We start from the raw sequence: 144179 nt of genomic DNA, 5'->3' as shown, positions 1-144179 counted from the left end.
AAGACAAAAATACACATATATCATAACAATAACAAGTAACATTGCAAGTTTAAGAAACATTAAAAAGGGCAAGACAAAAATACACATATATCATAACAATAACAAGTAACACTGCAAGTTTAAGAAACATTAAAAAGGGCAAGATAAAAATACACATATATCATAACAATAACAAGTAACACTGCAAGTTTAAGAAACATTAAAAAGGGCAAGATAAAAATACACATATATCATAACAATAACAAGTAACACTGCAAGTTTAAGAAACATTAAAAGGGCAAGATAAAAATACACATATATCATAACAATAACAAGTAACACTGCAAGTTTAAGAAACATTAAAAAGGGCAAGACAAAAATACACATATATCGTAACAATAACAAGTAACATTGCAAGTTTAAGAAACATTAAAAAGGGCAAGACAAAAAGACGTGGGTAACAACATTAATGAATTGTAGAAATCATTTAAAATGTACATTTTGTGCATGTACAACAACAAAATGATAGAGGCAGAGTTGGTGGAACAAGACTGAGGAATAGTAAGCGGAGTGCAGAGAAGAGTGAAAAATAATTGAAGAGACAGAGAATAGAAAATAATGGGCATTGAGTCAGTTATAACAGGTGGAGCAGAATGAGATGTGGAAGGTTAGATAGAGTAGATAACCAGAAATGAGAAGGAGGGAGCAGGGGTGGCCAGGGCTGTAACAAGTACATAGGGGGGCAAAGTTGGGCAGAAAGTTTAGTTGTTAGGAGTGCTCAGTGGTGTAGCTATGGATCCACAGGATTGTATGTAGGGGGGGCAAAGTTGGGCAGAAAGTTTAGTTGTTAGGAGTGCTCAGTGGTGTAGCTATGGATCCACAGGATTGTATGTACGGGGGCAAAGTTGGGCAGAAAGTTTAGTTGTTAGGAGTGCTCAGTGGTGTAGCTATGGATCCACAGGATTGTATGTAGGGGGGCAAAGTTGGGCAGAAAGTTTACTTGTTAGGAGTGCTCAGTGGTGTAGCTATGGATCCACAGGATTGTATGTGGAGGGGCAAAGTTGGGCAGAAAGTTTAGTTGTTAAGAGTGCTCAGTGGTGTAGCTATGGATCCACAGGATTGTATGTAGGGGGGCAAAGTTGGGCAGAAAGTTTAGTTGTTAGGAGTGCTCAGTGGTGTAGCTGTGGATCCACAGGATTGTATGTAGGAGGGCAAAGTTGGGCAGAAAGTTTAGTTGTTAGGAGTGCTCAGTGGTGTAGCTATGGATCCACAGGATTGTATGTATAAATAATGTATGGAGGGAAATATTTCTGGTGTGGAAGTGGGGGATTAGGTGGGGCAGTAATTACTTATGAATCTCAGTAGCTATCATATACAGGAAGGAAACTATTTGTAGGAATATAAGTGGCATCACATGAACCACATTCTTGGTGATGTAGGCCCCAAGCGGGGGGTCCCTAGTGGCCTAGTGGTTAGGACTGGGTACCCAGGTTTGATTTCTCATCAGGGGAATTTCAATCTAGATTTTTTCTGGGTCTCCACAGGACAGTGGGTACAATCCTGGTTTTGAAAATATGTGATGAAAAGTTTAAGCCCTCTTAAAGCTTACAATGGAGAAGAATAAATACAATGTCTTGAATATTTTTACACAAGTTTACTCATGTCATTTGAAATGTAACAACACATACTACCATAAAGAAGAACTGAAGAGGAGACTACAGTATCAACCTGTTTTTTGAACAGTAATGTGTAGTTAATATGCTCAGCCACTTCACCATCACAACTACAGTCCCTAACCCAAAACGTGTTTAGCACAGTAGAGAAATGGCTCCTTCACCGATGTCTCATCCTGAACCCAAAAAAAAAACAAAAATGCTATTATTCACTCCCACCCACAGAGCCTCCCCACTGAACTTAAATTTTACATCTAGTAATGGTACTATCATATCTCCTGATTCTACCACAAAACTACTTGGGGTACTAATTGATAATAAGCTTACCCTTGAGCCCCATATTAACAACACTATAAAAACAGTAAACAAAAACTAGGTTCCCTCTATAGGATCAAACCCTTTCTGACCCCACTAGCCAGGACCACTGTTGCCCGTACCCACTTAATCTCAACCTTACTATCCCCTATCTATACTAAACTATGTAAAAGCAATATGAACAAGCTTGCTATCTCCTACAATAATATTGCCAGATTTGCAACTGGGTCAACCTACAGAACCCATCATTGCAACAATCTTAATCAACTAGGCTGGTTAGAGTTGTCAAATCTAATTCTACTGAACCAACTAATAGTGGCCCATAAGTTCCTGTATCAACCTTCAAATACTCCAATACTCACTAACCTAATCACCCCCTACAATAATCTAAAGACCCTGCATTCATCAAATAAACTTCTGGTTCAAATAAGTAAAACCAACAATTTGGCCGGAGACTCATTGTTCTCTAATACAGTGGGTAAAACCTGGAACACCCTCCCCAATCACCTAACCTCCCTATCCTCAGCTACCCTATTTAAAACCAAATTAAACCATACCTTAAATCACTAACCTAATCACCCCTACAATAATACTCACTAACTACCTCACTTGTCTCCTGACACTAATCATACCAACATGAGCTAGTTAATCTTTTACTAACAATAATGTGTGTGTGACTTTACTGTTTAATAGTGTGCTATTTAAAAGTTAATCTTTTACTAACAATAATGTGTGTGTGACTTTACTGTTTAATAGTGTGCTATTTAAAAGTTAATCTTTTACTAACAATAATGTGTGTGTGACTTTACTGTTTAATAGTGTGCTATTTAAAAGTTAATCTTTTACTAACAATAATGCCCTGTGTGTCCCGGACTAACTTACTGTTTCCTGACAATAATCTTCATACCAGCATGAGCTAGTTAATCTACTAACAATAATGTGTGTGTGACTTTACTGTTTAATAGTGTGCTTTTTGTTTACATATTTTTACACATTTTTGCATGTACATCCATAGCTGTCATATAATAGGATTTTTTTTTACTCATATGATAAAAGGCAATGAATTGTTATGAGGGCCAAAACTTTGTACTGTACCTGTGTTTTGTAAATACTACTCTGAAGTGAGGAGCTTTTCTCCCCGGGCCTCCACTGAAAATGGACATATATCCAGTTAGACCAGCCCAGTCAACAAATGTAAACTAAATAAAATAAATAAAAATACTTCAAAAATCAAAGTCTGTGATGGGGTATTGATTGGGTATTACGCCAAGCCATGTAAAATACACTATGACTGACTGAATTCTTTTGCCAAGGGTAAAACTTTTCTTAGTAACAAAATAGGTTAGGGTCAATTTACAGGATAAGGAGGTTTTGAGTACGGTCCTGCCAAAAGCTACACTTACATGAAAGTGTATGCATAATCAACTCTATACTTCCCCACACGCTCCAGGGATCTAAACCTTGTCATCACAATAAACAAAACATGCTGGAGGGATAAGTTCCTGACCCAGAGACTCCCCAGATTCTGGAATAGACTGCCCATACATATCAACTAGAGTGGCTCTTTGGACCTCTTCAAAAGGAACCTTGGCGATTGGATGGGAGAAAGGAAATTCACCCTGGGGATCACGTCAGTCGCCCTGCTAGATAGGGGTCCAAGGAAGTAAATAGTGTGGGAAGAAATAGCCAGGAAATTGTTATGGCTAGGCTTGTATAGGCCCTAGGGCCGATAGCCTAGTACCAACCTATGAACATCACTACTATATATATATATATATATATATATATATATATTCCATTGGTGAGGCTGTTCTTTGGTAATTGGAGTGAAACAGCCATTACTCAAAGTTATTGTGAGTATAACATTTTCTGATCCTACCCAGCTATAGGTGTTGATATGCTTCACCTTGAAAACATATTAGTGGATGTCACCCCCCCCCCCGTAGTCTGGCACTGAGGCCATCTTACTAAATGAACATGGTACACACCACATCTCATTGATATAGAAATACTATACTGTAGGCAGCCAACATAGAATTAGCCAGCTACATCACTCCTGAGCAACATCATCAGATCTGGCATTCACTTAACATGATATTTTTGTAGCATCCACCTCCTTTCACACTGAATATTTTTAGAATTGAACTTCATCTTCTGATGTGTTGCCAAAACCTGCATTGGTCAAATGTGCTCAGTAAATTGTCTTGGTTCCCCATATTGCTTGATGGAAAACAAGAAATACATCAGGACATGGGCTTGATTTACCAGACCTTCATGAAATAAGTCAAAATCTGCACAAAAATGTATTCCTCTACTAGTTTTGCTTTAGAGGGATATCCTCATGATACATACCTACAGCAGCTTATAACATACTTTACTTACTGGAGGTGAATTACACAGTGAATAAATTAAAACATTTTGTCCACAAATGCTTATGCAAATGACAATTATACCACTCATAAATTTACTGTATTTATTACCACTCATATATTTTCCTAACATTTATTTTTATGTATTTTCACAAAAAAATATTAAGCATGAATTAGAACTTGTGAGTGTATCTTTAATATGTATATCTAGCCTACTTAGTGCTTACCATGTATGACCTTCATGTGTTCATTTCCAGTAAATATGACCCTTATTAATGCTTATAAATCTAAACATATCTTTACAGATCTCAGGTAGGACAAGTCACACAGGACATGATGGCCCCTGTACATGGGGTGAGAAATGGCAGTGCATATTGTGGGGCTGGAACAGGACATGCACAGCAACATAGGATTTCAATGTTCCAATGTAAGAAGGGGAGTCTTGATAGCCCTTTGCCTCAGCCTATCCATAAAAGGAGGAATGATCACATCATGCCACAGCAAAAGATAGGTAAGTGGCCATGAAGTTCACCACCTTGGAGTGTTACTGCAGGCCCTCTGCAGACATGACATATGCATTCTGGCCAGAGGTAACATGGACAAGATTTACTGGCACTTCATGTGGCAGGGAGTGGTACATGGCCATAGCTGGACTTTACAGCAAGTATAGCAGAGGATAACCAATATGATAGTGTATGTGAAGAACAAGTCAGGGGACTTTGGCAAGGATATGTCCACCATATGAGGTGAGTCATGAACAGAGACGTATCCCACAGATATGGAGGAGTTCCTGTTATGTCTGTTTGGGATAGGGGAGTAAACTCTCATATCTGCTCATGGATTGAATGTAGGAGCTTGGCTTGCAGTGACTGCATGTTTGCCTGCAGGTGAGGCACCAGGTTAGCAATAGCTGTTATGTGTTCATTTGTACAGTCTACTGCGTGTGAGGCAGGACTTACTCAGCATGAGTCATTGTCTGGCAGTTAACTCAAAGAATTAAGATTCTGAACTGTTAGTAACGTGGTTCCTGTGACCCGATAATACGTGGTTTGATTCCTTCCACCCTCATTTGTCTATTGCATGACTCTGAGCAAGCCACTCAACTAGACAGTACTCCAGAGGTCACCCTGAAAAGGACACGTGTCCCCAATATTCTTACCCTGGTTAGCAAATGTATAAAATAAAATAATATAAATCAGGCTTTGGCATATCTGTCCTCTAGGAACATTCACATGGGTAAGGTAACGTCTGATGCACAGTGTGGCCAGTCCACACACAGTTTTGCAAAGGCTAGGTGTGATAATACATGCATCATTTTATGACCTGTAGTTGTGGACCAGACACTATCTCTTTCCAATACCCCAATGCACTGTGCCAACCTCTGCTTTACATTAGATATTGCTGCTGCCTGTTTGCCGACTGCCTGATCACCCTGCTTCTCATCTTCTGCTTCGACAATTACACTGGGCTGTGCTGGAATGTTTCCCCTAACTCGCTGTCTCCTTCTGCACAAGTGTATTCCGCAAAAAGGTGAACACTACAACTATCTGACTGCAGTCTCAAGTGAATACTACAGTGCCCCATAAAATGAATTAAGGCAGTGGAAGCATCCCTTCAGTTGGCAGAAAACATGCTCCACCGTGTTTTGTGGCTCTCTGATTGTGCAGTTTTTGATGCTGTTTCTGCCATGGTTTGAGGGTTGTAGATGGAGTCATTACCCATAGTTCCAGAGCACATCTATTATTACTTGAAAAACACTACAGTGGCACCATTCTATGTGGAAGTCTGCCTGCTGGCATTGCAACAGTATATACTGATTTCTGTATCTACCTACATGTGCCCCTACCCAGTAGATGACATTGTGGGAAGTCGTCTCACACAAATCACTTGAATAAGTCATATGTCTACCATATGTGTGAACTGTGGGAACTGCCTGGATGGCACATGGATACATTGTAGATGATTCCCTCAGCACTGCACACCACCTAGAAGATGAGTGAGTGGTAGCCACATTACTGGTATATCTAACACCCTGTGGACCAGGTGGGGTAATGATGGCAATATATTAGTGGCTAAAAAGACACAAACGGTACCGCTTAGATGACGAATCTTCTACTTTAATGACAAAAATGACTTTAAGTGCTTTTTGTTTGCACCAAAGCAAACTTCTTCAGAAGTGCAGAAAATACAATTCTCGTGACACGCACATGCACGCACACTCACTCACACGCACACACACACACACACACACACACACACACACACACACACACACACACACACACACACACACACTCATGCACACACATGCACACACGCACTCACATGCACACACACACACACTCACACACACACATGCTCACATGCACACACACACATGCACACACATGCACACTCACATGCACACACGTGTGCATGTGCACACACAAACATGCACTCACACGCACACACGCACACACATGCACACACATACACACGCATACACACGCACTCACACACATGCACACGCGCACGCACGCACACACACACACACACACACACACACACACACACACACACACACACACACACACACACACACACACACACACACACACACACACACAGATATACACAGACATGCACTCAACTCACACATAATTTTTTTCATTCACGCTACAATTTCTTGCTTAGCTAACTTAGGAGTCTGAACCTTTATTGGCATTGTGTGGGCTATATGCAGAGAAGGTAACCCTGGATTAGAAGACAGTCTATCACAAGGCACATATACGCACTCACTCATACATGACACGCACACCTACTGACAATTTGGAGGATTATCAGTTCACCTACAGCAATTTGGATGTTGGTATCAAGCATCAGGCAAGATCCTGTGTCAACACGGGGACGATTTGATCAAGCACAGGTTTTTAAGAGTTCTGAACTGAAAGAATACTTTTAAGAATTTTGGACTGAAAATTAATATGAACAAACAATGACTGTGGCTTTTAGTGGAACAAAATATGGCAAAATGCCAGATTAAATCCAGAACTTGTCCTATTTAACAGTAGGCACAGACAATTAAGGTTATGAGCTGTTAACAAGCTGCTTCCTATAGTCCAGGGTTTGATTCCCTTAGCCTACATTTGCCTGCTGTATGATTCTTTGCAAATCAATTAAACAGATAATGCCCTGAGGCAGTTGGAAAATGAAGTTATGCTCCTCACATACATCCCTGACCTTATGCTTTGTGACTCCTTCTGAACCTGTGATCCTACGAACCTGTGAATATACAATATCTAGGGTAAATTCTACTTAAAAATAACCAGGCATGCAAATAGAAATTCAGCCATTTCTAAGTACAAAAAATCTTGATACTGGAATGAAATAAAGAGTATGCTACATTAGAAATAAGTGTATGCCTACATTTCTTTTATATATTCAGATTTTTGAGGATACAAATTTTTTAGATGTTTCTAAATTAACTTTAGACACCTGCATATACTCATAAAATATAACCGATATTACAATTGATCGCAGCCAAAAGGCCAAGGCACATATCTCTTGACAACTGAATACATTGTTTTACCAATAACATACCCATTTATGGACAAAGTTATCAGAAAGAAAAAAGATTCATTTAACTAAGCTTTAAAGTGAATTCTGGGTCTAAAGCATACATACTCTGAACTGTTTGTGTGCATGCGTAGTGAATGAAAGCATGCATTAAACCCAAAAGTCTGTGAATGTTTTTATCTTTCTATATCACATTTCTTCAGAAGATCTACAGCTCTGTTATTACTGGTCCATTTTCATGTAAATTTATCACTCAAAGTTGAGAGTCTGACTGTCTGAGTGCACTTCATTCTCTGATAAATTAGGCTTTATATAAAAGCCGTTTTATAAACCTTTCACACTGCTGTAATTCTAATTATTGTGTGTTTGGGTCACAGCTGCCATACTACTCAAAACACAAAACTGTGTGGCATGTATTTCATTTAATTCTTTAAACTTTTGGATTATATAGGATAGAGAGCTGCTTAAGATGAGATGGTAGTTTGCTTTGTATTTTTGCCAGCTGTCTTCCATTCTGTAAATATGATAATGTATGTGTTTCTGGAGTACCATACTCAGTGGAGTGTTATATGCTTCATTGTGCCCTTTTATGGAATTTATTGAAAACCAGATTTTACTCACTTTAAGGTGTCCATGCTTAAGAAAACACATGAAAGAAATATCTGTGTATGCTAGTATGCGTCTGCCTTTCAGCTACTGGAAGGCCACATTACAGAAATGAGTTCAACATACCAATGGAACAAGAGGTTACAGGTAGTCACTGACTCAGCAAATGGCTTAAGAGGCATACTGTATAACAAGATGGCTGCCTTAAAGAACAACATACATCCATATTGTAGGCTTTACTGTAAGAGACTGAAAGTATGGCCTTAGTCACATGATAAGCAGTGTTATTACTGCTTCAGCCATTTAAAGAGATATACTAGTTTTAAGTGGCTACACTACATTTCCATGTGTTTATAAAATAAATCTTCGATTATTACTAATGTTATCAAATTATACTCAACTGTGTTTGGTTATATAAGCATGCCATGTATATACAACACTAATCAATTTCAAACTGAATTATCTTTAACCAACTTTAAACCTTGTTTCAGTCTAAGTCAAATACTTATATATATTCAGTGTCAGAAACTGTTGTGGAATTTCAGAGGTTTCTTTACTAGTTTCCCATAGCATGAAAACTGTACACTTGGGCAATTATTATAAGTAGGCAAATTGGCATTAACATCTGTCTTTGACACTAACCTGTCTTGCATGGTTATGTTCATATGTTCTTACTAGGCATGTATCAATATACAGCATAGCCATACAACTCAAGAAAATCTAGAGGGTGTGCCACCCTGCTTGATGAAGGACATACTGTATACCCAAGACAATCATCCAGCTGGCCAGTGTGTTTAATGTACAAAAGAAGCACATTCTACAGGTAGGAGATTCTCTGCGTAACAATGCCATCTATCCAAAAGGTGTCATTTATATACCAATAAAGGTTGCGGTCTTTGCAGGTACTAATTTTAGTATTATCAATCTTTTTTGAGATTAGGACATCTATTTGGGCATGACCTTTCATTACTTTTTGATGCTCTGTTAAGCGCAACATCTGGACTTGACATCTTGGATGTTTTCATTTTTGGTTCTACAACCAGACATTAAACGTGACAAAAGGATTGTAAGAGTTCATACTGCTGTGATCTGAACAACTTTTAGCATTTCATGCAATTTAAAAATGTAAAGACATATTGCTCAGTAAATCTGGCATTTTTTAAAGATGCCATATGTTTATGTTTTATCTTTGCAGTTTCTTCCTACATAGCAGTATCTAAGTTTTTCCACTCCATTAGTGTCTCTTGCCTACACTGACCTTTGCTATGCCTTGACAAATTATTTAGCTTCACAGGCAAGCAGATTTTCACTATGCCCACTTTCTAAAGATAGATTTCTGGAATATCTGTCATTACAGAATTTCTGTTTATACTGATAATTTGTCAACATGTCAACTACATTGGTGGTACTATGTGGTTGAAATAATAAAGCTGTAACAGGTAATTCTGGTTTTCAACCTTCCATTTACAAATGTACATACCGTCATGGTTAAATTCTCATATTTAAAAATAAAATAATGGCCATGAGCTCTTGGGGAAATGTTGCATTTCTTCATAAGATTTTTTATGAGTTTGCGCTCTTCTTTCTGCTTGCCCATATTTTTCTCCTGTGACCAGATCTCTAACTCTCATCGTCATGAATCCAGTGTAAATCCTGCAAATTCACCTTAAAATCAATGAAGCTTCTTACCATTCAAATCTGTCACTGAGGAGGTTCTGCACTGTCTAATCTTAAGGCCATACTCAGAAGTCATAACTCTTGGACATTTCACTATTGACTAGTTATTAACTAATGGTACCCCTGTGTACCCCTCTTTATGCTATGGCCTCTACCAATGTCTCAGAATATACAACAGATAAGAAATTCTCTTAACAGGAGAAGCTTTAACTTGATTTGATTTCAGTCTCCCTAATAGCATCTCCCATGAAGGTGTTTTGTTTGACTACATTAGTAAATATCTTCCAGTTTTACCACAGGGAAGGTCTCCTAAAATGCCCCAAAACAAAAAGGCTTCCCCTGCTCTTGCAACATCTCCTAATATAATATCACTTCCCCCAGCTATGCGTTATCAAGTACCACATGGTCCTTTCTACTATATGAAGACAGATCCTACTTTAGCCAACTCTAATCTTCTTTTCCAATTGATAAAATTATACCCATGAAAAAGTCAAATACAGCATCATTGCTGGCCTGGCTTACCCCAGAAGTTAAGAAACCCATAACTGATAAAGAGTTTATATGGTGCTCATATCGTAAATCATGTAACCTTAGTGATCGTAGCAAATTTTGCTCAGCATGAAATAACATGAAGAAAGGCATCCTCTTATTTCATTAGACAGCAGCATATATACAACCCTTAATATTCTGGAACTCAGTTGACCATCTCTTTCACCCTGGTTGATCTTTTCATCCCTTCTTACTTCCTTAAGTTGAGTGATGCCTTAATACAGAAACATTTCTCTGAGCATTATCTAGATTCTGTGGAAAAGTGTATCTTCATTTCCATTCTAGAGTACAATATATAGCCTATATCTAACAAGTATACTTCTTTTTACTTCCTAACAATTCACATCTCCTGTGTTCATTAATATCTCATGAAACTCATACCAGGGTCTCCAGCCACAGATAACCTCATGCCATAATTAAAAAAATACTTTTTCCTCTGTTGCCTACTCAAACACAAGCCTCATTAACACATCTATCATGGAAAGTACACTGCTCCATTACTGGAAAAAATCCCATGGGGCTTCCTTAAACAAAGGTAGTCCTTCCACTTCCTTGATTATCTACTATCCAATCACCTTACTTCCTCCAGTTTCAAAATTATGCAAAACTCATCTACAAACCACTATGGAGTGTCTCCAAAAATAAAGCTGTGATCACATATTCAGTGTGATTTTAGACAAACAGAACAGCTCTTCTTGACCTGGTTGAATGGAAAATTTTCAGGTTCTATATTTTTAGACTTATCAAAAACTTTTGATATTATCTAACAATGTAAACCTGCTTAGTCTGTTGAGAGCATTTGTTTTTGCATGAGTGGCATTCATTATGACAGATTGAAGAACATACCTCTGATGGCAAAAATTACAAAAAAACCTTTTTCATCAAAGCCACTTTCAGCAAACAACATGCCAAAGTCACTTTTTTTTTGCAGGTTAAGCTTACCTTAGTCATGTGATTTTCAAACTGTAACTTGCTGCACCATGATTGGTGGCTTGTGCATATACATAAAAATGTTTGTTTTTAGATTCTGATGAAATCTCTCTTTTCAATGGGATGAAAGTACTAAATCAATAAACACAATAATGGCAACTACAAGAGGATTTTTTTGGTGGTTGTTGTGTTTTGTTTACTAAACTGCTGTCAATTACCCATCTAGCTGTCCTCAAAGCACTGCTAGATAGTCCCAAAGCTAACTAAAGAACAAACCACAAGCAGTGAGATGGAACTCTGCTACATCACATAGTGACTTATTGCCAGTGAAGTCCCACAGTGCTAATTGCTTGGCCTACTTCATCTTCTTCATGAACTCAGCATACATAATGTCAAACTCATCAATATGCAAGTAACTCTGCAACTACTATCTCTGGTTCCACTTGGTACACCTTCCTTCTTGTGCTCCAATCACCCTTTTGTGCAAATCTTTGCTGCAAATATTTTCTCATGCTTCCCCTACATAACGATGACCTTCCACCTCCTTGAACAACTATCATCTTTTCACCTTACATCCTCTAATTTAAAATAGTATAGGAAAATACAGCTGCAAAAAACTTATGGTGATCCTTCAAAAACTGCCTGTTATCATTAATTCAGCATGGATTTAGACACAGGCATGAAACCAACCCAGCCTTTCTTTTTTCTGGTTGACTATCCTTGTGGTCATTATTACAATGGAACAATGTTAGGTGTCATATTCTTGTAATCATCAAACATGTTTAATGGTGTCTGAGACAGCAAACATATTCAGACTCTTATTAACATAAGGCTTCTTACTAAACACTATTAAATGTGCATTGGCTAGAAAGTGAACAGATCACAAATGATAAAACTGGACTTCACTATATCACAGCACTGTTCTGTTGCTATTGCTATCCCATAAGGCTCAACATTTGACCAACTTCTGTTTGCAACCTTCATAAAAATATGGCATTCAACATAAGTAATGGCACACTCTTCCAGTATGTAGATAATTTCACAGTGACCATCTCTTACTCTGCTCCATGTACCCACTCCTCTCCTCTGTTTTCATACAATCAAAACATGAGTTTCATGGCATAGAATGATAAAGCCCTGATTTCTGTGCAGGTGACCCAAGTTTGACAAGTAGCTTGGATGTCCGTAGGAGCTGGCCATGGAGGTTGGGAGTGAGGGGTCACTGCCTCCTCATGCATCCTGGGGAAGGGGGTGGTTCTTACTCTCCACGTGGGTGCTACCTGCTTAAAGTACAAGGTGGTCACTCATTGGAACACCAGGATGACCAAGCTCTTGCTATCATACTGCAATCACCACAAAGGTGGGGAAAGTAGCATTTGAAGGCACATTTTCCTTATGGAGATAGCAACTGTGGTATCAGAAAAGCCAAGAACAGGGAAGAAAATGTTCTCAAAATGATTGGGTTGGCTACTTCATAGGACCAACAAGCTAGCCAACTCCCTACTGCCTGACTCTCACCATGGAATGGAGGACTGATGGCACTTTCCAGTCACAATACAATGGGCCTTAGGGCTCTTTCACTGCCCAGAAATACCTGTCTCCTGTTCCACAGCAAACGATGGATCATGTAGACAAAGGTAAAGGAGCCATGGGGAGAAGATCTTTTAGGAAGAAAAAGAAACGAGCCGTGGATACATTACATAGGTCTGCTCAGAAATGCTTTAAAATTAAACTAATGAATTTCTCTAACTCACCTCTCCCCCAACTGTCTAATCTCAATCAAATCCTACCCAGTGCATTTGCTGTTGTTTAACCTAGTCAAGATCCCCCTGTCAGTCTCAAATGAATTGCAGAAACTGAATCAATTAATATTATTGGCATTTCCATTTACACAATGCAATTATAAAAACTAACATCACTTTGGACAAACTGTACAGGGATAAATCTTTTCTAACAAGCAAATCTAGAGTCTCTACAGCTATATCCCACAAGATAACCTACCTTGTGTACTCTTCTCTTTAATAACCTTGCTTCACTACTTCATATCAAACCAAAGCAAGCACATCACAGGATTTCGTAGAAAAACATAGTAGTCATATCCATAACTGTCTTTTTCTGCCTGGAATTAGTTGAGCTGAATGTAACCCCACACTACTTTTGCATGACTACTTCTCTTCCACACATATTGCCTATCTGTATCTAAGGTTATTAATTGGAGCCTGCTACAGAGTCTTAAGCAATCTACTCAGTAATTGGCCATAGTCTGATCCCCTTCAATAAAACTGGCAACTCAGTGTTTTTCACTTCCAGTGGTAAAATTTTGCATAAGCCCACTCCTGAGATACAAATTACCAAAAATAAATAAGACCTTTAATCCTTTCTTGCCTCGCACATTAGTAACAATTGGATATGACAGTGTCACTCACTCAACAGATAGCAGACTTGCCATTGGTGCTGGAAGATCAGAATTCTGTGGGTTCCCTTCCCAATCCAGGTGAGTGGATTAGCTTTCACATTGCTAGCACTTGAGATGCTGGTAGCTCATGTGGAAGTAAAAGATCCAATAACATTTATAAAAAAGAATATGAGTTACCTATATTTTATTCACATTTACAAAAACATTTAACATATTTCTGTATGTACATAGCATCTATACATACTCAAATTTTCATCTCATATATCAAAAAGAATAACTTTTCAAAAACTAATTACCACATTCTTCCCCCATAACCACTTTTATTTATTTTATTTATTGCCATTTGTTTAAGAGGACAGTTCGTCTTGTCATACTGTCTCATTTTTAGCAGACACTTGGGCAGAAAAGCTTCTTGAACTGAGATTAATAACATATTTTTGAAATGCAGATATTGATGAAAGATATTATAATAGCTTGCAATTTGTTAGTATGGTAAAAGAAAAACCCTGTTTACATTGCTTTCAATGTATTAACAATTTTAGATTAGTAATAAATAAATTGACAGAAAAAAGAAGAGATGTTTTTATGTACATCATTTAGAGTATTACTGGTTGAGTAAGACTGTTGATTGGTATTGACTGATTTTTATACATGAATCATCCACCTCCTCTCTCCATCTACTCTACTAATGGCACTATAATAGAACCAGTTAACCAAACAAAACTACTTGGTGTCATGATAGACAACAACCTAACATTCGATAAACACATAGCACTCACAATAAAGAAAGCTCACATCAAACTTGGTGCTTTATGTAGGGCCAAACCTTACTTTACTCAAAATGCCAGACTGGCCACAGCCAGATCCCACCTCCTATCTTCTCTCCTGTACAGTTCTCAACTTTTCATTAACCTGCACAAGTCTGATTTACATCTGCTTGCTTCCTGCTATAACAAAATAGCAACATTTGCTGCAAATATACCCATCAGGACCCATCATTGCCTTGCTCTTCAAAAATTACACTGGCTTGAATTTCCCAGTCTGTTATTATTCAATCAGCTCATGCCCAGTCCATTATCCGTAAACCTGTTCGTAAACCTGAAAACTGCCCTGCACTGTCCAACCTCATTTATCTAAATACCAACCCCAGGACCCTTCAATCATCCAATAAATGTATACTCACCACTGCCCACTCCATTATTTACAAACCTGAAAACTGCGCTGCACTGTCCAACCTCGTTTAACTAAATACCACCCCGGACCCTTAGATCATCCGATAAACTTATACTCAAGGTTACAAAGTCCCATAATTACTTTGGTGACTCTCTCTTCTCCTTCAAAGTAGCCAAACAGTGGAACGTATTACCACAGAATATTTTAAAAAATACAGATTGTCATAGCTTCAAAAAACTCCTAAAGGAATACCTTACTCAACAATAGCTATGCTCCTGTAATACTCCTGGCTAGTTTCTCATGCCTTTGATCAAATGTTTTCTATTCTGCTATCTTCTTGTCTTACTTCTATGAAATGAAAATACCACAATTGTTTTTAAGTTATATATCTAATGAGTTTCATATTACTGTCTGTAATAAGGCTTAAGGAATGTAATGTTTTCAGTTTTACATTCACCTTTTTATAAATTGTGATTGTTGGCAACTGTCAAACTTTTTGTATATTGTTTGTAAATCTTTTAAAAATGTTTGCAATCTTTTTGTACTATTGTTATGGAGCTTATCTCCCCAGGTCTCTGCTGAAAATGGGCTACTTGCCCAGCTGGACTTGACCCAGTTAACAAATGTAAAATAAATAAATTAATTCATTTAATTTTGTTAGAGTAATATATGTAAACTTGTTATGCAGAGACTGATATTAGAAGTACAGGAGAGCTGCTGAGAGAAGAACAGTAGGGGAGGTAGAAAGACTGAGTTAGAAACAGTAGTTAGACAGCTGGATGGACAGATTGCTGTAGCTAGAAACTGATGTAGGAAGAGGAAGTGGATGTTATTGAAACAGGGAAAAGGTGTAAGTGGGGATGAAAGTGGGAGAGATAGTCAGTGTGACATAGTGAAGCCTGGGGTAGGAAGGTATGTGAGAAGGTTAGTCAGGATGGGAGCAGGATCATGGCCAGGAACATGTTGGCTGCTGTTTTAGTTTGGTTTTAAAACGTTGAATCATGTGCTCTAGTTTCAGAGAAGTGGGTATGCAGTTCTATTTTCTATTGATAAGGAACAGTAGAGTGATTCTCCTGTCCCCAGAAAGTGGAGCTCTGTACCCACGCTTTGAAACTAGAAAGCTTGGTAACATGTTTTAATTTAATTTATTGCACCCACCAAAAAAGAGTAGGGGTTGCTTTATTCACATCTTTCACCTTATTTACATTCTATTTAAATATTCACATTATTTGTACTAGTTACATTCGTTACAAACCCATCTTTGGATTTTTCTTTTTTCATTTAACACAATCTAACTTTGGAACATCCAATAAAATTCACACAAAATAAGCTTCATACAATTTTCATATTCAAATTTACATATATATATATATATATATATATATATATATATATATATATATATATATATATGTACACTGAAAAATATAGTAGCACCAAAGCACAGCCAGTATCTCGAAAAAAGAAATTTTAATGGTGAGCTCTTTCGTGACAAATTTTACTTCTTCATCAGACAACACAACATCTCTTTACTTTAGTATTTAAAATATATTCCAAGCAATAAAAACTCCTGTATAATTAACAGTCAATTAAAACCATTAACAAGGCAATTAATTAACCCTGATTAAGTTATAAACTGAAAACATAATCTGTAAATATAACATGCAACTACGTCACCAAGCTCTATGTCCAATCTGACGTCTCTTGCTTTTAATTGTGTTGGTCCATGAGAATTGTGAGTCCCTACTAGGGAACACTACTAAGCCATAGTGCATAATCATTTTGTTTTATATTTTATATTTTCTAATGTTATCCAACTTCTTGTGTAATCTATGTAAGTTTGTCTATTTGGAGCTTTTCTCCCCGGGCCTCCGCTGAAAAACGAGATGTATCCAGTCGGACTATCCCAGTAAACAAATGTAAAATAAATAAATAAATTCATTCATTCATTAAAATTTAAAAACATAGGTACAAATTGTCATCTTACTAAGTTCCCTGTCTGTAAAACTGGCTTTATGGAAGCCTTATTATTGAGTTTTACAGGCAAGGAACTTAGTAAGATGACAATTTGTACCTATGTTTTTAAATTTTAATTGTCCTGTTAATGGTTTTAATTGATTGTTAATTATAAAGAAGTTTTTATTGGTTGGAATATATTTTAAATACTAAAGTAAAGAGATGTGTTGTCTGATGAAGCGGCAAAATTTGTTGCGAAAGCGCTCACCATTAAAAGTTTCTTTTTTCTGGATATTGGCTGTGGTTTGGTTCTACTATATTTTTAGTACATTGGCTTTTATCGTTAGGTGGAACCATTTGCCTGCACCACATTATGTTTCTTCTTTGATATATATATATATATATATATATATATATATATATATATATATATATATATATGAAGTTGTTAAATCTCGCTGTTTATTCTCACTGATGGGTTCGGAGCCGATCCTCGGCTCTGACACGGCCGTTAGCAAAGCTCAAGGTTTACCAATAGCTTAAGACCAAGCCCCTTATCCCATGATGCACTGCTGGAATTACCTCAGATCTAGTTTGCCCCGGCACAGATCTCGGTGTTCCAGATTGCTCGGACCAATTTTATTGGAAAGACTCTTCTATTCGCAAGTTTTAAAAACTTTTTCTTGACTTTCATTCTTGTTAGGACAGTTTTTATATATATATATATATATATATATATATATATATATATATATAGTTAGATACGTGCCCTGTGTTGGCTTGTTTTTTCTATAGAAGTGTTTCTAGTTAGCAGTTGGCCTAGTAATGTTGGCCTTGCATTTCACTAAATTCTTAGTCGGTAGTTATTTCAATAGCTAATAGTTGCTTAGAGTGTGTTTTTTCTATTTATTTAAATTTGTCTAAATTTAAAAGGATGTTTGAAAAGAAAGAGAAGCAACATCCTAAATCTGGCTTCAAAAAATTTCCGGATTGTGGACAAAAAATGTCAGTCACTGACGGGCACGTTCAGTGTGTCTATTGTCTGGGGGCATTACAACTCCAAGACTCTTGTAGCATCTGCCACTCATTCTCTTCCAGGGTACTTTTAGAGAGAAGAAGGAAATTGGTGGATTGGGGCTTACTTCAGCACCCGTTCTTGAAAGCACTGGGTGACCAGGATGGTGCTAGTAAATCCTCTAAGTCATCCAAATCTTCAGGTGAGTCCAAGTTATCTAAAAAGGCTAAAAAAATGGAGGGTGTAGGGTCATCGGTTCCACTGCCTTTGGAACCGAGTGTCCCTTCCGTTTGAAGCCAGCTCACAGCTTTGGAGAAAGTTTCTGAGATTCCCTCATCCCCTCTGCTTCAATCAGCATCCTTGGTGCACTCTTCAAGGTCTTCTGTCAGCCTCTCAGATCTGGATATGGACCGATTGGTGCAGAAGCTTTTACGGGCACCAGGCCTTGCCAAATTGTTGTCGGCTTTGATGCCTCTGTCGGAACTGAAGACCATTACCCCGGACTTGACTGCTCCTCCTCCAAGCTGTACTGGACTTTCAGAGCCAGAGGAAGCTGACCTGATGAATGTTGAGCCAGTGGAGCCGAGACCTGCTCCGGTGTTATCGGTTCCATCTACTTGGACATCCTCAGCGCCGACAGGGGACTCTAGGAGCTGACACTCTCTTGTTGGGTCTGGAGAGGATAGTCATACCAATTTGTCGGTGCGAACTCTTCCTCTCGGGGCTTCAGCTCGGATGAGCTCCTACCTCGGGCTCGGAGCCCATGGCCTCGGTGCAGGAGGATCGGACGGTCCATCCGGATCCGTCTACCCCTTCTCGTCGGAGTCATGGTGCATTTGATGCCATGAGGAGAGTCCTGTCTCCAAAGACATCATCAGCATTAGGTCTGGCTTCCTCCTCCCCTCAAGCTCCTGTGTCTGCTCCTGCTTCTACCGGTCAAGCCAAGCGTAGAGACCCTGAGCCTCAAGTAGCCCCACAGGGTGCCCCCTGCTCTTCTGAGACCTCCCCAGAAGCCCCCACTGAGGAGGTACCCAGGAAGAGACTGTGCAAGAGGAGGCACTTGGACTCCCCACAGGAGTCTTTGACATCTGACACTGACTTGGATGAGTCAGAAGGGTCCCCTCGATCCCCCTCTGAGGATATCTCCTTTGTGGAGATATTAGAGATCCTTAATCAGAGGGGTGGTTGGCAGTCCAAAAGCCCTACTGAGGATGAGTCAGTGCTCTTGAAGGCTTTCGGGTCTCAACCTTTCACCTCTTGGGTGTCTCCGCCTTATGATGAGCTCATGGAGCTGATCTCTCGTAAGGCATGGGAGTCTCGGGAGGCCATGGAACCTGTCCCTTGGAAGCCAAATAAGTTCATCTCTGCCCCCGTGGACAAAGCTTTTTTGACTAAGGGAGTGCCTGTTGATGCCATGGTGGTGGTGACAGCCACCAAAAAGGAAATGTCTGAGATATCCTCATCTATCAATCCATCCTCCTGACAGGGATTCCAGGATCATGGATATTTATGAGAAACGCATGTTTAGTTCAGTGACTTTTTCCCTTCTATCACTGAACTATTTAATCCATTTTACCAGACTACAAAGAGATCTCCTGAAGGAGCTAGGAGATACTCTACAGGGTACGGTAGCTGCAGGGGTTACCACCCAGCTCTCTACCCTAAACTCGATTGTGAACTCGTCCATGCGTCTCATATTTTACGCAGCTGATGGTTTGAGTAGGGCTGCTAGTTCAGGCATTGCTCTGTATAGACAAGCCTGGATGCATCTCTGTTCCTTTGTGGAGCCTTTCAAGTCTTCCTTTATCAACACCCCATTTGATGGCTCATCCCTGTTTGGGCCCAAGGTAAAGGAAACACTAACCAGGTGTCAGCAGGAAGGAAAGACTCTATCTGCCATCGGAGTCCATTTTTCTACCCCTACTTGACCCTATTCCAAGGGCCCTAAGGGCAGAACACATGTGGCAAAACCCCCTCTAGAGGCAAAGGAGGGGGTTATAATGGAAGATGCCACCCGTGTGGCAGGGGGGGGTCCGCAACAGCAGGATGACAGAGACCAGTTCTCTGGTCAGCCCTACCAGCACTCCTGAAAGGAGACCCAGCTGTCCGGCTCTGGAGGCAGTCGGGGGTCACTTATCTTTGTACCCAGAAGCCTGGCTAAGCATAACATCTGATATCTGGGTACAAAGCATCATTTCCAGAGGGTATTTCATACCGTTCTCTTCCCCTCCCACTCCTGTTAACAGAATCCCGGATGTTCCACCCAGTCTCAGGGGACAAGCAACTATAGAGGTCTGCAAGTTGCTAGAAAAAAAGAGTCATCCAGCCAGTCCCAGCAGACCAAGCAGGATTCGGAACTTACTCAAGATTCTTTTTGGTTCCAAAGAAAACAGGGGACTGGAGACCTATCTTGGACCTCAGCAGACTCAACCAATTTGTAAAAAAAGAGAGGTTCCGAATGGTCACGCTTCAGGCCATTCTTCCCTTTTTAGGGAAAGGCGATTGGATGTGCTCCATCGATCTCAAGGACGCGTACTACCACATAAAGATGGACAGACACTCCAGAGATCACCTGCATTTCCGGCTGGGAGCCAATCACTACCCGTTTTGAACCCTGCCCTTTGGTCTCACTGCAGCCCCCAGAGTGTTCACCAAATAATGAGAAACGCATGGCAGTGGTCACGGCTCACCTGAGGCATCTAGGATTCCAGATGTTTCCATACCTGGACGACTGGCTCATTACCGCCACCACCAGGCATCAATTGATTCAGGCAACAGAATCTACTCTGACACTCTGCCACCACTTAGGCATTACAGTCAACTTCGAAAAGTCTGCCTTGTCGCCATCACAGCATACCGTCTTTATAGGAGCAGAGTTAGAAACCTCAACCACCACTCTACATCTTCCAGTCGAAAGGGTCTCACTTCTTTGCCAACACATCAACTCATTGGTGTCAAAGAACAGAGTTACAGCCGCAGAGGTCTTGAAGGTACTATGTTTGATGGTGGCAGCAATTCTAGCCATTCCACTCACAAGGATGCATATGCAAATTCTTCAATGGCTTCTGTTCACTCAATGGTCTTACCAGAAATTGCCAATGAACCATATGATTCTCATTACAAACTCTTGCAAGAGGGACCTTCAGTGGTGGTTGACGTCTTTTCCTGTCACAATAGGACGACCCTTTGTGCCCCCCTAGTAGCCACTGTGACCTTGGATGCTTCCCTGATAGGGTGGGGGGTTGCATTTTCAGGGAAAGACTGCCTAAGGCACATGGACGGATCAAGAGTCACATCTGCATATCAATGTTCTGGAGTTGAGAGAAGTACTTCTGGTGCTGCAGTGCTTTCAGGACTCTCTTCCTCTAGGGACAATTGCAATTCAGACAGACAACATGTCAGTGATCTGGTACTTGAACAAACAGGGTGGAACCAAGTCTTACCCCCCTTGTCAAGAAGCCTTCAGGGTATGGCAACGGGCTGTGTCATCCCAGCATTTTCTGTTAGCACCGCACATCCCGGGGAAATAAAACATGATAGTGGACAAGCTGAGCAGGGCAATCTTGTTGCCTCACGAGTGGTCTCTCAACCAACACGTTGCGGACATGATTTTCCACAAATGGGGCCAGCCTTGCTGCAACCTCTTTGCCAGTCACATCAGTACCAAATGCAGAAGCTACTGATACCACCTCCGGGACATCCTCCAAGAAACGCACTTGCACACGATTGGCCTCCGGTTCTCCTATATGCATTCCCTCCATTTCCATTGATACCCAATTTTTACAGAAAGCAAAGTCACTGGGAAGGACAGTTATCCTTGTAGCCCCCCACTGGCCTTGACAGATTTGGTTCCCTTTTCTTCAGCACCATCTGCCGGAGGATCCATGGATCCTGGACCCAGTAATATATACACATTGCTGCTATTTGTGTATTTATTTTACTCGTTGAAGGCTATTATTCAGCCGAGGTGCTACAGTGTGTTATTAAATTCGTATTCTTATTTCTTTTCAGCTTTTTCTGGTCTTTGTGGTTTTGTATATTGTCATGTCACATGGAGGAATTATTTCTAGTCTTGTTGGTTAGCACTTCAGGTAAATGAAAGTTAGAGTTAATTGGGGTGGAGGTAAGGGATTGAGATATTTTGTGACTCTGACATACCCAAGCTAACATTTATTTACTTATTTGCAGCTTGTTAACTGGGGATGTCCATACTGGGCCGTGTTGAGCCCGTTTTCTGTGGAGGCCTGGGGAAATAAATCTCCATAGTACAAAAAAAGCAACACAATACAGGAAAAGTAAATCTTAAAGTAGAATCGTACAATTACAAAAAACGGGTCATTAACACATTATAATCAAGTATAGAAATTGAAAAGCGGAGGCTGAGGGAGAACCTCTGTAAAGAATGTGGAAAGCAACATCATACATTAGCATAATACAGTTCAAAATTTATAATTAACCAATTATAAACATTGTTTGTATTTAGCAGTTAGACAATGGATAAATTACAAATCTGAGGGTTTTATTTTTTATTTTTATTCACACGATGCTAGTTAGGAGTTAAGGCAAATATAGTGAGGAATAAAAGCACTTATAGTAAGTAATTAAGAACTTCATGGGGGAAGATTACTACAGGATTGGGTGCAAGAACAGTTACAGGTAGAGGATAGGTAAGAGTATAGAGAAGATTTAAAACTGACAGGGTTTTGGGTGGTTCTGAGCGATAACGGAAGAACATTCCACTTTTTGGTTAGGGAAAGAGAAGATAAGTTGTCCAGGAGGTCGTTTAGGCTTGTGAATCAGAGTAAATTATTGTTTTCAGATTTAAGGAGGTGAAGATAGAACTTAGGGAGGGGCAGTCAGAGGGTTTGAAGATGAGTTTGTGAGCAATAGTAAGCTGTAAATAGTCGAGGTAATTTAGGAACTCAAGCCAATGCAGTGAGTGAAGTGCTTTACACTGCTGGGAGGAGTATTTGGACTCTGTTGTGAATTTAGATATCTTCTTGTAGCCAGCTTCCAGATTGGCATTTAGGGAGGTTTGGAGGTTGATAAGTATAGTGGAGCTATACATAAGAGAGGGGAGTAGGTAGGTGGAGGTGAGAGTTTTTCTAGAGGAGGAGGTTAGGTATTGATTGTGTCTGTAAAGCAATCCAAGTTTTTGGTGGGTTTTTTGATATTTGGTTGTATATGGATATCGGATTTTAATGGTTCATCTATGACTACTCTAAGTAGTTTTGTGTGAGGGACAATTTCTATTAGTGATTTATGTCAGCTATATATATTGAATGTGTCTTTCTGTAATATGGTAGATTTGAATGGGGTGAAAAATCATGATTTTAGTTTTAAGATTATTTATTGTAGAACAGACCACAGAATATAAAACATAAGCCCTTTCGTAGGTGTGTACCCCACTTCATCAGATGTAAATATGTTGCATCTTAACCTTCATTCTATACTCTGAAAGCACTAGTCACATGTTATTAATCACATGACCCAAATATTTAAAGCAATACATATATATATATATATACCTTATGTATAATTGTAATCACTCTCTTATAATCTTGCCCATTGTTTGAAATGTTTGAAATTTGATGTTGGTAAAACTGACAGAGCTTTTAAAGATCGGATTAGAGAACATGTGTACCACATTAATAGAAAGGACAGAATAAGTGCATTATCTAAACATGTTAGTGAGGCTGACGATGAACATACTTTTAAATTTCTTGTAATAGGGAGGGTATATGAAAGCATCAGGGGCGGCGATGTCTGCAACAGGACAGAGGTTCTGGAAGCCAAATGGATTGTAAGGCTTAAGGCAGATAGTGGACATGGCCTAAATGACTATGTACCTCTGAAGCCTATATTAAAGAAAAGGCCCCTCTTTAGATGAATTTTATGTGTGCATTTCTTGCATTCATTCTTATTGGAAAAGTGAGTTTTTTATATATTTATTTTTTATATATGTGTTTTTTTATATGAAGTTTTATATATGTATTTTTATATGAAATTATTCTGAATATATTGCTGCTATTTTTTATGACAGTGATTACAATTATACATAAATTATATATGTATGTATGGCTTTAAATATTTGGGTCATATGATTATCTAATAGCATGTGACCAGTGCTTTCAGAGTATATAATGAAGGTTAAGATGCAACATATTTACATCTGATGAAGTGGGGTACACACCTAAAAAAGCGCTTATGTTTTTTATTCCGTGGTCTGTTCTACAATAAATAATCTTTATACTGGAATTTACAGCCTACTCCTGGTCCTTCTTTGGTTTGTATGCTTCTGGACTCTTTTTTGGCTTTTTGGACCCGGAGACCTGCTTTTGGTGGTCGCTGTTTTTTTTTATTCTTATTGCTGTGCTGATTTTGGTTACCACCTCTGCTGCGACTATGGCTGATGAAATAGAAATTGTTGGCTTGGATCAAGAGCATGTAATTTGCTCGCAAGGTAATTCCATTAATGTGGAGAAGCTATTAAAAGTTATTGAAAGCAATGATAATCCACTTTCTAACTGCTCTTATGAGAGCATGGAAAATGGAGTCAGTGGTGTTGATATTGTTTTATTGAAAAATAAACTGCATGCCATAGAGAATGAACACTTTAAACTGAAGAGGAATCTCTATGAAAAATTTCATATGGAGCTCTGCATTAAGGAAGGTATAGTTCTGAGGGGGCTTCGTGTGCTGAAAATGCCCTGACATGTAAACTGTGATCCTGTATTATTAACCGAGTGGCAGAAGGTTAATTTAAACACCGGCGTCAGCTATATGAAACTGCTGATTGTTATTAACCGAGTGGCAGAAGGTTAATTTAAACACCGGTGTCAGTATATGAAACTGCTGATTGTTATTAACCGAGTGACAGAAGGTTAATTTAAACACCAGCATCAGTATATGAAACTGCTGATTGTTATTAACCGAGTGGCAGAAGGTTAATTTAAACACCGGCGTCAGTATATGAAACTGCTGATTGTTATTAACCGAGTGACAGAAGGTTAATTTAAACACCAGCGTCAGTATATGAAACTGCCGATTGTTATTAACCGAGTGGCAGAAGGTTAATTTAAACATCGGCATCAGCTATATGAAACTGCTGATTATTATTAACCGAGTGGCAGAAGGTTAATTTAAACACCGGCGTCAGCTATATGAAACTGCTGATTGTTATTAACCGAGTGGCAGAAGGTTAATTTAAACACCGGTGTCAGTATATGAAACTGCTGATTGTTATTAACCGAGTGACAGAAGGTTAATTTAAACACCAGCATCAGTATATGAAACTGCTGATTGTTATTAACCGAGTGGCAGAAGGTTAATTTAAACACCGGCGTCAGTGTATGAAACTGCTGATTGTTATTAACCGAGTGGCAGAAGGTTAATTTAAACACCGGCGTCAGCTATATGAAACTGCTGATTGTTATTAACCGAGTGGCAGAAGGTTAATTTAAACACCGGCATCAGCTATATGAAACTGCTGATTGTTATTAACCGAGTGGCAGAAGGTTAATTTAAACACCGGCGTCAGTATATGAAACTGCTGATTGCAACAGCTGATAGGAAGACTCAAGTAAAACTTTATATGGTGAGCTCTTATCATTATTCGACACGGCTACCTTGGGCACTTATTTTGTGGAGACTCTGGACTCAGTCTCTACATATGAGCGGAAATTAAGTAAAATAAAAATGAAGAAAGTGGAAAGAGACCGTAAAGATTTTTTACTTGGCAATGTCTTCTCTTGGCCAAGCTTTACAGACAATGGCTCAAATTTAGAGCATGCATGCATGCCTACTGAATGGTTTGATGAACCACAGGAACTACTGGCTGATGAGAGGGAACTTCCGAGGCAGAGCACAATCGAGAAAAAAGCAGAAGTGGATACAACTACAATGCAGATTCCTGTGAGCGAATCCACGATCCTGAATGGAGCTGTTCAAGCTAATTCAGCACTAGCAAGTGAAAAAGGGAACGGAACAGGAGCGAGACCGAAAATATTTCTTACAACAGCACAAGTACATCAGTCAGCTGAATCTGCTGTACTGGCATGTATACAGCACAATGCTGCTGGTGTTCACCCTTTAGTACAACAGAAACTTTGCTTTCCCATACCAGTGAGGGACTTGGTTTCCAGAACCAGGGGAAGGAGCAGAAGTCGGCAGAAAAGGAAATTCGAAGGACAGATGACTGGTTCAGGAAACATCAAAAAAGCCTCCTTTCACAAGAAGGCTTAGTTTGGAACTTATCGAGTTATGTACTTTCAAATGAAGAAATGAACATTTTGCAGAAAGGACTTTCTTTCATACCAAGCAGGTACTCAGACACTAATGAAATTATTTTTGATATAAAAAGTTTTGCAGGGATTAAACCCTTAAGCTGATGTTTAATGGCAGTGACAGGGAGATGGATGTTTTTAAGAAATCTAGCTCTTATGTTCCACCTGCGAATCCATGCTTTCGAAACAATGTGTATACAGGATGTGTATAGATCACAAAATGTTAGAAATACAGAACATAACAATGGTTTTAGGAAAAATAATCTTACTAGAAATGAAAGGATAGCCTTAGTGCAGTTATAGGAAAATACAGGTATAGTGATTAGGCCCGCTGATAAGGTCGGGCTATTGTCATCATGGATGCTAGCAAATATGAACAAGCTATGCTTAACATGTTATGTGATGTTAGTTTCTATACGAAGATTACTCGTACAAAGATTGATAAAATGGTGTATCAGATTAAATTGAAATTGGATGTATTATTGAGTGAGGGCTCCATAACTAAGGAATTATATGATTACTTCCTTATAGAACATCCTGTTATCCCCTGTATACAGGGGTTACCTAAGATTCACAAAGATAAAATCTGTCCACCAATGAGACTGATAGTCTCTGGGACAGGTGGTCTATGGAGTCCATCTCCATATATATAGAGAAGAATCTGAGACCCTTACTTAATGAGGTATCACAGGTACTAAGAGATACTGTACATTTTTTAACTGACTTATTTGAACACATGCTAGTATTGAGTGATAGGGATAGTTACATCTTGGTCACCATGGACGTAGTATCACTTTTCACCATAATTCCAAATGATCTGGGTATAGATAATATAGAGAGGTTTCTTGGGACATACTCTAGTTTTGAAGCCAGACAGATCAAACTGATCAAGGATTTTCTTGAGATAGTGTTATGTTGTTATGTATTTTTATTTGGGGATGTGTTTTATTGGCAGAACAATGGCGTAGCTATGGGCACTTTGTGTGCCAATAGCTAAGCCAATGCTGTTATGGTGGTCTGGGAATCTGAATATATGTTAAGAGGTCCTTTCAGTAAATACATCTTTTTTCTCAGAAGGTTTGCGGATGACCTTCTTATTGTGCGGAGTGGAACCATGCAACAGTTAACTGAATTTACAAGTATGTTAATGAGAGCACTGCATTTTTAAGGTTCACATTTACATACTCTGACAAGGTCATACCTTTTTTGGATGTGGCAGTTTTGGAAGATGAGAATAATACACTATATACGAAACAATACAGGAAACCATGTCATGTCAATAGTTTTCTGTCATATGACAGTATACACCCCCCATATATTTTTAAGAGTGTGGTAAGGAACCAGGCTTTTAGAGCCTCTACAATGGGAGGGAGCCTGACTTCTTGAGATGTACTGAGGGTATTACCAAGGACTTGATGGAGAGGTGCTATGATGGCCAGATGGTGAAGAATAATGTAGAGGAGGTAACCAGACTCCGAGATTCAGTGGCACAACCATATTTCTCTAAGAGGCAGGTCACTAGGAAAGCTAGTAACACTAGTAACAAAGGGGTGCTCAGGATGCCCTTATATTATTCGTCTGATGTACAGACCTACATGGGCATAGTTAGGAAAAATTAGGGGAATTCTGAAGTCTGACAAGGGTGTCAGTAACATTATAGAACAGCAACCTTGATTTTTGTTCAGGAATGAGCTCTCCCTTAAAAGGAAGTTATATTTCCCAAGGAGTTAGGCTAATGCCTTAGAAAATGGAAGTTTGACTAAGTGTAGGCATGTAATGTTTGTAATTATTTGGACATTACTACCAAGTTTATGCATCCAGCTGAAAAAAGACAGTATAATTTTAAAGTTTCTGCTTCATGCAACACCAGACATGTAGTGTATCTTGCCCATTGTTTGAAATGTTTGAAATTTTATGTTGGTAAAACTGACAGAGCGTTTAAAGATCGGATTAGGGAACATGTGTACCACATTAATAGAAAGGAGAGAGTAAGTGCACGATCTAAACATGTTAGTGAGTCTGACGATGAACATATTTTTAAATTTCTTGTTATAGGGATGGTGTATGAAAGTATCAGGGGTGGCGATGTCCGCAACAAGACAGAGGCTCTGGAAGCCAAATGGATTGTAAGGCTTAAGGCAGATAGTGGACATGGCCTGAATGACTATGTACCCCTGAAGCCTATATTAAAGAAAAGGCCCCTCTTTAGATGAATTTTGTGTGTGTATTTCTTGCATTCATTCTTATTGGAAAAGTGAGTTTTTTATATATGTATTTTTTATATATGTGTTTTTTATATGAAGTTTTATATATGTATTTTTGTATGAAATTATTCTGAATATATTGCTGCTATTTTTTATAAGAGCGTGATTACAATTATACATATGTATGTATGGCTTTAAATATTTGGGTCATGTGATTATCTAATAGCATGTGACTAGTGCTTTCAGAGTATAAAATGAAGGTTAAGATGCAACATATTTACATCTGATGAAGTGGAGTACACACCTACAAAAGCGCTTATGTTTTTTATTCTGTGGTCTGTTCTACAATAAATAATATTTGTACTGGAATCTACAGCCTACTCCTGGTACTTCTTTGGTTTGTATGCTTCTGGGCTCTTTTGGCTTTTTGGACCTGGAGACCTACTTTTGGTGGTAGCTGTTTTTTTGATTATGATTTTAGTTTTGTTTGGGTTCAGTGCTCAGTGGTTGTGGAATATACAAGATTCGATGGTGGAGAAAGCAGTTTGTGTTTTGAGTAATAGATCAGAAATTGAGTTGGCTGAGCAGACTATAGCTAAGTCATCAGTGTACTGAATTGCATTGGCATCAAAGATAGAGGTGTGACAATTATTAATACAGATATTGAATAACGGGGTGCCGAGTATGGAGCCTTGCAGAACTCTAGTAGGGATATTGAGGTAGGATGAGATGGAGTTTTGCCATTTGACGGCTTGTTACCTGTCTGAAAGATAGCTAGAGAACTAGTTTACAGTGGTGGAGGAGAGAGAAGTGTGAAAGTTGTGATACTAGCAGAGGATGGGAGACAGTATCAAAAGCTTTTGAGAGGTCTAAGAGTATAGTTGCAACAGTTTTCCCAGAGTCACGAGCCCGGTTAATTGTGTCTAGGAATGATAAAAGGGAAGTAGTCATGCTGTGAGCAGGTCTAAAGCCAAGGTGAGTTGGAGATAAGAATTAGTTCTGGGTGGGATGGGGCATAATCTGAGTGGGGATACAGTTTTCCAGAATCTTGGAGGCTGGTGAGAGGATGACAAAAGGGCAGAAGTTGATGATATCATTGTTTTTTACCACCTTTGTGGAGAGTGAGACTGTAAGCCTTTTTCCACAACTTGGGTACATAAGATTCCTGAATAGATCTATTAATCGGGATACTAATGGGGTAAGCGATGGTTTCAGAGGTGGCCTTTAGGAAAGTGGGTGGTAAGTTACCTGGAGCGTTAGAGCAGGGTTTGAGCTTTGAGAGTAGTCTTTTTATAGTTGTGATGCAGATGGGTTTTAATGTAAAGTTGGCAGTAGGGAGTGAGTGGGGGTTAGGAGAGGGAGGGGAGTTTATGCAGGTTAGGGAAGAGGAGGATGAATCAGGAATACGAGTGTTATTTATTTTTAAAGTTATTAGGAAAGGTGGCAGTAAGGTCAGCTATGCAGTTTATGAAGAAAGAGTTAAAAAGAGATGCTATTTCCTGAGATGTTTTGTTAGGATGTGGGCATGGATTTTCTTTTGTGCATGGGTTAAGGACAGAAGAGATGGAATTCCAGAATTTTTTTGGGTTTAGTTTGTCATTGGATTGCAGTTTAGCACAGTAGCTTTTTTTTATCCTTCTGAAGTAGTTGCTTTACTTGGTTAGAGTTGTTTAAAGTGCAACACAGAGTCTTGGGTCTTGGTATTTCAGTAAAACCTCAGGGTTTTATCTCTGAGATGCATGATATCTTTGGTGGGTTTGGTCACCCATGGGGCATGATTAGTTTTTATTCTTTTTATGCGTATTGGTGCTTGATTGTTTAGTGTGTCCATTAAGGAATTATTGAAATAGTCGACGGCGTTATCTAATGGGAACATTTTTAGTATGTTCCAATTTATCTTTTTAAGGATGTCAGATAAAAGTATTGGGTTGAAGTTAGTTAGGTTGCAAGTTTCTTTATAGTGGTGTTGGTGCTGTAGGATGCATGTAGACTGGCAGATTTATGCGGGGAGGTGGTCGCTTAGGGAATCAAGGAGGGTGCCTGCATCAAATATTTTGTTGGGGTGGGAGATGAGTATCCAGTGAAGGATGGACCCACAGGAATAGTCTTTGGCTTGTCTGGTTGTGGAGTCTATGAGTTGGGTGAAGTTGAATAGATTTATATTGGTGGTAGTGGGGTTGGAGGTCAGATTTGACCATTGATGTTTATGTCCCCTGGGATGATTGTTTCATTTTATTTTGTTGGAAGAGATCCAAGTGAGGGTATCTTCTATTATGGGGATGTTGTTTCTTGGTGGACTGCAGAGGGCAGTGATGCAGAGATTTTTATATTTGTCTATTTTAACAAAGCAATGGTTATTTCTGTGTTGGCGAACTGGGGAATGTGGTTGGAGTATGGTATTATAGTGAGGGAGTTAGTGAAGATTATTGCAACTCCACCTCTTCTTTTATTGGGTCTGTCAGATCTGATGATTTGATAGCTTGGGGGGTAGAATTTCAGAATCTTTGATGTAAGGTTTAAGCCAGGTCTCGGTTAGGGCAATGATATCAGGCTGATTATGGGAGAGCCATGTATGCAAGTTACATGGGAGATACTCTAGTTTCCTTCCCTACATAATTTGCACTTCTAGTTTTCCCTCTCTTCTCTTCACCACCTTCTCCCATCCAATCTATCTATTCAACCCCTACATCACAAACCTCATCTATATAGGACGTCTCCATCCACCCTGCTCTGTCTATTTCTATAGTCAGCCTTCTATGGCTAACTTTCTAGCACTTGGAACTCTGAGGAACTCTAGTAGCTGCCTCATATTTACTCTAACTCTGATACCATTTGTGAGAGATATCTACTGTCATTCAAGTAGAAGATGCAATATTCACTACCTACATATATCAGTAGCCAACATACCAACGCTAATCTCCTGCCCAGCACCAAACCTATGTATGCTGAGGTGGTAAAGAAATTTCTACCTGAGTTTCCTGGACACTATATCAACAAGCTCCAGCCAGGTAGTCACATCTCTCTCTAACACGGCACCTAAAGCTATTTCTACTACAACAACCTCCAGGAAGATTCACCGAGGCTATATGCATCGACCCTTGTGGTTCTCAGAACATGCAACCACAGGCAGTAATGTCTTTCTTATTAGCAACTCTCTACTGAGGCACAGAGACTCAAATGCACCAGGCTAGACATAGATAGATGACAGTTAAATATGTTTCTGGTGCCAGGATTCATAATATGACAAAGGTCCTTATATCTCTCTTCAACTTCCCCTAGCTATGACTGTGGCCTTGTTTCCTTGTGTGTGTTCATAGAGGGATCAATTCCCTTAGGCACACTAATCTGAAGGAAGTGTAGCGAGACTTGATTGAGGTGTCTCTGCACATGTGCCCAAGGCAGGAAATGTTAACATCATTGCCAAAATTCAGGGATAAATGAATTCATTTTAGCAACTGGCTAGTTAACTGGTTTCATTCAGGTGAGATACAGTATGTGCTGGCAGGGAAGGCAACGGATGAAACCATGAGGGATCCACATATGGGTTAAAACATTGTCTATCCGCAAAGCTTCTTCTTTTACATTCAAAATCCTGGACATTCTAACACAGCAAATTTCAGATTGCCTTACACTAAGGTAGCACTAGTTATTGCTAGAAGTCTTCAAAAAACATAAAAGTGCTGGAGTTTTAGGCCTCCCTATTTTTTCAAGCACATCCTTTTCTGTGTAGTCTCAGAACCATGATTTAGTGCTTATATTACACTTCAATGCCTGGGACCTATGGATGCATATCTGCATTTATCAGTGACACCATCACCTCACACCAGATTCCTCATGACATCAACCTGGGAGTTCATAAGGTCATGATCACATTAAATAAAACCATGTAGCATTTGATTGCTAATTAGAGGTGCCATCCATGCCCCCTACTGATTGTGAAATATATCTAAATCAGTTGAAGAATATTCATATTAATCCAATATGCTACTCATATGCAAAATCAGTTTCTTAGCTACCAACACACTGAGCTATACACCCCAAAATTAATTTCTTCTGCTTTGTTAACACCAACATCTGAGACCAAATTGTCCTTTCTACTAGAGGTGTAAATCTGCTTCACCCCATTGTTACAAATATTGACACATATTGCCCCAGCTTGCACTCATCCATGCATCATTTCCTCCCTGATTAAGTCCGGTCAGAAAACTGTTATCTTCTTCTTTAGAGCTATACTATTTCTTCTGTGAGCTCCACTATATTCAGGGATTATTCTATAGCCAACCTTTTATTGTTTACCAATGACCTGAAGAAGTTGAAATGTTCACTCCCCATGATCACCCCATTACAAGTTCTGCAAACATATGCCTCCAAATTCTATTCATATTTAACATCTGTATGTAGGTGTCTGTCCCTCTCCATCAGAGACCCTTATATCTAACATCTGTATGTAGGTGTCTGTCCCTCTCCATCAGAGACCCACCCTTATATCTAACATCTGTATGTAGGTGGCTGTCCCTATCCATCGGAGACTCTTATAGGTTCATAGGTTCATAGGTTCATACTAGGCTATCTGCCCAAGGGCATTTATAAGCCTAGCCCATAGTTATTTGGCTTTCGCCACCCCTTTAGTTTGAATAAAACCATGCCTATTATTTTGCTGTGCCTCTGTCAAGCAGTGACACTGAGGTAATCCCTGGGGTATATCTGCGATCCCCCATCCATTGGTCAAGATTCCTCTTGAACAAGGCCAGCGAGGTGCTCTGCCTCACATGTACCGGGATTTTGTTCCACAGCATAGGGAGTCTCTGGGTGATGAATCTGTCCCTCCAGCATGTTCTATTAATAACCGTGTCAAGGTTTAAGTCTCCCGCCCTTGTGGTTCTGAGGGATCTAGATTTTTGAGGTGAAGCATATTCATCAAATCAGGGTTTGACATGGCCTTATATGTCAGGCACAGGTCACCTCTGAGCAAGCGGTATGAGACTGAATAGAGCTGGAGTTCTTTCAGTCGGGCAGCATAAGACATATTTTTGAGACCCTTTATCCTTTTGGTGAGGAACTTTTGGGGCCTTTCCAGCTGCTGCAGGTGTCTGGTCAGATACATTCCGAATGGGGCATTGTACTCAATCATAGGTCTAATGAGTGATGAGTACAGGGGCGATGACCTCCCTTGATCTAGATGTGAATCCCTTCATGATCAGGTGGGCAATGTAGAAGGTTTTCCTAACTACTTTAGCAACATGAGTGTCAAGCGAAGGCTACTGTCAACCTGGGTCCCCAGATCCCTGATAACTTCTTCTGTGCTCAGTGGATTGCCACCTATATGGTAGCTAGGGGTAACCTTGTTTTTCCCGAAGGGTATGACTATGCATTTCTTGGCATTTAACTTTAGGCCATGGCTCTGGCACCAGTTATCCGTTTCTGTGAGGCCCTTCTGAAGGATATCTGTGTCAGATGTGTTTTCGACTATGGCCCAGTTTGCAGTCATCTGCAAACTTTGTCAGCCATAACCCTCCTGTGTTTGCTTGTACTTCAGAAAAGTAGATGCCGAACAAGAGTGGACCCAGGACTGAGCCCTGTGGGACACCACTTGTGACAGGCTTTGAGTCTGACATGGCTCCAGCAACTCTGACCCTGTGGGTTCTGTCACTTAGCCAGTTTGCAACCCATCTTGTGATGTATGGGTTTACATTCAAGCTGATGAGTTTTTGATGATACCTGAGTGGGGTATTGTGTCGAAGGCCTTTGCCAGGTCAAGGTAGGCTGTATGGACTGCCTTTCCTCATCAATGGCCTTGGTGACTGTCTCGAAAAAGTCAACCAAGTTTAAAAGGCATGATCTGCCTTTGACAAAGCCAAACTGGGTTGGATCCAAAGTCTGCAAGTTCCCTATGTCTTTATTTATGAGTTCCATTATGATCCTCTCCATGGCTTTGCAGATAAGGCTTGTCAAGCTAATGGGACGGTAATTTCCAGGGTCGGTGGAGGCACCGCCCTTGTGAAGTGGGACCACAGTCGCCGTGCGCCACTCCTTGGGTACGTATCCTGAGGTGAGGCTAAGATTAAACAGCTGTCCTAACTGCGGGTTTAATTCCTCATTGAGTTCATGGAGCACACAGCGGGGACACCATCCGGTCCCATGGATGCTGTGTTTTTGCTTTGGAGAGAGCAGTTCTCACCTGGGCGTTGGAGATGTTTGGGGCTACAATCCTCTGGTATAGATATCTCTCCTTTTGGGGAGGGGAGAAGTTTGCACTGAACCTGTCAGCCAGTATGTTGGCAATGTGTGTAGATTCAGTAATCTTCACATCATTTTGAACTAATTCTGAGCATATCTGGGAGTTTCCTCCTAGGTTTCTAACATAGCTAAAGAAGGCCTTATGATTGTCTTTTGAATCCTTGGCGATTTTTCTCTCAAAATTTGCCTTGGATGATTTTATGAGAGCTCTTAGTTTTTTTACTTATAATGATCAAAGGTGTCTTACCTTTCAAGGATTTTGCTCTATCTTGTAGTAGCTTCCTCCTTTTGTTGTAGAGCTTGTTTATGGCTGGGGTCCACCAGACTGGACGCTTGCCTTTGGTACAAAGAGTCTTAGTTTTGTTTGGGATTGCCTGATCCATGCAGTCCTGTAGGTGCTGGTAGAAGGCATTTGTAAGTGATTCAGCAGTTTGAGTAATGTTTACCACTGGCTCAGGGGCCTTAAAGGAGACCACACTAGTTTTTAGAAGTGTGAAGTCGGCTTTTGAGAAGTTTTTCACTGTGGTCTTTTTTGTTTCAGGTGGGGGCGGGATGAGGACCTCCAGCGAGATTAGTTTATGATCTGATCTCACCAGTGAGGGGTATACTTCCGGTGTTGAACATTGTGATCCCATGTTCATGATGATGAGATCAAGTATGTTTTCTCCTCTTGTGGGATCTGAGTCATCATAACATACATAGGCTCTGCTGGCATGACATATATTACATATTATATATGTTTGTATTTAACCCAACACATCCCTTGCATATAGAATATACTTCATTTGCAAATTAAACAACACAAAAGCTTAGCCATGTTTAAGTTTAGTGTTGATGATTGCATGGGTAATCACAAATTCACACCTGAGGCATGTAGTAGCCCTTGAATGAAGGAGCCAGTACACTGACTAAATTATTAAGTTTCTAAGACACTTGAAAGCCTTTTGGATTGCTTTGGCTACATAGTGGTCATTTTGATCACATGCCTAGTAAATACCTGGGAATGTATGAAGCTATAACACTAAATTTCAGTGTGAAAGCCTAACTGTGTGATGCTAAATCAATAAAAACAAGGAATCATCTTCTTATTATTATAATTGACTATATTATTTGAATAAAATTGCCTTTCACTTAAGATGTTGCAATAACTGCAATTGCTTTGTATACTCATCCAAGCATTTTGCTGATCTGAAGTTCATTTCTGTGAGAAACCTGATTGTCCCGGACCTCCTGAGACATACATGATGGACGGACAGCCTTAAAACAGATTTCCCCCCAAAAACCTTAGAATTAAACTTCCCCCGCATGCTAAGCAGTGTGACTCACTATCTTCCTTTAAAAATAATGTACACATTTGGATAGGTACTCAAAAATTTACTTTGGGATTGACTGGTATGGCCTTCCAGAAGAATGGAGGTGTGGCCTGTGGGAGGCTACTGGCAAGGCATGGATGGTCATAAAACACAGTGGCCTTGAAATATCTATGAATCTAAGTAACAAGAGAATACGCACTTGTGTTTTGCATAACCTTGCAGCCTCCCACAAGTACAGCAGAACTAGGGACATGGGATTTGGGCTCCTTACCTCATATGACATTGAATTGTGCTCAATTATTTTCTTAGGGGATCAAGGACAGCAAACACTCCCATTCCTTACATATAGGAGTCAGTAACTTCCCACAGGTAAAACAGGGGGAGGGAACATTCAGCTTGGGGTCTTTGCATCAGTAAGACACTGCATTACACACACTTATTTTGGGGCAGGTTGAACACTTATGTTTTCCATGATAAGGCAAGATCCCATAAGTATACCAGGAGACAGGAGTGTTGTGTTTGGGATCCTTGCCTTGGTATGGCACTGACACATACCTGCTTCTTTTTTCCATGGGATGTGTACACAAATAAGTCTCTTCTGTTTATCATGAGCTGACAACCTCCCAGAAGTATACCAGGACAAGGGAATACACAAATATTATAATGTGTTCAGTATTTTTTTCTCAGAGGAAGGGGGCAGGTTGAACACTCCTGGATTTTCTGTGAACTGGCCACTTCTCAACAGTTCCATAGGGTTAGGGAATGCAAAAAGAAGAGATCTTCTTCACTCTGTTACTACAATGTGCTTGGTTCTTTTTCTTATTTGTTTTCTTGGAGGAGTCACAAAGGTTGTACATTCTAGAGAATTTCATGAGCATCTCTAAAATAGTAGAGCGGGACTAGGGGATATGGAATTCAGTCTCCATGTCTCAGTGCACCACCTCAATATACCAGATAATGTTTTTATTGAGGGCGAAGAGTTAAGTTGAACATACTGAAGATCAATTGACAGGATGAAAGAATTTGCTTTATCATTCAAAGAATCACAAACATCTAATTTTGTTCTGTGTTAATGTGCACGAGTTATGATTTCCATGCTTGGTGTACACTGATAATGAGTTGCTAGATATGATATTTCGGGTCTATATTAGAACAATCGTTCAAAATTTTGAGTGTTCTAATATTGACCCATTTTCAGCGAATGCTGAAAATATCGAAGAAACAGAAAACCACATTTTTTTACTAGGAAAAGAATTTGGTTGTCCATTTCTGTTGCTTCGGTATTTTCTGCACTGTGGTGAAAAGTTACGGGTTGGGTTCAGATAAGTGTGCGATTGTGTGGACGTGAGGGTTAGGGCAGGGTAGGTGAGTTAGGGTTAGGGCGTGGGTGATGTGACTGCATGATAGTGACAGACCTTAGGGTTAGGGTTTGAGTTAAGGTAAGTGGATAGCTAGTGGTGTATGTATAGTTTACTGTAGGGTTAGGTGTAAGAGTTTAGGTGTATGTGTGTGGATTGCTGTTTGTTTGGTGTGCTTGTGTTGTGTGCATGTGTTTTGGAACAGTGAATTTTTTCCCTAGGAAAAAATTTGCTGTTCTGAATGTTCGATGTTTTAAAGTTTCGATTCATAGGGTTCAATATTAGAACACTTGACATTTTGAATGTTCAGTGTTCTAATATAGACCTGATATTTCTCAGTCACCCAACTGTTGGCTTGTTGTCCACACCACAATCTGTATCATGCCTTATATGCACTGTGGACACTGATTACTCGCCCTTTTTAAGACATTTTGAAGAATTATCTGCCTTTCTTAGTCAATAAATTAGTGTATGGAGATTTCACTTTTGGCACATATTCTGTTTTTCAGCTAACAATATTTGGTGTAAGTTGACAATCCAGCCTCAGAATTCCAAAAATACAAAAACCTAAACATATATCATCACACAGTAATACACTGGTTTATGAGGAGCTTCTCAAAGTTCATTTTGCTATCATCTACAGATCTGAGGTCAACATGACTGAATACTGATTCAGCTTTATGGGATGCAGTTTTGTGAACTGTAAAAGCACCTCATCATGATAATTATCAATGGTTTCATTTGCTGATACTAATAATTACACTGGATCATTAATGTATCCTTTAATCATAGCATGATTCTCTTTATATTTAGTTACAATATCCTCCAAAATATTAATCTTGCAGGCACTCCCTTGTGAAATCAAAACATAGATATAGACTAAACAACCATGGGACCCAAACCTGACCACTTCAACAGCCATACTGTCAGCCTTCTTTCATCAATTCAATTAGCATCAGTTTCTATTCGCCATATTCATCCATTAAGTCAGTTAACTATCCATCAAAGAATTCATTTAATGATTTCCAACGTTAAAGAATTACCAAATAATTTTGCTTGCACAACATAATCAATGTCCTTTGTGATGATGTGATGTATTGCCAGCTATGCCAGGGGAAGTACGGCAGTGGATGTGTAACATATGTCAGCATAGCTAGCTGGAGTTTTGTAAAGAATTATATGTCATTTGTATATCAAACTGATTTGTACAGCTGCTTGTGTTGAAAATGTATTTATAAAGCTGCTTGACTTAAAAATGTACCAACAGTGGGTCCTGCTGAACAGAACAGAAATACATATGTATGTCAGAGGGTATTGTAACTTGAAATAAATATATTGTAACAGATGATACTGGAAGAGAAGAGGTTAATCTCAGTCCAGCTAACTTTGAAAAAATAGTCTGAAATTAAATTACCAGGTTTAGGCCATAACGATTGTATATTACAGTTCTGATTGCAGCCAGAGACAAAATGTCTGTGAAAACCAGGAGTAGGAATCCTGTTGTATTGCCCTTAGGGGTGAACTAATTCCTACCCTGGAAGTTTGGAAGTCTTGAAATGGTTTTATAGCTTTCAGATGCTATAACACACCTTAGCAAAGCTCTATCATATCTGCTAGATACTGGTTCATTTTCTAGTAAAGAGAGTAGCGTTGAAACCAGAGTCAGATTATCAGATATGTGTCATGTCATTCTGTATATCAGCACTGAAATGATGCTTTAATGCTAGATGGGATAGAAGTCTCAGGGCAGTCTGTTTGTGAAACCTGACAAAGAACTACGCACACACTTCATTTTGCCTTGCTCTAGTTAGTGAACTAAAGAGCATTAATTCTTTAGATCAGTCAGGAAAATATAGTGAGATTAGTTAAGTATTGTTTTTCGTATCTGTGTGAATCTTTTCATAAGTGTTATTTTTAATATTTCTTGTGATTGTAGCCATGGGGTCCCTATGCAGAGCAAGCTTCGCTAATTTGGTGATGAGTTTTTGGGAAAAAGAGTTTATTTTAAATGGGAATATGTATTCTGAATCTATCTTTTATTATACACGCTATTTGGATGATATCTTTATAATTTTAAACGTGAACTTGATTTCTTCCAAAGTTTAGTACATTATATAAATAATACTCCTGAATTTTTGAAATTCACTAGTAATTTCCAGAATGATACAATATCATATTTGGATGTTTGATTACAGAAGGATAGAATTAGATGGAAACATGCAGCTACTATTTTCAGGAAGGAGACATTTCTAATTCCTTCTTTCACTTCACTAGTTATCACCCGTTGCACTAAAAAAATCTATCGTTAAAGGGCAACTTGTCAGGGCAGCAAGAATGGTGTCTAATTATGATGACTTTGTAAGAGAATGTAATTTTTTTAAGAAATCTTTTTTTAAAACAAGGTTATCCAGACTTGGTGGATAATTTAATCTTAGAAGTGACAACTATAAGAAATGTAGGTCATTTTAGAGCCATTCTTAATGGATCAGAGGTAGATGACATACATCCCTTGAGAAATACATCAGGGACTACTGTCACGAGTGTTGATCCCCTTATTGATTTTTCTTTAACTTTTATCACTTCTTTCAATAGGGACGCTTATTTAATAAGATAGATTTTAAGTAAGAACTGAAACCTAATTTCAACAGATGAAGCTGTTAGAAATAAATTACCAACTACACGTGAAGTTATATTTTGAAGAGGTCAGAATTTGAAGTTCTTTCTGGAGAATAGCATTTCCCACATTCCAAGAATTAAAGGTATGTTTAAGTGCGAAGCTTGCCCTTTTTGTAGGTTTATTGATACTGGACTTTACTACAGATTAATGATAAGAGATGTATTAGTCATGGGAGAGAGAACTGTAATTCTAAAAGTATTATTTATTTAGCTAAGTATAATTTCTGTCTTGCCTTTTATATAGGAAAGACAGATAGGAAGCTTAAGGAACGATTGTATGAACATCAGTACACTATTAGAAATAATAAAATTGAAAACATTTTAGCTAAGCATGTTTCTAATAATCCTGATCACAACTTTACTTTTAGGGTTATTGACCAGATTGGAGCCTAGTTAAGAGGGGTCCCACTCTCTTTATGGCTCGAACAACGAGAATTGTTGTGGGAACTCAAGCTGGATGCCTTTAGGTATCCGGGTCTCAATGATGTATGTTCCATAGCTTGTATTTTAAAGTTAAGAAGCTTGAACAGATGATTTTTTTATTTTTTAGTCTCATGTTTCTTAATTTTTCATATATTTCAATACACAGTTTTTTATTTGTTTTCGTATGTATGCATTTATAGTGTATATTTTTATATATATAAACATTTGGATTTGTTATTTAATATTTTTATTGTGTTAGTTCTTTGATTCTTAATCAGATGGCTATCATGTGACTGCACTGGGTGGTATATATTTCTTCTGTTTTAGTTTTTCAATTCAGTGTTATGGAGTAGTGGCATTTGAACCTACAAAAGAGGATCATGGGCTACAAACAGATGTCCTACGCAGCTCGACTAAAGAAACTCCAGCTCTACTCAGTTGCTTACCGCCTACTCAGAGGCGATCTATGCCTGACGTACAAAGCCATGTCAAACCCAGAATTAATGGACATGCTCCACCTCAAAAAATCCAAGTCCCTTAGAGCTACACGCTCCAGGGACCTAAACCTCAGCACAAAAATAAATAGGACATACTGGAGGGACAGATTCATTTCCCAGAGGCTCCCCTCACTCTGGAGTAGAATCCCAATTCATGTTAGACATAGCCCCTTGCTGACCCTCTTCAAGCGAAATTTGGACGCATGGATGGGAAATCGCAAATTCACCCCTGGGATCTCTCCTGTGTCCCTGCTAGACAGAGGCACAGTAAACTAATCTTAAAGGGTACCTTCTGTGACCTACTTTACAGAGGCACAGTAGGCTAATCTAACAGGGAGGTGGAAGCCAAATACACTCTGGCTAGGCTTATAAATGCCCTAGGGAAGATAGCCTAGTATCTACCTATGAACCTATGAACCTAAAAGCACTTACTTTATTAAAATTCTTTGTACCTAGCCCCCTTGCCATTTGTTTGGTTTATTTTAGTAGTTTATCTTTATTTGTTTTTTTTTTTCAATTTCAGTAGCTTATTTCCATATCAATTTTATTTACAAGGGACCTTTGTATTTCTGTCAAGCAAATTCTGAGATGGTTTGGTGAATACATTTAAGATCCTGTCCTGAAAACTATTTTCAGATTCAGTGACAAACTGATCGGAAAGTTGCTCTTTTTACTGTCAGACAATTTTATATACTTAATGTTAGATGTTTTCACATATATAAGGTGTCTTGTGATTCATTATTATTATTATTATTATTATTATTATTATTATTGTTGTTGTTATTATTATTATTATTATTATTATTATTATTGTTATTATTATTTTTATTATTATTGTTATTACTATTATTATCATTATTGTTATTATTATTATTGTTATTATTATTATTATTATTATTATTATTATTATTATTATTAGCTGTCAAATGATATTACGTTTGTATACTTTACCCTTGAGAGCCATTTTACTAATACTCTTTCCTCGACTGGATGACATAGCTTATTTTTTATCTCAGTCAGGAATCATACTTATTTCTATGTTTAATTGTTTATCTATTTATTTATTTATGTTTTGTTAATCAGGGTAGAACACTGGTCCAAATGGACATTTCAGGTTCAGCTCAGGGTTTGAGCTGCTTAGACAAGAAGCATTTAAAGGATTTCTAATCAGGTATTGTAGTTTTTCAGAAGTACAGACAGCTAATTTTGCTCTACACAAAAGTGCCAGAATTTGGATGTTCATTTCTCTACACTCACAGCATCACAAGCATAGTTGTAATCCTTTAATTTCATTGTATTTATTTAATTCACTAAAATTACATTGTGTAATTCTGATATTTCTCCCTTCTCTCTGGTTTATTTAAATAAATTATAATTTATCCTGAGATCTGCATGTTCCTGTAAAACAAGTTAATCTCAGAGCTACACAGAAATGAGACTAAGTTTTCAGGACAGGATCTAAACTGGATTTAGAGGTTTCCTAATCCATTATGTTCAAAACTCATGCGTGACAAATTAGTCATTCATTATTAGTTTTGGGTCGTGTTCATACCTCTCAACCTCTTAGCAGAAGAACTCTGAACAAAGTCAGAAATAATAGGGGGGTGGTTAAAGGGCCAAAAATAAGGGACCTTTTAATTATTACTCTAAAATACTAAGAAATGTGTTAGAAAAACATGTTTTGCGTTACCATGCACTTTCTGAACGGTATGAAGTATGAGACTTTCTGTTATTATTTACTAACTTTAGTTCTCAATGATTTGCTAAAAAACACAAATCTTTTGATGAACAGACCAAAAATATGAGGCAAAAAATTGGATATTCTGTGAAAATCTAGACAGTTGAGAAGCATGGCTCATGTCTACAAAGTATAACTTCAAATTACCTGAGCTGTAAAAAACTGTGCAACTTGTCTGGTTGATAAAACACATCTGGTCTGCAAGGAAGAGTGGCATTTTTCAGAAATAAGACATGAGCATAGGAATTTACCAGAAATATCAAAGCATTTGTTAATGTATTTGGCAATAAGGCATTTAGTCCTAAAATAGTAGCTTTGAATATTACAAAGAATGTGAGTTTGGTCAGCCTGTGTTTCCAGTATGCACTCCCAGGTCTCTTCCTTTGCATTGCACTCTATCTTTGCCTGCTAAACCCTAGATAATGTTCAGTAGCATGCATTTTAAAGTATAAATGCAAACTAAACACTGGTCACCTTCTGCAAGGGAACATACTTATGACCAAGGAAAATTTGTATGTGGTTGTCATCAGAACAGTTACAGCTAGAATTCTGAATCCGAATTGCCGCTAATACCTAGACTCCTTACATCATTTACTAGTGTTTCCATCGGTGATAAAATATATTCTCAGATGTAAGGCAAGTTTCTGCACCTCTCACATGCACAGAAACACACAGACACAGACACAGACAGACAGGCACACATACACACACACACACACACACACACACACACACACACACACACACACACACACACACACACACACACACGCACAGATACATACACATATGCTGTAGTGGCAAACAGATAAGCTCAGCAAACAGGAGATGCATCTTTAGCAGTGATTTTACAATCTAAAAATCATAATCAGAACTGGATTTGCCTTCATGGTATGTACTTTGAATCTATTACCTTTCCAAGTAAGGTCATCTAGTGTCTGTCTCATATCCCTTCTGAATAAGGCTGTGTGATCAATTTCTATTCCATTAGTGTTTATCTTTGTATTGATTTTGTTGTGGACCATGTACAAAATAACCTCCATTCATCAGAACACAAATAACTAGAAGTGGAACCTTTTGCTGAAGCAATGAAACTAAAATGGATTTGTCTGGATCCCCCAAAACAAAACACCACTTGCAACTACTCAGCATGGATGTAGTGACAGCATTGAAGCAATCAGAATGAAACGGTGAACCTAACCAGTGGCTTCACTTAATTAAAAAAATGACAGATAATATGTAGCACAATATATTGTTTTAGACACCGCTATCCACTGATTACTATGAACAAAGTGAATGAACTGGTCTTTAAACAATCATCCAGTCATTTCATCTGATGGCCAGAATACTGTCAGTGGTTTCAGTACTAGACGAAACCCTGTCAGCAAAGCATGTCAGTCAGATTAAAGTATATAGCTTAAAATCATCCCATTTACCCTAGTAAGGATATTTTCTTTTTTTCAGAAAGGAAAAAAGGGAAGGTATAAATGCCCAGCCATCAATGACTGTCCCAATGAAATTACAGACTGACAGAAATACGCCTAGAACTAGTTTAATGGTAGAACAGATAAAATGCTTAAATCAATGTTAATAAATGAACAGAGAAGAAATGAAAGGGTGTCTGCCTTTATGCTACTAGCTACTGACAAACTCCTTACAGTTGGCAGGAGGGATCCCCTCACAGATCTCACAATCTACTGCCACCCGCATTAATACTTGAAGTGCAATGCAAGGAGGTAAGGGGTATGTTGCATTTATGAGCTGCCATCCTTTAGATTTAAGCTAAGATCACAGATATCTGAATTTGTCATGGCTTTTCTTGACATTAAAGGTCTCATAGGGCTTCTCAGTAACAGCAGGAGAACCTATAGCGATCTGTATAATGCAAACTGGGTCTCCCATGACACCAGGCCACAAGCTTAGAGAAACTAATAACCATTGTAGCTTCATCTTCCTATTTCCTTCCATGACCTCCAAACCTGCTGCTGGAAAAAAGCACATATTAGTACTATGACAGGCATGTACTTACCTTGTTTCAGAATTACTGGTCAAACATTTATTTTTATTTATTTCAGTTTATATATTTTTGTTGACTTGGTTACCTCCTCAATGCATGTGACCTCATAGATTTTCCTTTAGTACAACATTTCTGAATGACTTCAGGTTTGACTATTACTAACGCTGTTTGATTTTCATGGCACACCCTTACTGCCGTCTGTTAGGAGTTTGCCAATAACTGGTCACATAAAGGCAGACGGCCTTTCTGTTCTTCTTGTCCACTTTTTACATTAACTTATCTCTGTATTGCCTTCATCTCTTCTAGCATTACACCAGCCCAAGACATATTTCTGTTTGTGATATCTACCAGGCTGATTTCTGGTTTTAAATAGTCCCCTGCCTTTACCATCAGGGAGTCATAACACCTCTTAGAAAGTCTCCAAGTGACATTTTGTATTTTCATTCCATTCCAGTCCTCTCATGTTTCTATAGCATGGGATTATCAGGAATCATTAGACATTTAATCGAGATAAAAAGATTAGAAAAATTAATACCCACTCTATACTTCCGTACATAAACAGAACAAGAATGCATGCCATCACACGTATCACCTCGTATGTACTCATGTGAAATTAAAGCTGTGTTGGCAGGTCACACTAGCAAGGATGCCATTAAGCACAACAGGAATAATTAAGTACTAGCCTGGGGTAACTGCTAATTTGTCTTTTATGTGTATTAGCACTTCTGTAATGCCAGCAGAAAGATTATACACTACAGATCACTTGAAAATAGATGTTAAGTATTCTGTGCAGAGCAGAAGTAAGTGCATTCATGCTGTCAGATACAGACATGTCTCATTTTCAAATTAATGTGTCAAAAAGCTGGGTGACCTAGATCTGAAATGAAGTGGAAAAATTCAGTCTGCGGAGACTGTGTTAGTGAGTAGATTTCCCAGCTGTTCTTCCAGCACTTGAAGCATTTTTGTGCAGGTATATGATCACTAGCTCATATCTGTACAATTTGTGATGAATTACCGAGAAGTAAAAAAAAAAGAGTGCTGATATTTTCAGCTGAATGTTAACTGGAAGCGTCATATTTAAATGGCAGTAAGCAAATGACACCTCACAGTATTAAGTCTATGGCTGAATGCAATATATGCATGTAGCATTTTTTGATAAATCAGGAAACCCTCTAAGCACTTAGTGTTAAGTGACTGACTCTTGAGTTCCACAGCAGACATATCCAAATGTTATAAATTAGGCAAGAGCTCCAAAGTGGTAATGTATAGGTAGCTGAGGGTGGATAAAGTGGCTAAGGTATTTATCTCACAGACAAGAGGTAAAGGGTTTGACTCTCACAAAGGGAAATTAGCTAGGCTTAAAATGGTCCTCAAAGGCAGCTAGCCTAGTACTTAGCTATGACCCTATGTAGGTTCTATGGGGTTCTAACCTGAGGCAAGGTGAGAGAATGAATGGATCAATTTGGGTCAATGGGATGTTCAATGACTGAGGCTAGTAAGACTCCCCCTCCCAAAAAAGGACTATAGAATGAACAGTACATAGCCTTACCTGCGTTAAGATAGACTGTTGCCAGACTTAAATGTCAGAATGCATAAATATAAATGTACTTGGTAACCTTCTCTGAACTGGTAAGTCGAAGTGTCTGTAAGCATTTCTTTATACAAATTATTTTGGTTTAGGTTATTATGATGAATTTTTCCATCACTCAGCTTTGCTTGTTTTCAACAGATATGGTTATTTGAATATTCTTTTCTTTTCTAAGTGTTGTAGAAAACACTTTTGAGTTTCAAGTACCCATTTGCAGTTTATTTATTTATTTATTGACATTTGATTACCAGGAAAGTCCTACTGGGTAGAAGCCCATTTTCAGTGGAGACCTTGGCAGAAAAGCTCCAAATTGTTACTAAACATTTTAAGAACAATGAATTTTACACTATTCAAAAATAAAACAAAAACATCTGCAGCTTAAATAATTATAACAAATTAGACATAATATAAAAACATTGGTTAAGAATCTAGTCAAAGCATATGACAATTATTTAATATTTATTTATTTTTTTCATTTGTTAACCAGGTAGTGTCCAACTGGGCCAGTAGCCCGTTTTCAGCGAAGATCAAGGGAGAAAAGCTCCAAGGAAGATTACATCGATTTTAACATTTGACATATAACTATTACAATGTTTACAGAACATAAAGTAAAATACAAACAGAAATTCAAATTACAAGGTTCTAACATGGTGTCTAAAAGAAAGTAACACTGGCGGTCATATCAAACAATAAATAGTTGCACCATACACTTTAATGAGAAAAACATTTTTCTTTCCTTAGGTTAACAAAAAGACATTCTGAGAGTAAGAAGGCTTAAATAGCCAGGAGGTATTGAGAAAGGGAAAAAAGGAGTTAGACATTTATGGGTTAAAGTCTTTAGCCTGTGTGGGAACAGGAGCAAATCCTATGTTTAGAGAAATATTCCTTTAGGGAATGTTTAAATGTATGTGTATCATTGATGGACAGAATACGCTGCGGTAGAGAGTTCCGTTGTTTGGCAATGATACAGGAGTACAAGGATATGCCTTGAGAGTTTTGGGCTTTAATAACTTTTAACTGTGTTTTTTCAGCAGACCTAAGGGATGTTACATTACCATAGGGGTGGACAAGATCAGATAGTGCTGGACAGCTGTCAGGTTTGTATAATACTGTGTAAGCTGCTAGTAGTTGATTCGGGTGAGAAGATGAGGCAGCACTAACCAGGTTAGCTGGAGAAGGGCAGTACAATGATGAGATTTCTGAGATTGATTAGCAGCAAATTTGGCAATTTTGTTATAGCAAGATTCAAGGCTATTTAGGTCAGATTTATGAAGACTGGTAAATATTTGAGAGCAGTACAGAAGGGAAGATAATAGATGGGTTCTAGCTGTTGTGAGTCTGGCATGATCAGTAATATATGTTTTAGCCTTGTAGAGTGAACTGAGTTTGACATGAACCTTTTTAATAGTTAGAGCAAGGTGTTTGTCAAACTTAAATCCACTATCAATTGTGACGCCGAGAAATTTTGTATGTTCAATGGATCTCTATTTTAGTGCCAATGGAAGAGGAAATATAGATAGGAGGTAGATTGTTAGCTGTTGGGGTATGATGGAAGACCATAAGCTTTTTGGGGTTAAGAATAAGTTGATAGACTCTTAGGTAATTTTCAATATTGTGGAGGGCTGCCTGAGTTTTTTCTTGGAGTTCTTTGATAGTGGGGGCAGAGCAGATTAGGGAAGCATCGTCAGCATATTGTACACTTGATGCTTTGTTAGCTGCGGTGTTAAAGTCATTAGTAAAAATTGTGAATAGAAGTGGACCCAGGATTGAACCTTGTGGGACTCCAACATTTATAGGGAGTTGGGGGAGAGTTTATTGTCCCATAAAGTGACTTGTTTCCTGTCAGACAGGTAGCTATGAAACCACTTTAGGGCTTCAGGGCTGGAGTGATAGAAAGTTAGTTTGTTAAGAAGTATTTGATGTGATACAGTATCAAACGCTTTTGACATGTCTAGGAAGGTAACAGAGACTAGTTGTTTTTTGTTTTTAAGTTGATCTACAGTATCAGTAAAGTTGATTAGAGTTGTACCGATACTATGCCTGGACTGGAAGCCATGTTGTGTGTAAGATAATAGATTATTTGACAGGGAATGGTCTAAGATCTGTTTGTGTATACATTTTTAAGATTTTTGCAAGTGGAGACAGAATGGCTATTGGTCTGTAGCTGGATATGTCAGTAGAGGTACTGCCTTTATGTAAGGGTAATATGTGAGATATTTTCCAGAGGAGTGGTACATATTGTTCAGAGATAGAGCGATTGATGAAAATAGATATGGGGTAAGCAATGGAAGTAGCAGCTAGTTGTCAGACGTCACCAGGTAGCTAGTCTGCAGCTAATGTGCGAGGTCTTAATTTGGAAAGAAGAGTTTTTACATAGCTTGTTTGGATTGGTTTGAAATTGAGAAGGATAGAATTGTTGTTGAAAGTTTGAGGTATGGTCAGAGGTGTATTAGGGGGTTTGTTGAGTTGAAAGGTTATTGAGTTAATAAAGTGGGAGTTAAATTGTGTGGCTATGCATTCATTTTGGTTGATCAGAATTGGGTCTGGGATAGTAGGTTTTCCTGGTTTGAGAGAGATTAATTGTTTGCCAGAATATTTTAGGATTTTTCTGGTATTTTAGCTGATTAGCTTGGAAGTAGGTTCTTTTGTCGTATTTAATTAGTTTTCTAGCTTGATTCCTAAGTTGTTGGTAGGTACTGAGATTCTCTTTACTTCAACTGTTTTGATAGAGAGACCAGGCTCTATCTCTCTTTTTAGTAGATGAATTGTGTCTTTTGACAGCCAGGGAAGCTGTTTGGTTTTGGTGTGAATTTTTCTAACTGGGGCTAGATCATTAAGTACTTGTAGGAAAGAAGTATTGAAATAATGAACTGCACTGTCTAGTGGAAGAGTTTGATGAAGTGTTTAATATTTAAAGAAGTTTTAGACAGTGTGTAGAAAAATAAGCAAGCTAGTCTAATAGAAATAGAAATTGCAATATGAAGTGAGGGAAACATAGGCTTATGGTGTATTTAGAAAGAAAGTCAGGCAACAGAATTTGATAGCAGTAAGGAAGTAAGTGAATAAGGGAGAGTAAGGAGGTATAAGAAATGAAAAGGTACTTGTTCACATTTAGGGATATAGTTTATCCTGGGTTTGAGCAAGAAAAGAGCAAAGAACAAGTTAAACAGAATTTAACACTACAATGCATTAAATTTAGAACAAACCACAAGTCAGGCTTATCCAACTTTTCAACCCAGGCCCAAAAAATTACTTGTTTTTCCCCTTGGCATGGCTTAATTTGTAAGGAGTTTTTGCAGGTCTATTTAATATTACCAAAGTTATATTGTCCTACTTAGTCTACCCCTGATGAGCTTACCTGCCAGGTAAATCATCACAATAAGTAGCTAGATATAATATAACAGAAAACGCGATTCCCTGCATCACCTGATGTAGGTGCTGCTCCCACAACAGCAACATCACCATCATCATCATCATCATCATCAAGATCATGATCATCACCATCACCAGCATCATCATCATCATCATCACCATCATCATCATCATCATGATCATCACCATCACCATCATCACCATCATCATCATCATCATGATCATCACCATCACCATCATCACCATCATCATCATCATCACCATCATCATCATCACCATTATCATCATCATGATCATCACCATCACCATCACCATCATCACCATCATCATCATCACTATCAACATCAAGCTTCTTTTTTCCCATTTTCTATATGGGGTTGGGGTGTCGTTTCAACTGTCTTCATCTCCCTCTCTCTCTCTCTCTTGATTCATTGTCACTCTCCTTCATCAGTCATACCTGTCTGTTGCAAGTCTTCTCTCACACAATCCATCCACCTCCTTGCTGGACATTTTCATTACCCTCTTCCTGTCTGCCCCAATTCTTCTTCACCATATTGTCTTCTGCTTTTCTGCACATGTGCTCAAACCACCATAATCTACTCTCTCTTACCTTCTTTGCAATTGGATCTACTTTGACTTCTCCTCTGATGTTCTCATTTCTTTGTCTGTCCTACAGTGCGCATCCTACCACCTGTCTCAGGCATTTCATTTCCATCACCTCTAGCTTCCTTAACTGCTCTGCCTTTACTGCCCATGTTTCTGCACCAATCAGTAATACTGGTCGCACCACTGTTTTGTACACATTACTTTTCAGCTTTTTTGGCATTCTCTGCTACACACTATCCCTGAAACTTTGTGCCATTTGGCTGCAGCCCATCTGATTCTAGCTTTGACCTCATTCAGACTTCCCTTCTCCTCAACCACCCCTCTTAGATAGTTGAAGATATAAACCTGTTCTACTATATTCCCTTCTATCACAGTTTCACCTTCTTCTGGTTTCCCACATTTGCTGTCCTTACTGATAATTGTTTTTGTGTTAGTAGACACCTTTGTAAATAGTTTTGTTTTATTTTATTGTTATAACGTTTTTCAATTTGAATGATTGATTTGTTAAAAAAAATGATATCACTTTTTCTGTTCTGAATTGTTATACTTTTTTAATTTTAATAAGAAAAATATTTCAGAAAACAATAGCCACCCAACATCTTGATCCTGTCTGCCATGACCTCCTCTAGTTTCCTTAGTGCTGTTCTTACTTCTTCCAAGGTGGGCTCCTCTTCTTCTCACACTGTAGGCTGTGTCTGAGGCAGTACAGCTTCTGTGGGCTTATCTTCATTCAGAAGCTGCTGGAAATACTCCTTCCATCTGCCTTTGATGTCCCCTGGACTGGTGAGCAGGTTGTTGCTGGCATCTGACTATTTTCTACATCTTTCTGTCTTCACCATGCATTTCTGTGTACCATCTAACAAGTCACTTTCCAGAAGCTGATAGAGTACCTCTGATGCCTTGTTAATTGTTATTACAACTGCTCTCTTAGCCTCTTTGTTAGCCAACCAGTATTCCTTCTTAGCCCGGTCAGTGTTTTTCTATCTCCTACTTTTTTCCTGCACTTCTTTCTTTTTATGGTTTCCTGGACTCCTGCATTCCACCGCCAGCTTTCCTTATCTACCTTATTTCCATACATGTCTCGGCCACATATCTGTTCAATAGTCCTCACACATACTGTTTGGAGGCACTGCCATTCTTCTTCAGTTCCACCTATTTCTCCTTCTTCCCAAGGAACTAGAGTCCTAAGTAATTCTTGAAATACTGTGCTTTTGCTCCAGTCAACTTCCAGGTCTTCAGCCTAGACGTTGTTGACCTTAGAGCCTTCTCTGACCACTGATTGTGGCATCCAGTGGTTTATGCTGTGGGACAATTCTTTCACGGGAGAATGCTTTGCAATCATTGATTCTACCCATCTAGTCTATCCTTACTAAGAGGAAGTCTACCTGAGTTGCATGTTGAACATTCTTGTATATGATCTTATGACTGACTGTCTTGCTGAACCATGAGTTGGCCACCATTAAGCAATTTGCCAGAGGGAAGTCCACAATGGCCTCTCTTTCTTTATTCCTGTTGCCCCACCCATGTGGACCAAGGCAGTCCTATCTATCCCGATATGTGCTTTCAGGTCACCCATTATTAACACATTATCAACACTAGTTCTGTTAGTCCTGCTCAGTCTAGTAGCCCTGCAATTACTGTCTGAATGCACTGTTTTCCTCACTATCACAACTCTCTTGTGGGGCATAGCATACTCAACTATCCCAATTTAGACACTGAAGTCTGATTGCCACGAGTGTTTCACTACCTGTTATGATTGCCTTCACTGTCTTGTGAAGCCTCTTCCTCACCCATGTCCATTTTTGCTAACATTAGTCAACATGACTGAATCACCTAGCCCTGACACAGTGTGCAGTTTGTGATCCATGTTCTCCTATCTTGAGGATATTACACACAACATTTGATAGCCAAAGTGGTTGGTCTATACAACTCTTCCCTCTGTCAGCACCGTCTATAGTCTGTACTGCTGCCCACAACTCCTTTCTTGAGTGAATTTGAGGTGGAAACAGCATGTTTTTGGAGCAGTATTAGCCCCACAGAGACACAGAACATACAGGTATTTACTGATAGTCATGATCGAACATTATACCTTGAGTATGGGATGCAAATATCTTAACCATCTTACCAACTGGTCTCCATATATTGGTCTTTTAATATACTACCTCCAAGAGAAAAAGACATAAATATATCACGCCTTTTTTTTTCAACACAGCTACATATTTTTTCAATCAGTATGTGAAGTTAGTATAACAGAAACATGTGGCCAGTAAGTCAGACATCACTAATTGCTGCTTTACTACAGTCGACCCATTTTTACTGCTCTGCTATTAGTGGTGGCCAGTAAATCTAATAAGCAAATATTTACCCAAGATTTAATCACAGTTTTTAAAAAGTTATCATTTTTCTGCCGTCCTTCCAAAACAGTTCATGCAGAATCCTCTACCAACCCCAGATATCACCCAAATATCCCCAAGTCAGAGAAGCAAAGATGCTAAGAACTTATTTAGAGATTGAAATCAGACAGACAGAAAGAGGGAGATGGGTAAGTACACAAGTATGAGTCTGAAATGTAAGTATGAGAATTTTGGGAAAAGGGGATGTGAGGCATGTAGATGTCGTCCACTAAGTCAGTCTACAGTGGGAAATAATGACCAGGGGGGGTTAAGACTTCTACATGCTGGAAGATACAGAGGCCATAGAAGTAGGCAGGGAAATGGAGTGGACAAGAATGGGACGCAGAGGAATTAAGGCGGTCTTAGTACCTGGGAAGTAGCACCTTTGCTTAATTTGTCTGCATCATTTTCTGTGGAGTATTTAGTGCGTATTTTCTGGTATCAGGTCTAGACCCTTGTGAAAGCATAAACCTGAGAAACCAGTTTTTTTTAATCATGAGTAAAGAGCAAGTTTTTAATCATTTTTCAGTCAAGCGTGTGCTCTTGAAGGCTGTTGGGGGGTAACCTTCATGTTTTTGAGCACGTTATTTTTTACTTAAGCATGCTATTTCAAGGATCAGTTTTAATATACAACAATGAGACTGGGCTTGAATTGTGTATTGTATACTCTATGATCATTGTATCCTGAAGAAAATGTAGGCTTTTTCCCCCCTTTTTTAACTACTCATGCTTTCTCATAGTTGCAGTGAGAATATGTAAGTAAAGAGTGTAACCTTTATAGTTCATAGGTTCATAGGTTGGTACTAGGCTATCGACCCTAGGGTCTATACAAGCCCAGCAATAACAATTCCCTGGCTATTTCTTCCCACAGTATTTACTTCCCTGGACCCCTGTCTATCAGGGTGACTGACATGATCCCCGGGGTGAATTTCCTATCTCCCATCCTATCATCAAGGTTCCTTTTGAAGAGGGCCAAAGAGGTGCTCTGCTTGACATGTATGGGCAGTCTATTCCAGAGTCTGGGGAGTCTCTAGGTCAGGAACCTATCCCTCCAGCATGTTTTGTTTATTGTGATGACAAGGTTTAGATCCCTGGAGCATGTGTCTCTGAGAGATTGGGATTTCTTTAAGTGTAGCATGTCCAACAGCTCTGGGTTTGACATGGCCTTATATGTTAAGCAGAGATTGCCTCTGGAGTAGACAATATGCGACAGAGTATACGTGGAGTTTTTTTAGATGGTCAGCATAGGGCATCTGCTTTAGGCCTGTGATTCTTTTAGTGAGGTATTTCTGTGGCCTTTCCAGTTGTTGCAGATGCCTTGAGAGGTACATACCAAACGGGGCATTGTATTCTATAATGGGTCTAATGAGGGATGAATACAGTGGGACAATGACCTCCTTTTCTCCCTTTCAAATGGGAGTTTCAGGGGATTGACCCCTGCAGAATTGTTTATGCTATTGTGTTATGTGTTCACTTCCATAAATTTCATTCTAAGTTAAGAACATGTATTTACAGTATTTATGTATTCAAGTTACTGGATTTCATGCCACATTGTGCATAAGAAGGTGTATCTAGAACTTCTGTATTTCTGTCAGATGTAGCAGACTTAACCAGAGCCTTGGCCTGAAGAAATAAACACCTGATTACAACTCACTTGACATGAGTTCAGTTAGTGGTTCAGACATCTGAGATGCTGGCAAGGGGAGGGATGGGCATTCTCATCCCTTTGGTGAGGCCATGCCTTACACAGATCTCTGGAGTAGGCTGGGAACATTGAATTGCAGTACTCCAAAGAGGGGTAGGGTGGTTGACACTGACTGAGTCACTGCAGATGCCATGACGATACACAGCATGTCACCATAGCATTCCCACCCCTTGGACATGCAGAGAAGTGTGTGAAGGAAACATTTAGGGCAATTGCATTCCCACCCTGTGGACATCTATGGAAGTATGTGAGGGAAATGTATAGGCCATAAGAGAACCTTCCCAGTGGAAGTAAACAGAACCCCCCCCCCCCAGAATACCCCCAGATTCAGTACTGGCTCCAGCACAGACTGGAAAATAGTCCAGATTGAGAGAAGATGCTGGCAGACCTGGCAATGGATGGAGGCACTGGAGTATGCCAAAGGATGAAGCAAGGGAGAAAAAAGTTATCAAAAAAGAGATATAGTAGACCCCCTGTGGTGGTGCTGCGGTAGCGTTGTCACCTCACAGTAAGACGTTGTCCTGTTCGATTCTCAGCTAAAGCGTCTTCTGTGTGGAGACATGCGTGAATGGGTGTACCTTCATTGAAGGTTGTGCGTCAGGGCTGGCAACTTGGTACGTAAAAATCTACTGCCAATCATTAGTGGACCGGAGTTCCGCTGTGGAGACCCCTAACCAGGAAAAAGCTGAAAGATACAACTACAAGTAGACCCCCTGTTGAAGACAGAGGGTAGTGATAACGTAAAAAGGAATACAGTAGATCTGGTGAAATCCTGTAGGAAGGTGGGGCAGGTAATAGCCTTCCCAAGGAGTGTTCTAGTGCTGAAGACAAGCAGACAAGTTGCACAACGACGCAGAGGACAGAGAGATTTGGCTGAAGGATAAGGGATTGTTGCAAAGCAGGGACTTTAGAGTTACTGGGATAAAAGAAAGCTGCCTGGCATGGAGAGACAGCATGTGAATCTAACATGATGCAGAGGTAAATAAGGATCTAAAGGATTATAGCAGGAGAAGGAACCTCTGTAAACTAAAATGGCAAATAGATGGAAGTTGGCAATTAGTGATTAATAAGGATATGACAGAGCCAGGAACAGAGGCATGGGAGAAGACAGGAAGGAGAAAGATGGGGTGAGAAATGTTGTGAAGTGAGGTTCTGCACATCTGGAAATGTGAGGAATAAGATGAACAAACTGCATGTGAGAGAGACACTAATAATGTGCACGAGTTACAGACCTGCAGAAGAATATGCACAGCATTGCATGTGATGGTCCAAGTCTGTATATGATGAGTTACAGACCAGCAGAAGAGTATGCACAGCATTGCATGTGATGGTCCAAGTCTGTATATGACGAGTTACAGACCTGCAGAAGAGTATGCACAGCATTGCATTTGATGGTCCAAGTCTGTATATGATGAGTTACAGATCAGCAGAAGAGTATGCACAGCATTGCATGTGATGGTCCAAGTCTCTATATGATGAGTTACAGACCTGCAGAAGGGTATGCACAGCATTGCTTGTGATGGGCCAAGTCTGTATATGATGAGTTACAGACCTGCAGAAGAGTATGCACAGCATTGCATGTGATGGTCCAAGTCTGTATATGATGAGTTACAGACCTGCAGAAGAGTATGCACAGCATTGCATGTGATGGTCCAAGTCTGTATATGACGAGTTACAGACCTGCAGAAGAGTATGCACAGCATTGCATTTGATGGTCCAAGTCTGTATATGACGAGTTACAGACCTGCAGAAGAGTATGCACAGCATTGCATGTGATGGTCCAAGTCTGTATATGACGAGTTACAGACCAGCAGAAGAGTATGCACAGCATTGCATGTGATGGTCCAAGTCTGTATATGATGCGTTACAGACCTGCAGAAGAGTATGCACAGCATTGCATTTGATGGTCCAAGTCTGTATATGACAAGTTACAGACCTGCAGAAGAGTATGCACAGCATTGCATGTGATGGTCCAAGTCTGTATATGATGAGTTACAGACCTGCAGAAGAGTATGCACAGCATTGCATGTGATGGTCTAAGTCTGTATATGACGAGTTACAGACCTGCAGAAGAGTATGCACAGCATTGCATGTGATGGTCCAAGTCTGTATATGACGAGTTACAGACCTGCAGAAGAGTATGCATAGCATTGCATTTGATGGTCCAAGTCTGTATATGATGAGTTACAGACCTGCAGAAGAGTATGCACAGAATTGCATGTGATGGTCCAAGTCTGTATATGAAGAGTTACCGACCTGCAGAAGAGTATGCACAGCATACAGCCCCAAAAGTTCCTCACCAAAAGGATAAAGGGTCTCAAAAATATGTCTTATGCTGCCCGACTGAAAGAACTCCAGCTCTATTCAGTCTCATACCACTTGCTCAGAGGTGACCTGTGCCTGACATATAAGGCCATGTCAAACCCAGATTTGATGAATATGCTTCACCTCAAAAAATCTAGATCCCTCAGAACCACAAGGGCGGGAGACTTAAACCTTGACACGGTTATAAATAGAACGTGCTGGAGGGACAGATTCATCACCCAGAGACTCCCTATGCTGTGGAACAAAATCCCGGTACATGTCAGGCAGAGCACCTCGCTGGCCTTGTTCAAGAGGAATCTTGACCAATGGATGGGAGATCGCAGATATACCCCAGGGATTACTTCAGTGTCACTGCTTGACAGAGGCACAGAAAAATGATAGGCATAGTTTTTATTCAAACTAAAGGGGTGGCGAAAGCCACATAACTATGGGCTAGGCTTATAAATGCCCTTGGGCAGATAGCCTAGTATGAACCTATGAACCTATGAACCTATGGTCCAAGTCTGTATATGATGAGTTACAGACCTGCAGAAGAGTATGCACAGCATTGCATGTGATAGTCTAAATCTGTATATGATGAGTTACAGACCTGCAGAAGAGTATGCACAGCATTGCATGTGATTGTCCAAGTCTGTTTATGATGAGTTACAGACCTGCAGAAGAGTATGCACAGCATTGCATGTGATTGTCCAAGTCTGTTTATGATGAGTTACAGACCTGCAGAAGAGTATGCACAGCATTGCATGTGATGGGCCAAGTCTGTATATGATGAGTTACAGACCTGCAGAAGAGTATGCACAGCATTGCATGTGATGGGCCAAGTCTGTATATTTTTCAGAGAGTACACAAAAACAAAGTGGGTGAGAGTGACTTTCTGTAGTTAGGGAGGACAGCAGTGTTTAGTGCAAAATTACAAGAAGGAAATGGAGGTGAAGACAATAGAAACATCAGCAGGAAGACTGCGTGATGAGAAAGGAGACGTGTGCTCACATTTACAGACTGCTTCACGCTGCAATAGACAATAAGGTTAGGCTCGTGCATGTGGTCGGCTCACAAGTGGAATAGAGAATAAGGTTAGGCTCGTGCGTCTGGTCGGGTCACAAGTGCAATAGACAATAAGGTTAGGCTCGTGCATGTGGTCGGCTCTCAAGGCCTAATGCTTAGCAAAGATTTGAACCTGTCAGTTGTCATCCAGTACTGGAGAGAGTACCTGATAGTACAGGTAGAGAATAGGGGAGGAGTTCATGCAGAAGACCAAAAATGTCGCAGAGTGAGGCCATTTCATGTGGTCATCTCAACAACTGATTGTATTCGAGAAGAGAATGAAGTTTTTATCAAAATAATTTGTGCATTAATGTGACTTAAGTACATGCAGGGGTGAAGAATCAAGGAAGTGAGATGGAGGCCTGGGAATTCAGGGTGGATGTCACTAAGCTAGGAAAAAATATGAAACCACTTTATAGAAGGATGGAAGCAATCATTCAATATAAAGAAGTTAAAGAAATGCACAAACACAGCGGTATGGGAACACATGGTAAAATATAGAAGGAAAATAAAATTAAGAAGAAACAGGCAGTTGGCGTGAGTAAATGGGGAGATCAAAGAGGCAATAAGACAGAAAAGAAAGATTTACTAAAGAAGGATGGAGGGAAAAGCAGAAAGAACTGATGCAAAATGCCAAAGAAAAATGTGATTAGCATTACAAACAGGTCAAATGGAAGATGCATGAAGACTATACATAATAATTTGTTTAGATTTACGAGAGCATAAATTTTATTTATTTGACATTTTTTACTGGGAAAGTCTAACTAGCACAGTGCCTATTTTCAGCAGAGGCCCAGGGAGAAATGCTCCAGATAATGTCTTCTTAATGTGGGAGGAAACCACTGCAAACTCACAGAAACACAGGAAGGACATACAGGCTTTGCACAGAAGGCACCCCGCTGAGAATAGAACCAGAGAACCTCTTGCTGTAAGGCAGTAATGCTAACTACTACACCACTGCACCATCTAAATGAAGAGCAATCAAGAAATGGTAATAAGAAAGAAAGGTGAGATTGTAAAGGAGCAAGGAAAACTAAAGAATGAGCCTTACATGAAAAGAATGTAAGTCTGCCAACATGATAGTAAGCATCGGGAGAGAAGGGACAAATAAATGGTTGGGGAGGTGACCATAGAAGGTGGCGATGAAGCTGGATAACACGCCACTTCCTTATATAGGTAAAGATTTCTCCATTAGATTGCAGTTGACGATTAGCAGGTCTGTACAATGTATCAGGAAGAACATCTGGAATGTAGTAAGGCAAAAATAGAGTCAGCATTAGTCAGGATCAAGGCAGGAAACAGATGATGGAAGCTCATTAGCTTGATATCAGTTATTAGGAAAACCACAGGACATTTAGAAACAGAACTACAAAGGTAGACTACTATAGTTTGTAAACTACAAAGGTAGACTACTATAGTTTGTAAACTACAGTGGTAGACTGCTATAGTTTGTAAACTACAGAGGTAGACTACTATAGTTTGTAAGCTACAGCGGTAGACTGCTATAGTTTGTAAACTACAGAGGTAGACTACTATAGTTTGTAAACTACAGCGGTAGACTGCTATAGTTTGTAAACTACAGCAGTGGACTGCTATAGTTTGTAAACTACAGCAGTAGACTGCTATAGTTTATAAACTACAGAGGTAGACTACTATAGTTTGTAAACTACAGCGGTAGACTGCTATAGTTTGTAAACTACAGCGGTAGACTGCTATAGTTTGTAAACTACAGTGGTAGACTGCTATAGTTTGTAAACTACAGAGGTAGACTACTATAGTTTGTAAACTACAGCGGTAGACTACTATAGTTTGTAAACTACAGCAGTAGACTGCTATAGTTTGTAAACTACAGCAGTAGACTGCTATAGTTTGTAAACTACAGCTATAGACTGCTATAGTTTGTAAATTACAGAGGTAGACTACTATAGTTTGTAAACTACAGAGGTAGAATTATCAGGCAACCACCATCAGACATTGATGCTAAAACGATCCTGTTGGCAAAGCATGATCCATTTCTGTGGATAATGGCTGAGGTAGACATGGGTAAAACTATGGATGGAATATTCCCATGATGAGGAAGTTAAGGAGATTGCTGTGGTACCCAGGATGTTGAGGTGGATGGGAAATTGACACTGAGAAGGAAGCAAAGAAAGTACGGTGGAAAGAGAGGGAGACAGAGAGCGACAGTGAAAGATATTTGGAAAATGGTGATCCATGATGCCCCGCACTGGCTCCATTATTGTTCAATAATTTGTGTGTGAGATTATAGCAGCAGTGGAAATCAGAATGAACCTGCTAATGGATGATACAAAAATCAAAGTACCTTTAGATGCCAGTTCAAAGATACAGATGAAGAAAGACTTGAATGTGACCCAACTGACCCAATTTCATGTAACAGCCAGAGCATAGAAAGAGCTGGCCTTGGGGGTGGGGGTGGGAGCATAGGGCTGATGCTGCCTCACTGATCTTATGGGGAGAGAACTGAGTAAATCCTGTTGTAGGAACATTGTCTGGGGGAAGACCCTGGAAATGCAATTTATTTACTTATTTTACATTTGTTAACCGGGATAGTCCACTGGACACAGGTCCATTTTCAGTGGAGTCCCAGGGAGAAAAGCTCCAGAAAAAAAAAAATACATGTAATATATAGTGTATAAACAAAAGTTACAAAGCAAAGTTACATTCAAGTGCAGTTATACAAAGCTCATGTAGTAACTACAGACATAATAACCCGATTGGTGAAACAGAGGAGTAATACATTAGTAAAGTCTCATAGCCTGAGAGAACATCAACATAATATCTGGAGTGACAAATGTAAAACAACAACATCATAATGGCTGAGGAAAAGACTAAACCAGAACAAAATCTCATTTTCATTAATCATATGCGTATGTAGAGCCCTAGGACCTAGACCCAATAGTTGTCAATTAAATTCTTATTAATAGCTACTTCAGATTGTGAACTCAGTTACCAAGATCCTGTCTTCCAGTTGCACTGGTGGTTCAATGAAAAAAATTTTGACCCCCATCGGGGAGGCCTGGGTTGAATTCTTGGCCAATGCAGTATATTATTTTTGGTTGAGAGGCTTGGCATAGTAGTTAAAATGTTTGCATTACAGAAATAAGGTACAGAGTTTGATTCTCACATGGGGTAATTGGCTAGGCTTAAAATCTCCGACAAGGGCAGTTAATCTAGTAGTAATCTACAAACTTATGAGCCTATAATCAGGTATATGCAGACGCAGCACTTATCTTGGGCTCAGCACAGCCGACAACATACCATTTTTGCTGGACAACAAGCAGGGGGTTATAGGCTTACCTTACAAAAATCTCAGTGGTGTCCAGCTCTGTAGTATAGAGGGATAAAATCCTGATTGTGACATGGTTGACCCAAGTTCAAGTGGCAGCTTGGTTGCTACAAGAGAAAAGTGGGGAGGTGTGAGACTGAGTGGCAGGATCTGCTCACCCATTCCAGGACAGGGAGTGCTGGTTTCAAGCTGGGGTATGCTCCAGTACAAGTGGATGCTAGCACAAAGCCATTGACTGGGGAGATGTAGAATTAGAATCCCAGATCTGGTGATGTTAGCTCTCAGGAGACAAGTATTTGAGAGCATAAACCTGTGAGAGTGAGGGCATTGGATTCCACTGTGGTAATGCTTTGCCTATACCATCACCAGATAGAGAGTTAAGGACAGTCCCTGTATCATTACCAGAGGGAAGGGTTAAGGACAGGTATAGGGTAAGCGAAAATGTTAGCATAGTTGCCATGGAAATGATATAGGTCACTAATTGGAGGGATGTCCTGTCAGCAGCATTAAACAGATATTGATCTGTGGGATAAGCCAGACTGGCACAAATGATTTGATGGTGTGCCTTTGCTCACAGATAAAGTAGAAGGACAGTTCTTCTATGAGCCCACATTTGGGTGAGTCCATCAGATATGTTTGGCTATGATGAGGAGCACCCTCCTTTATGGCAGTGCCAGTAGAAACAGTGATATAGGCAGAGACAGCAAATCACCCTCATGGCTGCCTGGATAATAACCACCTCTGATCAGGTTTTGCCCTGATTCTGAGTAAAATCGCTACATGGAAAAATGAATGGGTATGTCTTATTGGGGGACAACTGCTGGTCAGCAGGTATGGGGGAAGAAATCACAAAGAAAAAAAATCTCAGTGCTCAACAGGCATTATTCAGCAATGAGGTTAACTGAACTTCCTTGCCTGTACCATGGAATGTGACATCTGTGCTCCTGGGATCCCCACTCGTTGACAGCAGTAGCCATCCTTGGTAAAAACAGAGCTTGTGCAGCAGAGGAGATGGGTAACATGGTATGGCTGATTATCAAAACATCACTTAGGCTCAAAAACAAGAACATTGATAGCACTAGTATCTGACTGGGATAGTCTGAGGTGGAACTGCAAAGAGTTCCTGGATGGGCACATACTTAGCATTTAGGGCTTAATGCAAGATAATGCAATAAAATGGGTTCCTGGGTGAAGTAATCAGGATGGAAGCCTTAATGTGCTCTGGTAAACATCAAGAAAACAGGGCAGAAAACAGTTCTGGGAGCAGTGATCATCCCTAAGATGAATTATTTGAAGTGTTAGCAGTTAGCACAGAGGATTAAGTGTCTCTGAACTGTTAGCGAACTGCTTCCTGTGGTACAGGGTCAGAGGATTAAGTGTCTCTGAGCTGTTAGTGAACTGCTTCCTGTGGTGCAGGGTTTGATTCCCACAGCCTTCATTTGGTTACTGTGTGATGAGCAAGTCACTTAAGCAGATAGTGCTTTGCGGTAATTGGGAATTTGGACCTTAATGTTCCACTGGACTACATGCCTAGTAACTAACTATGAACTTACAGTGGGAATAATGGCTGCAAATTCTAGTAAACTACTAGAGTCCATTAGAATAAAGCAGACATGATATCATGATTGCATAGGCAGTAAGACCCTGCAGTCTACACTTATAAATGCCCTTTGGGGAAAAGACACTAGGCTGGTTGACAGAATACAAAGAATCACTACAAGATGAATGGACGATGGAGTGGTTACAAGAACATTAACATATGGGATGGACGATGCAGCAGTTACAAGAACATTAACATATGGGATGAACGATGCAGTGGTTACAATAACTTTAACTTATGGGATGGACGATGCAACGGTTGCAAGAACATTAACATATGGGATGGTCGATGCAGCGGTTACCAGAACATTAACATATGGAATGGATGATGCAGTGTTTACAAGAACATTAACATATGGGATGGATGATGCAGCGGTTACAAGAACATTAACATATGGGATGGACGATGCAGTGGTTACAAGAACATTAACATATGGGATAGATGATGCAGCGGTTACAAGAACATTAACATATGGGATGGACGATGCAGCGGTTACAAGAACATTAACATATGGGATGGATGATGCAGCAGTTACAAGAACATTAACATATGGGATGAACGATGCAGTGGTTACAATAACTTTAACTTATGGGATGGACGATGCAACGGTTGCAAGAACATTAACATATGGGATGGTCGATGCAGCGGTTACCAGAACATTAACATATGGAATGGATGATGCAGTGTTTACAAGAACATTAACATATGGGATGGATGATGCAGCGGTTACAAGAACATTAACATATGGGATGGACGATGCAGTGGTTACAAGAACATTAACATATGGGATAGATGATGCAGCGGTTACAAGAACATTAACATATGGGATGGACGATGCAGCGGTTACAAGAACATTAACATATGGGATGGATGATGCAGCAGTTACAAGAACATTAACATATGGGATGAACGATGCAGTGGTTACAATAACTTTAACTTATGGGATGGACGATGCAGTGGTTACAATAACATTAACATATGGGATGGACGATGCAACGGTTGCAAGAACATTAACATATGGGATGGACGATGCAGCGGTTACAAAAACATTAACATATGGGATGGACAATGAAGTGGTTGCAAGAACATTAACATAGGGGATGGATGATGCAATGGTTGCAAGAACATTAACATATGGGATGGACAATGAAGCGGTTGCAAGAACATTAACATATGGGATGGACGATGCAGCAGTTACAAGAACATTAACATATGGGATGAACGATGCAGTGGTTACAATAACTTTAACTTATGGGATGGACGATGCAGTGGTTACAATAACATTAACATATGGGATGGACAATGCAGCAGTTACAAGAACATTAACATATGGGATGAACGATGCAGTGGTTACAATAACTTTAACTTATGGGATGGACGATGCAATGGTTGCAAGAACATTAACATATGGGATGGACGATGCAGCGGTTACAAAAACATTAACATATGGGATGGGCAATGAAGTGGTTGCAAGAACATTAACATATGGGATGGATGATGCAGCGGTTACAAGAACATTAACATATGGGATGGACGATGCAGCAGTTGCAAGAACATTAACATATGGGATGGATGATGCAGCGGTTACAAGAACATTAACATATGGGATAGGTGATGCAGTGGTTACAAGAACATTAACATATGGGATGGACGATGCAGTGGTTACAAGAACATTAACATATGGGATGGACGATGCAGTGGTTACAAGAACATTAACATATGGAATGGATGATGCAGCGGTTACAAGAACATTAACATATGGGATAGATGATGCAGCGGTTACAAAAACATTAACATATGGGATGGACAATGAAGTGGTTGCAAGAACATTAACATATGGGATGGATGATGCAGCGGTTACAAGAACATTAACATATGGGATGGACGATGCAGCAGTTGCAAGAACATTAACATATGGGATGGATGATGCAGCGGTTACAAGAACATTAACATATGGGATAGGTGATGCAGTGGTTACAAGAACATTAACATATGGGATGGACGATGCAGTGGTTACAAGAACATTAACATATGGGATGGATGATGCAGTGGTTACAAGAACATTAACATATGGAATGGATGATGCAGCGGTTACAAGAACATTAACATATGGGATAGATGATGCAGCGGTTACAAGAACATTAACATATGGGATGGATGATGCAGCGGTTACAAGAACATTAACATATGGGATGGATGATGCAGCAGTTACAAGAACATTAACATATGGGATGGACGATGCAGTGGTTACAAGAACATTAACATATGGGATGGATGACGCAGCGGTTACAAGAACATTAACATATGGGATGGATGATGCAGCGGTTACAAGAACATTAACATATGGGATGGCCAATGCAGCGGTTACAAGAGCATTAAGATATGGGATGGATGATGCAGCGGTTACAAGAACATTAACATATGGGATGGATGATGCAGCGGTTGCAAGAACATTAACATATGGGATGGATGATGCAGTGGTTACAAGAACATTAACATATGGGATGGACGATGCAGTCGTTACAAGAACATTAACATATGGGATGGATGATGCAGCGGTTACAAGAACATTAACATATGGGATGGACGATGCAGCAGTTACAAGAACATCAACATATGGGATGGATGATGCAGCGGTTACAAGAACATTAACATATGGGATGGACGATGCAGCAGTTGCAAGAACATTAACATATGGAATGGATGATGCAGTGTTTACAAGAACATTAACATATGGGATAGATGATGCAGCGGTTACAAGAACATTAACATATGGGATGGACGATGCAGCGGTTACAAGAACATTAACATATGGGATGGATGATGCAGCAGTTACAAGAACATTAACATATGGGATGAACGATGCAGTGGTTACAATAACTTTAACTTATGGGATGGACGATGCAGTGGTTACAATAACATTAACATATGGGATGGACGATGCAACTGTTGCAAGAACATTAACATATGGGATGGACGATGCAGCGGTTACAAAAACATTAACATATGGGATGGACAATGAAGTGGTTGCAAGAACATTAACATAGGGGATGGATGATGCAATGGTTGCAAGAACATTAACATATGGGATGGACAATGAAGCGGTTGCAAGAACATTAACATATGGGATGGACGATGCAGCAGTTACAAGAACATTAACATATGGGATGAACGATGCAGTGGTTACAATAACTTTAACTTATGGGATGGACGATGCAGTGGTTACAATAACATTAACATATGGGATGGACGATGCAGCAGTTACAAGAACATTAACATATGGGATGAACGATGCAGTGGTTACAATAACTTTAACTTATGGGATGGACGATGCAATGGTTGCAAGAACATTAACATATGGGCTGGACGATGCAGCTGTTACAAAAACATTAACATATGGGATGGACAATGAAGTGGTTGCAAGAACATTAACATATGGGATGGATGATGCAGCGGTTACAAGAACATTAACATATGGGATGGACGATGCAGCAGTTGCAAGAACATTGACATATGGGATGGATGATGCAGCGGTTACAAGAACATTAACATATGGGATAGGTGATGCAGTGGTTACAAGAACATTAACATATGGGATGGACGATGCAGTGGTTACAAGAACATTAACATATGGGATGGACGATGCAGTGGTTACAAGAACATTAACATATGGAATGGATGATGCAGCGGTTACAAGAACATTAACATATGGGATAGATGATGCAGCGGTTACAAGAACATTAACATATGGGATGGACGATGCAGCGGTTACAAGAACATTAACATATGGGATGGATGATGCAGCAGTTACAAGAACATTAACATATGGGATGGACGATGCAGTGTTTACAAGAACATTAACATATGGGATGGACAATGCAGCGGTTACAAGAACATTAACATATGGGATGGATGACGCAGCGGTTACAAGAACATTAACATATGGGATGGATGATGCAGCGGTTACAAGAACATTAACATATGGGATGGCCAATGCAGCGGTTACAAGAGCATTAAGATATGGGATGGATGATGCAGCGGTTACAAGAACATTAACATATGGGATGGATGATGCAGCGGTTGCAAGAACATTAACATATGGGATGGATGATGCAGTGGTTACAAGAACATTAACATATGGGATGGACGATGCAGTCATTACAAGAACATTAACATATGGGATGGACGATGCAGCGGTTACAAGAACATTAACATATGGGATGGACGATGCAGCAGTTACAAGAACATTAACATATGGGATGGATGATGCAGCGGTTACAAGAACATTAACATATGGGATGGACGATGCAGCAGTTACAAGAACATTAACATATGGAATGGATGATGCAGCGGTTACAAGAACATTAACATATGGGATGGACGATGCAGCGGTTACAAGAACATTAAAATATGGGATGGACGATGCAGCGGTTACAAGAACATTCACATATGGGATGGATGATGCAGCGGTTACAAGAACATTAACATATGGGATGGATGATGCAGCGGTTACAAGAACATTAACATATGGGATGGACAATGCAGCAATTACAAGAACATTAACATATGGGATGGATGATGCAGCGATGAGGAAACAGTAGGAAAAGTAAGTGTACACACTGAAGGATAGATTCTGGCAGATAGGTTCAATGCTAACTTTGCCCCCCTCTCACCTCCTAAAGAGCCCATCTCTATACCAGAAGAATGCAAAGTTCCTGTAATCACGGCTGCACAGGTAAAAGCCACATTCTACAAAGCCAAGAGCACAGCATCCATGGGACCAGACAACATCCCAGGCTGCATTCTACATGAACTACAGAATGAACTGGCACCCCACCTAAGTACCATGTTCAATCATAGCCTCACTTCAGGCTTTGTGCCTGCTGAATGGCGCACACCAACGGTTATCCCACTCCACAAGAGGGGAGCCACCATGGACCCCGGGAACTACTGCCCCATTAGCCTGACGAGCCTGGTCTGCAAGGCCATGGAACGTATCATCATGGAACTTATAAACAAAGACATTGGTAAACTCTAAACTCTGGACCCCACCCCACCCAGTTTGGGTTTGTAAAAGGCAGATCATGTCTCCTAAACCTGATAGACTTCTTTGAAGCAGTCACCAAAGCCATAGACAAGGGTAAGGTGGTTCACACAGCCTATCTAGATCTTGCCAAGGTTTTTGACACCATCCCCCACTCTGGAATTATAGATAAACTCACTAAACTAGAAAATAATTCCCTATGTCACAAGATGGGTTGTCAGCTGGCTCACTGTCAGAACCCACACTGTGAAAGTAGCAGAATCCAAATCCAACTTCAGACCAGTGACAAGTGGAGTACCAGTTCAGTCCTGGGTCCTCTCCTGTTTGGTATCTACTTCTCTGAAGTACAGGCTAACACAGAAGGTCTTTGGTTAATGAAGTTCGTAGATGACTGCAAACTAGGAGCCATAATCGAAACTCCTAACGATGTGGACATCCTACAAAAGGGCCTCACTGAGACAGATGCCTGGTGTCAAAGCCATGGCCTCAAGCTCAGTGCCAAAAAGTGCATTGTCATCCCCTTTGGTGAAAACTCTGTACCCATGAACTACAACATAGGCTGTAGTATACTTAACACCAAAAGTGTGATAAGAGACCTTGGGACACAGGTGGACAGTAGTCTCTCCTTTGATAATCACATTGCCACAGTAGTCAGGAAATCCTTCTACGTGGCACACCTCATCACAAAGGTTTCTCATCCAGAAAAAAAGAGGTCATTGTTCCCCTCTACTCATCACTCATTAGACCCATTATAGAGTACAATGCCCCTTTTGGTATGTACCTCACAAGACATCTACAACAACTGGAAAGGCTGCAGAAATACCTCACAAAGAGGATTACCGGCCTCAAACAGATGCCCTACGCAGAACGTCTCAAAAAACTCCAGCTTTACCCATCGCATATCGCCTACTCAGAGGCGATCTCTATCTAACATACAAAGCTATGTCAAACCCAGAGCTGTTGGACATGCTCCACTTAAAGAAATCCCAATCCCTCCGAGCTACACGATCTAGGGACGTAAACCTTGTCACCACAATAAACAGAACATGCCAGAGGGATAGATTCCTGTCCCAGAGACTTCTCATACTCTGGAATAAACTACCTATCTATATCAAACAAAGCTCCTCATTAGCACTCTTCAAGAAAAATCTTGATGATTGGATGGGAAATAGGAAATTCACCCCGGGTATCACCTCTGTGGCTCTGCTCGACAGTGGCACAGGAAAATAATTTTCTTGGGTGGCAAAAGCCAGGGTACCTTTTTGGCTGGGCTTGTATAGGCCCCAAGGCCGATAGCCTAATACCTACCTATGAACCTATGAACCTATGATGGTAGTCCACTGAACACAGAAGGTGTTACAAGAGATCTGGGAACACCGGTTGACAGCAACCTCTCTTTTGACCTCCACATTGCCACTATGGTCAAAAAGTCCTATGTGGCACATCTCATTATTAACGGTTTTGCATCCATGTAGAAAGAGGGCATTATCTCCCTCTACTCTTCCCTCATTAGGCCATCATTGAGTACAATGTCCCATTTGGCATGTACCTCACTAAACACCTGCAACTGGAGAGGCCGCAAAAGTACCTCAAAAAGAGGATCCCAGGCCTAAAACATTCATCCTATATGGACAGACTAAAAACACTGAACTATTCTCTTTCTCATATTGCCTACTTAGAGGTGATCTCTGCATGACTTACAAAGCCATGTCTGACCCAGCTCTGTTAGAAATGCTACATCTAAAGAAATCCCAATCCCTCCACACCACACGCTCCAGAGACCTCAACCTCATTACCACACTCAACAAGACATGCTGGAGGGACAGGTTCATAACCCAATGACTGCCTATGCTATGGAAAAGACTTCCCATACATGTCAAGTAGAAATCCTAACTGGCCCTCTTCAAGAGAAATCTCGATGAGTGGATGGGAAATAGAAAATTCACCTCAGGTTTCACCTCCAGTGGCTTTTCTCGACAGAGGTACTGGGAACTAAGGTCGGGCGGCACGATGCCAGGGTAATCCTATGGGCTAAGCTTGTAAAGGTCCCATGGCCATTAGCCTAGTACACACCTATGACCCTATGATAGAAGGAAAAGAGAAAGGATAGGACTGGGGGACCCAAATAGAGGTCAAATGGGCATATTGTAATTTAGGAAGGGCATGGCTAAAAGAGGTCATGAATGCCAAGTGGAAGGGGCTAACTTCAAGGCATATATGAAGAAGTGTGGAATGGTCTAGCCTGGTGGTTAGTGAAGTGGATTAAGGCTGGGAGATATTGAACTGCTTCTTGTTGTTCAGGGTTTCATTCCATTATACAGTGCCAGTGGTGCGATATGTAGCACACTAACCTATGGTGCAAAAGGCTGTGGGTTCTATTCACATATCAGGGAGACATTCTGCTAACACTGCAGTGTAGCACAAAGGGGGTGCTGCACTCTTGAACACATCACTCTTCAGATTAGATGTTACGCGAAGGTCCTACCTGCTTGAGTTATTGGTAGCTCGAGTGGATGTAAAAAAATCTAACGGCACCTATCAAAAAGAGTAGGGGTCCTTTATTTACATTTTTACATAGAATTATACATATTTACAAATTTACAAAATTAAACAATTATTTATACACTTACTTCCTTCTACATTCTGTTCTTTTTCATCTTTATGCATTTTTCTTCAAACGACACCCCCACTCTTGGAGGTTGATGTAATGGTTAAGGTACTCATGTTATAAACACAAGGTGCAGGATTTGATTTTCACATAGGGTAATTGGTTAGGCTTAAAATGGCCCACAAGGGCAGTTAGTCTAGTATTAATCTATGAACCATAACCGTCATCTGACTTTTCTTAATATTACTGATAATATCCACTTCCTGTTAAACATAATCTCATTTCATCTTACATTCCAAATCACCCATACTACATAAAATAATGTTTTATCCATTCTTTTTGTACATTCTTTGCTTCTATTCTTATAATATCCACATTCAGACAAATACATATTTATATTGCTACTATATTTTAACTGCCCCCAAAAGTTTTCCTTACATATTTTTTCTAATAATTTCTCCACTCTTTTATGTATCAGAAGAACATGTTCTGTGGTTTCTTCTTCACAACAATACAGACATATTTTCTCACTTTTCTTTTTCTAAGACATATTTGCTTCCACTTGTAATTTGTTTATTCCTAGTTTCCATGAAAATCCTGGCGTTTTACTTTATTAACGCACAACTTATTTCTTTCTTTTATAGCGTTAATCTTTTCTTCTAGTACTTTCCATGCGTTAATGCAATAATATTGTAACATTATTTTCTTATACCTTGTTTTCTGATCTTCTTCTGTCTCATCACTCTATTAAGTCCACATTTTTACTTTTTCTTAATAATTTATGAGTGGCACAGTGGTGCAGGGGTTAGCATTGTCACCTCACAGCAAGAGGTTCTCCGGTTCAATTTGCAACAGCGGTGCTTTCTTTGCAGAGTCTGCATTCACGTGGGTTTCCTCCAGGTGCTCTGGTTTCCTCCAACTTTCCAAAGACATGTGCCTGGACTGTTTCTCCCCAGGCCTCTGCTGAAAATGGGCTCTGTCACAGTCGGACTTTCCCAGTAAGTAAATGTAAAAAAAAAAAAAAATACATTTTCTATTTCTACATTAATATATTATTTTTCTCTCTTATTTGGGATCATAGGATCATAGGAAATTAGTAGGCTATTGGCTCTGAGGCCCTTATAAGTCTAGCCAAGAGTTTAGCCCATGCTTAGACAAGTCAGCAGTCAAAGCCCCTGTCCAGCAGAGACACAGATGGAATCCCAGGGTTGTATTTTCTGTTTCCCATCCAGTTATCCAGGTTGCACTTGAAAAGGGATAATGAGGTACTCTGCTTGACATGGAGAGGGAGTCTATTCCACAGATGGGGGAGTGTCTGGGACACAAATCTGTCCCTCCAGCAAGTCCTATTGATGTCACAGACCAGGTTGAGGTCACACGTGCAGGTTACTTGAGTGAAGCTTGACTTGCGGATATGCAATAGTCCCATCAAGGGGGGGTCTGAGATTGCTTTGTATGCCAGACAGAGCTCACCTCTGAGGAGTCTGTATGAAACTGATTAGAGGGAAGGGCGTTTAGCCTATCTGTGTAGGGTAGATGTTTGAGGCCCTGGATTCTTCTGGTGAAGAACCTCTCTGGTCTCTCCAGCTGTTGCATGTGTTTTGCAAGGTACATGCCGAAAGGGGCATTGTACTGAATAACTGGCCTTATAAGGGAAGAATACAGGGATGTGATGACCTTCTCGTCCCTGGATGAGATGCCCTTATTTATGAGGTGTGCCATGTAGAAAGCTTTCCGTAGAATGGAAGCAACATGGTGGTCAAAAGTCAGGTTGCTATCAACCTGGGTACCCAAATCCCTCATGACTGATTGCATGCTTAGGACATTGTTAGTAAAGTGATAATATGTGGGGACATCACTCTCCCCAAAGGGGATAATGATGCATTTTTTGGCATTCATCTTGAAGTCATGTTTCTGGCACTAGTCATTTGTTTGAGTGAGACCCCCTTGGAGGATGTCCACGTCACTAGGGGAATTGGTGACCATGTCCAGCTTGCAGTCATCTGCAAACTTGGTCAGCTATAGGCCACTGGTTTTGGCCTGCACCTCAGAGAAGTATATCCTGATTAACAGAGGCCCCAAGACCAATCCCTGGGGTACACTGCTCATTACGGGTCTATTAATTGAGGTGACTTCCCCTATTTTGATTAGGGGGGTTCTATCAGTGAGCCAGTTTGCTACCTATATGATAACATATGGATTGATACCTAGTTGAGAGAGTTTGTTTACTATGCCTGAGTGGGGAATAGTGTCGAAGGTCTTGGCCAGGTCAAGGTAGGTGGTGTGCACCATCTTCCCCTCGTCCATAGCTTTGGTGACTGTCTCAAAGAAGTTGACCAAATTTAAAAGACATGACCTCCCCTTAAAAAAGCCAAACTGTCTGGGGTCAAGTTTTTGGAGGTTGCCAATATCCCTGTTAATGAGGTCCATGATAATCCATTCCATGGCCTTGCAGATCAGACTAGTTAGGCTGATGGGTCTATAATTTCCCAGATCGGTGGATGCTCCACCTTTGTGCAAAGGGGTGACAGAGGCTGTCCTCCACTAGGCTGGGACAAAGCCAGTACTCAGGCTTTGGTTGAATAGGGTGCCTAATGGTGCTGCAAGATCATGCCTGAGTTCATGTAGGATGCAGCCTGGGATGTTATCGGGTCCCATGGAGGCTGTATTTTTTGCCTTTGAGAGGGCAGTGATGATCTGTTCCCTAGAGATAAGGGGAGGGGGGCAAGTACTGCGAATGTACCGATTTATAGACGGGTGGCAGATGGGTGAAGTTTTCACTGAATCTGTCAGCCAGTAGGTTGGCTATATCTACAGCATTTGTGTATGTGGTGTCAATGACCACCAGTTCTTAACAGATCTGGGTGCTTCCTTTCCTTTCTATTTATTTTTATTGCTTCCTAAAGTTTTTACACTTATATTTAAAACAGTCTTACTACTAATTTCTTATTTTTCTTATTTATCCATTCCAGCACTGTATATACATTTAATGAAGCTGCAGATACTACTGGATTTAATAATACCAGTCCCGCTTTATCTTTATTCATAGATAAAACTGCTGTCTATACTGGATGAAAATTATAACCTCATATAAATGTAAAAATACCTTCTAATAATTGCTTTTCATACATTCTCAGAACCATAAATACACTTGATAAAAATGTTATCTTTCTCATTAATGCTGACTTTATCAAATTAGACTGCAGTGGTGGTGCTGCAGTAGCGTTGTCGCCTCACAGTAGGACGTTGTCCTGTTTGATTCTCAGCTAAAGCGTCTTCTGTGTGGAGACATGCGTGAATGGGCATACCTTCATTGAAGGTTGTGCATCAGGGCTGGCAACTCGGCATGTAAAAAAATCTACTGTCAATCATTAGCGGACTGGAGTTCTGCTGTGGCGACCCCTAAGCTGAAAGACACAACTGACTTTATCAAATTAGCTTTTTAAATAAGATAAGTCTGCAAGTTTTCTATTAACAACACATTTCTTTTAATTAATTTAAAAGTTTTTTTTCCCATTTTGTTCCATTTACTGTTTTATCACCAAAATGTATTCCTAAAACTGAACTTTTTTTCATTGGAAATTGTATTCGAGCTATCTTTATCCTATCTCCCAAACCTTTATTTTTATCCTTATTTAATGTCATACCTACTTCTTTTAAACAATATACTACACAAAATATGGCTTCTTTCATCCAGATACTATTTTTAGTTATTATAATAATATCATCTGCATACGTCATTAAAACTGGTATGTCTTCACCTGTTTGCATTACCATTTTATGATTCACCATACTTATCACCATATTCATAACCAAAGCAAATAATATCCCACTCATAAAACAGCCTTATCTTATCCTATTATTCATCCATATTTATTTACTTAACCAACCATTTACAAGAATTCTTATTGTATTATTAACATACCCAAGCTTTCTTAATTTTACTTCTAAAATTATATGCCTCCATTAATTCCCATAATGTCTTATGATCTATCAAATCAAAAGCTTTATTAATTTTGTAGATCAGTGTGTGTGTGTACCTTTAAGAAGCATTCCAGTCAGTGGGCATGTGCATATAAGTACTGAGCACGTGCAAGCAAGAGTGCCATTTTGAGTGAGCAGCCAGAGTGAAAGCATGTATTTGTGCAGCAGTCAGCTTGTTTAAGTTTAATATTCCTGCTATCCATCCTGATGTGTTTGTGTGTTATAAACTACTTAAATGAACACCCAAGCCGCATTGTCTTATTCAAATACACAAGCTGAGTGACATGGTGTCAGAATGGGATCCGGAGTCAAAGCCATGAGCCACTCAGTTAGAAATGGAGGAATATGCAGGAGTGGATCATCCATATAGCCCAGATAACTTGCAAACAGGTCAGAAACAAATTCCAGGTACTAAAATGTGCTTAAATTATTTTTTACTCAATGAATATAAAACACAGCACTTAAAACATTCAAAACGAATTTCTAATTAAACAAAATGTCCAAAACTGCGACATATTGATAGAAATATTCGAAACAATTACAAAAACATTTGAAACAATATCTTAATCACATAAAATATGTAAAAAAGGGAAAACAACTGTATTTTTCACAATGTACTATTTTTTGTATTAACTAAAGCTATTTGAAATACCCAAAGTGTAGAAAATGTTGGCAAGTGTGTGAAGTATTACATTACAGTTATTTTGTAAAGTACAGTCATTTCAAAGAGATTATTGTGCATTTGAACATTATTAGAAGTACCTGGTGTGTGTGCATGTCCATACATAATTACATGGGCCAAGTTTGCACTGTGTTTAAAAGTAATTTGTTGGCATGGCAAAAGGATTTCTCAGACCCCTTTCACTTGAGTTTGATAATAATATTGCAGAAAATGGGAGAGTGTTTGAGCAAAAGTATGATATTTTCATACTGGTTGCTTTTTCTGGCAAAGGCATACGTACAAAGGCATTTATGTTGCTCAGTTTAGCTGGTTCAGAAGCCATTGAAAAAGAGTGTTCATTTGTGTATGCTCCTGCTGTGTTTGCAGAGGAGGGGGAAGACTGCTATATTGTGGTACCGGCTGAAATGCAGGAAGACCCTGAGTGGTTAAAACATAAATTTAGAGAACTGTGTTACCCCCAAGCAAATATTACAATGGAAGGACACTTATTTTACACAAGAGATCAAAACCCTGGTGAAACTTTTGCAGCATATATAACCGACTTGAGAAATAAGGCTAAAACGTGCAGATTTGGTGATCTGAGAAATGAGTTGATAAAAGACAGGCTTGTGTGTGGTGTTAATGATGCATTGAGAAAGATTTTACTTTGAGACAATGATTTTACATTAAATAAAGCCATTGAGATTTGTTAGATATACGTGTTTTCAGAAAAGCACATGAATATGCTTACAAATGAGAAAAGGATGCTTATCTAACAATACTAATGAGGATTGAATGCAGCACAAGGTTAAAAGATACAGGCCTGTGGGTGGAGTTGCCATGGCCAGAGCTCCAGCAAAACCCAGAGCAGCTTCAGTAAGGCCTGGCGTACACAAAGCAAACCACAGGGGTGACTCAGCAAAACCTGCAGCTAGCCTCATAGTTAGCTATCGTAATTGTGGTGGTAACTATGACCCCAAATGAGAAAAGTGCTTAACATTTGTTCAGCAGTGCAACAAGTGTAAAACATGGACTTATTTCAAAAATCTTTGTAAATCAAATGAGGATCATTCTTTTATTAAAAGAGAGCATTCAAAGAAGCAAGTTGGTCATCTAGAAAGCTGTGACTCTACTGTTTATGTTGATGGTGTGTCTGTGCTTGGTGACACAGTCAATACAGTAGATTTGAGGACAAAAAATAAAATCGTTTGTACTGTTCAGATTAATGGGAGACCTGTAGAGCTCAAAGTAGCTACTGGTTGAAAGAGCAATGTTATGTCAGCAGAAACATTTGCCAGAGTAAAAGTAGGAGAGCAACTTGATTTGCCAAAGCGTGTGAAGTTTGTTGTTTATGGTGGTGAAGAAATTCAAACCAAAGGCTCAGTAGTGGTTTCATGGTACTCTGCTGGGAACAGCTATGACTTGCAGTTTTATGTACTCAAGAGACACTTGCAGTCATTATTAGGCCTCATAAACAGTTTGAAAGTGGGACTGCTTTCATTTAACAAGTAAGTTCACCATGTACGCTTGAATGATAACAGCTTAAATTTCACACAAACCATTTTTTCTGAGTATGCTGATATTTTAACAGACAAACTAGGCAAACTCTCAGTTGTGTACTCCATGAAGTTAGACCATGAGGTAAGCCCACTCATCAGACCAGGACGGAATGTTCCAGTAGCTATGCAGAACAGAGTCAAAGCTGAGCTAGACAGAATGGTGCAGCTAAAAGTAATTTGTCCAGAAGAAAAAACAACTGAATGGGTATGTTCAATGGTAGTAGCTCATATGAAAAGTTCAGATGATATTAGAATATGTATTGATCCAAGAGATTTGAACAAAGTGCTAAAAAGACCTCATCATCCACTGAGAACAATCAAGGAAGTTGCCGCATTCATGCCAAATGCCACTGGTTTTCCATCTTAGATGCAAAAAGTTAATTTTGGCAAATTTTGCTTGATCAAAAATCTTCATTGCTAAAAACATTCAGTACACCATTCAGAAGGTACAGATTTCAGAGAATACCATCTGGAATAAATTCTGCCAGTGAATTTTATCTGGCTATCCATGTGCTATAAAAGTAGATGATATTCTAGTAGGAGGCAATGGTGAAGTTGAACATGATAAGAAACCTCAGAAAAGTTCTGGAAAGAGCTCATGAAGTGATTCTTAAGCTGAATCCTCAGAAATGTAAATTCAGGCTATGCGAAGTTACTTATGTGGGTCATTTGTTTACCATTTCAGGGTTACGACCAGATCCTTCCAAGCAAACAGCAATTCTTGAGATGCCAGCTCCAGACAATGTCAAAGCCTTATAACATTTTCTTGGCATGGTCAACTATTTATGGTAGAGTAGGAGTATTTAAAAAGTAAAACAGTTTAATTAAAACTTGAAACACTTTTCGTCACCGAAAATGTAGGGACTTCCTCAGAAATACAAGCCAAGTTAGTGCAACCCATTTAAATTACAAAACAAAAAATCTTGGACGATATTTTTATATTGTTTAGAGGTAATGAGGCACAAGCTCACACATTTGTGGATTACTTGAATACTACAACTGATTTTTTCAAATTTACATTTAATTTTAGTAAGGACACTATTGATTACCTAGTGAACTGCAGTGGTGGTGCTGCGGTAGCATTGTCGCCTCACAGTAAGACGTTGTCCTGTTCAATTCTCAGCTAGAGCGTCTTTTGTGTGGAGACATGCGTGAATGGGCATACCTTCATTGAGAGCTGTGCATCAGGGCCGGCAACTCGGCACGTAAAAATCTACTGCCAATCATTAGCGGACCGGAGTTCCTCTGTGGTGACCCCTAACCGGGAAAAGCCGAAAGACAGAACAACATTATTGATTACCTAGATATAAAGTTAACTAAGGATGTGATTAATAAAAGGTTAATTTCAAAAATTTTTAGGAAAACTACTTATTGTAATTCATTCCTGCATTTTACTAGCGCCCATCCATACACACAAAAACGATCTATAGTGAAGAGCCAACTCATTAGGGCTGCTAGGATGGCTTCTTTACAAAAGGACTTTCTTGATGAATGTCATTTTCTTAGTGTTCTGTTCCAAAAACATGGTTACCCTACTTCTTTAATTGATCCCTTGATAGAGGAAATTCAGGGTAAACATCTTAATGGCAACTTTAAACCATTGCTTTTCAAAGGAGATGTGGTTTTGCACCAATTATATGAGGTCAATGAGTTAATAAATACTGGACAGGACCTTAACACTAATGGTCCACATTTCACTAATGCTAACAGCCACATTATGAATATAGGTACGAATGTAAGTACAAATTTTAAACCAAACATTGACCAACAGGGGGGATTTTAATGTTAGCTTTATCACAACATATACTAATGATAGTGCTAGATTGAGACTCATTTTATACAAGAACTAGACTTTTATTAGTAGAGATAATTCTTTACTTGACAAGTTAGGGACCCTGCCTAAAATTGTATATAGAAGGGGGTCTAACCTGAAAAATCTACTTGAATGTAGAGCCTCAAGTCGGGGTGGGAGACTTGTGGGCATGTACACTTGCGGAGCATGTAGGATGTGTAAATACATCAAGATGGGTAATTCCTTCTCCTCTGGTAATAACAGGAAGTTTTACCTCAAGTATAAATCGAATTGTGAATCTAAGGCAGTGATATATGTTGTTATGTGCAACAACTGCCCGGCGTTTTACGTAGGTAAAACGCAACGCAAATTCCGGGAAAGAATCTACGAGCATATTTATGCCATAGATAAAAATAAATATGAGAATGCACTAGCTAGGCACTTTGATTCAAGTGGAGGTCATAAGTTTTCTTTCAAAGCTATTGACCAAGTGTTGCCTGATATTAGAGGAGGCCCCTCGGCATTGCTCTTAGAAGAGTGTGAGTTAGAATGGCAAATGCATTTAAATGCTTTTTCACATCCCAGTTTAAATGAGGCTTGCAACATTTCTTGTTTGTTAAAATTAAAAAGTTTAACTAGGTGATGTCTTTGGTTGAACTAATTTAAGCTTTTTATAAGGTTAATTTATTTTATTTATTTATTTTACATTTGTTGACTGGGCTAGTCTAACTGGAATACAAATCCATTTTCAGTAGAGGCCCGGGGAGAAAAGCTCCAACACAAACACAGTATGTATAATAAAAAGTTGTCACAATTCAGAGAAGTATAAAGTAGTTGAAAAGTTCTGAACAGTTACAGCCGTATAGGCTTGATGCAGTTGTCATTACAAGAGTACATAGCTCATGATGAGGAGATATGAAAAGCAAAAATAAAATACAAAACAGTTGTTTACTTATAGAAACAGAAAAAAAATAGGATAAAAAAGATGTTTATTTATACAAATGTACCATGTGATACAGTGAAATACAAGGTTTATAGGAGACAGCAAGAGGATGTCATTAGTTAGAACATAATAATATTAGATGCAGAGAGCACATAGGAAATCGAAGAAAGAAAAAAGGCAGTTAATGCGGTTGGTTTGTACATTAGTTGGTCTTTAAACACATTAGGAGTATTTATTTTTGATCTTTATAAATATTTTGTTTATAAACAAATAGTAGTGTTTTTATATTATATTATTATAAATAAGTACTCACTTGACTACTTGTAGTAGCTTGAACAGTGCACTTTATTTCTCAAGACCTTTATTAACGTAATAAACTGTTATTAATGTCTTTTTCTTTAAACAGTGTTTCCAATCGATTGGTTCATTTTGTCATGTGCCATGTAGTGTTTTCTAATTTAAATGGGTTGCACTAACTTGGCTTGTATTTCTGAGGAAGTCACTACATTTTCGGTGACGAAAAGCGTTTCAAGTTTTAATTAAACTGTTTTATGTTTTAAATGCTCTACTCAACCGTGGACTGTTGGAATTGTTTTTTTTCAGTTGACATTCTTTGTACTCGTGTTTTACTAGCTTGTTTGTTAAATGGTCAACTATTTAGACAAGTTCTTTCCAGATTTGAGACAACTTTCAGCACTGCTCAGAGAGTTGACACGCAAAGATGTAACCTGGTCCTGGTTAGAAGAATACCAAAGAACATTTGATGTCCTAAAAAAGAAAACTGACAGCCCACCCACTTTAAGATACTATGATGTTCACAAACCAGTAATTCTTTCCTGTGATGCTTCTACGTTTCGTCTTGGTGGGGGTAGGCCAGTAGCCTATGCATTGAGAACTCTAACCCAAACCGAGATGTAGTATGCCCAGATTGAGAAAGAGCTCTTCGCAATTGCATTTGCATGTTCAAAGTTTCATGATTATATTTATGGCTGACTTATCCATATTGAAAATGACCACCAACCTCTAGTCACTATTTAGAGAAAGCCAATGCACACAGCTCCTGTGAGATTACAACTCATGATGCTCAAATTGCAAAAGTACAATTTCAAAATGATTTATACAAAAGGCAAATGTATTAATCTTGCTGATACTTTATCCCGATCACCCAGAAAAAACACAGAACAGTATGACATTGAGAAACCTGATTTTGAAGTCATGTGAGTGGGAAATTTTTCTTCCACACATCTTGATGAGCTCTGAACTCACACAGTTACAGATCTAATTCTCCAGAAGCTGAACCACTTTATAAGTCAAGGATGGCCTTTGACTCAGTCTTGTTTACCAGTAGATGTGCAGCAACATTTTCCCTACAGAGATGAGATTTTGTCAGACAATGGTATCATCATGAAAGGTCCAAAAGTGGCTGTTCCAAAATCCTTGCAAAAAGAGTATATTACGATCTTGCATCATGGCCACCCAGGAACTGATTTACCAAAAGAAGGACGAGAGGACTAGTATTTTGGCCTTCTATGTCAAACGATATTGAGAAAGTACTTTCATCTTGTTCTGTTTGTAATAGTACTAAACCACATCAACAAAAAAAAACACTTCAGTTAAGCCAGATTCCTGAACTACCTTGGTTGACAGTAGCCACAGATATTTTCAAGTGGAATGGTAAACATTACTTGGCAGCAGGTGTAACAGCAGTGAGTTGTTATTTTGAGCACAAATGAATTAGGGTTTGAATTCAGATCAATCTAATTTTTTATATAGGAATTCAGGAATGCATTAAATAATTAAATGTGAAAACTTTTGCAAATGTAAGAGGGAATGACTACAGTGAAGTACTGTATAAAAACCAATATCATTCAATTGATTTATGTCAACAGTACATGTATGGATTGGCAATTTTATACATTCATCAGTCTAAATAAATATAGTAAATATTTAATATTAGTGCCTTTACTCTGCTTTAACTGGGTGTTTCTTTACTGCACCATGTTTAAGCAGCATTGTGCAGAGGTAACTGCACTATGCCATAGGACATGAAGAGCCTATTCACTGTTGATCAACACTGGTGCACGATGCCAAACTCTGTGCAAGTGCAGAGGTCAAAAAGCAAAGGGCTTCATTAGGGGATATTTCTGCCATGTGTGTAGTGTATGATTCTATTTTTTGACCAGATTAAATGTGTGAAAATGGGGTAGATAGGAAAGTGGTGAAATGGAAGGCAAGCTGGGGGTAGAACAAAGAGAAAGCAATATAGGAATGTGCAAGAGCGAATTAGGAAAGAACCATAGCTATCAACCTCTTCAGCAGTGTAAAATGAACATCTACAGTTTATTGGCTGAATTTGGACTGTCACCTCAATGAAGAGGGGTGACAGCAATGCAGTCACATTGTATAACCGATTGGACCAAATCAAGTGTGTTAAGAAGACACATGTGTGAAACGGAGAACTATGTATGAGATCATATATTTTTTTGTGGCACACGTGCTCATTTTTTTATTTTATTTTAGTAAGAGAGGAATGCTGGGTAAGGGATGTAGGTTTGTCAGGGTCAGGTAACTTGGATAGGTGAGGAAGTATGTGCTGACAAACCAGACAAACAAGGCAGAGATAGGGATGGTGAGGAACACAAAAGGTTGGGGACACCATGATTGGGCATAGGGAGGGGATATCAGACAGACATGCATGCCCATCAGGGATGGGGACAGTGAGAATCAAGTCCTCGCCCTCAGAACTGTCAACACCATACCCTTCCTCGGCTTGCTGTTGGAGTGCTTGACATTTTTTGTAGCATTCCAGTGAGCATCTTCTCCACACAGCTGAGGTATGTGCCAATGTTACCTTCTACAACCTCAAGTACCATGCTTGAAATCTCCTGGTGGGTGACAAAATTACCACCTCCATCAATACTCCTGGAGGGTACCATGTCCCAGCTGCCAGGGTAATGCTGCCTGATGTTGAGGGCCCAGGTACTGCAGGGTCTGCAGAGGCAGTACTGTCTGTTTGTGTCCCAGATAAGCTGGGTGTTGATGCAGCAGCCATTGGAGGGGTGGCAGGCTGAGACACACTGGTTGGCTTACCTCCCGGTGCTCAAAATCATTTTGTCAGTTGTCTATGGTTGATGACATCAGAACATTGTGATCACACATATGAAAATAAAAAAAGAGAGACAAGCAGTGGGGTAAGGCACAAAAAAATAGATAATTAGAACCATGTTATGTCACATAGAATAAATTACTGCAATATTAATACACAATTTTACTTTTATATAAACTTTAAAAAAACTACAAACTAGGACTAATAATCATTCAAAGTAATCCTTGCACTATGCTTTTACAAATAATACAGATTAAATTGACATGATGTTTATGACAATTTTGTTGAAATTAATATTTAGTATTTTTAATTATCTCACAATATATTTGTTACCTGTGGGATTTGAAACCACATCTGAATACACTATTGCAATTGACCCCTACAATTACCTTGAGATACAGAATGAAGCATGCATGCGTGATTTTACAGTTGAGATATGCATGATTCATTTGCTGCTAATGTATAGAAGAGCAATACTTTTAATAAACTAATAATTAATTTCTGCTGCATACATACCCCTTGTTTCTCTTAGTCTTTTTAATGTTCAGCATCAGCTTCCCTCTTCACTGCAGTTTCCTGGGCAGGTATAAAATTAAAAGGAGATAATATAGAACAGCATTATGTATGCCATTTCTGGCTATCCACCACTTTGTATATAATTCAAAGTATCTTTAGCTGTATACTTAGAAAACTGTAGGATGTCAGCAGTCATAAACTTATCCAGCCACTGGTTGAGTTGTTCTTGCTTGAGCCTTTTCAGGTCATTATAATGGTGCTTGCATTGCTTTCCAGTGCATGGAACAGCAGTCACACTGGAGACAGCCTTGGCAAGACGATTCCAAGCCTCTGATTTATATTGAGATCTGGTATAGTCCTCCTGCAAAAGCCTACAGCTATGGCACTTTACAAGGAGTCTAATGAATATTCTGGAAACCTCTACACACCATCTTTGAGACTTAAATCTGGCAGTTTGTTTTCTTGCTCCTTCCATGTCCGCACAAGTCAAACAGCAACAGTTAAAATGTGTTTTCCCACCACTTCTAGATATTGCATTTTAGAGCTAATGCACAAGTCCAAACAACCATGCCAACCATGTCTGTGTGATCTTAAGCAATGCGAAACAGACGAGAAGGCAGATTTTGAAATAGGAAGGGTCATGTGACATTTGCCATTCGTTTATGGGTTAGATGCTGCTGTACCTGAGAGATGACTTAACTTTACAGACATGAATTGAGGATATAAATTTTATGGCTGATAGTTTTTTGTATGGCTTTACACACTGATAAAAGTAGTTTGCACAATGTGGGATTCAAACCTATGTAAAGTAGGGAATACAAATTCTTCTACATAGGTGTTTTTTCCTCCTTGCCACAAAAGAAGTGTTTATTCTTATTAATTATATAGACACATTAAAGTGTAACTGGTTAAGCATGCATGTGTGTACTCTGAGATGGTCCTGGCTTATACATTCATGTATGTCTATCTTTGAAGTTCAATGTCCATCCCAGAGTACAAAAGATTCTTTTAAGTACAAAAGCATAATTGTCAGTGCACCCTCAGTCACACATATAATTAATATGATATCCTCTGCTACAGACAGTTATTCTTATTTAAAATTACCTTCATATTGATTTTTAGTTTTAAAAATTGAGTGGAACTGCATTAATAAAATTTGGAATATGCTAGATTAGAACCCTGGCACACCTGTATTGTGGGCATGAACTTATAATAGTTGCCACAGGGACGACTGGGCAGCAGGTGTATTATTTTCTCATTACGGTTCAGAGTGCTCATTGTAACCTAGCACTCGTTTGTCAGACCTGCTCATTAGTTACACATACACATTAAGGAGCTGAGTGTTTAACCATGTATGTGTGTGACATGAAAGCTGAGAACATAACCATTTAATTGTAGAACCATAATTGTACTGATACCACAGTTAGACATGTAATTTATCCAATATCATGTGTATGCTCAATGTACCTCTTATACATAATTATTTTTATGTATAATTATTTTTATATTGTGAATTTTTACATAAATTATAGTGGCACAGCAGCAATAAAAGTTTGAGTTTGCTGTAGTAGAACCCTGGCTCACCTGTATTGTGACCCTTAACTTCACCTGATGTCACAGGGATAGCTAGGGAGGAGCTGCATATTGTCATACTCATTATTGTGTATGTGTACTTACTGTCATGCAATGCCACTTAGGGTGTCTGCACAATGGAAGACCACACATCTTACAATGTATCTTTTTAGAAACTGACACATCTGCAGGTTTTGTGGGAAATTGATGTCCTCTGCACCACACCACTAATTGGTATTGCACAATGGAAGGTAAAAGGTGCAACAATGTATCATTTTTGAAACTGACAATGTCTATCTATTGTCTGCAGTTGTTTTGGAATGGCAGGTGTTGTGGAAGTGTGCAGACCATCATTGCGATGAAAGGCAAAAGGTGTAACAATGTATCTTTTATGAAACTGACAATGTCTGCTTGTTGTCTGGGCCATTACACTATGTTTGCATAGAGATGAGCAATATACAAACGAGACAGGCAAAGCTCAATATCCATTATTATTGTGACAAGTATTTATTAGGTTTCATCATTAAAAGATAAATGTGGACGCGAACCATTATCTACTACATATTCTATATACTACTGACTTCATCATGTTTACTAGGTGCTCTACACACAATTGATTCACAGCTGTCTTTATCAAAGAAGCAACTTCCATTAATTTTGATTTATCTGTTTCACTGTATTTGCGCTAAGCCACTTGCCATGCAAATATTAATATTAAAACATAAATAAATGAAAAAATAATAAAAAAAAACATAACATTACAAAATGCATTTTAGCACATATTACAGCTTTTTACACAACTCTGGATTTCAACTATCAGACTACTAAACCTACAAAACACTCTAAGGGTGTCTTATCTGTCTTTGCCATAGGAACAACTTTACAGCAAGAATGCATATCATTGTGCATACAAGCAAGTCAGAATTCCTTCAGAGTATTAACAAGTCATATACACCTGTACACTCTCAGTTGTTTGCACATGTGTTGCCTACATATTTATTGTAATGAGTGATCACACAACCATTTTTGAATATTGTTTGCACCAAATACAGCTGTGTCTTCTCTTTGTATCATGTTCATTCTTCTCTTATCTGTGCTGTACTCTCAAACATGCAGTCTATATGGCATTTTGTATCATTGTCCTTTAAATGTCTATAAAATTGCATGACAGTAAAATCTATTTTCAGCAAAGGCAGGAGAGTTTGGCTATTAGTGAACAAAACTGAGAAATGTGTGCTGTTTACTTTCATTTAAAAGCTTGCTACAGTTACTTCTACACTCTGTAAGTGTATCATGGGTGGCACACTCAATGCAGGTAAAGTAGTCTGAATTGCTGTTGTGTCTTCCTTCTCCCTTTCTATAATCTTTCACAGTTCCAATCCATTAACAACTAACACTGAGGTAGTGCCTACAATAATATTTTTACACCTACTACATGAAGTCAAAAGTTTGTGATTCAGCAATTCTAACAAGTTCACACCTGATTTGCATCTTCACCATGCTCAGGGAATAAATCTACACTATGAAAAGGTAACCCTGTAGCTAGGGAACTTAAAAGTGAGAAGATTTGTATTTCTGGAGAGCACAGAAGATTGTTATTCCTTATCTGCAGAGAAGGCGTCTGATCTTGCTATGGTATGATTGTATTTGTCAAGTACATTCTAGATTTGTTAACATGTTACAAAGAACATATATATATATATATATATATATATATATATATATATATATATATGTGTGTGTGTGTGTGTGTGTGTGTTAGAAAATTTAACTTTTATCTGTATGCACTTCTTATAGGTCACTGCTGACATTAGCATTTTTGGCAGGCATTTACTTTTTCAGAAAGACAGCCCTTATTAACTTTAATCACAAAGGTTATTATTAAATCTGGTTATTTTACACTCCGCTTATGTTATTTCAGGGAAAAGTAATGGTACTATATTGTCAATGACACAAGGGTGTTATGCTTCTTAGATGGCCCATACACACTTCCAGGGGAGTGCTGGGCAGTGAGAGGTGATTAGAAATCATATAACATTTACTTTTCTGTTATAAATATATACACACACTTTATAAGAATTAAGTTGAAAGCATTTATAACAATTTAATTATGTGATACTCCTTGGTTTGAACAAACTGTCATTTTCCCATTGTTTTGGGGGTGGGAGTTAAATACAATGTGTGTGTTGCCATAACAAAGGTTGTGTTTCAAGAGGTCTGCTCTTGAAATTATCTAGTCATCCTGCTATTTCCTTGGTAATCAATACATTAATCCAGTAGTAAACAAATGTTAAATACATACATAAATAAATATATTGGTTTGTGTGTGAGTGTGACATAGTACAACCACATAACCTTCAATTTTAATAACTGACATGCATGCCTCCAGTGATTAATTTTGAAAAATATGTGTATATGAACAGAAATTTACTTATATGATATTTATTATGTTTTGTATCCTTTGTTTTATGTCACATAGGATTATGGCACCCAAGCATATAAATCCACATAAACCCCCTTTCAGTGACACTGACAATGATGTCACATTGCTGGCATAGAGGTGCCACCGTGCCTTTCTGCTTGAGAGAAGACATAGGATATGGTTGACAGAAGGCAGATTTGGAATGAGATAGTTACCAATGTCAGTGCCACAGGGGATCATGCCAGAACTTATGATCAGGTGCATCATAAGGCCGCAGATATGATTTTCAGTCTGGAGGAGAGCAGCTACACTCATCCGTGAACAGCTGGCTATGGGGGGGGTGGCCTACTACACAGCCACCACTGACACCAAATGAAGAGTTCCTGTCCACTGTCAGAGATCCAGAGAGCTCATTGGAAACTACACACCAACATGTGATTGATGTTGGTGCTGATGTGTCTGGGAGGATGAGTATGTGCCAGGAGGAGCTTCCAGGCAAACTTGTATATGTCAAGTTGTAAGCTTTGCTTGTATAGTAAAATATTGTAACTAATAGTTCATGTGTTTTTTTTCCTTTGGATGAACCTATTGATAAATTAATAGATTCAAGGACATATTTTTGTATATTACACATGGGCTTTGGGTGAATGTCTCGGCCAAGTTTTATTTAAAAGTATTGTTAATGGACGTATAGACAAAAACTGTGTATTCACTGTCCCTCGTGATGATTGCATCCTTGCCTTGCTTCAATTCTTCCAGGACCATCCTTCCTACCAAGTGTGGAGTCATCTGCAAATGGCAGGGCAAACATTTTTCTTTGATTATTGATGACTGTTTGTCAGATGTATGCATTTATCTGTATGTGTGAGGTGGGAGTAATGAGTGGCTGTACTGCTGTACCATCTGTACAGATACTGTGACCAATGTTAGTTTGTTGCTATAGAAATTGTTTTAAATATCACATTTAGTGTAGGTATTAATCTTGTTCCTGCTTTTTTTTGCTTAATATCACAAGAGATCCTGACAGTGGAAGTGTAAGACTCTTACTACCTGATGTCGGCAGACTCTGATGATGATGGTGGCCAAACACAGGCACAGGCAGAGGTTGCAGAGGTTGAATCTGACACTGAGGTTGACATTCAGCCATCCCCTGTATTTTCCACAGGCACAGTCAGTAGGCCTATGCATACCCATTTCACTGGGCCCTCAGATACTGGACAGGTGGAGGGTGACACACTTGATCAGGGTAGTGTGGTTACTGCAGCTTCAGTGCCGGTTGACTGTAGCCATAGTCAAAGTGAGGGTGAGGTGCCATGAAGGAGGGTTGTTCATGGTGCTTGGAAGAGGCCTGCTGTCCACCCTTCACCTGATCCTTGTGTGTCTTTACATACCACTTGAATTATGTGTGGGCTGTCATGAAGGTGCAGGCATGTTCCAGTAGAGCCTCTGAGGACATACTTAGGGTTGTATATGTGGCACAGGATGACATGCGTGACTGCCAATTCAATGGATCAGATGAATGACATGATGTTATGAAAAGTATCTGTGATGAAATGTCTGCTAAGAGGGGACAGCATCCATGTGGATGTAGGTCAGCAGCATTATCTGACGTTAGCCAATGTGGCCATGCCCTTTCATGCTCCTGTTGTGGCAATACTTCCAGTGCTCCATCAGTGATTGAACTGTCCACACCCAGATGTGGCAAGCCATGGGGTCATGATCCTGGGTGACCTCATGATGAGACCTCATCCAGCAGGCATCAGTCACATTCAGGTAGCAGCAGCACATCTGACCATGGGTATGGACATGCCAGTGGAACTCCTGGCAAAGCTAGTTCTCACAGTGGGGGGTGACAACAATGAACTGTTACCTCTGCTATGCACAGCTCACACCTGTCCAACATACCAGAACATAGAGCTAGCACAGAGCTTGGCTGTGTTCTTGCAGATACTCACACACTTTTCACTTTGACACACCCGCACAAGAGATACACAGGTCATTCATGAGGCTTACAGCTTATTCTGTCTCAGTGGCCATTTGACAATTTATCTAAATTTCTGCCTGCCTGTGTTTCGTAATCACATGCATTCAGTACCTTTTGTGTCAGCCATGGCCTCCTGCCCCCCCCCCCCCCCCCCACACACACACACACAAACACACACATGCACAAACACGCACAGCACCCTGTGCAAATGATGAGACCTGCACCATGTCCTTGATTTCTATCTTTTGAATTCAGGGATACATAAGCCTTTTGTCTGATACCCAGGGTGTATAGAGCTTAGTATTTATATATATATATATATATATATATATATATATATATATATATATATATATATATATATATATATATATATGTTTGTAATGCTGCTTTGAAAATTGTACTGCTATCTTTCAGGTTTTTGTTTTGTGTGTATCTTTGTTGCATGAGGCCTTTTAGTTTTTAGATAACACATCTACTAACATAAGTCAGTGCTGTCAGTATACTCACCCACCTTATACTTAGGTATTAGGTACATTATTAGGTAACAGTATGCAAGGATCAGACATTCATATGTGTTCTTAGCCGTTTATTTTTCTATTCCAGGTTCCAGGTTCAACACTTACTTGATAGTGTGGCAATTACTTGTGTTTTAATTTGGGGGTAACTCTGTGTGATGCTAGGAGTTCTCAGCCATTACATGGGTAAGTAAAGGTTATGTCTGTTGGCTGACATCAATGTTACTGCATGTATGTGCATAGGATGAAAGCTGTACCCCTTAGTTGATGAGTATGCATACTGTCCATTGTCTCTTGGCAAGAGCATATTGTGCATGCCTACATTTACCAACACCCACAGCAGCTGGTGGTTGTGCCTCTGACTTCTCACCTGGGTGTGGCTGTGCTGATCTTGCCATTGGTGGTGAGATATGTCCCCTTTCCCCTTGGTGTTCCCGCTAAAGTTGTTTTCTCAGAATAATATTCTGAAGGATAGCACAGACAGTGAAAATTGCAGCACAGGTATGAGGATTGTACTGCAGGGCTCCCCTTGATGTTTCTAGGCACCAGAACCATGACTTCAGCAACCCAAACACATGCTCTATGATATTTCATGTTTGAGTATGTGCTTCATTATAGCATTCTTTGGTGGGTGGGTGTGCATTTCTGATGGGCATCATCAGCCATGGCTCAAGTGCACACCCTGCATACCCCAGTAAATGACCTTGTGGGATATCCCCCCCTAGAAAAACCTCTGCTACAGTTGAAAGTAGTGCCAAGTATGGGAGTCAAGGTAACTGCCTGGGTTGCCAGCACATACATTCAGGATGATTCAGTTAGCATTACACATGACCTGGCAGTTAATGGAGTAGAAGCCCTTTCTGTTTATGTACACCCTTCCCTGCTCCCCAGGTGGTGTTTTGATTTCAATGTGTGTGCAAAATATGCACCCAAGGCTTCAGAATAGTGTGCTACAGGATAGAAATCTTGCATAGTTCTAGCTCTGTCCTCAGGTGTATGGGGAAAATGTATACAGTCACTGGCATATTGTAGGATAGCATTCAGCATAGCATTCAGAAAATGATGTAGGATCCTGGATGCTGATGCATGACACTCCCAGCATATCCCCTGTTGAACTCTGAAAGGTTCCTGCAGCTAATATTCTAAGTGCTGCACATACCTTAGTCTGCACAGGTTTTGGTTCCCCTTGGTTTGCCCTTGTTCTCAGTTGACAACAACAGACATTGCAGAGTTCCTGCAGTATGTCTCTATCCACCCGGTAGCACTCCACAATTTCCACCTCATGTAGACCATGAAAAGTTAAATGGGGTCTACACACCCATCTCCTTCTTAGCTGAACCCTATTAGCAGCATCAGTAGCATGCACTTGAGCTGGCTGGACATGCACATGTACAACCATAGCCACTAACATTCTTTCTGTGTAGGGTAGTTTCCATGGCTGTATTCCAGTAGGTTTTGGAATCCACAGGCAAAACCTGCACTGAGTGTGCATGATTGCTTTATAACTTGTTGAATAGCTCCTCCATCTTGGATTGCTTGATTAGCTTACAATTCAGCTGCTTATGCTGTAGTTAGCATGCCATGATGTTACCAGGTTTGTGAGGCTCTGCACACATGTAGAGCCACTTAATGAATATAAAACAGTGCACTACAATGTGCTTGTCATGCCATGATATGCACACAGTTTTACCTCACCGTATAGGCTTTACTGAATTCAGCCCTTGGAATGTACACAAGTTTCTTCCATTTCCATTTTTAAAACAACATTACAATCCTACCCCCAGTCCATAAACCCCAGTCCATAAACCCCAGTCCATAAATCCCAGTTGTCATAAACCTTTGAAAAGTCCATCACTAATTTACAAATATTTTTTAAATGTCTTATCAAAGTCTCTCTTTTTTACTTCTGTTCAAAACTGTATATGTATTTTTTTCTTTTTTCATAACTATTCCAAGGATTATTATTTTGGATCTTTTCATACTCACATAAAAATATTTCCATTTCATGAAGAGTCTCAAAATCATCATTTTCTTTCGGCTGTTCCTGTTAGGGGTCACCACAGTGGATCATCTGTTTCCATTTCTTCCTGTCCTCTGCATCTTGCTCTGTCACACCAACCACCTGCATGTCCTCTCTCACCACATCCATAAACCTTATCTTAGGCCTTCCTCTTTTCCTGTTACCTGGTAGCTTCATCCTTAGCATCTTTTTCCCAGTATACTCAGCATCCCTCCTCAGCACATGTCCAAACCAACATAATCTTGCCTCTCTGGCTTTGTCTCCAAACCTTCCAACCTGGTCTGACCCTCTAATATACTTATTCCTAATCCTGTCCACCCTCGTCACACCCAGTGCAAATCTTAACATCTTTAACTCTGCCACATCCAGCTCAAACTCCTGCCTTTTTGTCAATGCCACTGTCTCCAACCCATATAATATAGCTGGTCTCACTACCCTCTTGTAGACCTTCCCTTTCACTCTTACTGGTACCAGTCTGTCACAAATCACTCCTGACACTCTTCTCCACCCACTCCATCCTGCCTGTACTCTTTTCTTCACCTCTCTTCCACACTCACCATTACTCTGAACTATTGATCCCAAGTATTTAAACTCATCCACCTTCACCACCTCTACTCCTTGCATCCTCACCATTCCTCTATCCTCCCTCTCATTCACACACATATATTCTGTCTTAGTCCTGCTGACCTTCATTCCTCTTCTCTCTAGAGCATATCTCCATCTCTCCAGGGTCTCCTCCACCTGTTCCCTACTCTCACTACAGAACACAATGTCATCTGTAAACATCATAGTCCACAGGGACTCCTGTCTGATCTCGTCTGTCAACCTGTCCATCACCATTGCAAATAAGAAAGGGCTCAGAGCTGCTCCTTGATGTAACCCCACCTTCACCTTAAAAGCATCCATCACTCCCACAGCAGACCTCATCGCTGTCACAAAATACTGCCACAAAATGTCTCTTTATCAAAATAAAAGTTCTTACCTTTTGGAGCTTCACACTCAAAGGTAATATTACAGTGCCCCATATCTTGTATCTATTCAGTTAATTTATCTTTTTACTTTATGTTCTCACCACAAATTTCTTTTTCAGACTCTTGTCTCATTTTTTTTTCTTTCTGGTCATAGTTGCTTCTGACTGTCCCTGTATATGTTTTTCCTACTGTGTAATGTCCCCTTTTAGGATTACCTCTGATTCTTCCTCCTGTAGTTTTTCTATTGTCTCTGCCCAGGAAACTTCTCCTCCATTTTTCAGTTCACTTTGGTTTAACATCTCCTGCAACATATCATCCCACAACCCTCGCAGAAGCTGGGAGGGTTGTGACAACACATTCTTCTTTCACTATGTCCTCCAACTTAGGAAACAAATTGTTTTGAAAAGTGACCTCTGAATGTTCTGTTACTCTGTAGATGTCTCCCTGCAAGCTGTCATTTACCTCAGATGTTTCCATTACTGTCTCCATGCTATGCGCTGTCCTCCCATTCACCACTGCTCTAGGAATGGGACGTGTGAACGTATTCACAGCTAGCACTTCTGCGAATACAAATCTTAATCGATTGTAAGAGAAGTTTCCAGATGCTGTGGCCAAATTTCCCCTAGTAGTACAAATACTACCTTTTGTCTCCCCAGAGGCCACTAGGCTACTGGGACTGGTCTGGTTAACAAAAGATAAATAAATGCATACATACATAAATAAATTTGGTCTAAGACTAAGGCTAGGAGCTGTTAAAAGGTTTCTATGTCCTATGGTACAAGGTTTGAATCCCTCAGCCTTTGCCTACTTTCTATGTGACCTTGAGCAAGTCACTTAACCAGACAGTGCTCTGGGGAAAATAGCAATTTGGGTTAGGAATTGTCTCCTTGACTGTATGAGTAGTAACTACCTATGAAATACTACTTCACTGAGAAAAATAGAGAGGAAAGGCAAACTGAAATGAGTTGCCAGACATAGCACAGTAATATTAAGTGAAGATTCTAAAGGAAACATTATAGATGATGCAGAGGTAAAGGGAGGATACAAGGAAAAAAAGGCTGCAATGGTCTAGATGCAACATTAGGATGGACTCAAAGGCCATCTGGTTTGTATGCTCATGTATAACTACCACTATGGATTTACTTATGGAAAAAGTCAGCTAAAACCTCAAGGCTCCACCAAGTGAACACATAAACAGATACATGCATATATACATGGATACATCCATACATAATGAGTGTTTATTCAACTCCCATGGCATAACTTGCTGTACTTAAAACAATTTACCAGTGTGATGACCTTCCTCTCTGCCAGTAATCAAGGAACCTCAATCCTCCCAACTGGCAACAATGGGGGACATTCACTGGGAGGATAACAGGTACACACGCAGTATTTCCAGATGCAGCTCTCTGCATCAAGAGCATTTTCCCTTAAAAGCACATGGAGACCACAGTCAGTCCAAGGCTGGCTTCTCCCTCTTTCTCCAGATTCCCACTAAGACTCCCCACTGGCATAGCTATAGAGTTGAGATCTCATCTGAGTGTCCAAGCCAAGGCCTGGAGCACCCTCTCTGTCCAACCAGTGCTTTGTGTCCCTGCCCAAGTAGCTGACGTACAGTCTTTCAGATTTGATTTACACACACACACACACACACACACACACACACACACACACACACACACACACACACACACACACACACACACACACACACACACACACACACACACACACACACACACACACACACACACACACACACACAGACGCACACACACACACCTGGATAAGGCTGGCACAGGTTTATTGGCTATGCCCCTTTCTGCCCAGACTATAAGGTAGTTATAAATGCCACCACACACTCCTGCCAGCAACCTTAGGGCTCTTCCAAGGGTACCCAATATACTGAGTGAAATTAATATTAATACAAATAGTAGTTTGACCAAGAGGAAGGCTATTAGCAGTGGCCCACACAGTGTCGCCAAATAAATTTGCAAATACTCTCAAAACTTTAATATCTATACAAAGATCAGCCACAATGAAAGATTTAAATATCTAAACTAAGCTTCACTATATTCCTGACTGAATCTAAGAGAGTCACTATTCCCTACTTACTTAATAGAGCAAGGCAGATGATGTGGTGAATGGTCCTTCTTGTTGTCAGGCCCAAGACAGAAGACAGAAGACAGAATGCTTAATCTCACTCAGAGACTTCTTAAAAATATCTAAAATATTAACTCTGGGATAGCTTGCAGAATGACATCACTTCTGGTCATCTGGCGTCTAGTTCCCATGCAAACCCCCATTGCTGAAAGTTGGCAGGACTTAACACTTTCCTGTAAAAATACACACACAAGGGCTTTTGCCAAGATCTGTCACAGGTGCTGGAAGTCATAACACAATTGCTTACCTCCACACTCCGAGAGCAGTAATTAATTCACCCCAAAGACAATGCAGAAAGCTTCCTGGTATAGGCTTTGTGTCTCTGGCTGCATTTAAACCCATGGGATAGCATCTTTATGGCATAGCCTATAAAGTGATTTAATTTCAGACATATTTTAATGTTTGCTGGACTGAGATTAACCTACTTATTTCCAGTTTCCTCTGTTAAAACATATACATTTAAACAGTTACAATAGTGCAGGCACATTTCTGTTTTCTCCAGTAGGGCACACTGTGGATATATTTCAAACACAAGCACTTTACAAATAGCTTTTCAACACAAACGTCTGCACAAATCACTTTGATATACACATGACATACAGTTCTAATACATTTGTAACACCAGCATCTTGTATAAATCAGTTTGATATTCACAAATGGCATATAATTATTTACAGAATTCCAGCTAGCTGTGTTGGCATTACCTCCTATCGTTACAACCAGTTTTACCATTTCAGTCTGGGAATCATTAAAAACACAGCCATACATCCTGAATTACTTTCCTACTCCCTGCCTTAGACCATTAATATAAAATTCCCTTGGTCTACTCACTGTTTCTATAGTACCACAGATCTCGTCCTCTCCCCATCAGTTTACATGTTTTACCATTTTATCTAAAAAAGATGCCTGCATTTAGTATGTCTGTTGTTCTTTCATTAAGTAAGAATGACATCCATGGGTCCTGTTAGAATAGTAGACTACGCCCTAGACATCTTCCTGATCTGACTGAACACTAGATTATGCTGTAGACATCCATGAGGTCAGTCTGAGCACTAGACTATGCCAGAGGTTCTATCCACTGTAGAGGGACATGTACTTCCTTGAATGTATCATAGAAAATTACCCTATTTGTGTTGTTATTCTGCTTACAGAAGCCAGATCAGAAATGTCTGATGACGTTCTTTAGTATAAGTAAGAGCTGAGTCACTGAGATCTACAGCTTTATTCCCTTACTGAATTCACATCAGAAACCTTACAGCCTTTTCAATCTTCTGTTCACATGTCCATGGGAGTGTCTGTAAAACTGTGTTGTATTTCAGTGCTGTAATAAAGTGGCCACCCAACATGTGCAATATGCCCTTGCATATATTACTAGTGTGCCCAACCTGTGCAATATGCCCTTGCATATATTACTAGTGTGCCCAACCTATGCAATATGCCCTTGCATATATTACTAGTGTGCCCAACCTGTGTGATATCCCTTGCATATATTACTAGTGTGCCCAACCTGTGCAATGTGCCCTTGCATATATTACTAGTGTGCCCAACCTGTGCAATATGCCCTTGCATATATTACTAATGTGCCCAACCTGTGCGATATGCCCTTACATATATTACTAGTGTGTCCAACCTGTGCGATATGCCCTTGCATATATTACTAGTGTGCCCAACCTGTGCGATATGCCCTTGCATATATTACTAGTGTGCCCAACCTGTGCGATATGCCCTTGCATATATTACTAGTGTGTCCAACTTGTGCGATATGCCCTTGCATATATTACTAGTGTGCCCAACCTGTGCGATATGCCCTTGCATATATTACTAGTGTGCCCAACCTGTGCAATATGCCCTTGCATATATTAATAGTGTGCCCAACCTGTGCGATATGCCCTTGCATATATTACTAGTGTGTCCAACCTGTGCAATATGCCCTTGCATATATCACTAGTGTGTCCAACCTGTGCGATATGCCCTTGCATATATTACTAGTGTGCCCAACCTGTGCGATATGCCCTTGCATATATTACTAGTGTGCCCAACCTGTGCAATATGCCCTTGCATATATTACTAATGTGTCCAACCTGTGCGATATGCCCTTGCATATATTACTAGTGTGTCCAACCTGTGCAATATGCCCTTGCATATATTACTAGTGTGCATCTTTCTCATGCAGTCTCTTCTGATAAGAGCATGAATTGTGTTAATCATCCAGTCAGAAGCCTGGCGTTACTGTAATAGCGTTTCTTACAACCCTACTGGAGTAAGATCCAACCACTGAAAGAAATGCAGAGCAATTCTTTAACAACATAAAGACGCAATGCATCTTCCGTGTTCATCCTAATGAGCCCCATAGCTGATTCACACTGCAGGTATAACAATGGAAAACAAATAAGTTTTTTCCTTTAATGTTACCACATTAGCACAAAAACACAAAAACAGCTACATTTAGCCATGGCTGCCAGCATGCTGTTAAAGAAAACAGTACGTGCATATTTCTCTCCCTCTGAATAATTTAATCCTTTTCCACACAATGACAAAAATAGTAAGCTGTACTATTTAAACACACCAATACTACAAATACTTCAGAACTAATTAATTTCTTTATGCACATGACAGATGTCATTTTTTTCATTTTTACAATAATGTGTGTGCGGGTTATTGTTTCATTATAGGCTTCAGTGTGTCTAATTTCATCTCATAATCGTCAACTATGGAGTTTAAACAGCACTAATTTCTGACAGGAATAGAGAAAATATACATATAATTAATTGAAGATGTAAATTACAAATATTCGGTATCAGAAAACAGATAAAATGATAAAGGACTGCTTTATTTATATGTTTCAACACGTAAAGAATATTTAAAAAAACAATACGCCAAAGTACAATAACCATATTTAGTGCTTGGGGTGTGAGTTGTGTGGGGGGCATAGGGTGCTGACTTGCTGGAATGTGGGCTAAATTCTTGGCTAGTCTTGTAAGGGCCTCAGGGCCAATAGCCTAGTAACTTCCTATGATCCTATGATCCTGTACATAAATCAGTTGTTTCTAGGCAAAATGGTTTCAATCAAAAAATTATTTATGGACTTTTGAGGATATATTTTTCTCACTATTGCAAAACATTCTCAGCATTTGGCAAAACTGATTTCTAGACCTTAGAAGTTGTGGCAGAAGAGGTCAAATTACAGTCTCCACAGAACAATTTCGGGGTACAGTAAAGTATCTCATACGCCATGGTGTAACTTCAGGATGAAACCAACACAAGACAGTTAGGATCAAGCGCTTAAGTCAACAAACATCACTGACTACTGAAAAAAGTAGCATGCAGCAACACCACATAACAAATATTCACATTATTTGTAATCATATTTTGTTATGTTTGCACGATGACACAGTGGAAGGAAAACAGGTATCATACCTGCAAAATACACAAGCAGCATGAATTACACTCTCTTTATTAGCTTTGAGAATGACATTAGTGCTCTTAGTATAACTGAAATGATCAAAAGTTTTTCCAAAGAAAGTATAGCTGTCTTTTGGCATGTGTCTTGTTTGCAAAAGAAAGTATACAAAGGGTTCATCATTTTTCATCATATCCGAATAAGTACATTTCCTAGATGAAATCTTTTCTGCATGTGGTAAAGTGCAGCTATTTAAATGTAATCATCTGCACAGACTGTCTGTGGTGTTACAAATGGGAAAGCAATCCACAGTGCACATATATCTGGAGTAAAGAGAGTTTCATGTGTTGTACAACTATAGGCAAGATCCAGAGGCCGCAGACTGTCAAATGGTGAGATAGCAGTTGTGTTTTTCTCATCTCTGCAAACTACATATAACTTAGTTTCATGGCTACAAGGAATTTAAAAAATAATGTCTGGAATAGTGGAAGCAGAACAATTTAGGTACTTGCCCTGCCAGTTTGCTGAACAGAGCATTGTAGAATAATGGAGTAGTTATGCAGACGGAATGTAATTATAACTAAAAGAAGGAAAAACAGTGCATGCAGCAGGGAAAAAAGGACACCTGTGAATGCAATTACCAGCAAACATTGCCACTGATCTTACCGAGTCTAAAATAATTTAAAGGTGCTGACACAGTGGCAGTCTGTAGCTCCCATTTGTCCTAGAAGTTGTAATAAGCACATAAGATTTTATACTGCAAGATATGAAAGTGCATGTGAATTTAGTCTTTAATTTAGAGTTTGGAAGAGATGCAGACAAAGATACATTCATCATGAGCTGTGACACATTCATCTCAGTCAGCTGGAAGGGCTTGTAGTCACTAAAGATGTATTTCATTCAATGTCACATCCTAGAAAGAGCAACACTGTTCTACAAAACAAGGAAGATTTTCAGAGCTACCTCATATAGTCAAATCTTGAAATGATTGTAGGATAACTATGAAACCTATTTCATGATCATTAACATAGCCACTGTGGTAATTCCAGACAGGAAAATATAACTATATTTTTCAAAGAGCAAATGATGACTTTTTAAAGGAAAACAAAACACTTATTTCCAGAGTACTGTAGGCCAAATATAAGAGATTTTTGCTGAGATTTGTGCTGCAATGTAACTTCTGGAAGGAGCCCAATTTGATAAATTCATACTGATCTATTGCTTTATATTTTCCTGGGAGATATACAAACACTTTTTAACTTTTACTGCCAAAGTATTACTACATGCCTCAGGTGACATCTACAGAATGTAACTGTCTGTTAAGTAAATCATAACTAAACCTATCTTTATGTCAGGAAAGCAAATCAGAAATGTGGGGACGTCACAGTTCCTTCTGCTAAAGAAAGCTACACCAAGGCTGCTATGGATATTATGAAAACACTGTTATATGACATGACAACAGAATTCCCACATTACAGCATGGATGTGGAATATACAGGCCACTTACCTTTTCACTGCTTAGAGAAATACAGCTGAGTTACTTGACTTGTAAGTTCAAGGAATCTAATTTAAGCAGACCTACCAACTGTACCTGTTTTGGAGGAATATTTATCTTTTCAGGCGTGATTTATCCCAGATATGATGCACCTGTTTATGGACATATGTCCCTTCTTTTATGATTGATTTACTCCTTTGCACAATTTTCTAAAACACCCTCATCACACGTGATTTTTGAAGTTGTCGCGTACATAGAAAAACACACTACATGACCAACATACTAGTGGCACTGAAGCCAATAATTTAAAGAAAGACAATACCATCTTACATCTCCCTTTTTCAGAAGCAAAAATAAATTACCTTGTGTGATAGAATTTTGCAATACAGTTCATTAAAGTCTACAGATTTTCCAATGTACCTTTGATAACTTGCTTATACTTTTCCATCAAGTCCAATAACAAATTGTTTGTGACTTGTAAAGAAGGCCTGCCCCCTGCTCATTGTGACTTGTTGTAAAGAAGGCCTGCCCCCTGCTCATTGTGACTTGTTGTAAAGAAGGCCTGCCCCCTGCTCATTGTGACTTGTAGTAAAGAAGGCCTGCCCCCTGCTCATTGTGACTTGTTGTAAAGAAGGCCTGCCCCCTGCTCATTGTGACTTGTAAAGAAGGCCTGCCCCCTGCTCATTGTGACTTGTAGTAAAGAAGGCCTGCCCCCTGCTCATTGTGACTTGTAGTAAAGTAGTAAAGAAGGCCTGCCCCCTGCTCATTGTGACTTGTTGTAAAGAAGGCCTGCCCCCTGCTCATTGTGACTTGTTGTAAAGAAGGCCTGCCCCCTGCTCATTGTGACTTGTTGTAAAGAAGAAACATAGTATGGCAGTCCAACACCCAGTTAAAAATTTAGCACACTAATCAATACTAATCAATAAATCAACACAACCCAGCAAGCTGTTCAACTCAGTTCAGCGCTTACTATTGTATCAACTTTTCAAAGCAAATGCAAACTAACACTTAATGTTGATGAGCTCCTGGAAGCCCCTCTCTCATTGGCTGTACAATCATGCCACTCAAAGATCAGAAATCAGATCCAACTAAGGTCAGATATGAATATCAGAACAGTCAATTATTGGCAGGCTAAAACTGGAGTGTGGTCCCAAATGCAGAGCAATTGAGGAGGATGTATATATATTTCATACACTTACGTTTATCAGTCTAGCTAATGTGAGCTAAAAGTCTCTGTTGTTTACTGTTTGCAGTGCATTTAAAAACACATTTCCCTTACAAAGGTGCCACGTGGTCTTAAATTAAGCACCCCAGCAAGTAAATATACTCTCAGAAAGGCTTCATGCTTGTAAACATAATCTGTTTTTAATATTAGGGATATAGGATCATAGGAACAGTATTAGGTGATTACAGAAATCATAATATGCTCAACCATATACACCTTTAAGCAGACACACTTAAAAGTTCCTTTCACCCCTTTTAATATTTAATATTACATTTTGGAAATTAACTGGGCCAGATGGAAGGATTTCCTGTCTATGAGTTATAATGGAAACATCATGATCAAATGAGAAAGAGTTTTAAATAAGTGAAAAATAGTACCCAGCTTGCAGAAACTGGCAAACATGGTCAACCACATAACTGAGATACTGACTTCTATGTCTACAAAATGAATGCCAAACAGTAGAGGGCTCATCTGTAATCCCTGTGGCACCCTACTAGTTACGCACCCCAGTAGTTATAATTTTACATTCAAAGAGAATATTAACTTTCACAACTTGCGGATTTGTTGTATAGACATACTGAAGTCCAGAGGACAACATCAGAGTTCACATTAAATTTTAATTTTTTCAATAATACAAGTGTGGTGATAATGTCAAAAGCCTATGTCAAGGTAGGGAGAATGCATCTAGTGACCACTGTCCATAGCTTCTGTAACCTTTTCACTTAAATTTACTCAGGCCAGTATACAGGACCTGCCCCTCACAAGACCAGTCAGAGTGGGATTTAAATAATTTAAGTTGCCTATGTCTGCATAAACGAATTCTGCTATGATACATTCCATGGCTTTGTACATAAGGCTGGTGAGGGCTTACAATTACCTGGTCTGTAGCGGGTCCACCATTGTGTAGGGGAGTGACTGTGGCTATTCTCCATGCATCAAGCATAAACCTTGTATACAGACTGAGGCTGAAAAAGTTAAGCAGAGGTCCTGAAAATGCATACTTGACATTGATGAGAAGGGAGCCTCGTATGCTATCGGGTCCATTAGAAGTATTATTTTAGTCTTTGACAGGGAGTCTAAGACGTGTTCCAAGGTGATTACGGGAGAAACTAAATTATCAGGGATAGTGGAGGCAACAATATGGGTAGTATGGTAAAGTTAGCATTACATTTATCTGCTAATATATGGCGTGTATCCTTGGGATCAGAATGCATGATATTATTATGGATGTTTGGTGCATTGTTGGGCACTATTCCTTAATTTCCTGATAAAACAGAAGAAACCTTTCTAGTTTTCTTTGCTATCTGTAATGACCTGAAGTTTGTACTCTGCTTTGCAATTTTTAATAATGTTCCTAGGCTCCTTTCTGACATGTTTCTGTGTGCTCCTGTATAGCGATTGTGATTTACTAGGTTTCATTATTTTTCTTCTTTTGTTATATAGAGTAAACTCCCTGTTGTCCGTGACTCAAGCAACCGGCACTCTCAAGCAGTCAGCATTTGATTGGCTCGTATGCTGGCATACAAACCAATCAAAAATCGCAAAGCGGAGACATTTCTTCTCAATGTGGAACAGTTCCACATTGAATAGAAGTGGCTCCACTTTGCAATTTTTGATTGGCTCGTATTGTGGCATACAAGCCAATCAAAAATCACAAAGCATATCTCAAGCAACCAGCACATACACTTAACTGCCATCTACCAATCCCCATGGGTGCTGGTTAAGTGAGGTTTTACTGTAGGTTATTAATATGAGAGTGGCACCAGAAAGGTTTATGTAAGTGTCATCATGGTTTGGTAACAATGTCAGAAAAGAAACTCTCTTGGGCTTCTTTGTAGATTTGACTGTTACTCAGGTTGCATGATTAGTACACTAGAGATTTGGCATCCCACATTTTATACCTTGGCCATTAGTCAGTTTGGCAGGACCGGCACTATAACTTAGTGTACTACAGATTATAACCTTGTACTGTAGCCTCTGCTATAGTTATTAGTGTCATGTGATAGTTAACACACAGTAGGCAAGCATTTCCATTCTACTGTGTTGTGTCTTTACACAGGATCAGTACCATCACCTGCATACAGGGTCCCTTATGCCTCCTCCACACATTTCGGCAGGCTTCTGTTTTATTACCTGAATAGAGGGTCCCTTATGACTCCTCCACACATTTCAGCAGGCTTCTGTTTTGTGTTTTTAGCTGTGGTCACTGATGTTTTACGTAAGTGTCTTGCATTACCATCATCTATGGGCAAAGAAAAGGCTGCCTCATTGCAGTTAAACATTGCCATTACTAGCTACGGCTTCCTACTTAGTAACAATAAACCTGGATTTAGGAGGATAATAGCGTTTTATCACCATAGGTTTCATAAATATCATTTCCATAAATGTAGATCAGTGTAATTTAATGGGAACCAGCTTTACAGACCTATGTAATGCCTTTGTGTTAGTCAAAACATGAACTAAACACTGTCTCACTTACATTTTGACAAGGGGAGAGGAATGTACCCCTAGGGCCTGTACATGGCCTAGGGAGGAGGAATGTACCCCTAGGGTCTGTACATGGCCTCTTGAGGAGGAGTAATGTAGCCCTAGGGTCTGTACATGGCCTAGGGAGGAGGAATGTACCCCTAGGGTCTGTACAACGCCTAGGGAGAAGGAATGTACCCCTAGGGTCTGTACATGGCCTAGGGAAGAGGAATGTACCCCTAGGGTCTGTACATGGCCTAGGGAGGAGGAATGTACCCCTAGCATCTGTACATGGCCTAGGGAGAAGGAATGTACCCCTAGGGTCTCTACATGGCCTAGGAAGGAGGAATGTACCCCTAGGGTCTGGACATGGCCTAGGGAGGAGGAATGTACCCCTAGGGTCTGTACATGGCCAAGGGAGAAGGAATGTACCCCTAGGGTCTGTACATGGCCTAGGGAGGAGGAATGTACCCCTAGGGTCTGTACATGGCCTAGGGAGGAGGAATGTACCACTAGGGTCTCTATGTGGCCTAGGGAAGAGGAATGTACCCCTAGGGTCTGTAAATGGCCTAGGGAGGAGGAATGTACCATGAGGGTCTGTACATGGCCTAGGGAGAAGGAATGTACCCCTAGGGGTTGTACATGGCATAGGGAAGAGGAATGTACCCCTAGGGTCCATACATGGCCGAGGGAGGAGGAATGTACCCCTAGGGTCTGTACATGGCCTAGAGAGGAGGAATGTACTCCTAGGTTCTGTACATGGCCTAGGGAAGAGGAATGTACTCCTAGTGTCTGGACATGGCCTATGGAGGAGGAATGTACCCCTAGTGTCTGTACATGATCTAGGGAGGAGGAATGTACCCCTAAAGTCTGCACATACATGGTCTAGGGAGAAGGAATATACCTCTAGGGTCTGTACATGGCCTAAAGAAGAGGAATGTACCCCTAGGGTCTGTACATGGCCTAAAGAGGAGGAATGTACCCCTAGGGTCTCTACATGGCCTAGGGAGGAGGAATGTACCCCTAGGGTCTGTTCATGGCCTAGGGAGGAGGAATGTACCCCTAGGGTCTGTGCATGGCCTAGGGAGCAGGAATGTACCCCTAGGGTTTGTACATGGCCTAGGGAGGAGGAATGTACCCCTAAGGTTAGTACATAGCCTAGGGAACAGGAATGTACCCCTAGGGTCTGTACATGGCTTAGGGAGGAGGAATGTACCCCTAGCATCTGTACATGGCCTAGGGAGCAGGAATGTACCCATAGGGTCTGCACATGGCCTAGGAAGGAGGAATGTACCCCTAGTGTCTGTACATGGCCTAGGGAAGAGGAATGTACCCCTAGGGTCTGTACATGGCCTAGGGAGGAGGAATGTACCCCTAGGATCTGTACATGGCCTAGGGAAGAGGAATGTATCCCTAGGGTCTGCACATGGCCTAGGGAGGAGGAATGTACCCCTAGTGCAAGAGGAATGTACCCCTAGGGTCTGTACATGACCTAGGGAAGAGGAATGTACCCCTAGGATCTGTACATCACAGAGGGTGGAGGAATGTACCCCTAGGGACTGTACATGGCCTAGGAAGAAGGAATGTATGCCTAGGGTCTGTACATGGCATAGGGATAAGGAATGTACCCCTAGGGTCTGTACATGGCCTAGGGAGGAGGAATGTACCCCTACAGTCTGTACATAGCCTAGGGAGGAGGAATGTACCCCTATGGTCTGTACCTGGCCTAGGGAAGAGGACTGTACCCCTAAGGTCTGTACATGGCCTAGGGTACAGGAATGTACCCCTCGGGTCTGTACATGGCCTAGGGAGGAGGAATGTACCCTTAGGGTCTGTACATTGCCTAGGGAGGAGGAATGTACCCCTAGGGTCTGTACATGGCCTCAAATCTGTAAACAGAAAGATGGGATCCTTATACCGGATCAAACCATTTCTCACCCCATCAGCTAGAGCTACTATTGCCCACTCCCATCTTATATCCACTCTCTTTTATGCCTCTCCTATCTTCACTAACCTCAAGAAATCTAACCTAACCAAACTAGCAACTTGCTACAATAACATTGCTCGCTTCGCCACTGGCAACCCCTTCAGAACCCATCACTGCCTTAATTTGAAACATCTAGGCTGGCTAGAACTACAAAACTATCTTACACTCACACAACTCTCTATTGCCCACAAAATTTTGTACCAACCTGATAACACCCCTGTTCTTTCACAGCTTTTACCCCATTATAACAATCTTACCTCCCTTCGCTCCTCTTCTAAACTCTTGACCAAACCCATAAAGGTTCACAACTTAGCTGGTGACTCTCTATTCACGAATACCGCAGGCCGAGTATGGAATTCACTACCTAGGGATATAACACTAATCACATCCCTACCCCTCTTCAAACAACAAATCAAACTGTACTTCCAAAATCACTGGCTTTGCTCATGTAGTACACCTGACTAACTTCTCTCCCCCCCTCTCCTGACCTTTAACCTCACCTTGTGCTTAATACCTAGCATATACCTTTCCTTTCCCTTGAAGTCACTCTATGCTCTGACCTATTTCTCTTACCTCTCCCATATCCTCTTGTTTGTCTTTCTTTTTTCTCTCATTTCTTGACTTCTGTCTCTTCCCTATCTTCTTACATTACTTTTTTCCTCCTTCTCCTCCCTCTCGCTTTTTTATTTCTTATTGTAGTAGGAGCCATATGGCATAGCCTGTTAGTAATTACTAAGAAGCCCTTGAAACTGTCCTATCTCTAGTCAGGACTTTTAATGATGGTGTGCCTTACTTTTTGTGAATTTTATCACCAAGTTTATTATTACCAATTGTATTTGTTTTATTACTAATGTTGTCTTACTTTTATTCTATGTGTTTATTAATAGTATGTCTCTTTGTTATGTTCTATGTGGAGCTTTTCTCCCCGGGCCTCTACTGAAAATGGAAATATATCCAGCTAGACTAGCCCGGTCAACAAATGTAAAATAAAAAAATAAAATAAATAAATAATAAAAAAAAATAGGGAGGAGGAATGTACCCTTAGGGTCTGTACATGGCCTAGGGAGGAGGAATGTATCCCTAGGGTCTGTACATGGCCTAGGGGAAATGCACCCATAGGCTCTGTAAATAGCCTAGGGAGGAGGAATGTGCCCCTAGGGTCTGTACATCATGTAGGGAGGAGGAATATACCCCGTGGTTCTGTACATGGCCTAGGGAGGAGGAATGTATCCATATGGTCTGTACATGGCCTAGGGAGAAGGAATGTACCCCTTGGGTCTGTACATGGCCTAGGGAAGAGGAATGTACCCCTAGGGTCTGTACATGGCTGAGGGAAGAGGAATGTACCCCTAGAGTCTGTACATGGCCCAGGGAGGAGGAATGCACCCCTAGGGTTTGTACATGGCCTAGGGAAGAGGAATGTACCCCTAGGGTCTATTCATGGCTGAGGGAGGAGGAATGTACCCCTAGGGTCTGTACATGGCCTAGGGAGGAGGAATGTACCCCTAGGTTCTATATATGGCCTAGGGAAGAGGAATGTACCCATAGAGTCTGTACATGGCCTAGGTAGGAGGAATGTACCTCTAGTGTCTGTACATGATCTAGGGAGGAGGAATGTACCCCTAGGGTTTGTACATACATGACCTAGGCAGGAGGAATATACATCTAGAGTCTGTACATGGCCTAGGAAAGAGGAATGTACCCCTAGGGTCTGTACATGGCCTAGGGAGAAGGAATGTACCCCTAGGGTCTGTAAATGGCCTAGGAAGGAGGAATGTACCCCTAGGATCTGTATATGGCCTAGGGAGGAGGAATGCAACCCTATGGTCTGTACATGGCTTAGGGAGCAGGAATGTACCTCTAGGGTCTGTACATGGCCTAGGGAGGAGGAATGTACCCCTAGGGTCTGTTCATGGCCTAAGGAGGAAGAATGTACCCCTAGGGTCTGTACATGGCCTAGGGAACAGGAATGTACCCTAGGGTCTATACATGGCCTAGGGAGGAGAAATGTACCCCTATAGAAAACACAAGTGGAAAAAAACTAAGGGTAATGCTGCTCAATGCCAGAAGTCTAAACCTCAAGATGCACGCCCTCGAAGCCCTCCTCAGTATAGAGAACATCGATGTCTGTGCAGTGACTGAAACCTGGTTCAAGGCTCCTGAGAGCACCCCAGCACTATCAGGTTTTACCTCATATCATGCTTTCCAGCCCCAAAACTTGGACCAAACCACAAAAGGAGGGGGAGTATCCATATTCATCAAAGATACCCACACCTCCAGGTTAGTAGCAATGCACGAAGCATCGGAGACCATCCAGGTGCAACTAACCATAGGCAAAACTTCCTTACAGTTTGTAGCATGCTACAGACCACCCTCTCAAACTCAGGAACCCCACACAGCCTTCCTGAAGACACTGGAGAGTATGAATGTCTCTCCAAATACCATCATTTTTGGAGACTTCAACTACCCAAACATAGACTGGGAACATTACTCAAGCCCCAACACCCTAGCCCAAAGGTTCCTAGAATTCATAAATTCAAATGCAATGGAACAACTAGTCACCATTCCCACAAGAGGAGACAATATACTAGACCTAATCATCACAAACATGGGGGCAAAATGCTCCACACCAGAAGTATATCCCTCTTTGGTAAGATCAGACCATAAATTAATCTCACTGGAAATCCACATCCCGCCCCTACCCCCTGCACAAAAGACCACAGTGAGGAACTTCTCAAAAGCCAACTTCACACTTCTTAAGACTGAAGTGGTATCCTTCAAGGCCCCTGGGCCAGTGGAAACCACAACCCACACTGCTGAATCCTTTGCAAATGCCTTCTATGGGCACCTTCAAGAATGCATGGATCATGCAATCCCAATTAAAACCAAGACCCATTCCCCCAAAGGCAGGTGCCCAGTCTGGTGGACCCCAGCCATAAACAAACTTTACAACAGGAGGAGGAAGCTACTACATGACAGAACAAAATCCCTAAAAGGGAAGGCATCTCTGATCAGTACTAGCAAAAAACTACGATCAGTCATAAAATCATCCAAGGCCAACTTTGAGAGAAAAATGCAAAAGACACAAAAGACAATCACAAGGCCTTCTTTAGCTATGTTAGAAACCTGGGTGGAAACTCCCAGATATGCTCAGAGTTAGTCCAAAATGACACAAAATACACTGAACCCACTGACATTGCCAACATTCTGGCAGACAGGTTCAGTGCAAATTTCTCCCCCCCCCCCAAAGGAGAAATAACTATCCCAGCAGAGTGTAGCCTCCCTAACATCTCAGATGCCCAGGTGAGAGCCGCCCTCTCTAAAGCTAAAAACACAGCATCAATGGGACCGGATGGTGTCCCGAGCTGTGTGCTACATGAACTCCAAGAGGAACTAAACCCACACATAAGGCTGCTGTTTAATCTTAGCCTTACTACAGGATACGTACCCAAAGAGTGGCGTATGGCAACAGTGGTCCCACTTCACAAAGGCGGTGCTTCTACGGACCCTGGAAATTACCGCCCCATAAGCTTGACGAGCCTGGTCTGCAAAGCTATGGAGAGGATCATTATGGAACTCATAAACAAAGACATTGGGGACCTACAGACATTGGATCCTACCCAATTTGGCTTTGTCAAGGGCAGATCCTGCCTTTTGAACTTGTTCGACTTTTTTGAAACAGTCACTAAGGCCATTGATGAGGGTAAGGCAGTTCACACAGCCTACCTCGATCTTGCAAAAGCCTTTGACACAATACCCCACTCGGGCATCATAGACAAACTCACCAGCTTAAATGTAAACCCATATGTCACAAGATGGGTTGCAAACTGGCTCAAGGACAGAATCCACAGGGTCAGAGTTGCTGGAGCTATGTCAGACTCTAAGCCAGTCACAAGCTGTGTCCCACAGGGCTCAGTCCCGGGACCCCTCTTGTTCGGCATTTATTTTTCCGAGGTACAGGCAAACATAGGAGGATTGTGGCTGACAAAGTTTGCAGATGACTGCAAATTGGGCACCATAATTGATACTCCAGCGGACACAAACATCCTTCAGAGAGTCCTCATAGAAATGGATAATTGGTGCCAGAGCCATGGCCTTAAGCTGAACGCCAAAAAATGTATAGTCATACCCTTTGGGAAAAACAAAGTACCGACAAATTACCACATAGGTGGTAATCCATTAAGTATGGAAGAGGTAATCAGGGACCTAGGGACCCAGGTTGACAGTAACCTCTCATTTGACATGCACATTGCCAAAGTGGTTAGGAAAACCTTCTATATTGCCCACCTTATCATGAAGGGTTTCACATCTAGATCAAGAGAGGTCATTGTTCCCCTGTACTCTTCTCTTATCAGGCCAATGATTGAGTACAATGCCCCATTTGGGATGTATCTCACCCGACACCTGTAGCAGTTGGAAAGACCCCAAAAGTTCCTCACCAAGAGGATAAAGGGTCTTAAACATATGTCATATGCTGCCCGACTGAAAAACTCCAGCTCTATTCAGTCGCATACCGCCTACTCAGAGGTGATCTGTGCCTGACGTACAAGGCCATGTCCAATCCGGAATTAATGGACATGCTCCACCTCAGAAAATCCAAATCCATCAGAGCCACGAGAGCAAGAAACTTAAACCTCAACACAGAAATAAATAGGACGTGCTGGAGGGACAGATTCATAACCCAGAGGCTCCCTACACTCTGGAACAGAATCCCAGTCCATGTTAGGCAGAGCTCCTCACTGACTCTATTCAAGAGAAATCTTGACGAGTGGATGGGAGATTGTAGGTTTACCCCGGGGGTCATCTCTGTGTCACTACTAGACAGAGGCACAGTAATCTAAACCCTAAAAGGGCGTAGTATTCTCATCCTAAGGGGTGGTGAAAGCCACATATACTCTGGCTAGGCTTATAAATGCCCTAGGGCAGATAGCCTAGTACGAACATATGAACCTATGAACCTATAGTCTGTGCATAGTCTAGGGAAGAGGAATGTACCCCTAGGGTCTGTACATGGCCTAGGGAGGAGGAATGCACCCCTAGGGTCTGTACATGGCCTAGGGAGGAGGAATGTACCCCTAGGGTCTGTACATGACCTAAGGAAGAGGAATGTACTCCTATTGTCTGTACATGGCCTAGGGAGGAAGAATGTACCCCTAGGGACTGTACATGGCCTAGGAAGAAGGAATGTACCCATAGGGTCTGTACATGGCCTAGGGAAGAGGAATGACCCCTAGGGTCTGTACATGGCCTAGGGAAGAGGAATGTACCCCTAGGTTCTGTACATAGCCTAGGGAGGAGGAATGTACCCCTAGGTTCTGTACATGGCCTGGGGAGGAAGAATGTACCCCTAGGGTCTGTGCATGGCTTAGGGAGGAGGAATATACCCCTAGGATCTGTACATGGCCTAGGGAAGAGGAATGTACCCCTAGGGTCTTTACATCTCCTAGGGAGGAGGAATGTACCCCTAGGGTCTGTACATGACCTAGGGAGGAAGAATGTACCTTTACGGTTTGTACATAGCCTAGGAGGAGGAATGTACCCCTAGGGTCTGTACATGACCTAGGGAAGAGGAATGTACTGCTAGGGTCTGTACATGGCCTAGGGAGGAGGAATGTACCCCTAGGTTCTGTACATGGCCTAGGGAGGAGGAATGTACCCCTAGGATCTGTACATGGCTTAGGGAGGAGGAATATACCCCTAGGGTCTTTACATGGCCTAGGGAGGAGGAATGTACCCCTAGGGTCTGTACATGGTCTAGGGAGGAGGAATGTTCCCCTAGAGTTCGTACATTGCCTGGGGAGGAGGAATGTACCCCTAGGGTCTGTACATGGCCTAGGTAGGAGGACTGTACCCCTTGGGTCTGTACATGGCATAGTGAAGAGGAATGTACCCCTAGGGTCTGTACACGGCCTAGGGAGGAGGACTGTACCCTAGGGTCTGTACATGGCCTAGGGAGGAGGAATGTACCCCTAGGGTCTGTACATGGCCTAGGGAGGAGGAATGTACCCCTAGGGTCTGTACATGTCCTAGGGAAGAGGAATGTACCCCTACGGGTTGTACATGGCCTAGGGAAGAAGAATCTAACCCTAGGGTCTATACATGGCCTAGGGAGGAGGAATCTATCTCTAGGTCTTTACATTGCCTAGGGAGGAGGAATGTACCTCTAGGGTCTGTACATGGCCTAGGGAGGAAGAATGTACCCCTAGTGTCTGTATATGGCCTACAGAAGAGGAATGTACCCCTAGGTTCTTTATATGGCCTAGGGAAGAGGAATGTACCCATAGGGTCTGTACATAGCCTAGGGAAGAGGAATGTACCCCTAGGGTCTGTCCTTGGTCTAGGGAAGAGGAATGTACCCCTAAGTTCTTTATATGGCCTAGGGAAGAGGAATCTACCCCTAGGGTCTGTACAAGGCCTAGGGAAGAGGAATGTACTCCTAGAGTCTGTCCATGGCCTAAGGAAGAGGAATGTACCCCTAGGGTATGTACATGGCCTTGGGATGAGGAATGTACCCCAACGTCTGTACATGACCTAGGGAGGAGGAAATTTCCCCCTAGGGTCTGTACATGGTCTAGGGTAGAGGAATGTACCCCTAGGGTCTGTACATGGCCTAGGGAGGAGGAATGTACCCCTGCAGTCTGTATATGGCCTAAGGAAGAGGAATGTACTCCTAGGGTCTTTACATGGCCTAGGGAGGAGGAATTTACCTATAGGTTCTGTACATGGCTCACTCCTAGTGTCCACCTTTAAAACCACATTTGATATTTCTGTCTATGATGGTATGCCATATGTTTTCTGTGTGGCTGACTTGGTGACTTGGTCTTATGAGAAACCTGCTCACATATAAGTAAATTCTTATCCTTATCCATTTTTCTAGACAGGATCAGTAGGTGGTATAACTTCATGATCCAACCCATTCTGCCTTTGTCAAAGGCAGATCATGCCTACCCAACCTGGTAAACTTTTTAGAAAAGGTCACCAAGGTAATGGATGAGGGCAAAATGCTAGATACTGCCTAAACTGACCTGGCTAAGGTATTTGATACAATACCCCACTCAAGCATTGTAAACAAAATTAGCAGAGTTAGGAATTTACCTCTGTGTTACATGCTGGATAACCAGCTGGCTCTCAGATGGGACCCAGGAGGTTAGAACAGGGAAAACCATCTCCACTAACAGAGACTTTCAGAGATCTGTTTTGGGCCTGCTCCTTTTTTGGTGTGTAGTCCTTGGAAGTCAAAGCCAATGTCAATTGTCCCTGGAGGACTAAGTTTACAAATGACTGGAAACTAGGAGCAGTCATAGAACCCCCCCTCCTGAGACATTAACATCCTACAAGAAAATCTAACACAAACAAATGACTGGTGCCAAAGCCATGACTTAAAATTCAGTGCCAAGAAATGCATAATAGTACCCTTTGGAAAGTCAACCACCCTAGGAAACTACCTCCATGATAACACACCCCTAAGAGTGGTCACAGTAGTCAGGGATTTGGGGACACATAAATAGTATCCTGGCTTTCAACTTACATCTGTAAGGTAGTAAGGAAACATTCTATGTTTCTCAGCTTATAAACACGGGCATGGCAGCTAAGTCTAAGGAGGTCATCTTTCCTCTATATTCTGCCGTCATCAGATCCATCATTGAGTACAACAACCCCTTCAGTATGTAACCGACTAGGCACATGCACCAACTAGAACATCCAGACATGTTTCTCATAAAAAGAATACAAGGTGTAAGCAACATGCCTTATGTAGAACACCTGAAATCCCTGTATTTATACTCAGTTTCCCATGGAGTGTTCAGACACAATCTATGGTTGGCATACAAGTCATACTTAGATCCTGCTCTTATGGATCTTTTGCACATCTGCAAATCCAATTGCGTCACAAGTACCCAGTCTAGGGACTTGAACTTTACTTGTGTCATGCAGTAGCATAACTGGTGATGTGAATTGTTGGGGAGTATGAACAGCTGATTCCAGTGAGTTCAGAGTATAGTAGCAACAAGAAACTCATTAGCACATCTGTGAATCAAACACTGCAGTTTCAGACCTGAAACTGTTAGCATTCTCCATATCAGCCCATGCATCATGTTACAAAAGCACCTACTCTGCACAACACACACATTCCTAAACAGTTCCACTTCACCCACTTCCACTCATCAAGAAACAAGGTCCTCCACACTTGCTTATGTTCATGGAAAAACTCATCTCTACACCCATATGCATGCTCAAACATAAACACATATGAACATAGTATCCCCTACCTAACCAAAATAGTGTAACTACCCAGGCAGACACACACACACACACACACACACACACACACACACACACACACACACACACACACACACACACACACACACACACATGTGCAGGCTCGCAGATTCGTTCAACCACATTCATGTCTGTACAGACAAATCTACACACATACTGACACTGACACCCCTCACACCTCTCGCAGACCTCTCAACCAATCGGGGACAAATTTCAACAGAATCAGGGACAAGTCAAGAAAAAATCAGGGACAATCAGGGACACTTTTAAAATATTAGTGCTATTAACTTGAAACATGACAGACTCAGAGCATATGATTTAATACACATTTTCTGAAGTAAAAGAAGTTTATAACTCTTAATTATTGTCATTATTCATTAAGTGTAATTCACCACCTTTCCTCCAAAGGTCACTAGTTTTAGGAGGGATTAAGAGGGACAGAGTTAAAATTTGAGTCAAAATCAGGGACAGTTGAGAGGTATGCGACCTCTGCTGTACTTACCTGAACTCACAGTTCTATAAGACTGAACAGATGACTGACATCTTTTAACACTGTTTGTTTTTTTTCCCAGAGCTAAATTTTACTCATTTAAGCAACTCTCTGAATCACTCAACCAAGTAAGTCAGAACTTGTGAACATTTCTGGGTAAAAACATATGGCTAATTAATATTATCCAATTTCCGAAACAGCTACAATAGCATGCTGCTTCACCCATACGTCCTCCCTCTGGGCTGAGGCCCTCTGAAGGGAAAACGTCAGTGGTATAGCAATCTGTGAACTGGAAATGCTTAACATGATGCATATTCTTTCTGAAAGGGGGAGTGTTTCACATAATGGCAAAGGTCTTCATCTCGTAGACACAAGGTACAGGGTTTGATTCTGACATCTGGCTATTGGCCAGGCTTAAAATGGCACTTCAGAATAGTTAGCCTAATATTCACTTATGAACCTATGAAATAAGGAATTTCCATTGTGCTAAGCCTTTCTGAATCTCAAGGTTTATCATTAAGATAGAGCACTGATGTCACGTGACAAGCAGCTCATAAATTTAAGCATTACCTCCCCATCTGATTCCACTGCATTGTGTCATAAGACAGAATCAATGACATCACATACATTTTGGGTACTGTAGACAGGGTGATTATCGTTTTACTGCACTGAGTTATTAGGCAAGGTAACTAACATCACATGACTAGGACACTGTAAACTATGTCCCAGCAGCCACTGTTCTGTAGTACTGTGTACACTCAGTCTCCTCTGATGGAATTTGTGTTTTAATCAGGTTTAGTGCCATGAAGAGATTGTTATATTTCTGAATGAAAAAATGAAACGTGTGCTTACTAAGTATTTCTCAGTCATCTCAATCCAAGCACACAAAAAATAAAAATAACAAACCTAGAGAATATTTCAGGAACTGTAAGAATATCCCACCGTGGTATTCAGAGAATGAGCAAAAGATCCAGTTTAGTAGAGCAGCGACTAATGGAGTGATGGTTGTAAGGCACAATTAGAAGTGACAGTAAAAACATATAACAAACAGATTTTGAATTTGCTACACTTAGGTTACAAGGCAGTAGCAGTATTTCTGAGCAGTGGAAAAGTGAAGGGCATACGTCTCAATGTCTTAGCAGAAGAAATCTGAATAAAGGCAAGACATAATGAAGGAACAAAGATCCAAAAATAGGGACACGTTTTAAATATAGCTCTTATAAACTTGGGAAGTTGACAGAATACATTTTTTTGCATTACCATGCATTTTCTGAATCATATGAAATCTGAGATGCAAATGTCTGTCATTATTTAGTGACTTCAGTCCTCAATGAGTCACTTGAAACAGACAAATTATATGAGGAAAAGACCAAAAATATGAGGTAAACATCTTGGCATTCTCCAAAAATCAGGAAAGTTGAGAAGTATGATGAAGGAATACATAACCACAAAAGGGAACACATAACCACAAAAGGGAATACATAACCACAAAAGGGAATACATAACCACAAAAGGGAATACATAACCACAAAAGGGAATACATAACCACAAAATGGAACACATAACCACAAAAGGGAATACATAACCACAAAAGGGAATACATAACCACAAAAGGGAACACATAACCACAAAAGGGAATACATAACCATAAAAGGGAATACATAACCACAAAAGGGAATACATAACCACAAAAGGGAATACATAACCATAAAAGGGAATACATAACCACAAAAGGGAATACATAACCATAAAAGGGAACACATAACCACAAAAGTGAATACATAACCACAAAAGGGAATACATAACCACAAAAGACTAAGACATGCATGACAGAGGTGGTCGGGCTAAAGCACATAGTGTGAGACAAATTGATCCATCAGACCCGATAACCGGGCAGCTGAGACCCAACACATGGAATAATTTCAACATGCCGAGACTTATACAGCATTATAAGGTCTGGAGAATAAAAAGTAGGAACATTGAGATATTCACTGACTTGCATAGTTCCAAGGCACTTTATTTGAAAGTACTTTCTTTGGAAACAACAAGATTGTACCCAGAATATTCTCCCATTATTAATTGTTTTTTAATATCCAACATAAATCATCAGTAAGGTGTTTGATTAGCAAATTGTGCAAAACTAAATGACATAATGGTGGAGATGGCAGCAGATTGAAAGCATGTACAACAATATACAGAGTCAGGTGCTGTTTTTGAGAATCAGAACAACGGAATCTGCATCATTGCTAAGAAACAGTTATGGCTGCAAAGATGAAATCTGATCCAACACATGAGGAAGACTAGGAAGGGAAAGTAAAGGATTCAATGATATAATGATGTCAGCTGGTAGATGGTGTGTGGATAGAAGATGATGTTAGTGTGTGCTAAAGTTAAAATTCATGCTTTTAACTTTTCTGCCGTCATCCTCTAACCTTACCATTACTAGAATAGCCTGCCCAAAAATAGGTCACTCACAGCATCTATTTATGATGGATTTATCATGACAGGAAAAATTTAAGGGACATTAGTAAGAAAAGTTGTCACTAGCAGCAGTCATCAAATACTTCTTATAGAGTCTTGTGCAGTCATTAAACAATATGCCTAATAATAATGCGAGGGCATTGAAGACAGTGTCAAGGCTCACATCTGCTTACTAGATACCTATATAACTTGTATCTGTCTTCGTTTTAAGGTGACCATGTCTAAATAACAAGTCCCAGTCAAATTTCTTTTCAGGAATTTATTTATTTATCCTTTGTTACCCAGGTTAGTCCCACTAGGCTAGTGGCTTATTTTCAGGTGAGATCCAACTATTTGTAAAAATCTGGCAGGGACATCAGGGAATGTTCCCCTGCTGGCTGGCATGTACGTGCGACTGACTGTAAGTGAATACATACACACATCCTTTTCCTTACACAGTGGCAGCTGGAAGGACAGTGCCCAAGATGAAGGCAATGCCAGTTAGACTGGAGGCAAATGTCAGCTCTAAAATTGAAGTAAATAGTTTGGAGGATTCAGAAATTGTGTTCCATAAGGAGTTGTTCATGTTGAAGGAGATTGTCCAAAAAGAAGGCTATATTGTTACAACCCTCCAGTCAGGAGGGTTGCAGGATAATTTATTAAATTAAATGATTGCACAGACTGAGCCAGAGAATGATGTCTCATGGGGAGATATAATGGACAAGATCCATGGAGAAGAAGCGGATAGTATCTTAAAGGAAGGGTCACCTAAAAGAAAAACATATGTTGAGACTGTGGCTATTCAGAGCTGAGAACAAAAAAAGAACAAAAAAGAAGATAAAAATAAAAGATTTGTTGTACGGGTCCAAATTAAGAGCAATACTGAAATGGACAAACAGTTATACTTCCTTTAAGTATCAAGACACATGATGTAAAAACCTTTATTTTGACAAATAAAGAGATATTCTGTGACATTATTTCTGAGAGTTCACAAAGTATGGAAAATATTTTATGTGAATATGGGAAAAGACAGAATGATAATCCATAAAATGAATATGTAGTTAAAGCATTTTTCCTAGAAACAAAAAAAAGAAAATACACTTACAATTTTGGACAGAAGTTGAAAGAAAGACTTTAAAAAAGCAATTAAAATTATTTGTAAAGTAGTGATGGACATTTCTAAAGCTTTTGATAATAGGGAATTATGGTCTGGGTTGGGAGGGTGGCCTAATGGTTAAGGTGCTTGCCTTACAAACACAAAGTACAGGGTTTGAATCTCACAGGGGATAACTGGCTAAGCTTAAAATGGCTCGCAAGGGCAGTTAGTTAGCCTACGGCTATGCCTGTGGGGATGGGATTGTAATGTTTTTTGAAAACGGAAAATGAAAAAAATATACAAATCCCAAGTATTTTTACTGTTGAAGGGTAAAGAAGGACACTTGATAACTAACTGTGATAAAAAGAAATATTACATATGTGGGAAAAGTGGGCATGATGTAAAGAAGTGTGAACTTAAATGTTATAAATGTAGAAAAACAGGAAATATATGGAGGATTGTAAAGAAAACGATAATGAACTAGACAATGCAAATAAAATGGAGGATAAAGAACAAAATGGAGAAGAAATAAAAGAAACAGTTAAAACCAATTTAGACAAAGAAAAAGATGGTAATAAAAAAATAGGAAAAAGATGACATAAAAATAGATTCTGAAGTTACTGATGCAGAAGACATAAGTTGGAAAGTAGTGAAAGAAAAAAATTCTATTGGCAAAAGGGTTAAAGATAAAAAAAGGAAATGTAAAAGTATAAACTCAAAGGAAAAAATATAGCATAAGGAGAGGATGTTTTTCCTTTAAACTAAGAAATAGGGAAACCAACAATTTAAGATTTTTTATCAGGACATGTTAATAGTATAAAAATGATATAGAAGAATAACAGTTTGAGAATGTTGCAAACTGTGATGTAGACACTTATTTTAGAGGATACAAGATTCTTATCACATGAAGAAAGATTACAAACAGAAAAAGTATGGAATTGAGACATAACATGGAGTTCTGGCAATGAGAGCTATTCAGGAATGGTGATTTTATGTAAAAGGTAGTGGACATTTTAGATACAACATTAGTTAAGAAGGGGAGACTCGCTACTGTAGATTTAAGGTGGTATGAAAAAGTTTATAGACCTATAGCTATGTATATATATGTCAGCTATAAAGAAAGGGAAACTTTATTTCAATAGTTATTAGATAATATAGTAATAAACATGAACATTATAACAGGATATTTTAATTGTGATTAAAAGGTAAAAAGAAAGAAGAATGTAAAAGATATAAGAAAAATGAAAGAAGTTATGAAATGTGGTAAACTGGTATTATAGAATAGAGAAGTGTAGAGATATAAAAAAGTGACACTAAAATCTGAAATTGTACATTTCATAATGTCAGTAAGTATAAGTATAATGGCAGGAGAATCCATTGTAAGAGGATTTACAGATAATTTGGATATGTGAATAGAAATGAATGAAAATAAAGAATATATGAAACGAGGTAAGGGTATAAAAAGAATACATGCAAAAGTATGGAGTGGAAAGGGAAAGAGATAAGAACACAGTTAGGGAGAGATCACATTACTATGAAGAATGTCCATAATAATGTGGTAGAATGGTGGATTATTTTTAAAAGAAAATAGAAAAGATATTTTTTACAATGGCAAAATGAGACAAGAAAATGCCATATTAAAAAATGAAGACCTGTTTGAAAATTTAGAAAGAAATAAGAACGAGTACTATGATAAAGAGAAAGCGCTATATAAAAGAAATTATGACAAAAATGAAAGAATCCTTGCATAAACAAAGGTATCTACTAGAAGTTAAAAAGGAGATGTATCAGCATATTTAAGTAAGAGAGTAAAAGAGAAAAGCAGTGGGATGAGAGAAATAAAGAACAATTAGAAATGAAAAGAAGTCAATTTCAAAGTATGGATATTGTAATAAAGCATGTAGAAGAAATGCTTAAAATGACAAATGGATAATATAATAACACATGGAGATTAATTAATTTCAGAACCAATGAATAAGGAAACTGAAACAAAAATGACTTTAGATGAATTAAAGTGTTTACACATTTAAATGGGTCTACTTCACCTAACTGAAAACTCACAATGCTGAAATTCATTTGACTGAGAGTCAAGCCATAATTTTCAAAATACTGAAAACGTATTTGACTGAGTTTTATTATATCAAAGGCTTATAATGCTGAGTTTCAAAATACATTTTAAGCCATAGATGTGACGTGTTTCCCTTCACCTGTGAATTTCTTAACATAACAAAAATTACACAGTCCTGAAAATACCAAACATCACAGATAACATTAACATTCACAAAACCTAGGTTCACAATACCAAATAAACTGTGCAAATATCACCAACAATTCCTCTCATCAAATGAAAACTATAAAAGAAAAACAATGCACACTTACAGCACCAATGACTCTTTCAAAAAATTAAAAATGACTTACTTAACATATTAACACAAACCAGATTATATAAAACCAAACTAGGTGGGGGGTTGTACCTCCCACACCTTGCTAAACTATATATATATATATATATATATATATATATATATATATATATATATATATATATATATATACTAACTCCAGGATTGCACTACAGTGGGGAAAAGGGCATGTACCTTTTACTTACCTTAAAGGACTGTACACACTGCCATTTGGAAATTTGAAATTCAGCATTGCAAACCTTCAGGTGAGTTTTCAGTATTTTGAAAATTAGGGGATTGTGGTCTCAGTCAAATGAATTTCAGTATTTTGAGTTTTCAGTCATATGAAGTAGACCCATTTAAATAAAGACTCAGCTGCAGGTATGGATGGAATTTGGTTTGAATTGTACAAAGATCTTGAGAAATGGCAGAAAATATTTGTTACATGTCTTAAGCAAATGGTTAAATGATGGCTTTAAGCATAATAAGTTATGCAGTAGGATACTAAAGTTTATATGAAAGAAAGGAGAGAAGACATAACTAATTGGAGACCAGTAATGTTAAATAATACAGATTACAATACATTTATTTATTTAACATTTGATAACCAGGAAAGTCTGACTTGGAACGAAGCCAATTTTCAGCAGAGGCCCAGGGAGAACATGTCTTTGTAACATTTGTTTATGAAAGTAATATAAAGAAGACTTGAAAACAAGATGGAATATATTATGGAAGGAAAGTTTATATGGCATAAAGGGAAAATGATGTCAAGAATTGTTAACGATAATAACACAGATGATATTTCAGAAAGAAAAAGAGGTTAAAACGTATGGTAGGAGATGTTAATAAAGCTTTTGACTCAATTGAACATTAGATATTATGGGACATAATGAAAGGATCTAACTTCAGTAATAAAATTACGAATGTTTGTATGTCAGCTTACCGATCTAATAAAATAAAGGCTTTGATAAATGGTTGGATAAATAAAGAAATAGAGATAGGTAAAAGGATAAGACAAGGATGTCCTACAAGTAGCATTTTATTTGCCTTAGTTGTGAATGTTGTTAGTGAGTTAATATTAAATTGAATAATGTGAAATATATTATGCACAAAGATGTTGAAATACCAGTATTAATGACGTATGCAAATTATATAATCATAATAGCTAAAAATAGTCTAGGGAAGAGAGAAGCAATCGTTTGAAAGGAATATGTTTGACGTTAAACAAAGATAAAAGCAAAGGAATGAGAGAGATAGAAATAATAGCAGATACTCGATTTGCAACAAAATATCTTAACGTGTTGGGTATAAACTTGCATAAAGATGCATATAAGACACAATAGGCAGCATTGTTAAATGAATAAGTTGTTTGTTATTGAAAATATATACTGTAGACTGGTATAAAAGAAAAAAATGAATTTGATAAATTCAGTATTGATGGGTAAAATTGCTTACCTGTCTTGCATGTTTACCATTCCCATAATGCATGAGAAACATTTATTAGAGATAATTTTCTCATTTATTTGGGGTTTTAGATTGAATCTGGTTAAAACAGGAGTATTATTATTATACATGGATTGAAATGAAGGAGGATTGAGATTGTTAAACCCGGTAGTTTATACAGCATCTTTGAATTTGTACAAAGTATTGAAATGGATAAATGAGAAAATGAGAAATTCATTTCAAACATATTCAAATATAAGTATGAAGAATATCGGAAATAATAAAAAGTAATAAATGAATGAAGAAAAGCTTTCATGGGGAGTTGGAGAATTGTCAACAAAAGATACAGTTATGGAATATAAAGATTAATGAAATAGAGGACAATCAAAATACTTGATATAAACCTAAGATAATATTATTGTTTTAATCTATGGGAAATCTATCACATCTCAAGGCTTCTTATGGAGATTAAGAATACAAAAATACTGGTTAAAAGTAATATGCCATATAAAAAGAAACATGAAAGAATTTGTTTACATTGTCGTGAAAAAGGAACTAGAGAACATGTGTTTTTTTGGGGGTGTAAGACAGTAAAAAAATTGTCTGATAAATTATGTGATGGAAATTTCTTTGAATGTTTCAAACACAGAAGTTGTATAAATATGGAGATGATTGAATATGGATACTATAAGAATATAAATAAAGAATTAAAAGTAAGAGACATTTAAATAATTGTTTTAGGCAATATGGGTGATATGGAATAAAAGAATGAATGTTTAATGAAAAATGGTTATTGTCAACAATATTGAAAAGATTAGAAGTTGGTTATGGAAAAAGGAGTGAAGGTCTGACTTGAATAAGGATGTATAAATACGATGAAAAATGAATAATTATATATAATTAATTTTGCATATATGTCCAGACAAGTATGCAAATATTGTAAATAAGTTATTGTTTATGCAAAAGACCTGTCGTGTAAATCATCATCATCTCCTTTCGGCTTATCCCAGTTAGGGGTCACCACAGGCAGTTGGAGGCCTCAGTTTAACATCTCATGTGAAGGGTGACACACTCAGGAGCACAGCACCCCCTTATGTTGCTCTGCAGTGTCAACAATTGATCTACCTGGTGCAGGAAGAGAACCTACAGCCTAAACCTCAAAATGCACGCACTCAAAACACTCCTCAGTATGCAGAAAATTGATATATGTGCAGTAACAGAAACCTGGTTTAAGGCACCAGAGAGCAACCCAGCACTACCAGGCTACAACTCATACCATACATTTCGGCCACAAAACCCAGACCGAAATACAAAAGGTGGGGGTGTATTCATATTCATCAAGGATACCCAAACCTCCAGGTTAGTGGCACAGCACGATGCTTCAGAGATCATCCACGTGCAACAAATGGGCAAAACTGCAATCCAAATTGTAGGTTGCTACAGATCACCCACCATGTCCCAGGACCCCCATTCCGCATTTCTGGAAACAATGGGAAACATAAAGGCCCTACCAAACACCCTGATATTGGGTGATTTCAATTACGCAAAAATTAACTGGGAGAACTACTCAAATATTTACTCCCTTGCTGAATATTTCCTAGAATTTATAAACTCTAATGCTCTGGCTCAACTGGTCAACACCCCCACCAGAGCTGACAACATATTGGACCTGGTCATCACCAACATGGGTGACCGGTGATCCACACCAGAGGTCAACCCCTTGCTGGTTAGATCTGACCATAAACTAATCACTCTGGATATCCACATTCTGCACTCACCCCTGGTCAATGAAACCACTGTGAAAAACTTTTCAAAAGCAAACTTCATGTTACTTAAGACTGAAGTGGAAAGTTTCAAAGTCCCCATGGTAAAGGATAACGCTGTTCAAGCTGCAAAATCCTTTACAAATGCACTCTAAGGGCACCTACAAGAATGCATGAATTGTGCTATCCCAAGCAAAACCAAGACTCACTCCTCCAAGAAAAGGAAACCAGTCTGATGGACGCCTGCCATGAACAAGCTATACAATAGAAGGAGGAAAATAGTACAGCAAAGAGTAAAATCCCAAGAAGGGAAGACATCTCTGATCAGTATCAGCAAGAAACTATGATCCCTCATGAAATCATCCAAGGTGAGCTTTGAAAGAAATATTGCCAAGGACTCCAAAGATAACCACAAGGTATTCTTTAGCTATGTCAAGAATCTAAGTGGCAATTCTCAGATCTGCTCGGAGTTAGTGCAGAATGGCACAAAATACACTGAACCGACCGATATCGCCAACATCCTGGCAGACAGGTTCAGTGCAAACTTCACCCCCTCTCACCCCCAAAAGGGCCCATAACCATACCAGAAGAATGTAGTGCCCCTGAAATCACAAACACTTAGGTTAAAACAGCCCTCTCCAAAGCCAAAAACACAGCATCAGTGAGACCAGACGGTGTCCCAGGCTGCATACATGAGTTCAAAGATGGACTATCCCTTCACCTAAACACACTGTTCAAACTCCACAGGTTACAAGACCATAGAGTGGTGCACAGTAATGGTTATTCCACTCCACAAAGGTGGAGCCACAACAGACCAAGGCAACTATCGCCCTATAAGCCTGACTAGCTTGGTCTGCAAGGCTATGGAGCACATCATCATGGATCCCATTAACAGAGACATTGGGAACCTCCAAACACTTGACCCTACCCAGTTTGTCTTTGTTAAGGGAAGATCATGCTTCCTAAACCTGGTGGACTTTTTGAGACAGCTACCAAGGCTATAGACGAAAGAAAGGTGGTCCACACAGCCTACCTAGACCTTGCAAAGGCCTTCAACACCATTTCACATTCAGGTATTATACACAAGCTCACCAGCCTGAACATAAACCCCTACATCATGAGATGGGTTGCCTACTGGCTCATGGACAGAGCCCACATGGTAAGAGTTGCGGGAGCTAGGTCTGTCTTTAAACCGATTACAAGTGGCATTCCTCAGGGCTCAGTCTTAGGATCCCTCCTGTTCAGCATATACTTCCCAGAGGTACAGGCAAGCATAGGAGGACTATGGCTGACCAAGTTTGCAGATGACTGCAAACTAAGGGCTATAATTGACTCTCTGGCTGACACAGACATCATCCAAAAGATTCTCACTGAGACAGATACTAGGTGTCAAAACCATGGCATCAAGCTAAATGCCAAAAAGTGCATAGTCATCCCCTTTGGAAAAAACATAGTGCCCACAAACTACCACATAGGTGGTAGCCCCCTAAATATGGAAGACATAATAAGGGATCTTGGGGACCCAAGTAGATAGTAAACTCTCCTTTGACAATCACATTGCCAAAGTGGTGAGAAAATCCTTCTATGTGGCCCACCTAATCACAAAAGGGTTTGCATCCAGATCGAAAGAGGTAATTGGGGCCCCTCTAAGCATCACTCATCAGACCCATCATAGAGTACAATGCCCCATTTGGGATGTACCTTACAAGACACTTGCAACAGTTGGAAAGACCACAGAAGTACCTCACCAAGAGGATCACTGGTCTCAAAAAGATGCCCTATGCAGCTGGACTGAAGAAAATCCAGCTATACTCGGTTGCATATCGCCTACTCAGAGGTGATCTCTGCCTGACATACAAGGCCATGTCCAACTCAGAATTGATGGACATGCTCCACCTAGAAAAACATCTCTCCTTAAGCCACACGCTCTAGGGATCTAAACCTCACCACAACAATAAACAGGGTGTGCTGGAGGGATAGATTCTTGTCCCAGATACTTCCCATGCTCTGGAACAGGATTCCAATCTATATTAGGCAGAGCTCCTCACTAACTCTCTTCAAGAGAAACCTTGATGAGTGGATGGGAAACAGAAAGTATACCCCGGGGATAACTTCAATGGCACTGCTGGACAGAGACACAGGGAACTAATGTAAGGGGGCGGTGAAAGCCAACACTTTCTGGCTAGGCTTATAAATGCCTTCTGGCAGATAGCCTAGTAACTACCTATGAACCTATTCTGCACCAAAGGTGAATATGCTACTAGTTGTGCCACTGACACTCACATTTGCTTATTCTTTCATATTGTAGATGCATTCACTAATGGCTAATTAAGCAAAAAGTGTCTCCATTATAACAGATATCTGATTTGCCGGCCAGGTGACAAACTATATGTCTCTAACATGACACTGACGAAACGTTCCTTTCTCATGTGACATGTCTTCACCCTCATTCATTTCATCATCATTATCTTATAATAGTCCTCATGGCTATAGTATCTGCAGGTATGAATAATAGTTCTCATGGCTATAGTATCTGCAGGTAGAAATAATAGTGCTCATGGCTATAGTATCTGCAGGTATAAATAATAGACCTCATGGCTGTAGTATCTGCAGGCATGAATAATAGTCCTCATGGCTATAGTACCTGCAGGTATGAATAATATTCCTCATGGCTATAGTATCTGCAGGTAGGAATAATAGTCCTTATAGCTATAGTATCTGCAGGTAGGAATAATAGTCCTCATGGCTATAGTATCTGCAGGTAGGAATAATAGTCCTCATGGCTATAGTATCTGCAGGTATGAATAATAGTCCTCATGGCTATAGTATCTGCAGGTATGAATAATAGTCCTCATGGCTATAGTATCTGCAGGTATGAATAATAGTCCTCATGGCTATAGTATCTGCAGGTAGGAATAATAGTCCTCATGGCTATAGTATCTGCAGGCATGAATAATAGTCCTCATGGCTATAGTATCTGCAGGTAGGAATAATAGTCCTCATGGCTATAGTATCTGCAGGTATGAATAATAGTCCTCATGGCTATAGTATCTGCAGGTAGGAATAATAGTCCTCATGGCTATAGTATCTGCAGGCATGAATAATAGTCCTCATGGCTATAGTATCTGCAGGTATGAATAATAGTCCTCATGGCTATAGTATCTGCAGGTATGAATAATAGTCCTCATGGCTATAGTATCTGCAGGTAGGAATAATAGTCCTCATGGCTATAGTATCTGTAGGTAGGAATAATAGACCTCATGGCTATAGTATCTACAGGTAGGAATAATAGTCCTCATGGCTATAATATCTGCAGGTATGAATAATAGTCCTCATGGCTATAGTATCTGCAGATATGAATAATAGTCCTCATGGCTATAGTATCTGCAGGTAGGAATAATAGTCCTTCATGGCTATAATATCTGCAGGTAGGAATAATAGTCCTCATGGCTATAGTATCTGCAGGTATGAATAATAGTCCTCATGGCTATAGTATCTGCAGGTAGGAATAATAGTCCTCATGGCTATAGTATCTGCAGGTATGAATAATAGTCCTCATGCCTATAGTATCTGCAGGTAGGAATAATAGTCCTCATGACTATAGTATCTGCAGGTAGGAATAATAGTCCTCATGGCTATAGTATCTGCAGGTAGGAATAATAGTCCTCATGGCTATAGAATGTGCAGGTATGAATAATAGTCCTTCATGGCTATAGTATCTGCAGGCATGAATAATAGTCCTCATGACTATAGTATCTGCAGGTAGGAATAATAGACCTCATGGCTATAGTATCTGCAGGCATGAATAATAGTCCTCATGGCTATAGTATCTGCAGGCATGAATAATAGACCTCATGGCTATAGTATGTGCAGGTATGAATAATAGTCCTCATGGCTATAGTATCTGCAGGTATGAATAATAGACCTCATGGCTATAGTATCTGCAGGTATGAATAATAGTCCTCATGGCTATAGTATGTGCAGGTATGAATAATAGTCCTCATGGCTATAGTATGTGCAGGTATGAATAATAGTCCTCATGGCTATAGTATCTGCAGGTAGGAATAATAGTCCTCATGGCTATAGTATCTGCAGGTATGAATAATAGTCCTCATGGCTATAGTATCTGCAGGTAGGAATAATAGTCCTCATGGCTATAGTATCTGCAGGTATGAATAATAGTCCTCATGGCTATAGTATCTGCAGGCATGAATAATAGTCCTCATGGCTATAGTATCTGCAGGTATGAATAATAGTCCTCATGGCTATAGTATCTGCAGGTAGGAATATTAGTCCTCATGGCTATAGTATCTGCAGGTATGAATAATAGTCCTCATGGCTATAGTATCTGCAGGTAGGAATAATAGTCCTCATGGCTATAGTATCTGCAGGCATGAATAATAGTCCTCATGGCTATAGTATCTGCAGTTAGGAATAATAGTCCTCATGGCTATAGTATCTGCAGGTATGAATAATAGTCCTCATGGTTATAGTATCTGCAGGTAGGAATAATAGTCCTCATGGCTATAGTATCTGCAGGTATGAATAATAGTCCTCATGGCTATAGTATCTGTAGGTAGGAATAATAGTCCTCATGGCTATAGTATCTGCAGGTATGAATAATAGTCCTCATGGCTATAGTATCTGCAGGTAGGAATAATAGTCCTCATGGCTATAGTATCTGCAGGTATGAATAATAGTCCTCATGGCTATAGTATCTGCAGGTAGGAATAATAGTCCTCATGGCTATAGTATCTGCAGGTAGGAATAATAGTCCTCATAGCTATAGTATCTGCAGGTAGGAATAATAGTCCTCATGGCTATAGTATCTGCAGGTAGGAATAATAGTCCTCATGGCTATAGTATCTGCAGGTATGAATAATAGTCCTCATGGCTATAATATCTGCAGGTAGGAATAATAGTCCTCATGGTTATAGTATCTGCAGGTATGAATAATAGTCCTCATAGCTATAGTATCTGCAGGTAGGAATAATAGTCCTTATGGCTATAGTATCTGCAGGTAGGAATAATAGTCCTCATGGCTATAGTATCTGCAGGTATGAATAATAGTCCTCATGGCTATAGTATCTGCAGATCTGCAGGTAGGAATAATAGTCCTCATGGCTATAGTATGTGCAGGTATGAATAATAGACCTCATGGCTATAGTATCTGCAGGTAGGAATAATAGTCCTCATGGCTATAGTATCTGCAGGTAGGAATAATAGTCCTCATGGCTATAGTATCTGCAGGTAGGAATAATAGTCCTTATGGCTATAGTATCTGCAGGCATGAATAATAGTCGTCATGGCTATAGTACCTGCAGGTATGAATAATAGTCCTCATGGCTATAGTATGAGAAAGGTTACAGCTGTAAATATATGGTAAGGCATCGAAGTCGCATTCTCAGGAGGAATGATTCCTAAATCTCTGTGACTAAAGATTGCTGTATCTAACAATAGTTTAATTATTAACAAAATATCAGGCTTGATAATCTGGCTCATGTACATACTTTGTACCTGGTGCAAAAATATGTCATTGATGACTAAAAATGTATGTTCATTGATTTCTAATACCCAGGCATAATACACTTTTTAATAATTCTGGGAGAGTGAAAAAGAATATGTGGTAAATTCAGACAGAAAACTGATACTGCCTATGCCATATGACCTAAGAATATCCCATCAGGAAGAACACCACATATTAGATATCAGAGTAGATACTTAAATCTCAAAGGCCAATACATCAATGTGCAGTCCAGCTTAGCACTGATAAAGTAGACACAAATATGTTCACGAGTCAGTGACACGTGGACAGCACATGTTATGGTTCTGAAACCTTGGAAGAAGCTATATGAGCAATGGACTTTGACAATGCTGGGCTAAACTAGGTATTACCATTACTTTCACTGATTTAGATAAGAGCAATAAACTAAGGAAATCTTTGGCCCTTTTGGGACCAGGGATGGTGTCTAGTCACATCTAATTTCCAAAATAGCTTCTTTCTATTTTTCTGGTGGTGCTCTTATTTAGAGGGGAGTCTCAATCCCAATTTCTTGCCCAGACCAGATTCCATTCTGTGCAGCAGCAATCTGATTGCTAAGGAGATGTAGGAGTGTAATTCATACTGCTCAGGGTGGAGTCTGGGCTAGGTATTCTGAACTGTTGGCCATGAGCCAGATGTTAAATGTTGCCATCCAATTATCTATCTTAGCAATTAATAAAACACTTTTGATTACAAAAATGGCCCCTGAGATTTCCTAAGCTTCAACAGGTTAATTTTAATAACTTCTGTACCTTTCATCAGACTGGAAGAAATCAGTATTGAGCCACCCCCCCCTCCAAATAACAGCACCACCAGAAAAAAAGAGAGAATCTACCTTGGAAATTAGCACTGGCCGTTCGGTGACTAGACACAATCCCTGAGCCAAAAAAAAGGAGAGAAATTTACTTAGTTTATTGCTGTTATTCTCACCCCAACCCTCTAGGAGGTGATCATGATCTATTTCTGGAAACACCAGAAAATGGGAGATGCAATTTTACAGTAATAATAGTAAGCCAGATAAGAATGCAGTATCTACACTTGTGTATTTTTGCTACTGATGGCATCCATGCTATGTGCCTTGGAAAAATGATGCAGATATTTTAACATGATGAGTGAACTGTGCATGGATGTAAAACATATCATTACATTTTGACCTGCTTTTTTGGTCTATATTATAAAGATATCATCAAGAAATTCATCAGAGCACATGAAATTAAAGACCAGACAAACATTTATTAAGTCTTAACTCTATATTGTACTGCCTCTTCAAGGTAACATTTTGTGAAATGTATTCAATCTTGTCATAGCTAGCATAATGGTTAAGATCTTTACCACTCATGCACAGGGGGCAGGGTTTGATCCTGATCTCCAGCCAGTGAGTGTGTGTAGAGTTTGCATATTCTCCCTGCACTTTGTGGTGCTTATCCCAAAAATATAATGGATGCTTCCACCTCAAACTTATCTAAAAATCGAGCTGTGGGTAGAAGCACATAATCTAGATGGTACCTACTGAGGGAAGAGCTGTATAGGCCAACCACTTTGGGGATCAACTGTGGTGCACTGTAGCCTCTGTACAGGAGACCATGGATCATAGGCTGCACTCTGCATCAAGGCTAGGCACTTAGTGGTTAAAAATGGACACTAGGTGATTTGATCAAGTTGGGAAACATTGCCAAAAATGGGCATGGGTATCTGCCACTGATATGTGGGAAGAGAAACAGGCCTACTCCAACCTATGCCAAGTAATCATGCTAATTGTGGGAGATGTCTATGTGCCTTTAGTAGCCAAAAACACGGTAGTCACAAACAAACAATTTTAATGAAGCTTTCGGGTCTACACCCTTCATCAGCACATAAAATCACCTTACATAAGTTGCATTTAAATAGAGGAAGCACTGAAAAAACACATGATCAAGCCAGCCAACCAGATACAAACCAAAATTAATTATGCAATAATTTAAAATGCATCACACCCAAAACTCTTAAAGAAGTTTTACTTATATTAATAAAAAACAATTTTATATAGATTAAATGTAGTTACATATAGATAAATCATTCATATCAAATAAGAACTTTTTTAAAAACTTTTTAAAACTTTTTAAAAAGGTAGCAGCTCAAAGTTAGCATCATAAATTCTCCTCTGGCTTAATCAAAACTGGTTTGAGACTTACTGCTCCATTCAAGCCAGGCCATTTATCAGCCTGTAAATGTACTATCCACTCATATTCCTTCAATAACAAAATATTTTCCAAGTCACCACCCCTAATACCCATTTGTACAGTGCATATGCATCTGAATTTAAAAGCATGAGTTTGAAATTCATGTAAATGTCTGAATAAACCATTTGTCTCAATCTTCCGTCTTATTTTGGACCTATGCTCTATTATTCTATCTTTAAGCTTCCTGGATGTTTTCCCTACATAAAATGCGTTACATGAAACACAGGTAGCTAAATAAACTAACTTAGTAGTACTACAATCTGCTTTGCAAGTAAACTTAAAACATTCACCTGTTGTAGGATGTGAAGCTATTATTACTATCATTAATATCAGAGCAACAGACACAATTATAGCACTTAAAAGTGCCCACTTTAGTACATAAAGGAGCAGATTCAGTTTGAAAATCCTTATAACATAATATTTGCTTAAACGTCTGATCATTCCTAAAGGCAAACCTTGGTACTGGACCTAAAATGTCCTTTAAATCTGGTTGAGACATTAAAATTACCCAATTCTTTTGAATTATTTTACATACATCATTTGTATTGGCATTATAGGTGGTAGTAAACCTGATGACAGGCTTGCTTACTACCTTATCAGCTTCATTCCCTAATATATACCCTGAGTGAGTCAAAGAAACTGGTTTATAAGGACCTCTTTTGCCTTGCAAAACCTCTTCATAACTCATATTTACATCTCTAAGGTAATAACCATTCTCAATAAACTCTTTCCTCATCTTCTCAGTTTCCTCCAAAAACACACCCTCCTCAGTTGTTAATCTACTGACTCTTATTAACTGAGATTTTATAATGCCTCTATATATATGTACTGGATGCATGCTAGCAGTATTTAAATATCTTGCTGCATGCACATCCTTCCTATGCACCTTTGTTTCCAACCTTCCAAGTTTCCTATATACCCTTATATCTAAAAATCCATTGTATCTAAAGAAAAATCCATCTTAAATTTAAGGAAACTTGTCGTAGTGTTGAGATAGGACAGAAATTTTTCTAACTGAATCAAAGTCCCTTTCCAAACAAAAAAACAGTCATCAACAAATCTGCAGTAACAATCAAAGTAAAGGGCAAATTCATTATTTTCATTTAAGATGTATTGTTTTTCCCATACATATAAAACTAAATTAGCAAAGGTATTGGCCACGGACGTTCCCATGGCAACCCCAGTTAACTGCTTGTGGGGAACACCATCAAAAATAAAATCATTCTTTGTCAACACCAAATCTAATAAGAGATAAATATTCTCTATTTCACGTGTTTGTTGAGAGGATTGCATTGTTAAAAAACTTCTAATTGCCTCAATCCCATATTCTATTGGAGAATTAAATGAGATGTAGCTACCTCCCTTGCTGGGATTCCTGTACCTGGAACAGAAGGAAAGGAGAAGAGTTAGCAGCTTGAAATTTCATCTTTTTTACCTTTCAGGTTAAAATAACCAGAGAAGGTAGTTTCTCAGCAGAGGAACTTGCAGGAGCCCCAAGGACAAAAAATCTGCAGAAACCTGCAGGTATTAAAGAGAAAAAACGAGAGTCCAAAATTACCCAGCAAGGCTCCTCATCGCTGAGGGCAGAGGTTTGCCTACTACAAGGTACTGTTAATCTTTCTAAATGTGTTTTGACTGAGCAGCATTATGGTTTACTGAAGAATGGGATGAAGTTTATCCCTACTTTTAAGGATAATATTGTGGACATTTTAACTGATGTTAAACTATTTGCAAGAAATGTTATGCTTAAATCCTTGTATAAGCAAGCAAATGATTTGGACTCTGTATGCAAAAAGTTAAGTGTTTTTGTACCTCAACTTTCACCTGTCATTTTAGCTTTTAAATATTGTTGAGAATGAGATAAGAGTTTTGTATAATGCCAAAAGTAAACATAAAAGTAGGGATGTTAAATATAACTTATCTTTTAATGATTATAAATTGTTACAGCAAATCAAAAAAGACAAGAGTATTGTGATTAAGCAAGCAGACAAGGAGGGGCAACAGTCTTTATGGACAAATCATGGTATATGAGTAAGTTTAAAGAGTTCTTGTCTGACACTAATACTTTTAAAGTAATAACATTTGCAGATGTGAAAATCATATTTCTCAGGTGAATTTATTCTTATATGATATGCAATTGAATCAGGACATTACAATTGAATTATTCACTTATTTAACAGTAACATGTCCTAAAATTCCACAGATTTATGGTATCCCCAAGGTGCATAAATACATGAGTGACCCACCACTAAGGCCTATCAGTATCTGGTAAAGGATGGGTGACTGAGCCCATCTCTAGGTATTTACAAAAGTGTTAGGAAAGTATTTACTGAAATGTGAAACAGTTTTAAAGGATACGGTGCACTTTTAGAAACTTAGTGTGTGGTTTAATGGTGAAACTAGTTCTGATTATTTTTAGTTACACTGGATATTGTGTCACTTTTACGGTGATTCCAATAGAATATGGGATTGAGGCAATTAGAAGTTTTTAACAATGCAATCCTCTCAACAAACACGTGAAATAGAGAATATTTGTCTCTTATTAGATTTGGTGTTGACAAAGAATGATTTTATTTTGATGGTGTTCCTACAAGCAGTTAACTGGGGTTGCCATGGGCGTCCGTGGCCAATACCTTTGCTAATTTAGTTTTATATGTATGGGAAAAACAATACATCTTAAATGAAAATAATGAATTTGCTCTTTACTTTGATTGTTACTGCAGATTTGTTGATGACTGTTTTTTTGTTTGGAAAGGGACTTTGATTCAGTTAGAAAAATTTCTGTCCTATCTCAACACTACGACAAGTTTCCTTAAATTTAAGATGGATTTTTCTTTAGATACAATGGATTTTTAGATATAAGGGTATATAGGAAACTTGGAAGGTTGGAAACAAGGTGCATAGGAAGGATGTGCATGCAGCAAGATATTTAAATACTGCTAGCATGCATCCAGTACATATATATAGAGGCATTATAAAATCTCAGTTAATAAGAGTCAGTAGATTAACAACTGAGGAGGGTGTGTTTTGGAGGAAACTGAGAAGATGAGGAAAGAGTTTATTGAGAATGGTTATTACCTTAGAGATGTAAATATGAGTTATGAAGAGGTTTTGCAAGGCAGAAGAGGTCCTTATAAACCAGTTTTTAGTTCCGTTTCTTTGACTCACTCAGGGTATATATTAGGAATGAAGCTGATAAGGTAGTAAGCAAGCCTGTCATCAGGTTTACTACCACCTATAATGCCAATACAAATGACGTATGTAAAATAATTCAAAAGAATTGGGTAATTTTAATGTCTCAACCAGATTTAAAGGACATTTTAGGTCCAGTACCAAGGTTTGCCTTTAGGAATGGTCAGACGTTTAAGAAAATATTATGTTATAAGGATTTTCAAACTGAATCTGCTCCTTTATGTACTAAAGTGGGCACTTTTAAGTGCTATAATTGTGTCTGTTGCTCTGATATTAATGATAGTAATAATAGCTTCCGACATCCTACAACAGGTGAATGTTTTAAGTTTACTTGCCAAGCAGATTGTAGTACTACTAAGTTAGTTTATTTAGCTACCTGTGTTTCATGTAACGCATTTTATGTAGGGAAAACATCCAGGAAGCTTAAAAATAGAATAATAGAGCATAGGTCCGAAATAAGACGGAAGATTGAGACAAATGGTTTATTCAGACATTTACATGAATTTCAAACTCATGCTTTTAAATTCAGATGCATATGCACTGTACTAATGGGTATTAGGGTGGTGACTTGGAAAATCTTTTGTTATTGAAGGAATATGAGTGGATAGTACGTTTACAGGCTGATAAATGGCCTGGCTTGAATGGAGCAGTAAGTCTCAAACCAGTTTTGATTAAGCATCAGAGAGAGAATTTATGATGCTAACTTTGAGCTGCTACCTTTTAAAAGTTTTAAAAAAGTTTTTAAAAAGTTCTTATTTGATATGAATGATTTATCTATATGTAACTATATTTAATCTATATAAAATTGTTTTTATTAATATAAGTAAAACTTCTTTAAGAGTTTTGGGTGTGATGCATTTTAAATTATTTGCATAATTAATTTTGGTTTGTATCTGGTTGGCTGGCTTGATCATGTGTTTTTCAGTGCTTCCTCTATTTAAATGCAACTTATGTAAGGTGATTTTATGTGCTGATGAAGGGTGTAGACCCGAAAGCTTCATTAAAATTGTTTGTTTGTGACTACCGTGTTTTTGGCTACTTTTGGATGAACAGTGACTTAGTGTATCTTCGTATGTGCCTTTAGTGACCAGTGTGTGCCTGCCAGAAAGCCAGCATCCCTGGGTCAAAAAGTTGTCAGCTGTCCAGAGTCCAGCTGCTAAGCTTAGTTTACCTGGGATAGCTCTGGTGAGTTAAAGCTGGACATAAAACCAATCAAACTACCAAATATGAAGTAATTATTGCTACACACATTATAGTTTTACTGACAGGATACAAGTTAGAAGTGGATGACATGATGGCAAGAAGGTAAAGAGGATGCTGGACATCCTGTGTGCCCAGCAAATAAGATGGAAGGGCAGTGCAGTAATGTCACTTGGCTTGGGATCCAGAGCCTACTACTCAGTGACAGGACAGATTAAAATGGTGTGGGTATTGTGGTGAGGAAAAGTCTTCAAAAGAGATTGAGGGATGCCATCAGAAGTATTGACAGACTCATGGCAGTCAGACTCCATTGTAAGAATAAGTCAGTATTATAATCTCAGCCTATGCTCACAGCCGATTTGTGATAGTAAGAAAAAGAGGGCATTTAGACAGAAGTTGCAGGCATGACTATATTAAGAAGGACAACATGAACTGGTATTGATAATGGCTGACCTAAATGCACATATCTGGACAGACAGAACAGGATATAAGGACTACTTGGGTCAACATGGCAGAGCAAAATGAATAAAGAATTCTAGAATTCTATCTAGCATATGACTTGAAGGTGGCCAACTCATGGTTCAGCAAGAGAGACAGTCACAAGACCACATACAAATGTGGGCAACATGCAGCTCAGGTATGCTTTCTCCTAGCAAGGAAAGGGTGTTAGAGCAGAATTAGTGATTGCAACATTATCCCCAGTGAAACAGTCAGTTTACAGCATAAACCACTAGTTGCCACAATCAGATACAAGCAGTGGTCAGGGAAAGTTCCAAGGTCAAGAGACACTAGGTTGAAGACCTGGAAGTTGACTTGAAAGAAAGGACAAGAGTTCAAAGAAATACTCGGGACTCTTAGCACCTCAAGAAGAAGAGGAAAAGGTGCAACTGATAAAGAATGGCAGCGCCTCTAAATAACATATGTGGGGACCATAGAAAAGATATACATCAGAGCAAGGTTTGTAAATCTGGCACATAAGAAAAGCCGGTGGTGGAATGCTACATCGAGGAAGACATCAAAAAGAATAAAGGAGTGCTTGAAAAAGTGAAAGATAGAAAAGCTGGACTAGGTGAAGAAGGAAGAGATGGCAGAAAGAAACTCTATCAAGTTGAAGGCAAAGATACAAAGAAAAGAAGATAGCCATCAGACACCCTTCACAAGGGATATCAGCGACAACCAGCTTGCACGTCCACAAGACATCAAAGGCACATGGAAGGAGTATTTCCAGAAGCTTCTGAATGAAGAAAACCCCACAGAAGCTGTACTGCCCCAGAAACAGCCTACGATGAGAGAAGAAGAGGAGCCCACCCTAGAAGAAGTAAGAACAGCACTAAGGAAGATGAAGTCGGGGAAAGAAGCAGGGTCAGATGAAGTCACAGCAGATATGATCAAGATGCTGGGTGAGATAGGAGTGAAATGGCTCCAGAGCATACTCACTGCAGTGCATTGTGAAATCTGTATTCCAGATGACTGGATAGTAACAACAAGAACACACTCCAAACCAGGGAATGTAGAAAAATGAACCAAAAGACAAGTGGCAGGACGATGGATCCTCTTTATTAACACACACTTTAGCACTTTCGTCAATGGTATAAATGACTTCTTCAGAATGAAAAAACCTCCACTTTCTCTACTTATATAATAAAACAAAAATTCACATGTTCTCAATGAATCAATCAGCTTCAACCCAGCCTGTCTTAAAAAACAGTGCACATCTTGTTTTTAAACATACTACAGAACATACACAATGGTTGAGTTAGAATATTCTAAACAAAAAATACTTTACGAAGCAAATTCAGCTTTCATTTTTTAAAACACACCTAATACAAATCACATCATTGAGTCCAATGGATACACTAGCATTGGACTTTAATTGCCACTTTAGTTCTTTATACTGCAAAAATAAATCAAAGTGTCCCCCTCTTGGACCCATTTAAACTTTTTCCATAGCCATGTATTTAAAATAATGTTCTGGGTGGTTTGTTAACATGTTTTGCAAGTGCATTATTTTCATCTAGCCTTGAAATATCATACTGGTGTTTGTAAATTCTCTTTCTAAATGGCCCCTTGGTCTTACCAATATAGAACATTCGACATATTTGGCACACTGCCATGTAAACCATCCCAGAAGTAAAACAATAACCTTTAACAGTGTTTTAAATATACTGACCAGCACCTATTCTTACCCCTTCTCCTTCTAAAATAAAGTTACACTGGTGGCATCTTCCACGTTTGTGCATACCCCTTTCAGCCACTCGAACACTATTGCTTTCCAGCAAATTTTTAAAACAAAGATCCTTCCGATAGACTATGGTAGGTTTAGCTCCTACTTTCGACCTTTGAGGGAGAGAGAAGAACAGTTACTCACAAACAACATGGAACAGCAGGGGCAGTTACAGGGGGAGGGGCGGGGGTTACAGACGATATTGGATTGGGTAAGTAAGAAGTATGCACCATTTTCCCTCATTAATTGCCTTAGTGACCTTTTTAAAGAAGTCCACCAGATTCAGTCAGCATGACCTTCCTTTGACAAAGCCAAACTGGGACGGATCCAGTGTCGGGAGGCCTTCTATGTCCTGGTTGATAATCTCCATGATAATTCTTTTCATGGCTTTGCAAATAAGACAAGTCAGACTAATGGGTCTGAAGTTTCCAGAATCTGTTGAAGGTCCTCCTTTATGAAGGAGGATAACCTTCATAGTCCTCTATTCATGTGGCACAAAGTCTAAAAACTATAGTTAAGTAATTACTCTAGGGGTCATGATAAGTCATATTTTAGACTATTCAAGGGGCATTTTGGGATGTTATCAGGGCCCATTAAGGATGAGTTCTTGGCTTTAGCAAGTGCAGCCAGTACATGCTTCCTAGTTATAGCTGAAGAGGTTATGTTTGAGGGTATTTTGGCGGGATTGTTGGAACTGAATTTGTCTGTTAACAGGGTTAATGTATCACCAGGCACATTGAATGTAGCACCATTAACCACCAATTCAGCACTGTGTTCTGCCCTTGAGGTTTCTGACATAGCTGAAGAAGCCCTTATGGTCATCTTTCACCTGGGAGTCTATCATAACCTCAAAGCTGGCTTTGCTTGTCCAAATTAGCCCTCTTAGTTACCTATTTAGTTTTAAGAATTTTTATCTTCATAGGAATTACCCTTCCTGATTTTTGCCATATTTTTTTCCTTTTGTTATATATCCCATTTCATTTGGGATGCCATCAGGCCAGTTTCTTTCTGGGGCTAGTCCTGGGCTTACGTCTGGTAGGTATAGCAGCCTCTATGCAGCCACTGACATGGTCATACAGAGTTTCTGAGAACAATTCAGCATAGGCTACTGTGTTCTCAGGGTTTGGAGGGTCACTGAATTTTGACAAAACATCATTTAATAAAAGGTGTTTCCTTGGAATAGTTCCTAACTGTTACTGACTGTAATGGGATTATGGAGTTGATTTTGATTTCAAAGGAGACAGCTTTATGGTCAGACCTTACCAGGGAGGATGAGACATGAGGGCATGCAGCGTTCTTCCATATTTGTGAGCACGAGGTCCAGTATGTTGGAGCATCTAGTGGGTGTATTTATGAAGTCCAGGAGTCTCTGAGCCTGTAGATTTGAGGCTGTGTAGGATTCCCAGTCTGTAGATGGGTAATTAAAGTCTCCAATGAGTAGGGTGTTACGTTGGATGCAAGTGTCTCCAGTAGTTCTAAGTATCCATTGTGAGCTTCTTGTGACAAGGAGGGTGACCTACAGCTGGCTAGGACATGGTACAGGATGTTGTCTATGGTGGTCTGCATATGGAGGACCCCCCATCAGATCATCTTGTTTGACCACCCCAGAGGTAGGCATGTTATTGGGGTATACTAAGACACCTCCTCCTTTAGCCCTTGTCTGTGCAGTTTCTGGTCTAAAAGTGTGGAAGGCATTGAAACCTTGCACTGGTGGGGTATTCTCTGCTACTTTAAACCATGTGTCAGGAACTGCACAGATGTCTATGTTCTCAAGTGTGAGGAGGGCTTGGAGGGAGTGTACTTTTTTTTAGGTTCCTGGCATTGAGCAGTAACACCTTGAGGTTCAATTGTATTGATTTTGCTATGTCAGTAGCTTTGTCAATTTGTCATTGTCTAAAAAGGCAGTATGGAGTGGATAAACTTTTACCCAGTATTTGAAATCCTAGAGGGGAACAGTGCAGACCATCCTTGGCAAAGAAACATGGTCTTTTAACCATTTCCTCCCAAGCTGACAACTATTGGATCAGTTCTACTTTTGTCTCTTTTTCGGTAGTACTATATCTGCTTTTCTTTTCTTTTTTTTTTTTTTTGGCACATTCAGTTGTTGTCTGATTTGTGTCTACTTCTAGTTTGATTTCATTCCCTGTAGATGCCAGAATGCTACTATTTACCTAAGCAAAGATGTATGTCAACTTTGTCTCCTTACGTTTTAAAACTTTCAGTGTTTGGATCTGGTGAGGTCAGCAGATATGTATGCAGTCCCATGATTGCATATCTATACATGTAATCACTTTGAAGTAGGCCCAAACCACCTTCAGAATAAAAGATATATAATCTTGCTATGCACTGATTTTTAGGTTCCCTATTATATGATCGAAGATGCATTCTTTCAAATGCGTCTTAACTGAACTTGAAAGCGCGAAACGGCAAAATACCGAAACGCCATATAAGCAAATTCTTTCCCTGGGAAAGAAATCACTTGGCCGCCTTCATTATTTTGCCATTTTCGTCACTGTAGTGCTATCTCGGAGTTGGTATGTTTAAGTAGGGTGGTGTGGGGGCACAGCCCCCCACATCGGGGGTGTGGGGGGTGAATGTAATATTTTAAAGTTTTTTTTTTTCTTTTTTGGAACAGCGATTTTCCTGGGAAAAAAATTGCTGTTCTAAGTGTTTGGGATTGTAAGCTTTCACTTACATGGGGTTGATAAATCAGCGTTTGCTTTTTTAAGTGTTCGCTGATTTAATATAGACCCGATTTTTATATATCATTTGCTAAGCATGAAGTATTTTTTCTTATTTTCTAGTCCAACTGATCCAATATTTTTGGGGGGCAGTTAATCAATCCAAAACTGTAAGATGGAGCAGAAAGAGCAAATTGAGTTAGAGCTTGGACTTTATTCCTAGATGTCAAGGCAGTTGATATTAATTTTAGTCTTCTGAAGTATTATGAAGAGTTTTATTGTCATTTGTTCATGTTTTATTCCCAGTCCTTCATCTATTTCCAGATATTTACACACTACCCCCTGCTCCTTTTATATCATATTTCTGTCTCATATAGATATTTTCCTGGTGCTGCAACTTTTCTGTTTTAAATATTTTGCACTTGGACATTTATCAACACAAATTCCATTCTTATGTAATCTGAGACTTTTTAGTATTTCTAGTTGTGGTTTCAACTCCTTATCTGATGAACTATACATTTTAAGTCACCCACAAAAAGTAGATGATAAGTCTTTAAACAAGGCTGGCTTCTTGGAGCCCATTTGTAGTCATGGCCTAATCTGTTAAATAAACAGCTTAAGGGGTTACGGGCGAGACAAAACAGCAGCATTATAGAGAATCACCCTGGAATGTTACCCTTTGAATTTTTATCCCTGGGATAATAATTTGCTCTTTGCCATGGTTCAGCTGCAGAGTGGTCTGTCACTGTTTCATGGTCACTGTAATGTAATTGATCAATGTAGTGTGTATCTTGTACAACTGTGAGCACTCCTTTATCCATGAATGTGGGGTGCTGTTAACTGCTTTTTTGTCATCTATCCATGCCATATTAGACCTTCCCCCTTTTTTACCCTTCTTTATTATGGCTTTATCATTTAGCACCAAATTATCCTTTGTTCCAAGTCACTTTCTTTCATTACCCGTTTGCTTTATTACCATGGCTCATTTTTTTTAATGACTATAAGCTCTGCATCAATTCCAGTACATAATTTGTATTTTTCAGGAGGTAAGTTATTGGTCTACATTTTTAGGATGGCTTACAGGTTCACTTTTAAGGAGGAGTATCCCTGTTCTTGTTAACCAGGCTAGTGTCTGCTCAAGATGTGCATGTTAATCGTTCTTACTCTGGACTAAATCTTGGTATAAAGACATGAATACCTTTAGCCAGAAGTTAGCTCCTGCATCTGGGTCTGGGTTTTTCCATTTAAGAGCTTCTGTGAATTTTGACTCAATGTCTCTGGCTATTTCTTCATCCCATTTCACATCCTGTACATTTAAACGTATTACTGTTTCTTTTACTTCTTCTGTCCAGACAGCATTGTTGTTATATTCAACAGAGTCTTCATGAATATTTCTCCAAATTTTGTCTATTTCTTCTTTTCTGGTGGTGTTTCTATTCCTTCTACTTTGCTTTCCAATTCTCTATAAAACATTTTTGAATCATCAAGGAACTGTTTATTTAGTACTTTTATATTTATTTGCATAACTTTAAAGTTTTTTTCTGCTTGTGCTGATGTTTTGAATTTATCACTGGCAATATGACATATCCTGATTAGTTTTAATACTGTGCTTTGCTTTTACCACATCTATCTTTCTAAGTATTTTTGATGATCTAGGCCCTTTCCTATATTCTACTAACAGTGATGCTTCTTATATTAATTGCTTCGTAGTTTTCTCTATCTGATGCTTCCACGGTGACATTTTACTAGTCCCTTTCCTTTGGTGCTCTACATTTTTGTGGTAACAAGTTATCCATTATTAGTTTAGCTGCACAATAATATATTTGATTTTTTTATATCACGTGAATTTCTCTTAATAATCCTGATTAATGTGTTCTTCTCTTTTAAAACTCTTCTAACATTTTGGGCTTTATTTACTTTCTGTAATCTATTTCATCCATCTACCTTGATATAGCTATCTCTTAAATCAAGCAGGTCTTCCTTTAAATCATGTTCTTCTGACCTCTCTGTTTCCTGTGAGTATACCATAGAATGTTCCAGAACATCTTCCTGCGACATGTCTTCTTCCCCCATTTGGTATGTACCGTACTAAGCATCTACAGCAATTAGAGAGACCATAGAGGTTTCTAATAAAGAAGATCAAGGCCCTCCAGCATGTGCCTTACACAGACCGACTAAAATCCCTGTTACCATACTCTGTATCTTATAGACTTCTTAGAAGAAACTTTTGCCTGGCCTACAGAGCAACCCAAGACCCAAACTTGATGAACTTACTGCATATCCATAACTCAAATGCATCTAAGGCTACTCATTCCAAGGATTTAAATATCGCCTGAGACTTAAATATGACATGCTTGAGAGACAGATTTATCTCCCAGTGACTGCCACGTCTTTGGAACCACTCATGTGAAACACAGCACCTCTATGACTGCTCAAGAAGAACCTGGATGAGTGGATGAGGCACCGTAAGTACTTACCTCAGATAGTGCCCACAACCCTCCTGGACATGGGCAGTCATCTCTAAATTCAGTCTTGGGTATTTACTTGTACCTCTATGGTATTATATTGGGTTGAAACGGCTAGGCTTAAAATGGCCTCCAGGTCCATAGCCTAGCAATGTCCTATGATCCTATGATCCTATGCACCTTCCTTCATCTGCTACTCCTTTATATGGGGACTCATTGTTCCATCATGCTGTGCCATTGCCTGTGTTGGATTCTCTGCACTAAATCCTTCACTTTGCAGCTCTTTCATAAATTACATTTCTGTTTGTTTATCTTCTAACTTACTAATGGTCTTTTCTACTTTCTCCTTTGTTTCCTTATTTTTATATATTGTGAAATGTTCCATACCCAGGTGTCTTTGCCTGCATTTCTCTTATATTGTTGGTGCTCCATTTTTGTATTGATTAGTTTGGCTTTCTCTTTTCCATAAATATTGCATGATACCAGATGTCTTTTTCTTTCCAATGTCTGTGTTTCTTTTTAGTATCTTTCAAAAATCTCTGTTTTATTTCTTTATATTTTCAACTTCCTCTGTCACATCTTTTTCCAGAGAGCCCAAAGTTTATTTGTCTACTTAATGTTTTTTTATAGATCTGTTGTATTAATGAATAAAACATATACTTGAAGCTTTTGACAGTTAATCATGTTCAATCATTTTTGCCACTAATTTCTCTCTTATTTTTTCAGAATAATTTCTATCTGGAAATTCTTAATTTTTGCATAATAATAACAATTCATAATTTCTTTGTTATTCTCAATAATCCACTTTGTCATCCTCATGGCTCTTTTTTTTGGGGCCCATCACTTTTTGTGTTTTTTGTGAACTAACTTCCTTTTTCCATGAGAGGGTGGCATCCTGCCACTGAGAATGGCCGAACTCTGTTGTAGAAACGTCTTAATGTCCTAAAGATTCCACACTGCCTTTTTCCAGTCCTGGCAATAGTGCACCTACCAGGATTGAGCAGTTTTTTATCCTGAGACCTCTGCGCCCAGCTGCCTTTTTTATTTTTTTACCTACCTTTCTGTATGATATATAAAATACAAAATCTTCCTGAGATGTTGTGAAAATCAGGCCCACCATGTGAAGGTACTCACCAACACTTGAGGATGAATTCAGTACGAGCTGTACTATTCTCTTTTCTTGCTGATTTCATCTCTCTATTCAGACTCTGCTATAGGGGACTGTCCCTGTCCATCAAGGAACATGCCCTAACTGTGCTTTCTGAAACAAAAATACCTCTTCCATGGCTCCAGGCAATTTATCTAGATGCCTAGCAAAAAGTACCAAAGCTGCCATCATGAAGCCCCTCTTGAATTGGCTTAAATTAATCTTAGTGACATGGTAT

Source organism: Protopterus annectens, chromosome 3.part1 (assembly GCF_019279795.1).
Source record: "Protopterus annectens isolate FY-2018-M chromosome 3.part1, PAN1.0, whole genome shotgun sequence".
NCBI lineage: Eukaryota > Metazoa > Chordata > Ceratodontiformes > Protopteridae > Protopterus > Protopterus annectens.
This window is presented reverse-complemented; position numbering follows the sequence as displayed.